Raw genomic sequence first — 108,841 nt, forward strand, 5'->3', positions numbered from 1 at the left:
GCTCACAGGGCAGGCAGGGAGGGAGCCATGAGCCGCCATGAAAAATGCATGAGGGGACAACAGAGACCTGGGAGCAGAAAATTAAAAAGTCAGCCTGTTACATTTGTCCAATATTGGCAGAGAAATTAAAGTGGTTTTTTTTTTTTGGGGGGGGGGGTGCGGGGAGCTGGCTGCAGCCTGCGCTGTGCAGCTGCCGCTGGTTCCCTTCAGCAGAGAAACTTTCACATTAATTAAGTTGCTTTCTTAGCACTAAGATGGATTTTGTAACCTTTAGCACTCGCTGGCACCAGGAGCACAGGCGGTGGGGCTGGCACACGGGAGAATCAAACCAGGTCTCTTCACACCGGGGGTGCGAGAGCAGAGCGCGAGCGGGGCAAGTGATACCAAGGGGATGCTGAGCGGGGTGAGGCAATGCCCTTTTCCTGCACTGTTAGGTGAGGTTAATACATCACTGGAGTATAAACAACAAGGATGCTGCTTGGACATACAGAGCCCGAATCACTGGAAGCAGCACCATTGTTTCTGTGTGTAGATTGGTTTCCTTTGGCTGCTACTGCTCTGGCAGCAGCCCTTGCCTTGCAGAGACAGGCGTCAAGAGAAATGCAGTCTAGAATCACAGAATGGTTTGGGTTGGAAGGGACCTTAAAGATCATCCAGTTTCAACCCCCAGTAGGGGTCAGAAGATGCTCTAGAAGAGGTGAGAGACAAGCACCCTTTACGGATCACAGCCCTCGCTGTTTGCCTCAAAGAGCAGAGCTGTGTTAAAAGCTGCAACAAACTCCAACGATTAAAAGCAGCAAGGTTGCTCATCCTGCAGCTGAACTGCTCTTTGTCACCCGCCCCTTTTAACTAAGGGTGAAATAATAGTGCCCATTACCCAAGCTACAAAGCGGGGGAAGAACACCACAATGCTGTGTGGTGGGAATGGCTTTTTTGTTAGGAGCAACCTCCCACCTTCTATTCCTCACATTCCAAACTCAAAATGAGCCTCTGCTCAACTGGAATTCCCCATCTCAGCAATAACCCAGCGCTGGCCACTGAGCACTTGGACCTCGGGGCAGTGAGCAGAGCCCAGCACACGCTGCAGTTCATAAGCTTTAGATGAGTTTAGGGTAGAATTCTACTCTCCAAGACAGAAATACCTCAACCTGTTGCACTCGAAGGCTTGCAGGGATGGAGATCACTGTTTCTTCCAGGGCCTCTATGAGAGAGGAGATTCCCTCCTGCTGCAGTTCCTGGGGGAAGGAAGGTGACCAACAGGTTTGCACGTCTCTAAGACAATTATTTTTGTGCTGAGGTACCAACAGTGGATTTTATGCCTTTCCATCAGGCTCGCCAATTACAGGTTTAAAATACCAGGCTCAATTAACACAGAGTGGCTGATGCCGTTTCCTGCAGCTAATTAACAGTACCAAGGCTTGATGCCACACACAACACTTTAGTGAACGTCAGGACTTGCTTTCTGCACCATTATTTCAGCATAAACAGGCTGGAGCGGTGCCTAAAGCAGGTTAGATACCATATTATGACCTTTATATTAACAAAAAATAAAAGGCTTACACTATCAGAAGCCCAAAGCTTCTAATTAGTGCAGTAATGGGACAGAGAGCAGGGATGCCTGTCTACAAGGCGCTCTCTCATCTAAGATGCACACGTTGCTCTGCCTTGGGTGATCTTTGCACCAAGAAGGCTACCTGGGTCAAACAATAGCAGGAAAAGCTGTCATTAGGTGATTCAACTGCAGGTGGATTTGAAATGGCCTTTACCCCATATGGCAATGGTTGTGTTTGGTGATTGGGAATAATTAAAAATAAGAAGTTAAAAGGGATCAGATCTCACTTACCAGCATCCTCAAACACGTACACGTTCACTCTTCTTCACTTGTGCCTCTGAAGGAAGTCACACACACGCTTTTTCCTCTCTTTTACAGAGCCAGCCTTGCACAGATTTGTGTAACTAGAAAGCTGCAATTCCCACCTCGCAGTCCTTGCAGGAAGGAGCTGCTGTCTTTGGGAGCTCAGTCTTTCACGATACCAGCAACTACAGTTAATTTAGTACCACGCAAGTACAGGGTGATACTGAAGTTCCTTCATTTTTCAGTTTTCACAGCTATAAAATGGGCTGTTTCATAAATGCTACAGGTGCAAATTATATTAAACAAGTGCTTTAAAGTCTCTGAGCATCTTATTTCAACTGGGTTCTTCCCCTTCCTGCCCTGTTTTTGTGTCCCCTTCATCCCCTTCTTTTTCTTAAATGTGATTAACTTCACACTCCTTGCTGAGAACCAAACCCAACTTTGCCACCACCAAAGCCCCTGAGAAGGATATCTTTTCCTTCTCCAGCAGCTTTTGTAAGCAGAAGGAACCTTATAACTCAGTCTGTAGCATAACACCTTAATGTCAATTCATCTGGAAAGTCACCGAGTGACAAAGCTTCAGACCTCCCTTACCAGCTCCCAAAAGGAAGCTTATTACCAAAGCCTTTGTGGCTTGTAAAGGAAACAAGAGTGCACTAGAGGGAATCACAGTGGAATTAATCCAAGTGGCTATCAGGAGCTGACAGATGAAATGACAGCCCTGAGGAAAATCCCAGAGAAGACACAATCTGCTACAGTCCCAGTCAGGACCAAGGACCTTCCCCAGCTTTGGGTGAAGGAAAAATGGCTGAGGCTGGTCAGAACTGAGTACTCCGAGTGCAGTGATTACTGGGAGGGATCATACTCTTCCCTGGCACGTTGGAGGTAAATTTTACATCCCATAGGAAACATGCTGTATGTGTCTGCGCTGCAGAAGCTGTGCTTTAGGGATGAATTCTTTCACTACTTCCAGTCTTAAACCATGACAAACTGTCACTGCCCATCACACGTGTTCCAACCACTTAATACATGCAGATTATGCTAATGTTTTTCATTACAATCTTAGCAAAGGGAAACATCTGTTGCCCCCACCTTAGACAGTACATTGCATCTTCCAAGCTGCCACATGCCTTTGAAATTCCATGCTCGATCAGCACCATAATCTCTTCCACATACCCCCACCCCGCCCATATCAGCATTCAGATAAGCAGCCTTGCAACAACCACCCCCCATCCTATCTGCAGGATCTTTAAATGTTTCCAGTTTTTCTAAAGAAAAGAGCAGCACTGAAAATTCCCCACCAAACCCAGGGATTCTGTTGATCAAATAAAAAAAAAACCAAACCATCACAAATTCTGGAATATAAAATTTATTTCAAACTTGTAAAAGTCTTCAACATTGCAAATTCTGTCACAAAACACAAACTGTACACAGGTATTTTCACTAAGGTTTAGAATAATGACTTCTTACTGTCAGATGCCCCCAGACATGTCATTTCACCTCAGAAGTATCAAGTGATCACACACAGCTCCTTACCATCCTCTTCAAAATCCTTTAGTCTCACATGTGCCTTGCAGAGCGTTGGCTTTTAGAGTCAAATGTATTAGTGCAATCTCACTACTGAGTACAGGGTGAAAGGTTCAGAAACGGAATCATCTATCAAACCATCAGCTCTCTTCCAAGCCCCACGGATTGTCCACCCCTCACGTTATCAGGGTCTGGGCTTCTACTGCCTGCAAGTGTCATGGAAAGCTTCAAGCGTTCGGAAATCCCTCCATGTGGGTGGCAGGCCATCCTGCAGAAACTTTCCGCAGCGCTGGCATGGAGCCTGGAACAGCTTTATGTAACTTCTTAACCAGGTCTAAAAGGAAAAGGGAGAGAAATTAAGAAAACTGGAGAGATGTTCCCCTTTGTCATCATTCTTGTCAAACAGCGATAGTGGCAAGGACAGAGAATGTACTTTGGCGAGGCCCCAGCGAGGTATACAGTGATTTTATAAACACAACCATGCCCAAGATTACAAGGTCACTGTATAGCTGAATTCCCACTTTATTAATCATGTTGTGCTTTTTTAAGTCACTTAAGCGAATTTGTTAATAGAAATTCTTGCACTCTGAGCAGGAGGTATTTGTAGCTAGAGAAACTACACTGATGGAAGGCAAGTTTTGTAACGTCCCTCATATTTTTACTGGAATATAATTGTTCCTGATGGGTACCTCCTTCAAGCAAATATTGGTTTGTCTCTTCCTATGATCATCTATCACACCCCTGCTGCAACCATACTGCAGCAGTCTCAACTCTTCATAGCTGAAGATATAAGGACTTTCACAACAAGCTAACTTCCTCTCTAATGTGATTTTAAGATCAATATTCATTGGTCACAAAAATACTGTACCATTTTAAATCTGATTACACTGACAAATATATATATATATAAAAAAGGCTAGTGCAGAACAACACAGTAAGTTTAGGTGTTCCTAGGTACAGTTCCTGCCTCTATGATAATGGAAACAATCCATTCTACATAGCAATGAGCATTGCATAACTCAATTCTCGAGATACACAGCTAAAAAGCACCTAGGCCAGCAGATTTATACTGTGAAGAATGCACATGAATCTTGTCATTTAAAGTCCTATTGAATAGCATCGATGAGAGAAAACTGTTTTCTGAAGAGGTCAGCTGAGTTTATTGAAACAAATCCTTCCATCTTCATCAGAGCCTTCTCTATAGCAACCAAACCTTTGGACGTCAATAACTGTCCTCCAAGAGAACTAGATCTTCTCTGGGTTTAGCAGTGAATACAAGGACAAGGGCAACAGAACACTAGAAGTAAATTGCTGTTATTTACTCGAGTTTGGATGGGCTTTCCTTGCAATACAGAGAAATCAAATTTTCTGAACCATAATACAAAAATACGTAAATGAAGTTAAATTGTGCACTTGAGACATCTGTTGACAGCAAGGAGAAAAGAAAAGGGTTCTTCATCCCCATCAGAAAATAAGGACATCATTATATCCTGTCATGTGGATTGCACAACTGATGTGGAAGGACCAACACTTCTGGTGTACAGCTGGTTTTGCTTTCTTGGAAGTTTCAAGAGTTTTATCAAATTGAGAAGGCAGCTCCATGGCTTAACCAAAGGTGCTACTCATCCTATTAAATCCTAGTTTTCAGAAGTGTGTTAAACATGAATTTGACCACTAAGAGCTGCTCTGAAAAGCATTTCAAAAGTAGATCAAGATGCACTCCAGGAGAAAAGACCTTTGCAAACCTCTCATCTTAGTGGCTGTTTCATTAAATAAAGAAACCAGCACAGCAGGTAAGGGAGCCTGACTGCTCTGAAATTACACAGCTGAAATTAAAGATGCAAAGATATAATAGAACCAATGCTACTGTATACACCTAAGGATTGTGAATGACAAAATTAGATGGTACCAACTGGGAATCTCCTCTTACCAGAGAACTTCCAGCAGAGCAGACTTAACTACATTTAGAACTCAACTTCTTGCACAGTATGAACAGCATGAAAGGGCTGGGCCATAAAGAAGCATTCGGTTGAGTTTTTCCTACTGTCTTTCTAGCTGGTCCTATCCAGACCAACTCTGCAAACAGGAATCTTCATGCTAATATTGAGAACTGTGACAGAAGAACCATATACAGCTCAGTCTTCCAACACTAATTATTGCAGGGTAGTGAGAATGAGCTCTTCATTCAGGTATGAGAAACAAGAATTGCAATCTCTACTGTCTAGCTTGTTTAAACAGGGGAAATTACAACTGCATCAGAACTGTTTAATGTCAATCACTGTAAGGGCACTGAAGTCAGTCTGTATGAAAAATGTATTTTCCAATACACTTACCATGAAAGATCTGACTACCACATCTGGCATTTGAGGCAGCTGGTAGTGCAATAGAGCAGTGGTTGCGTGATCTGTCACCTGTAACAGGTAAAAGGAGAACATACCCTTATTCATCTGTACTTTAGACAAAGAAGTGTTTATCTGCAGGAAAACAGTATAAATTCCATGGGGAAGTAGCAAACCAAGGATTCCAAGACATTCTCAAGGTAATTCTGGGTAGCTTTTGCCACTGGCCTTCCATTCCCTCTGCCAGCTTCACACAAGGATCAGTTGAAGCAATCATGATAAATAACTGTATGCATGCAGTAAAATCAAGCACACCTTTGGAAGTTCATAAACATGATAAAACCTAATAGCGTTGGTAAAAGAATCTAAACTGGTGGCTAACGTGAGCCAAGGGATGAGGAAGGCAACCAGCTCTATGCCATGTGGAATAACTCTAAACTAACATGCTTCGACTACCAGCCCAGCCATAAAAAGCTAAAGAAGCCCCAACCCTTTTGTACCAAATAAAAGCATCCATAGCAAATAATTTGCCTCCCTTTCACATACCTACAGCATAAGAGCAAAATCTATGCTCCTGTGACTGTCTTCTGTGAAACCATAAGTAAGCAAAGTCACTGAACAAACCGTGCCAGAAGAAAGCACTCTGGTCTGCTCTTTGTATGTTTCCTTTGGTCAGTTTTTTTACAGACAATATATTCTCTTAACCTGGGCTGATTTGCTCAACAAACAAACAAACCATTGTCAATAACGCAGCTAAATTAAATACTTCTGAAGACCAATTTATCAGAGGTTATGACTTCCCAAAACCCCCCTAAGCTTTGGTTCTGGCCTGTTTTACTGAAGAAAAACAAACAACAAAAGACCTCAATATTAAAATGCATTTTAACAGAAAAGATTTGAGTATGCTCCTCTTCATTTCCTAATGGGGAAGAGCTAAAATATTTAACTCTTGCAGTCCTATTTCAGGTTGCTTACATTGAGCAAACAGCAGTCAAGCTCTCAGTTTCATTTCCTTTGAAACCAGGGATCAATTAATATGCTTATGGTTTATAAATACTTGCATTACTAAAGGATTTCTAATAGAAAGGTTTTTCATTTCCCAGACAGAGCCGTAACAAGATCTTACATCTGGGAATTACAGCTAGGCACAGTACATATAAAATGTGTATTGTTCTGTGTATAGTAACAAAAATGATTACAGAAAAATCAGGAAAACCAATGCTTTGGTAGGATTTAATTATTCTTTTAAATCACTGCCAATTTTTGCTTTTTCTGGAAGGAGGCAGTTTGACAGCTCTGATACAATTCACCCAAAGTAACTCAGCCTGTCAGCTTCTGAAGTTATTAGCACAGTCAACAACTTGCTTATTCCCAGAAGTTCAAGGCTGAATGCAGAAAATACTGGCAAAATTCTTTAGGCTGGACTATTAAAGAACTCGAGACAACACAACCATGAGAGCTCTTTCACATCTTGTAACTTCTAAATCTATTAATGGTCCCCATCAGTAATATCAAAGCATCCAACAAATGGCACAATTGCTCAGTTAATGATTAAATTGTATTTTCTACTTCTAACATGGAGAAGTAGTGCTCTTCTCAAGGCTTGTCTATGTATTTCCCATGGTGTGTCTATATCCTATAGCCAATTTTGAGTAAGATGAAGAGTGAACAGAAAATACAATTGCTATTCCAATCTGAACTCTACTTGTTCCCAATCTGCAGTCAGCCAAACTTTCTCTGGAGAAAGGGAGGCTCATGCTTGAAGCTATTCAGTAAAAGACATATTCCTGAATAAATCCATGTATAGACAAGCTCTAATTCACACCATACAAAACTTCCTCCACAGAACACTACATCAAATCAGTCTGTCCTATACCAAATCTAGTTTTAAGTTGCACTACAATTTTAGAAACAGATTCTGCTCCCATCAGTCGCGCACAACTCCCTCCAAAAGCAGCTCCATTCAGCATGAATAGGGACATATGATTCTGACATTTGGAAGGGAAAACTTTGGGGATTGTGCACATTGCTGTTAGTTTGCAAAAACAAGTCACAAAATGGATCTCAACCTGCTTAAACCATTTGTATGTCACCACATGAAAAATAATATTAGAAATCAGGTGATTAACTGTGCATAAATAGCACAGCAGAACTCCAGTCAGTGCTTTCTTTTAAACACATCTCTGCAGTGTTCAAAAATGCCTGCAATCCAAGCCCTACTCGCTATATGAATTCTTTTAAGATGGTTCTTTTAGAGGATAGTACCAGACATGTCAAAGAATAGAAAGTTCTGAAGGTATTTATGAGCAACCACCCTCCTTCTGCTGTATTTCTACTTCTAACAAACTGCCTTTTCTTTTTCCTCCTTGAACAACAAAGTTGCTTCCTCTTGGCAGAAGAAAGTTGCTTAAAAAACATGCTGCTATTAACAAATTTAAACTGACTGGCCACTTTGGCACAGTCGCACATATGCTGTTCCTATTGTAATGTAAAGCTAATGAGATTCCACAGGGAGATAAAAGCCATCCCGGCATTGCTAGAACACTAATAATGTTTTCTGAGCAAAACAGAGATGATTTCTACCATAAGCAAATGCTGATAAAATGCTTCTAAAGAAGATCAAAGTGGGTGTGAAAAGTGAGGAAGAGGAGTACAGGAATGACCCCCTCAACCCACCCAGCAAAGAATGATACCAAACAGAAAAGAGCTGGGCAAATGATACAACAGGCAGGGCATGGGAGGAAGAATTAAACCCCTCCCAAGATAACAGAGATGATGACAGAAAGCACACACTGACCAAGAGTAAAAAAGATGGGGGAAAAGAAAAGAGGGGAGGGAGGGGGATTGAAGATCAATACCAGGCTTACTAATGGCAATACGATTTCACACCAGAGCAGAGCAAAGCAAAGCAAACTGCATAGGCGCCAGCTCACTTAAGGGACATGCTTTTGCTTCCAGCTAAGTTGGAATCACAAACTAATTTATTCTGGGTGCAGGATGACATTTTGTACATTTCAGGGTTTTGTTTTATCTGATTAGCTTCTCTTTTATTGCTCTACCTTACCTACTGCTATCTAAGTTATCAGTCACTTTCTAATTTCTCTTTTTTATATGGGCACATATTCAGAAGAGCACACATTGATTGGGATAGATGTTACTGTGGACCTCGGAATAGATTTTCAAGAGATCTTGCAGAAAAGCTCAGTATTTCACAAATCATATATTGAAAAGCACCTGGAATTTTTGTCCGAAAAAAGGCAAGACAGGGCAATTTCCTGAAGCACAATTTTGCTAAACAAAATACCTATTGTTTAAATAAGCACTTGAGACAGAACAAAACAGACTCCAGTTACATGGAGAAATGAAACAGGCACAGACTCAATCTGAACAAGAAGACTTCCCTTCTTGTTAATAATTACATGGCCTGAGATTTTATTTCCTTTTCTCCTTTTTGCTTCCAAATTCAAGTTGACTGTAACCATGTACTTCCTAAATGTATCTCTGCTCCCTTGTCTCGGGCACCGTATACAGCAGGAATACAGAACAGACTGACACTGGATCAAATCTCATCTTCACTATGACTTTGTGCTAATTAAATCCCATGTACTTGTCACTTCGTGAACAGCCAGACCCCAACAAGTGAGCAGGGGTGGTCGGGTGGCTGCAAGAAACAACCTGTGGAGTGGGGAGATGGGAACTCCTGGCTCCCCTTGTGCAGCCCCCTGCTCAGTAAAGCAAGAAACAGCTCATGAGACCCACACCAGTGATGAGCAGAAAACAAAATCCCCGTTACTTGTCCCTACCAAGCCAACAGCAGTCATTTCTAGAGCATTTCTACTCACTGCTCTGCTGAAACGTGGTGACACATTGAAAAAATGGCATTATTGGGCCTTCATGACACTTGTTGGTCATACAGCATTCCCAAAGCTGAAAATTCATTAAAAAACCCCAAACACTGTACAATTCACAGGTTGAGAAAGCTGAACAAGTGCTTCCTCTAACTGGACTAAACAGCACAAGAGCAAGGACCTATGTTACAGCTTTGCTACACCTGGCATAAAACCTAAAGCATGACAATACAAACATCACAGGCTAAATTACTGAAGCTGTATCTCTCCTAGCATTTCATCTCACTGCCACTCAACAGGCTTTCCAAAAGGAGGCACAAAACTTCCTTTAAGATTCATAACTTTCCTTGCCACTCACTTATTGGTTTATTCCCTCAAGTACAGCACTGACAACTCCATCTAATATAAAGGGATTCTCTAACTCCCCTGAAAGGGTTTTTAATTTTTTTCTAAACCCTGCTAAGTTCATGGCCTTAGCAGGAGCCTGTAACAATGAGTTCTGGAGGACGATCACAGCACTACAAGGGAAGAAAAAAAGGAAGTTATTTTATTAATGTTTAGACCTTTTATAGTGTGGAAAACCGCACGAGTGCCTTTCTTCATTTCCAAGGATTCCCATTACTCAACCTTCTCTCCAGGAACACATTTGAGTCTCTCTAGAGGGAATCTGGTGCACAGAACCCAGTGCCCGAGAGGCGCTCGGAAGGATGATAGATGGTGCCTCTATGAACAGGCACAGATGCACTGCACACAAATCCCTTTATACAACCTTCCTCACTCCCAGTTCAGTAAAACACTATGAGACTTTTCTGAAGAGCAGGATTTATCACCTGTTTTCAGAGCTCACAGAGTGTTTAAGTTTTTATTTCACACGTTCTGCTTGTTTGGACTGGGTCTCAGGGATTTCATTTTGCCCAAGGAGGTCTTTGAACAGAGCAAGTACTGATCATGCACCAGAGCAGTCACGCAGGTGACCCTGGAACAGTCCATCTCCTCTCCTTGAACAGGCACCATCAATAGCCCAATATCTGCCTCATGCATGCATTCATCCTGCATGTGATTTTGTTCTGAGATTATTGACAAGAATACATCTTCATACATTACAATACTTATGTGCCCTTGTAGTGGTGAAAACTGTGCTCCTGAGTTCCATCACGTTGGGATCATGCAGCTCACAAGCAGCTGGATAGGCACAATCAGCTTCTCAAAGCTGAGGTGAAAACATGCTTGAGAAGGAAGTTTAATGTCTGCCATATCAAGCCAAAACAAAACCAGTTTGTGGCACGCTAAAACTGAGAGACCATCTAGGTGAAAATATGAATGGGACTCTGAAATCAGAATGAAATATATGGAATGAAATACCTATGTACCAGAATGAAACAGCCAAAATTATTACATTACACAGCAAAACAAGCTATGCTGCTTTCAACTGAGCAGCTTGGTAAATGAAACAGTTAATGTTTGACACCATGTCCCATTGTGATCCACTCATAGCAGTTCACTATTCTGTATTTTCACCTATTTTTTGAATGTAAAGTTATAAATACTGCACCACTCTCTACAATATGTGTTTTTTTAATCCTCTGGAATTATCCAGCCCTCATGTACACTCTTCTTCCCACCAAGATTTAAGCCCCCTAAAATTTCCTTATTTCCCGTTTCCTTCCTCCTCTAGCACTAGTGGATCATGAGATGCAGGGAGGTTTAAGATACAATAAGGAGGTTTAAGATCAAAACAGTTGCCAGCTCCTGTGGAGTTTAAATGTCAGACCAACATGGAAGTCTGCAAAACCTTTTCTTAGCTCTTTGTGCTTTTGCCCTTTCAGCCTTCCCTCTCTTATTTTCCAGCTCCATTCTCTGAATCTAACCCTGCTGGTAGATTCAATGCCTATAAAGCTTATTCACCCCAGGACCAGATTCAAGGAATCTCCAGGGAACTTTGAAAATGACTGTACACTTTAACAGTAATGGCCCTCCAGGAGCCGTCCCCCATCAAATTATACACACTTGGGTATCCTGCCTAATAATAATGAGAGAGAAAAGGCTTGCTGACACAGCCAACGTTTGCAAACAAAGAGTCAGGACAAATTTAGCATCGTTTGACAGGGTTGGATTGAAGATCAGAGGTCTCTGGTCCTTAACCTAGAAAGTCATGCTGTAAACCCTGTGAGGATTTTGACAGGCCTGCAGCTACCACAGACAGGTATCTTGTGAGCTCCAGATGTTGTTATATTGTCATTGAAGACAGAGTTTGAGAACTTGGTCCAGCTTTTAAAGAGAAGCAGCCCTGCCCTTCAGAGGGATGACTGATTTCACAGTGTTAGAGGCAGCAGAGCTGAAAGGGCTGCCCAGCCTCCATAGGGGAAGCTGTTAACCATCCACATTTTTCCTTCTCAGCTCAGCCTTTCCACATTGTGTTACTGGTGACTGCCACGAGAAACACATTTCAAGAACATTCAGATGTGCTCTGACACATTTACTGATGACTTTTTTAATGGCATGAAAACACTTGTTCTGAAGATCCTGCAGTATGGATCCTACACTAGCAACTGAGTAAAATAAAACAGTGCTAAAGAAATCATTAATTCCCTTAATTTTGCTCCTGCTAAATCACTAGTCCTGGGTATTCTAAATGGCTACAAGTGCAGGTTCAGAGAATGAAGAAATCAAACCAAGCACAGCACCAGAGAGAGAAAACTTACTAAGCTGAACCATGGCATTTTCTATCATCTGTTTGAAAACTTGACCTAGGTCCTGGCTTTAATTTCTTCAACTACCAGCTCAACAGCACAGAATCTATTGATTAGAAATACCATCACCTTGCATTTTTATCACATTTTGATGCGAGAGTCAGAGAGCACTATGGAACCAATTCAGCAATAGCTCCTGTGAAGTCAGCAAGTATTACCCCAGCCTAAGGGAAGCAGAAAACTGATTCAAAGACAGGTTAAGGTGCCCAAGGTAACACAGCGACAGAGCGTGGAGCAAAACCCATAAAATCACTGTAAAAAATGCAGGGAGCAGTTCAACTGGCTTAGAGGCAACCCCTTCTCCTGCAGTCTTTCCAAAACCTCACAGTTTATTATCATTTTGCACAAATTACATCCATATGACTTAACCCTTGCCAGTTATTCTAAACCAAAACATCTAGGATCTGATGCCCAAATGAGCTTACAACCACACACACACGGGGAAACTGAAATGATGCACTTAATTATAGAACCTTACATTTATTCCATTGCAAAAACTACTTCAGAGCACACTGATAAACAGGTTACTGAGATATACACTGCTTTACTTCTTGCTGTATCACCCTACTTGACACTAAACATAATATTTTTGAGGAGCAAGGAAAAAAGGAAGAATATTTAATCCACTAACCTCTGGGGTAGAGAATCAACTGCAGCAAAATTCTGCTTTAATGCTAGGCAGAGAGGGAGAGCAACCAACCTCCCTACAAGCTGTCCTTTGATCTCTAGCAGGTTAATATCATAGGTCAAACGTCTTCCCTTCTGACTGCATCTGAAATCTTGGAAGGAAGATACACAAATACAGCCAATATGCCATTCTTTTGACCCCTGCTTTTATGCCCTTTCAGGTCCCTAACCCCCATTTGTTACACAAACTACAGAAGCAGATGAAAGGAAGCCAGCGTACTAGCTGGAGACTCAAGCTCCTTGAACTCCAGCTTGAAGGTAAGGAAACTGGAATTTAAACCTGGATCAGTTTGAACTTACAGCATTTTTGACAAGAGGCCTTCAAAGAGAACCCTTCTCTTCCCTGCCTGGAAAATTGTGAGATACAGATATTTTCCAAAACACTTCAACCTTCTTAAGAGCTTTATATTCACTGCTCCCATTCTCTCATTGGTGTTTTCTTACTTTCTGGAATGACACTCATTCCAGTAACTTACTCCTTTTCCTTACACCATCATGGGCAGAGAAACAGGCAAAAATATCATAATGGAAAAAATATCAAAACTCATTTTGAAAGGGAGTTCTGCTGATTTATTAAACCCAAGCCCTCGGGAGTGGGAGGACAACCAAAATCAGTGAAAACAACAAAACAAAATGAACCTGAAACAGTCCTTCCTCCCCCAAAAGACTCAAGCTCAAAACCAAGAGTGCTTGAAGATTCATTGAGAAATTTCAACATAACAGTAGTATAATCTCCAATTTCCTATTTCAAACCATAGACTGGAATTGTGATGGGAAATAAATCCAAATTAAATAGCAGTAGAAGTGATCTCCTTTTCTATTCACAGTTTTCCACTATTACAGATTATTGTTTGTTATTTGCAAGTTATGGTGACAACGGAATAACTCTTGAATTCTTTTACATAAGGGCCTAGATAGTTAAAATAAACTCTGCATATCTCTCATATGCATTATGTAGAGAGAAATTATGTGCCTTACCTTCTGAAAAACTTGATAGTTGGATTTAGACCATATGTCAAGCTACAGCAGGAAAGAAAAAAAGAAGAGTTATATATTACCACATGTAAAGAAGAAGCTTTATGGAGAAAAAAAAGCTAAGCAGCTATTGAAATTAAAAGAGTAAGTAAAAGTTTTATGGAGACATAGTTCACTATTTTGGGCCACTGCCTTCACCTGTTGCAATCCAAGAAAGGGAATTGATGATACAAGATTTCCTTTGTATTGCAATGAAGAATGGACATGGTTCATCCCAGTTTCAATTAAAATGATCTATACAAGACCTGTTGAATTAATGCGCTCTCTTTAAAACCAGCAAAATCTTCATTTGTATGGGGCTGTGGCTGATCTACACAAATATTCATCAGCTTCAGTCTGTTTCTAAAACGAGGGCATTTTTACTCAGTTTCTGCTTGTCATGTGTCTGAATAAGTGATTCAGTTACAAACGACACAAAGAACGTTTAGCTGAATTAAGCCAAAGCACTGGTCTACTGGGGCTAAATAAAACATCCCTTAGGAAACATCATTTACATTTGCAGACAAAAATCAGTAAAACATCAATAAAACAGATTTAAGGTTGTAGATAATTGCACACATCCATGACTTAAATGTGTTCAGCTATATACAAACTAAAAGGACTAAAACTGAAGTAAGTTTTATTAGCCCTGGAAAGCAGAAGGTAAGGCTGTGTTTGTTAAACAACTAAATGGCTCACATGTTAAACAACTTCAACTGACATGCTAACACTCTTCTAGCCCAGCCCCGTGGAATATCTTGTACTCTGTCAAGGAAAAGCAGCAGGGAAAACCAAGAGGAACTTCTGTCAATCCCAGACTTGCAAATCACTTTTTTTTTCCCCTACAGATGCCACTGTACTCAACAACTCTGTATTGTCACAGGTAAGGTGTCCGATACAGTGTTAACCAGAGGCATCTGTCTAGACAAAAGAAGATAAATTTATGAGTGAATTTATGAATTTGTGAAGCAGGAATAGCTCCTGTAGTGCTTCACAACATGGCTGGGCACACGTTTTCCCACAATGCGGGCTTATCTCCTTTACTAGGAGGTACGACTCATTATTTTAATTCTTATATGCCCATAAGTCCCAGGTGAAATGACAAGCCTTTTTAAAAGGCATAAAAAGAGTCTGAAATAGAGGAAATCCTATGAAGTGAATAAAACGCATTAGGGAGTGGTGAAGGAGGAGAGGGGGAAGGATTCTGAATCCAAGTAATTAATTTACATTGCTAAAAACGTTCAGAATGCTGAAAGTTCCCATTCTTTTAAGAGTAGCACTGTTTAGTGGCCCACTTCTAAATACTGGTTCAGAAGTGACTTGTGAATTACCAATCCTCAGCCTAAACAGGAGGTGATGTTGAAGACTGAAAATGATTTCAGGATAGATGTTTCCTGGCATAGTAACGCTGACCTTGCCTGGAGACAAAAAGCAGCTGATGTCTCAATGCCTTTTCCAGGTTAGATGAAGACAGAAGTACCCCGAGGCATGCACCTGCAAACCTTTTTATGTTTACTGGCTCTTAGGGTACGATCAAGAACCTGCATGAATACCAACACCACTCACACACTTGAGTCCACAAGCAGTGGTTCGGCCTGGCTTTGGACCTGAGCTTAAGTTACACTGTAGTAACAGAGCTGTGCCTGTTGGGATGGAAGCACTGCATTTCCATATTTGAAAGTCTACATTTGCAAATAAAAATAATTAATGCATGTTTTTCAAAAACTGTTTCATGTAATTTAAAGCTTTCTTTGACTGCAGACAGATTTGCTATAATTGGAATGTATATATGGTTTTGCTAATCTCTAGTGATCAAACCAAGTGTGTGATCCTCTCTAGTTAGACAGAGTCCGCTTCAGATGCTGCAGTGAGTCCAGCAGGTTCTGAATGTTCATTATTTAGCAAAGATTGAAAAGCTGAAAAAATAATGAATGTCTGTCTCACAGACATGATGGTATCCAAGTTAAAAAAAAGAAGAAAAAGCAACCAACCCCCCCAGCCATATGCATACATCCTAAATGACTACCCACCTTTCCCCCAGAAACCGAGGATTAAGGAAGAGGCAGATTAAAGAATGCATCGTTATAGGTCTATTATTCTTCAACTTTTCACTTTCAATCAAGACACACATTTGTAACCAAAAAACTGCTGAAAGCACAATTTCAGGGCATCCTCTGCATGCGAATTAAACTGGGGCTTTTTTTCCCAGTGCCCCACTCTCCCAACCCACCCCCAGCATAAGTAACAAGAGGCCATTTTCTGAAGGTCGTCTGAACGATTTCAAAGGCGATAACAAATCAGAATGTTCCCTGCATCTAATATCAAACAGGTCCAGTGCCAACACTTATTAGAGAAATCGGATTCAACCCCCTCTTCACCCAAACACACACACATCCAGCTTTGAAGTGGAAAGAATGCAGGGATCAGAAATTACCCAAGAGACAGCTCTGCCTGCCTTTGAAGCTTTCCTTTGATACTACCATTTCTTTTCCTCTCTTACGCTAGGAGGCTAAAAGATGCCTTTTCTTATTGATATGGGGTAATTAATGAAGCCATAGCATTAACACAACCCAAGTTCCTTAACATGATAATTCAACAGAGACACTTATGTTTCTTCAGTTAAGTCTCATGGATGCAGAAGCAGGAATCTGGCTAGGCATCAATGTTAAGTACCCACTCTAAATACACCCTGCCAAGGTGGCTCTTGGTCTCTTCATCCAAAGAAAAGCAGGGTATTATTATGCCAAAAATTCCTGATATATTTTTATTGGCAGACCAGAGCTACTAATGGCTCAGCTGACAATAAGCTTGCCTTGCAAAGGTGAGCTGCATTTGGCTTCATTTATTCAGGAATCAGGACAACACTAGTAATTAATTACTATCCATTGTTAAATTCCAGTGCAAAATGAGCATGTCAAAGATTGAGATGAAGGGTGGCACGGTGCCATCACCAGAACCATGAGGCTAATTAAAATGCATCAGTGTGTGGTGGACACAATGGGTTAGTACAGTAAGCAAGAGACTGCAGAGCGATCAGCATAGAGAAACCTACAACGTGTCACAGGCTGCCAGATCTCACCTATTGTTTTTGCAAAGTGTCACCAAAAAATGTCTAAGTTATGCAGCTGGCAACTTGGCAAAGACATATTCTGCAGGGTTTATGAATAATTCAGGAGAGAAGTACACAGTGCACTTAAGAAATGCAACAATTCTTCGTCTGGATAAGCAAAGCTTGAAAATAAACCCCAGAATGTAGTATCTTATTTTATTCACTGAAAGCTTAAGACTTCTATTTTTTTCACCCTAATTTTGAAAGTATCTAAATCTGTAAGAGGGAGTACCCAATTTAACTAGACTTCAGTAAAGCAGAAACCATGTGAAGCTTTCACAGAAGTACCTGTCAACCTACATAGCACAATGTACAAGCACACAGCAAGCTACAGCAACCTGGAGACTGCAACGTCAGCTTTCCTGTGTAACTGCTAGTTACACAGCTCCACAACTACAAGAAACACTCGTATTTGGTTCTTTTTCTAGACTTGCCTGACTAATGGACCAGAAACTTATCAACACCACTGCTGTTGGCATTCCTCTCTTCCCTTTTTCTTCCCAAAATCTGCTCGAAGAGTTGTACTTTCAGAGATAAATGATGACTCCCCTGATCTGCAAGCAAATTGTTGGCCTCTGCTGTGCACAGTCCATTTTTCACTTACTATCAGTGATCATTCAGTCTCCTGATGACAACCACCTCTTCTTTCACCGAATACTGCTGAATACATTTTGTTGCCCCTAAGCCCGCTCTACTTAAAGAACACCCCCCTGTTGAATCTTACTTTCGTTACTTAAGGTACCTTCTGTCTGGTGCAGTTTGGAGGATGACTCAACAGACCTGCATTCAGCTATTTAAGTGAAAAGAAGCACAATGCCTTACTCAGTGTCCCTTCTTCAGCATGGCTTACAGAAAAGACAGCACCTCCAAGATTACTATATTGTATGATACCACCCCTACTTAATCTTCTGGCTGCTGTTTACAAATATTAAATGCTTCCTAGGAATACATAAGCTAACCCCCAAATCATTGCTGATTTACTGTGTGAACTGCTCACTGGAAAAATGATCATCTCCTACTGTGATCCTGAGGGTTCTCTGTATTTTTGGTATTTAATAAAGATGACAGTGGCAATCTCTTTTTTTCATACCCTTCTGTGCCTCTTCTGAATGCTAGTGCATTTTTCCCCTCTATCAGGCTAGAAACTGTGAAAAGTGAAAAGCTCACTGGAGCACTTTCCCAGCAGCATCTGTTGCGACAGGGAAAGAATTGGAATGGACTATGTTTGCAATTGACTGTAATCGCTCATTCCCGGCAGGCACAATAAGGAAAGCGGATCATTGCAAGAGCACAATCTTATTCTTAATTCTCCAATTACCAGTACAGTTAATTAGTGAAAAAAAGAGGGAGCTCACTGTTTGTCAATATGTGCTCCTGTTGGCAAAACTAGCAAGCTACGCAATTATTCAATCTCCCAAGCCAAATTTACTCATGATTTAAGCGGATGAAACTCCAATTCTACTTAAGTCAAAGGAAATGTTCCTATTTATACCTGAAACGCAGACCTTCAGGTTTGCAAAAGCCCTGGGGTGGCCCAAAGGAATAGCAAATTGCCACGTAAAGGTCACAGGTCCATGCATCCTTGTGGGAGCAGTCACATAGCCAAGACTTTGGACACACAAAGCTAAATTGGTAGAAAACAGACTCCCCAACAGACTGGCTTAAAGCAAGAATATAAGCCAGGTGTTAGCAGTGATGCTCTGGAGAAGGTGAACTGCTCCCCACTGGCAGCAGACAAAGGGTAGTGCCCTGTGCCCAAAGCTGGCCTTGGCAAGTCCTATTTCCCCCTCGCAGCAAGTGATGACAGAGAAAAGGTACATGGCTCTCAGGAGAGTTAACCTTGAGCTAAACATAAGCCCAGTGCCAGATGCTGAGTTTCAGAAAGGAATTCTTTTACTTAGCTTTTCAGCATATAGAGCATTATTGTATTTCAAGGGAGCTTCAAAGGAAGCTGGATTCATCAGAGAAAATGAGCACACCCAGATGAAGTGTGACACAGGAATCCATCAAGCACTCTCAGTGCTCTTTCGACAAACTATCATTTCACTTCCGAGCAGAACTTGGGGTGAAGAGGGGCTGGTGCTATAAGTCTGCATTTATATGCTAATATACAGGGAGTATAGTGCAGCTGCTTCTGCGGCAAAGTGGTATTTAAACCTGCACATCTGAATAATGCAAATTAAAATGAGGCAATTTTTGTTTTACTACTTCTTAGGCCAATCCCCAGCCCTTTGAGTGAGAATGTCTCACCTGGGAGATGCAGCTGTACTATCTCCTTCAGCAGATCAGCTCCTTGCCTTTTCCAGAGAACAGAGGTTCAAACTCAGAGCTACTGAACTCTGGGTCAGTACACAACTTGCCTCTGTGTGCTAAAACACAGTTACCACTTTTGAAAGGGAAAAAAGTCTCACCTCATTATAACATGGCCTATGGGTGCCAAATACTCATCTTGATATAATGAACTTTTTATTTTAATAGGCTTCATAATCGGAAGAGAAAGCTCCAGAGAGAAAATGTGAAACATGGAGGTATTTAGTAGTGGTAAAGGAGAGTCCTGGTGGATGTCTCTGTAAGAGACCATTGCACCCTGAAAACAGAAACAGGCTAAGCTGAAGGCCATCAGGTCCCGTTAACATAACCTGATGCATTAAAGAGAGCCATACGGAGTGTGTGCAGTCAGAAAAAAATTGAGGGTTCAAGCAGGGTGAATTGTTCATAAAACAAATCACTCACGGAAACAGGTAACACTTGCTCTAATAGCTGCTGTTCAGAAAGTGCTAATACGAACAAGCAAATTACTGAGGACTACCCACCCCTGATGCTCACAGCTGTGTCTATCAAGTTGAACACAAAACTAGCCTAAGGTTTCCCAAAGGCTCTCAGAAAAGAGAAATCTGAACCTTGGGCTATTGATGTGCTGGTACACTGAAGAAATGTTTTCTCAGCAGACACTATTAACGAGGCAACTGGGGTCTGAGGTGATAAATTAGAAATTCAAGCAAGGGCTTCAGAGCTCAGAAAGAAATCAGACATTTGGATATGAAAAATCCAAGCAAAGCATGATAAATTTAAACCAGAGCATTCTGCAAAGCATCCACAGAGTCTTTTGACATTTTTATCTTTCTGGCGAGTTTGTGATAGGATTGCTGCTCTCTGTCATTTAAATACCAAGTCAAAATAGAATTGAACACTGCTGGATATACAATAACCTACCTTGCCATCTTCAGTATAGACATTTTCATTGTACCCTTTTACTATGGTCCGGTCAATGAAGAGACTCCGCATCACCACTATCACTTTTAGCACTTTTCCTAAGGTAACCTGTCAAGAACAGAAGGACAAAACCAAGCTGAAGGACAGCTGATGGCGTCTGAAGACCACCAAGTTAACAGATTAAGTTGATGCAATTTCAGTTCTCAGTATTTTACAGACAGACCAAAATAAAAGACTTAAACCCAGTGCATGTTATGAAGAAGCGACAGACTATAAAGTGCAGTACAAACATTCATTTGCAACTAAAACTGTATCAATTCACAGTATTCCCTTGTGCAGACATGACACTGCCAAGTAACACTCTCAATTTTATTAACACCACAACTCAATAACTTGTCAAAAACAATGAGCAAATGTGATTATTTTTGATGCATTTGATATTCTCCAATGTAAGCCCTCTTAGAGAAAAAGAATTTGAAAGAAGAATCGGACTCTTCTAGTGCCAGCTTTTAAAAGCATGCCATGAGTTTAATGGAAAACATTTTAGGTCCAACAAAAAAGTAAAATTATTTAAAAGGAAACTACTGCTAAAAAGTAAAAATGTTACATTCTCAAAGGTTTCATTTTCTTCTGTGCAAGTGGTAAAGTGTAAAGAATAAAACCAGTGTCATGGAAAATATATAAGGTCAGTCAGAGTATAACAACAGAAATAAGCCTAAATTTCATTACTGACAAAAATGCAATAACGAAGGCATTTTAACCTTAAAATCGATTTAAATTTCAAAGATGAACTTGCACTTCAATATTGTTGTGATGTCTAACAATAATTCTGTCTTTGTGTTTGGTTACACAGAGATTATTACAAAGCTTTTGTTCACCCATAAAAGCATAAAAGAGATAAAAAAGGAAACAATTGGTTCATTTTAGTAATTCCCAACCAGCAGCAGCTTGTTTTCTATGTCTGCGTTCCAACATTTCATTCAGTATAGATGAACACCCACTACAACAATTGTGTTTTCATTGCTAGCCTCAGCAGACAAATCCAAGCCCAAAAAAATCAGTCAATACACATCTTTATTGATTCGTTACATGTTTTTCCTTTTTAACTTCTGCTAATGACTCCTATCTCCCACCTTGTTTCAACACGAGTAGCCTCAACCTGATGCCCACTAACAGACTAAACGGCAGATCAACTCTGAATAATAGGATGCTTTCCTCTCCTTGAGGGAAAAACTGGCACCAATATTTCATCTCCAAACTGATGCAAGGACTGTGCTGCAGGAGGGAAGGAGGGGAAATGGTGGTAGGAATGGCATGACAATACAAAACTTAGCAGAGCAGTTACCTGAGCTACTGTAAAAATACTGATGTTTCATGGCTTGTGCTATCCACATATCATGAATAGCTTTTTCTGATTCCTGCCTTCTTAAAATAGGTTGGGATTTTCTGAACAGGCATGCAACACCATAGCAGGTGCTGTGAATTTGGGTTTAAATGTCATCTCTTGCTAGGATACTCTGTAGTAAGACCCAGTTAGTCTGCACATAAAGGAAACTGGCAGAGTTATTTCAGCACCAACCACTGCAACAAGTTAAAAATAGACCCAGAGGTGCCTGATCTATGATGCCGGTCATCCACTGGAATCAGAAAGTTCTGTCATAACTGCTAAGATGCTGCTCTACCAACACCCAGATCCAGCTTTATGTATAATATTTTCCATCACCATTGCTTTCACACACTTCCCTGGATGCTCACTTCTTTCCTCTTCCCGTACATTCTGCATTCAAGTTACCTCACATTGCTGCCAGGTAGAAAGAAAACAACACTGGATGAAGTTGATCTGAAGCCTGTGTGGGATGCTCCTGATTTTTCAAAGTGAACAGTGCAACATAACAAGCTGAAGAATCCCATGTTTGGCACTCCAGCTTGCTTACATATACTTATTGTTGGCCTCAAATCTCCCCACAAGATTTACCTGCACAAATGTTTCAAAACGCTTCTGCATTAGCTCATTGCTTTTTCCCAGGTCATCTGTTTTCACACCCTTCCAATGATTCACTCCATGCTTTCAGAATCCATCACAGCTACCCAGTTCCCAGCTAACATCCATCATGCAATACCAAAGGTCAAATTCTGCAGACTGGTCCAGGACAGTAACCTAAATCATGCACTTGTTTGAATGTCAAAACCAGCAGGGTTATGCTGTCTCCACATGCATAAGGAGCTGTATAAAGGCTATGTATAAGGCTATGTATAAAGGCTATATAAGGCTGTATAAAGGCTATGTATAAGGCTATGAGCTGCCTGAGTAAGGCACTGTCCTTGCAATCTCAACTTGCCCAAGGGTTAGTGCAAGGGAGTCCTCTCCATGAGTAGGGGCACCCAGGCGTTGTGGTAATATGAATAAACCACTGAATACGTTGCGACATTGCTGGGTTACTGCTAGGTTGCCTGAATTAGCTCTTACAGTGTTCTGCCACCAAAATAGAAAGCTTTCCTATCTTGTGCCGCTGTTTTGACATGGGATTCCTGCAGATTTGACACTGGTTGGAAGAGAGATAGGGACTTGGATGATTTTTGTAGGACTGTATCATTAGTTAAGTCTGACAGAAGCAGTAATTTTGTAAAACTAAGCATAGCTCAGAGAAATTATAGTTCAACATTTTAACAGCATTGAAAGAATGAGGCTAGTAGTACAAAGAATGAACAGCCTGTCACTAGACTAGAGGATGCTATGTGATTTGGAAGCCAAAGGTATACTCCGTAACTATTTTAAGGTTAAAGCACATTCGGTATTGTACACCATAAATGGGATACACTTTATTCTCTCCTCTAATAATCAGGTTTTCAGGACTTAACATTTTTGTTCATCTCAAATCATGTTTTCCAGCAAACCATTTTCCTTCAATGCCTGCTCAACTTAGCTAACTGGAGTCCGTGGGCAGAAAAGATCTATGTATGGAATATAATTTACACCTATAATCATGCAACTGTGTCCCTACAGATCACCTGAAAGAAGGTAATAAAAAACTAATGGCTCTGGTATAAAAGTAATTTGGTGGTTCTTCTCTGAGCTCCAGTAGTGCAGGTCTCTCTTTCTGCCAGTCAGGACTCACGCAGATGATCCCCACTGACAGGGCATCGAAATGTCCCTGCATTTTCACAGCTACCAACTGAAAGAAAATTCCTTCATTAGACAGAAAAGATACCTTTCAGTTGTGACAAAAAACCAACAATTTCCTTTCCAAGCCAACTTTTCCTGTTAAATCTCAACTTCTTCTGTCGATATCCTGTTAAGACAGCACTTGGCTTTATAATATTTTGCCTGAAGGATATACGCCAACTCGTCCTTGATGTAGAAAATTTTAATTCAGATCAATACATGTACAAGGTCACTTTAAAATTCAATTAATATGAATGAAAAAATATGCCCCACAGTTCTGTGAGCTGAAAATGGAACAACTGCCAGTTAAATACTTCTGTAGCTTCTGTTTTGGTCTGTGTAATAACAATGTTCTTCTATCTTCCTCTTAACTAAAGTATACTAAATTCAGCCGGTTAAGTTATTCATAAACCCTCTGCTTCTTAAAATGGCAAGCTCCAGAAGAAGGTAGGCCAGGCAGCTGACTGAAAGCTGCAATATTATGCAGCTTTTCTGACAAAGATATATAAAATAAAAATCTTCTTGAAATACCCCAGTTTTAAAAATATTTTGTCTATCACCAAGCTAATTCTCAAGGAGCAGATGACAGCCAGAGCATGCCAAGGAAGGGGGAGGGGGAAACAGAATAATCACTGAGAATGGCTTTGATAATTTCTCCTAAGACTGCTAAAAAAGTTCCCATTTAACAACACTTACGATTGGAAAAGAAGAAAGTCCCTCTCCAAATAAGTGAGAATCAGGGTGAAAATGAGTTTACAAAGTGAAAAGGATTAAAATTCATTTACCATAGCAGACTTCTGCCTGGAGGAAAGAGCTTGAAATCCCCCCCTTTAATTCTGTCTCCTCGCTGAAACTAATACCAAGTGAAAAGCCCTTTTATAAACAATTTTAAACATGCATTAACAAAAGTTCCCTCTCAAAATGTATTTCAAAGTTTGCTATTAGGGAAACGTGTGCTGAAAACACCAAGCTCCAACTTTGCAAAGAACTCCCAGAGCTGCAGATTTCCTCTCAGCATTCCAGGGAATTTGCTGCTGATTTGAGCTGCAGATGCTCTGCAATGCAGAGCTAAAAGACAGACAACATTATTTTCAGTTAACATGGGGACCTCCCTGCTTGGATTAAAAGGAGCACAAGTTTGTGTGTGTTCTTTATCCACTTTAGGAAACAAAAGAGCTTCAAACTAGAGATGTAACCAGGCTGTACAGCAGCGAAAGGCCAGATGCCAGTTCTCTGCCATAGAGCCAGCCACAAAGATGCCTGGAAATCGTATTTATTTATACGAAAAAATAAGGCTTCTTTATTAAAGTAAAAAAGAAAAAAAAGAGAGAGAAAAGCACCCTCAGACTTTCAACTCTATTTTTTTCCTGTGTCTCATCTGCTGCTGGTATGAATTCTGTGCTTTCCTTCACATGCTCATTACTCTTTAATGATGCCTATTTGTAAATAGCAAGATAAGATGCAATTAAGCCATTAGAGTCTAAACAAACAAACATACTAATTGGGTTCTTTACAAGGATTTCTTTTTTTCATGCAAGGGCTGGAATTTACCTTTCATTAGTCTAACCTAATTGCACTAGTGCAGGAGAAAAACTCAACATAAATGAAGGGCTTTAAATGATTTTGCCATATTAAGGATGAGCTGGTGATCCTCGCCCTCGGTAACATGCCGCATTCCCATAGTAAGGTGAATAAACCGGCACAGGATATGGCTGAAAGGTTAAAAGAACAGATTTTGCTAGTGGCCAGTCACACTTCTGGAAGGGTCACACTAGTCCAGCATCGCTACAGATGATCAAATGGATTTTGTATCTCTTTTCCATTCTTAATTGTAGCAGATGAGAAATTTTACAGGGATGATACTGATGTCTGATTTTACAGACTATAAGTCTATGGGAAGACTCTTCCTCATCTTTCCCATTCTGGTATTAGACAAGCAGAGAATAATTTATAATTTACACGGCATCTCGTGCTTGCATAGTCTGGTGATCCAACACATTCTTCTGCGTATATACCCTCAAATGCTGGCTTACTGCTTTTCAAATGCTGGATCTCAACAGACTAACTGTGAAGCCTCCGCGAACCCATTATGAGTTCAGAAGTGATTCCTCCTCATCCAGCACACACACAAGAGATCCTGAAACATCCCAGTAGTTCCACTGAACACCATAACCTAGGACGTGTCTCCAAGAGAGTAAATCCCTAAATGAACTTTTACCCCATGTACCTAAAATTAGGTGCCTAAGCCACCAAAGGTGATCAACAGATCTACATCCCCATCATGAACCCGCCTACCTGTACCCAGCACCAGATTCCCAATGAAGCACCAGACTGGTGAGGAGGAATGCCTACACTGCTAAGTGTTTGGGAAAAAGAGATGATATTGAAAATAACAAATTAAATTGTTTCCAATCAAGTACAACATCAAAAGCAGTTTCAAATCACTTCATAGATTTCTCCCTCTCCTCCCAGTTCTTCAACATCAGGGGCTCTTGAACACAAATCAGTTTGGTGGCCATTCTGAATGGATAAATAATGCATTTCAGAATCCATTTTTACAACAAAAAATAACAGCAATTTTATGCAAAACACTGATAAACAAAAACGAGACAAGAAATTATTCAGTTTTAGTGAACAGATGTCTAGCCGATTTGCAATTAATACAGCCCACTTCCATACAATCAGACTGTTTAAAAAGCTTGGAACAAGATTTGAAAGTTCAAATGCAAATGTGCCTGATTTTATGGAGAACGAATAAAACTGTACAAAAACATATTTCAAACTTTTATATGAGAGACCCATTTATACAGTTTATACATTTATAAAATTAATTTACCATCAAAAAGTTATAGATAACATGAAAAGAAATTCTTTCTGCCATGAGCTTTGGTTTGGCAGAAACAATTCAATTTTTCAAATTGGCAGCTAGTTATATATGTCATTATGCTTTAGAAACAGCTCAAATTACAGATTATTATTCATTCATCTCTAAAAACATTTACCCAGTTTTTGTAACTTGCTGTAGCAGTGCTTTGCTATAGTTTTACAAACACTGGGGATACAGATGACTTTAAAGACAAGGTAGGTAGGTCCCAGACGAAGACAAGAAAGTAAGTTTCTATGCCAGGACTAAGTAGGTGCATGACCCTGAGGAAGTCATATTTATCAACTGGAAAAGTGAGGCTAATTGCTACTGTTTTCTAAATAATTTGTGATATTAATGAACTAATTGTACACAGCTATTGTTTCACATATACAGAACTACTGTGAATTTTGATAAGAGAAGCAAGATGTGTGAAGCAATCATATAATGATCACAGCATCAAATGATGGTATTAGAAAAATAAAGTATGCAACTAATCATTTTAAAAACGTAAAAATTTGGGCATTTTTCATTAATTAAAAATCAGATTATGTTTTCTTAACATACAAGATGAGGTTTATCTATTTACAATTCCTGTCATTTGACCAACACAATCTCATGGAAACCTTAAGGAGTCTGCAGTTCCCCCTGCTGCTGCTGGAAATTAATTTTGCATAACACGATTATTAAAGCAGATATAATTCTATGTTTAAGTCTTTTTTTATGCATAGTACGATTAAAAGACTAATTGAAAAATCACTAGTGAAGATTGGGATTAAACAGCACCTTGAAATGCCATGATAAACTGCTTTTAAAATCAGCTGAGAATTTCACACAGCTCGGAAAGGTTTCAATTATTTATGTGTTTGGTCTGTGTAGCATAAATCTAGACTAATGAGGTACAATTGCTATGCATAAATCTAAAGCATGAAAAAACTCTTTATTGTCTGGAGAAAGCAGGAACCTCAGAGGACCAGGAGGTAGGAGCCTTTCAAGACAGCATTCACACTCTCAGGAACAGTTTATTTTCCTTTTTGTTTACGTGAAAGCTGCACCCTAGTTAGGGAGAACCCAGCTTAACACAAAGGTTACTTGCCAGAAGTGTTTGACATAGCTGCTAATTATTCCTCTTGAAACACTGGATGAATGTTAGACTGTGAAAGACTCACCTCTACAGCTAAGGACATAAATTGATTTCCATGTGCACAGGAAGTTGTAGGCTCCAGGGATGAAACATTCTTTATTAGGTCTTTTTCCTAAAGATTATTTCTTTGGCAAGGTCTCCAGCTATTCTGAAGGTTCAAAGAACCTCACCAGCGCTCCTTTCCTCTCCTTCCCCATCTCCTTCCATTTGCACATTCTTAAAATATGTATAAGTGCTTACCAGTGCCTTTGAAGATGGAGGCTCTTTTTCTCTGGTAAATGGAATGATTGTGTTTAAAGATGTATTAATGTAACAACAAGACCTCTGTGTCAAAGACCTTCGTAAGTAACAGCAGGTATGACATGAACAGTCCAAGGATGCAAATGGTTGAGATTATACAGTGAGCTAATTAACTCTGAGCAAACAGCACGGTTTGAAATACTTTTAAAGGAAATAAGCATTATCTGAATTCTTTGGTATTGTGATAAATCAGGCTGCTGCAAGGGAGCTACTCCAGATCTAACTTGGGATAAGTTCAGAGTGAGAAATCACAAGTACTTAAGAAAACTCCCTTCTGGGGGAGGTGCTCTTCACACTGCCCATCCTGCAGCACCTTTCACTGAATGATTTGTGGCTGAAAACAGCAAAAGCTTTTGTAGCAGTCAGGGCCAGATGGAAAGTGCCATATTGGCAACATCAACTGAGACAGATGGGAAAGAGGGAAAACCTGCCTAAAAGAAAAAATGATAAACCCATCACACAATCACATACAAAAATACTTTAAAAACAATCTTTTTGATCTCTGATCCAAGGAAAATATGCATACCACTGGTTCAATGTGGGCCTGCTAGCTTGTAGCAACATAATGTCCTTGATTTAGAGAACAACTGCAACATGGAATTCACTAAATTACTACTGCTTGTAAAAAAGGGCTTCTTTTAATAAGATAGGGTCGAAGGGTGGTAACTGTACTTATCAGTTAACATCCAAGATAACTGACCTTATTTCCTAATGGGGCCTGAACCTTGAAAAACATCTGTTTTTTGCCCTCAACAAGTGGAAGGTACTTAATATATGCAAAGAGGAGCTGCTCTAAGAGAATGGAAAGGGTTTCAAGGTAAAGAAGTAAAACTAGGTATTCTTCTATGGCAAAATAGTTAAATACAAAATCAGCTTAAGAGGAAACGCATAAGCTTCCAAGACTTACAGCTTCTTAAGACTGCACTGATGATTTCAATTCTTTTCTAGAATATATTGTTCCACTTGGAAAACTCACCAATTGCAGATTAAATTTTTAATGCCAGCTGTTTATTTTAACCTCTGACTGGGTTAATCTCTTGCAAATTTGGGGCTATTCAAAGTTAATAATGGGATGTCAGACAGTTGATTAACTAGAACTATAATCACAGCTATACTTATAATAGAGAAATCAACAGAACCTTTGAAAAATACAGGCAAAGTTGTAACCACGATAGGATTTTAAAGTCAACAAACTCTAAAGCCAGTATAAAATCTAAGGAGCGATTCTACTGATGACTTATATTGAGGCAACAATTTTGTTTCGACAAAACACCTGATTTTCAGATTTGTTTTACTGTTTGCTTAGAAGCAAGAAATATACTCACATGTATGCTACACTCAAGGTTTTTGTAATAGCCTTTGAGAGAAAGGAAAAAATAAGAGGAAGTACCATGAGAAACCTGAGGTGGAAAAGACTGGTCTGGTCTCAGTTCTTCACCTGTGTATATAATGTATTTTCTAGTTTTATTAAAGATTTGGAAAAGCTGCGACTTCTGCCTTTCACCCTGTTAGAGGAAAGCCGGCATCCAACTGCCATGCTGCAGACTCCACCTCCACGTTGCTGTTCTTAAAGACTTCTCTTGCTATAAGCACAACAGCTGCTTGTGAAAACTGGTGTAAACAATAGGTTCTTCTGGAATGAAATCTTGCTTGGTCAGGCAGAAATAAGTCGAATATATTGGACTTGTTTATCTCTAATCCAGCCTTTATCGCTCATTTACTTCAAAGGCAAACTCTTGACTTCATCATCTAACAGAGATCCACTGACCCAAGACCAATTTGAACAAATTTAAATCATTTTGGTTTCCTCCTTCTTTTCTTCCTCCCACCACACTTTTCCTTCTTAATTATCATGATTAAGACTCACTCATTGCCAAGACGAACACAGGGAAGAGTTGAGCTTGCGCTTGTATTTCTACAAACAGATTTAAAAGTGAAAACTAACAGACCTTTCATTTAAAGGTGAAATTTGTTCTATCACCCACCTGCCTAAGAGCAAGAAAGATCCTACATGGTTGTGGTGAATGAAGAACAGTATGTTTCTGAAAAGATTTGGCTGTAATAATGTGCATTTTAGGAACAGTAATTCAATGTGTCAAGAAATCCATCTCGAGGCATTAATGACCCAACTTACCAGAAGCATTGCAGAGGTTCCGTTTGGCCGGGATAGCTGGATAGACATTTCGGGAAACATCCTATCAATCCGATTGATCACATCATCAACGTATCTACCAAATAATCCAAAACAACAGAATTAACACACATGCTCCTTACTATCACTCCTTTTCAGCAACATCCACAGGACTTTCTGAATTAGATTCTCTTTGATACCCACATATTCCTCAAAAATGCATGCAAGTATAATTTAAAAGTTATTGATAAGAGGAAGCAAACCAAAGCCCTGTGTAAAGTGTTGTGAAAATTAACTACTCTGCTCTTAAGAACTTACACACTTCTAATTTTTGCCATAATTTTTCTATACTCTTCCCTCAGGGGGTAAAAGGATATGCTATCAGAATTACTCTTCCAGTGCAGGCATTCATAGAATGTCACCTCCTCACTCTTTCTTTGAGAAACTAAACAGATAGAGGTTTTATCAAAGTCTTCACACTATTTCCAGTTTGTTTGGAGGTTTTTTCCTGAATCTTTGCAATGTATTTCATGCACGGTGACTCTAAAATTGGCTTCTACATTCCAGAAGTTTCTCTGGAGTGATCAAACAGAAGTAAAATAATACCCCTTCTTCTGGGTATAATCCCTCTACTTATGCAGGCCAAAGCAAGGCAGTGTAGGGTTGTCTTGGTTCCCTGGTACCTTATTAAGAGCTGACATCCACTAACATTGAAAACTTCACAGACCTTTCTTTACAGAACACATTGCCCCATTCCATGGGCATACTTGCCATCCTTCAGCCATTCTTCTGGACACATTAAAACACACAGTACTTGTTTTAGCAGTCTATATCATCTGCTCACTAATCTGTCCCTTGGTACCCCTGTTGGGTCTCCTGAAGTACAGAGAAGAAGAGAGGAGCCTTGTTACCATACACATCTACAAACTCTGCAACTTGGTCAGATCCGTGAATGCATTTATTGATAAAACTGTTTTCATGCCAGTCCACAGATGTGCTCCGGAAAAAAAAAGATTTTGGAAAAAATCAGTTGCCCTGGTTAGATTTAACACTAAAACTGAAAACCTAAATACTTCCTTTTGGCCTACTTAAATAAGGCAAAAAATGCTGAATTCTTGCTCTTCAAAGTGAAGTTCTAATGTTGAGTTGCTAAACCTCTCCCCCTCAAAAAATAATGAGTCGCTATGCTCCAGTTGCTATTTTTGCAAGGGATTAAAAATGAGAACAAATAAAATAAAATCAAGAAAGCCACACTTCAATGGCTGGTGAAGTCATCCCGCTTTGAAAAGTAACAAAAGAATGGAATTACTTATGACAACTCTGCATAAAAATCTTAATCCACACTTCTCGTTGTGCTGAAAAGTTTCCCATTCACTCAAACACTCATTAACAGCTTCCTGATAAGCAAAGTCAAACATCCACAAGCCAAGAACTTCCTTAGGAGGGTGAAAGAGAAGACACCTAAGACACTGCTTCAGGGTGAGTAAGTTACGCACTGACACTATGTACCTAACTAATTTTAAACATCACCAAATCCCATACTTTTGAGGGTTTATACAGGCTCTGAAAACAGCTATTACTTATGTGTGAATAGAGATGACCAATTGTGAAACAGGAAAGGAGAGATTCTGGGTTGCTTGATGAACACATGGTTAGGAACAGAGCTGATAGCCTTGCACACTAGGATGCATTACTTTTCTAGTTTTCCAAGCTCTGGGCAATAAGAAGTTAGAACAAAACACAAAGTTGCATAAAACAAGACACTGACACTGTCTATGTGCGCTACGGAAGGAAAATTCAACTCATTTAAAATCATACAAACAGTAGTTGGACTTGTGCATTTAATCTGTTCAGGTCCTCCTGAAAAACCCAAGCAGACACATACATTTATCCTTTGAAAATGTGATCCAGCTGGCTGGAGGGAATCAATTCTTCAACTCTTTCTTGGACACAATTACTTTTTAAGCGTAAAACTTATCTTGACCTCGTGCCTTAAAACTTGACTCAATCCCAACTGCCACCTTATACCTGACAGTATAAGGCAGAGCAGAGAACACACAGAGAGCTAGTGAAGAGTCTTCCCTTTATGCAATACACAGCAAAACAGAAACCTTCCCCAACTTGTATTAACCAGCTTTTGAAAGAAGTTAACCAGTTACTGGGATACTTGGGGCTTAGAAGCCTGTTAATTTTGTAGCACTCTTCACAGGTCAGCTGACAAAAAAGAACATTAAATCACACACTTCAGAAAATACACTTTGGCAAGGCTCAGCAACTCCATCAGGCCCATCCACACACATAAGTTGCTCCCTCTCTTCTCAGTCAGGAGGATGTCAGAGAAAATCCGAAGACCAGTATGATAAAAGAGCATTGATGTATGTATGATCATTTGGCCCTTTGCCTTTTTTCAAGAAGACATCAGGGTTTCCTGAGGACTCATCAGAGCAGAAGGATTCTTCAAAGATGCATGTATAATTACTGAATTAGCCTGTCTATATGGCGGCCTCAAATATAAAATGACAAACAACCTCATCTAAGGCAAAATTCTTCTACAGATATGCCCTTCAGAGAGGACATCTGGTAAAACATCTTGCAAAGGGATGGATATGATAAATCAGATGCAGCAAAGTAATGCAAAAGCGTAACTGGTGACGACTCAGAGAACATATGATAAAGACAAGATAAAGTGCACTCCTGAGGCTGTCTGGAAAGAAGGTCAGAAAAAAAGCTGCGGTGTGGAATTCGCTTTGTGGAACTAAAACACATTAATGCCAAAATAAGAAGAATCACAATTTACACATCTCCGTCCAGTTTTAGGAGTTACGGTATTTTTGAGCTATTTATGTTACAGAACTTCTTACGCAGCCAGGGAGAAGCGTAGCACTTAAGGATTGAAAAGTCTAATTTTACTCTGCCAATGAGCACTTCTAACTTTTAACATACTTACCACATCCCAGTTTTCTCCTACTTACAAAAGATGCTGGTTGGAACAAGCATTTACAAACCCAGAAGAAATAACGCAAAGCAGGGAAAAGCAAATGGAAATAGATCTGCTCAAGCATTTGGCATATCTTAATCTTAAGGAAGAAAAAAAATCATGGAATTCTCAGAATTAAATACAAGCTGAAGTTATTTGGTAGTAGCTTTCCTTATCCTAGAAGGGGCATCGTTCCACCACCGAGGGGCTGAACAGAGAGTCTAGACAAACTCCCTCCCCACAGCTTTTCTACCATGCAAAGGATGTTCAAAAAGGTCTGAAAACAGACCACAAATGACTGCAAAAGATCATACACAGTAACCTCCATATCCAGTTATGCACAGTATTTAAACCCTGTTTTGACAGAATTTCATCCTAATTACTCTTCTAGGCCTCCAAAGACAATGTATTAACACCCTGTAAGTGCAACACCCTAAGTTAGTCCCATTCTAGTCAAAAAAGCTTCACATAACTTCACATGCTCTCCAAAGCTGCCAACACTGAATGGTTATTTCCATTTTAATGTAGTAGAATGTTATTTCTACAGACATGCTCTATTGATACTGCTGTGTTTTGACTTTGGCAATCTACTTCACGAACATTAACAAAAACTGAAACTAATTCAAAATATTACACCTCAAATGAAGTCTTGTTTTCAACATGCAGAAAAATCAACACTAGACTAAAGCAACAGATACTCCTTGAAGCATCTCTCCGATGTTTTGCCAATGAGTGTATATATAAATACTTTAGTCCGTATTAGAGGAACAATGCCTGAGACAGACCAAAGACAATTTTGAAGCCTTTTAAGGGATAATTAGCTATGCAAAATATTAAACAAGAACTGCCTTACTGACACATCACGTTGACAAAGCAGAAATAATTCAGGAACCATCTTTGTAGATAAACAGTCTCGTACCATCTCTTTGATTCACATTAAGTCCCTCCCCCAAAAGATAGCAATATAGAAAAGTAATTCATTATGAATGCCTTTCAATTCCACGCTGGACAGATGGCTTAGTTCTCTAATGTGACCTCTCTTTTTTATTTATTTATTTTTACTGGATTAGATCCAGCAAGCCAACGTTAGTGTGATGTTTAACAGCTTAGACAAGATTTTAATAGCATTGATCCCACAGAGCGTTTAACTTGCATGCTGTTCATTTTTTCCACTCAATACAACAATTTAAAGATTAGAAATATAGGTGTTAATGCTAATTTTCCGAGGAGGTCTTTTGGAATAAAGAAAACGTTGCTAAATGATTCTGGGGAGAGAGAGAAAAAGAGACAGAAAAAAAATACACATATAAGGGAGCATAATCTTCCCTAGGTACCCAATGGCAAATACCACATATAAGATGAATAGCAACTCCGTAACTTTGTTCAGTCTGGATTCATGATACCCTGGACAGCAAGAGGGCAAACTCTCCACACGTTCTCTCACTGGCACAGTATTTACTTGCTCCAGAAATATTTTTGTTTGGCTTTCAGTTACTATTTTCAACACAACTAATAATTTCTCTTCAAATCTGATTATTTCAGCCACATGGGCCCTGCAGACTCCTGCAGCATATGTAGCGTTTGCTAATGACTGATCAGTGCAAAGAGCTTGCCTGCACTCTACCAAGATCTATGAACAGCTATTTTTTGCAGAACCAGACTCAATGTATAACTTGAAGCTTTTAGTAATGACAGGATTTTAAATATTATGGGTTTTATGAAAAGACTAAACAGTTTTCAGGCAAGCTGATTAGAGAAATATTATATTTTAAAACATACGAGGCAGTCACAGTTCTCGTGTGATTTATTCATCAATGAATTAAAGTTTTAATTTGATTCCACTACCTGCTGAGCAAGTCTCTGCAGGCAGCAAATTCAAGCTGATAGAAGGCTTTTCAGAAGCATCAATTAACAATAGTTATTAAAACAGTGACCTCTGCCAGCTTTTGTGAGATGACACTTCCTGCTTGGATAGGCAGTGAAGAGTGTGAAAAGAAATTCAACAACTCTCACGCTGAGAAAGCTACTTCAAGTCTCAAGACTAAATTAGACAGCTGGCACAATCTGTGACATCTGTACAGCAATCCTGCAAGGTTCTGCCTCTTTCCCCAAATTCCACAGGTTTTGTTGGGTTTGTTTTTTTTTGTGTTAATTCAGGCTCTTGCTCTTTCCTTCTGCAGAACCTCTATAGAACTGCTCACGTTTCCCCGCTCCAGTACTAAAATCACTTGCTTGTTTTGACCAAATTCTCCTCCAGCACTAAGCTTCCTTGCCAGGCTGTCTTCTCTTACCACTGTTAATGCTGTTGTCTTGTTCCTTCTGAACAATCTGCTTCAGTGACTTCCTCTCCTCACCTAATTTCCAAGTTTCTGTTAATGGAAGACTCCATACAGTCTCTTTCTGGCTTGTCTTATTTCCTTCTCTTCCCTTCTCATCTGCACCCTAACTTGGTCTCTGCTACTCCTGCAGTGTTGTGACTCTCAAATTATAAAGGAAAAATGTTATCTCTTTCAAATAACTGATTTTGAACGACAAGGACGTAAGCTGAGGGCAGAAGGGGCAAACCCAAGTCTCTCCAGCTATGCATAATTCTTCAGTTTTATGGCTACAACATATGATCAGCATTAGGGAGTTTCAGCACTGTGTCTTAGTAATATGAATCCACAGGCGTGGAAAGAAGCAAGACAGAATGTGTGGCTTGTAGGGTACAAATGTGCTTAGAGACCTTGGACAAAGGTCCTAAGGAACAAATCTGCTGAGATGCATGCCTAACCCCACTCTGCCCTGCAGGGGAGCAGTGACACAACACATAGCTGAAAGTGCTGAAAGATTCAGCTCCGAACCTGAAAGAAGGCAGATTTCCATTCATTTTTGCAAGTCAGCTTGTTCTCAACTTTGCTATGGATGTTATTTCGGTCATAGAGGAATTACGTTTCATTATTGAGTGGATGTAAAAGATTAAGTTATGTGCCTAAATAGTCTAGAAATGTTTACATATAAACACAGGGTGGTCTGCCTCAAAAGCATATGCACATGTAGCTGTACCAAACACTTCACCATCTGCACTTCTCACTCCCAAAAGGCCAAACCTGGTATAGCACTTCAGGATGCATGTGAAGTCGTTTGGACAGTTCTCTAGAAGGCAAGACAGAGTGTTTAAGGGTTGGATCTACAAAGACATTTAGAAACCCGAGGCTGTGATTCAACAATTTTCAGTCTTCAGCACCAATAGTGACATAAGGCATTGACACATCCCCTCCCGCATGCTGCAGCACACAGCCCCCTCAACTGTGCTGTGCTGGAAGAGCTGGATCACACAATTGAGCTGGCTTTAAAAGAAAATGAAAAAGAAGAAAAATGTATTAGATAAAATCTAAACTGGTTTCATGATTCAGCTCCCTCTGTGGCTGCACACACTGTGTGCCAGCACAATTCCTGCTGGGACCATGCATCATGGGGCTATGAATACTCTACACTGGGGTCATTCTATTACAACGATAAAATATTGGTTTATGGTAAAATGTGCTACTTATAGTGTTGTTTATACAACAAACACAATTCTGAATTCTTCAGTGCTACTGTGACTCCACTGATAAATTACACTATGTAAACCTGCAAGGGATGTCCTCAAGGTACAAGCTGACAGCGATGCTACAAATGCAATGCAGGTTCTCTTGCTGAATGCTTATGAAATGCAAACCTGCCCCTGCACCAGTCTGTAGACATCTGCACACTTACATTAAATATGAACACCTCTTTCATGCACTCTGAACACACACGTTGTCAATATGTCATTTGGTTTTGTAAGAGCGAAAGACATCTGTTCGCAATACTGAATTCTAGTGTATCGCCTTAAAAAGTGTAACTTTAATAAGGAAAACTTTAAGTTACAAAGAGAGCCCTTGCAGTCAAACCCCCATTGATATTTTATTATATTGTTGAAATTGCTTTCTTTGTATTTATTGGAACACTCTTCAAAATGCCTTTAATTCACAGCAGTAATCAAGAGAGGAATATGGATATTAGAATGTGTGAAATCTGGTTAACAAACCAACCCGGCATCTACTTTACAGTCATCACTAGAATCCTGTCTGAGCCTGTTACCAGTCTGTGCTTTATGGAAAACATTAACTCCCTTATACATACCTCGAGAGGAAAAACAGCCCCCCCCATACTATACACCATCAGTAGTAATAGAATTTCAGAAGCAATACTTCACAGCCCATATGCATTGCTTATATTTCCACTTCTTCATGAAACTACATGTTGCTCCACAGCCCTACGACAAATGCTAACAACAGTAATTTTCAGGGACCTGGATGAGAATCGGAATTATTACATCAGTGTTCAGCTACAAAGATGGTTCTTGAATTACTCCTAACTTGTCAAGCAATTTTTGCCCCACCTGTTAGCCTAAATTTGCACATGCACATACGTGTTTTCCATAGAGCAAAGATGTGCCAAAAGTCCTCAGGAGAAACTCAAGCCAAGAGCTCCAGACAGCCTTTTAAAACACAACAAAAAAAGTTAAACGACTGCACAAACTATGACAGTTCTCCCCCCGGGGGTTTCGAGATGGACAATTCTCACCCTACCCACCACCTACAGTTCAGCAGAGTTCATCTGAGGTTGCTTGGCTCTGCACTATAAGGTGAATCCACCTCTCCTGCATTCACTAGTCAATCGTGCAGCGAGGGAGAGGGGATTAAACTGTGACATGCTGATTGTGCTGATGTTCAGTAAACACCAGACGGTGCTTTGACAAAGGCCTCAAAATAATGCACCAAGTTCAGTCCTGCTTCTCAAAAAGACAATGGGCTGGACTGGTTTTCAGCCCACCTGCCCAGCCAGGTCCCGAACAAAGGAAACCAGGCTCCCTGAAAATGGGAAGGTCCCATTGTATACACTGCCTGCCTTACGGGATCCCGATACTGCACATTACTCCACGCTGTCATCCTTGAATTCAGCCTTCTAAAGCTAGAATTCAGTATTTTATAACATGTTATTTTCAGCTCTGCTATTGAAGAATTACATCAATAGCAAAGTCTTCTCACTTTCTTTGTGCTTTATTTCTCCCTCAACAGAACAGAAATTACAGTACTTACCTGCTTTTATGAAAGGAAACAGGTGAAGCATGATACCCATTATGTGTTCTATACCTATGAAAAGCAGCAAGATTTTACCTTTGGATGGAGAGACTGATGAATAGGAAACACAGGATGTCGTGCAGTTAGACCTCTTCATACACTATACATGACCATATGACAAGCACTGCTGGAAGGAAGAGATCTTAGTGATCATTATATTAGGCACATTAAGTCCCAGAAATTAGTAAAGGCAATGCAAATTCCAGAGGATTGGAGGAAGGAAGAATTAAGGATATAACCCTCTGGAGACAGGCTATTATCAAAACAGGTGAGCAGAGCACTTCATGAGACAGGCTTTGTTTGTACCTGTTAAGTTACCAAAGCCTTGGCATTTTCTGCTTTTAAAAACGTGTCCCCTACTTAAATCATGCTCTGATGCTTTGCAGGCAGTATCATGTTGGTTTAAAACATTCTTTAAATTTGCAATACCTCAGTACTCTGAAAACCTGTCTTGCTGGGATTTCTCATCCTCACCATACATTTGGATTAACTTCAGCTAAAACCATTGAGCTTATTGTCTGTGCCATATCCACACTTACTGCAAGGAGTCAGACTAGATGACCTTTAAAGGTCCCTTCCAAGCCAAACCATTCTATGATTCTATAATGCAGGCACCAGCATGCACGTGAGAGCTTCAGACTTTATTATTTAATGTATGCAGGGTGTGGTGTGTTGCTCAGTTACTGACTTTTATATCAAATGATTCATGTCCTGTTAGAAGCTACCGGGATGAAGGTACTCAGCTTTTATGCAAAATGGTTTCAGTGCTGTAGATATGAGCAAAACCAGTGCTATTACCTTAGAATCTGCACCGGACACTTGTTGTGTTTTGCAAGTGGATTTCTTGTAAGCATGCTAACATCTAACATACTTGGACAACAAGACAAGTGCCTGCAGGAGCAAATTCGGCAAGGGAAAAAGCACAACCAAAAAGAACCATCAAAGCCACGACAGCATGTAAAATATGGCCTCCATCATTTCATTCAAGTCCTCACAGTAACGTATTGTTACATTTCTAATTTCTTCCTTTAGAATTATGTTATTCTTCTAGAACAAGATGTTGGCATACACAGAACTAGGAAGCAAAGACTCATATTTTAGGCCTCATCAATAGATTTCAAGCAGCCACTCAAAAAGAGCATCCACTTCAAGACCTAGTGCTCTATTACAATTACAAACCATGGTAAAAATGGACAAGCCTTAATAGCACTAGTTCTAAGGGTACTTAGGATACTTGATACCGGCTTTTAAAGACACTTAAAATCAATGTGTTCTGTAATTAAGGGGGAAGTAAGGGTGAAGAAAAAAAGAAGATAAGATGCTGTAATAAATGATCCTTTGTACAGCCCAACACAATTTATTACACAAGCTTCACCAAATACCCATTTCAACCATTGTGATCACTGACTTTATGTTTTCTTGGGAGCATTTCATAATTAGCCCTGTTTTATTCTCTTCAGAATTATGCACTGACCAAGCATTTTGATCTGTCTGCGATACCGGAGAGAGAAAAACCTCCCTTAAAACTCACAGGTTTATGAAAAGACTCCTTCAAGGTCAGTTTTACACTCCAGTATGAAACCCACATATAACAAGTACAATTAGGCATTTATAAACTCCAGATTCTCCCCAGTGCAAACACTTTGGAGAGACGCCCTTTAGAATATTGTTTTCTAGAAAATACACTTTCATCACTTCGTTCTCCCAACATGACAAGCCGTTTCTTAGGTTGGGATTTTTTAACAGGGCTCATGGAAATTAACTGTGTGGATTCAACTGAAAGCCAACAAGGGGGAAGAGGGCTAATCCTTTTAAAGAAATTCTCTGGAAAAAATAACCAAAAAAATTCTCTTTAAAATAACAGAGCTGGTTAAAGGAAAGGGCTTATCATGGCAGCTACTCTCGGGCTTGCCAAACACCACCCAGACACCTCAGCAAAGCAATGGCAGAAATTCACTGCACCTTTCTGGCCATTCTCCCACTCTCGTAATCAGGCTCCCCTATGCACACGAGGATCAGAGAGCGACTGAGCAGAGACCCCCAGGCTTTATATTCACTGGGGCTTTGAAACGCTGCAGGCTGCTTTGCCTGTGGTCCTCCACTGCGTAGAACAGGCAGAGCAGAGCTTCAAGTACTTCACCAGGCTGAAACCTGGACTGAAGCCAAAAGAAGTACCATGATAAGCCAATACAGTTCTGTTTGTGAGTATATTCTTCTACCTGCATCACTTTACATTACCTGCAGAGCTTCCCTAGAAATAAAACATAAACCAGCTTTTATGCCAAATATATCTAAAGCAGAATAACCCCTTTAGAACAACTGTGTCTGGTGCTATCAGGGAGAAACGTTCAGCTTATTAAAAAATAATACATTTCTGTTTTTGGAAGTATACTAACAGAGAAAACCGCCTAAGTGAAAAACAAGGAATGAAGATCTCCTTAGGAAAATGCAAGCAGGATTAACAACATTGCCTAGCTTTGTTTCTTGATACATTTCTTCAATTCTGCACATCTGCTTCATTAGTATTGAGCTCAAAACTTATAAAAGTCAAATTCCTTCAAGGTATGTCAATCTGGTTACTCAAAGTAAAGAAATTCCAAATTTTCAGAAAATTTCCAATATTAAATAGGTACAAATTAAAAGCCTCTACGCATTCACAGCTCTCAAAGACAGAAAGAAGACTGCTCACTGTAATGTGAATGAGGGGGGTGAAATAACCCACCACCAGATGAGACCGTACACGGTCACAAGTGAGAACCTGGACTCGGCCAAACGGCATCTCAAAAGTTCTGCTACAGAAGGGACAAGGAAAGATTCCTTACAGACTCTGAAGACAACTCCAGCCTGATCAACCTTTCCTCATCAGCTGCCAAGCGTCTTGTCTCGCCTGTCTGTCCATGACAGTGTCTCTCAGCAGGGAGTGGTTTAGTACCCCAGTAAGATGCTCTGATACAAAGATGCTCAGCTACAAATCACTATCACAAGAAGGTTTAATTAGATTTTTACACTGACTAAAGACATTCCGTATACGTGGACAAAAATTTAAATATGGAGATAAATGACAGTGGTTTTTAAGGCAAGGTTACTTTTGGGTCTTTTTCATCTTAAACTTACTGTTCCTATTTTTCCTTTTGAGATGGCTGTTCACAGTGACACTGTCCAAGCTTAAAGGTTGTTTATGAAGAGGGTTCAGTAAATTTTTTGATTAAAAACTCTCTAGGCAAATCTTCTGAAGTATTCTACAAGACAGATATCAGTATTTTCCTAGGAAAAGGTTTGATGGTAGCATAAACATATACCCAATTAAAAAGAGAACAAAATCTCTGCTTCACAGAGCTAAAGCTACAGAATAGTTTGATGTCGAACACATGTAGAATATTAACAAAGGTACCACTGCAGTATGGCGTTTTCATTTAAAATACACTGTAAAAAGAAGAGAATGGGACTCACTATATTGACACATCAGCTGCAAACTGTCTGTATTAGCAGACAGAACTTTCATTAAGAGATCCTTATAACAAAGATCTCTCTAAAAGCAACCAGAGGAAAGTTGCAGACCCCATGCAGGCCAGGGCTATTACAGCTATTGCAGTCGTTAGGAAACCACTATCTCAAATTCATGCTGCTACCAGAATACAGGCTCACCTAGTGACATGACAGCAGATCATATGATTAATTAGCTAACATGTAGCTACTGAGAGCCAACCCGTTGAAGCTGATGCCCTACAGAAACAGATAAAATATTACAAAATGGTATCTGTCACCCTCAAAAGATTGTCCTGAAGTTATATTTCCAAACATCAGTGAATTTGCAGGTGTTTCAAGGGAGCTCTCCGTTCGTGCTCACTCTGCATTCACTACTCACTGCACTGACACGCATTTCTGTATTTGACTTTTGGTTAATCCTTGAATTATTCTTCACTTTTTGCCTAACTGTAATCGCCACGTTTTCCATAGATTCAAAACACAAACAATACACATTGTGCACTGATCTAATGTCAGACACACTCTTAAAAAAGGAGACAAAAATATTAGCCGTTGACTGTATTGTACAACTTTGGCAAAAGACACAAGACAAACATTGCACACCACCTCTGGAAAGGAAGCATGAAGATGGGAAAACAGAAAGAGAAAGCCTCACTGAAAACAAAGCAAATGGAGTTGTAATTACATCCTCAGCTGCACCGCTGAGAGGTTCGCCGCTTTGCCTGTCTTCATGCAAGCCACACCATTATCCTGAGAACAGACTTCTTCAGAAGATGCAACCAGTGAGAAGTCAGTAACAGCAAAAGACACAAAATATGGGCAAACAAAACAAAGGGCTTACTTACTCTGTAAAACAAAAGCATCCCCAAACCCTTAAACCATGAGCTTAAATACATGTGTGTGAATACATTTTCCAGTATCACAGGGCAGTCAAGGAGCACTTTCCTTTCCCACACACCACACCGCATCCAGGCTGACACATCCGGAGAGGCTCCACGCTCAAATCAGAGCTGAACTTCTCTCAATATATTCTATCATACACCCTCAGGAGATGGAAATGAGCTACTTATTTAGGATTTGAAAGCAAAGGGATTCAACTATTTGAAGAGACTTCATGTGAGGGAGAAACCCTCTTTCTTGAAGTTCTCTGAAACAACCAAGGAGAGAACAAGTTAACAGGTAAGGGAATATTTGAAACAACCTGAAAACTAAGGATTATCCAACAACCAGTTCCATGTTGTTTGTTTACACTTGCATTTTAGGATGTACTTAGGTTGTATGGAGGTGACAAGCACCTGCTCCAATAGAAGGTGTCCCTGCCCATGACAGAGGAGTTGGAACTATATGATCTTTAAGGTCCCTTCCAACCAAAATCATTCCCTGATTCTGTGGTTCCTGTTCAAGAAGATACCCGACAGATTTGCAAAACAGAGATCTTTCAGATCCAGTATATACTGACACATTGACAAAGCAATTAATAGGTTTGCTCGCATAAGAGCTTGCTGCTGAAGGATGATGCCTAAGACACAACAAAAACTAAGTGGCTTAAATACATACAAATGGAAACAGACAATTCAATCATGGTATTGCAGACAGATGCAAGAGTACACAGCAGGAGAGGCAGAAGAATATTACAACACTTAGGCTTCAATATCAGAATTTCTATCTCCATTGATGACTTAATAAAAACCAGAGGGAAGAGAGCAAGTGTGGAACAACCAAAAGAAATTAGTAGCAGCAGATACTATTTTAGCTGTACTATTAAAAATTAAAATTGATTTTCTGTCTGCGGTGTTGCAGTTGCTCTCTTTGCACTGAAATTTTCATTTTAAAAGCATAATCACATGTTAAAATAGCTCTACCTGGCATCTTCTGCCAACGAGCTCATTTTACAAGTGGCATACAAGAGCCACCATCACTCTGTCACAGCTAGAAATGCGTCTCACTTCCTCAGAAATACCTATGATAGCATTATGTTTGCTCGTCATCTACTACGCAGTAAAATCACTGTTTAAGAAGTAACTCTATGCACAGAGCAACTTTCAAAGTAGAAAGGATCATGGAAGCATCAACATATGAACTGCTTTTAACCCATATTTTAGATTAAAAGAACTATACAAGTGTTATTTTAAATCTCAAGCACTCCTCCTTGCAGTGCTCTTTTTTAGTTAACTCATCAGGTTCTTACTGTGGTTTTTTTTTAAAGCAGGCTACTATAACCTGCATCTATAGCTATATATATATAACCTGTACAACTACTTAGCTTCTCCAAAAGTATCTGCATTCTCCCCCCAACCTCTCCCTAGAATGGGGTTATTTTCAAGATGTTTCAACAAGAACAGCACTAAGGAAACCTCTAGAAGCAGGTGAACTGCTTCACTGATAACTACAAGTGTAGTTTTCCAACCTTGGAGGTTTTCAGGATTCACTTAAGGCAACATCACGACTAATCTGATCCACTTGAGAAAAGAGACCATCTTTGAACAGGAGGCTGGACTAGATGACCTCCCGAGGTCCCTTCCAACTACAAATCAAAGAGGATTCAGATTTGAGACTGTGGAGCACCCACTGCCACAGCAGACTTTTCCATTGATGTCTACTTGACTAGAAAACACAAAAAGCTGCAGCACACAGGGGTTAAGCAGAGGTGGTGGTACCTGAGGGATAAGCACATAAACACACAGTTGGAGGAATTACAACTACAGAATCTATTCAGCGTGCTCAGTGGACACATCGTGCTTCGGCAACTGAAACACCCAAACCCATGATTATCAGGCAGGATTCATTTCCTAAACTTTCAAATCTATGTGTTACTTGCTAACAATATAAATCAGTCACATTCAGCTCATCAGCCTAATGCCCTCTTTTCTTAATTTACATTTAAAATTGAACCATAAAATAAAGTTAAAAAGCAATAAAAGCTTAAACTTAGGTATTATTTGTTATAACAGTAAAGTACTGTTAGAGATGACTATGATTCTGCAAACTGCCATGTAGCTGATTAGGCCCAAATTTAGATCCAAGTTTGATTTGCCTTTCAGTCGTTCACAAAAGGCTCTTTTCTAAGACCTGTCTACAAGGTGCATACAAATTTGTCATGAGCAAAAGCATCATCCCTGCTGAGCAGCTGTTAAAATGCAAAAGTCAAAATGAAAGAAGGTTCTGCATGTAAAATAGGGAAGTCTAAAAGCCTGGGGTTTGGCTTGAGGGGAGGCTCGTGTTTACAGTGCTATTTTGGACACAGATATTAAATTCCAAGTCAAAATACATCAAAACAGTGGGGTATTTTTTGCCACTTCTAGAGCACATTTGATTTTAACACCAAACACTAAATGCAACAATCAGCAAGAGCTCAACAACTTAAAGATTTGAGAAGTCTAAAGGAGCTTGACACAGACTGACAGGCTCCAGCCAAGCTTGCTGTGTAATTATTTCATGTGTCTGCACTTTGTCTTCTATCACTGAAACGAACACCTAAAGGTGAGAACACAAAGGAGACAGAATAATACATCACCCCTCATTTATCAGGATGAACGATGACAGTGGATAGTTAGAGCTGCCTATTAGGTCTCACAAGTAGGAATTACACGGTCATTCATTCCTCACAATGGGTCACTCCTGGACTTTGAATTTTGTAAAAACTTCACTGGTTTTGAAGAACTGACAAAAATCCAGACCCTGCCCTGGATGAAAGCATCTGCCTTACAGTTAATGCCTTCTCTTATCCCAGCTTTGTACAAATACTACTCGAGTTGCTCTCGGCGCTCCTGTGTGATTCCCAGATGACACAGTTCATAGTTCACATGGGGAAACCAAGGCATCAAGCAGCCTGACAAAACAGTGATTTGCCCTGCAATAACTTATTCAGGAATCTCTGTGTTGTCAAGTGCCTTCAGACATACATGGCACAGAATGAAAAGGCCAAATACTATTCCACAATCAAGGATAGAAACAAAGTATTACAGGGAACAACACAGCACAATGATCATACACAGAATATAATCTTTGTTTCATTCCCAGGACAGCATTCAGGTAAGCTCAGCAAAGGTTAAATAAGTGATTAACTACTCTACCACAATCTGTGTGCCAAACACTTTCTTTCCCAAACTAGACTTTGGAAGAAAAATCCTGAGCAACACAAAAACAAAAATTTCATTTCAATGCAAATAGTGCTGCATGGAATTTTGGTTGCTAAAATTAGAGGATTTACTATAGGATTCACTATAGGATTCCCCCAGCCATGACTCACAGATAATAAAGAGACTGCCTGCAGTCAAAGAAAAAAATCAAAACTAGGTCTGCCAATGTTAACAAGGTCTTCCCTTGTTCAGACCGTTTTACTCCCTGTATTACCCATGCAAAGGTAAGAAACAGGCAAATAAACTAATAATGAGGCAAATATATCTATGGCCAATTAGAAATGTGTGTTACGCTATTAAAACACTTGTTTTCAAAATCATATACATACTACTGAGTAACATAACTGAAATTATAAAGACACTGTGACTCTTTATTAGTAAAACCTATACAGCAAAGAGGAAGTACCTTGCAAAATCTAACCATTAGGAATGAAAATAATAGCATCTATAAAGGGATGCAAATCAAATCACCCAGTGAAGCTTCCAGTGGTTGCATTTTATTTATGTTTTCCATTGGCAATTGAGAAAATGGGACTAGCAAAATGATTGTACCAAAAGAGTTCAAATCATTACAAATGATGATTATATTTAGAGGAAAACTCTATGAAGTCATCAGCTTTTTTTTTGTTTAACCCATCCATAGGGTACATCATAAACACACGAATAACCAGAGAATGCCCTAAAGTGAAATTAAAAAGTAATAACAGTTATTTTTAACATAAAGTAAAGAAAGCAGAGCAAAGCAGTTCTCAAACTCTGTGTCCTTTCTAATTCTGAAGGGCATTTACTCACCATCCTCAAACTCAGAAGCTTGGTTGGCTGACGGGTGCTGAACGCAGCCACTCGAGGCAGCACGGGCAGCCCCCCACCACCCACCACAGTCCCCAGGGAAGGGAATGGCCCCATTAATCCCCAGGTAAATCCCCATCTGCAGTTCATTACCTTTTTGTTGAAACTACAGGGGACTTCAGTTGCCTGCATTTGCAGGTACAATTTAGATATCACAGCTGTTTTTACAGTGATATACATAGAGCTTCCTTCTCCTTAACACTACAGGCTTCACATTTCAAAGTACTTTTATCCCCCTCATAGTGTAGCTGTTTAGTTTTCCTCTCAAATGCATAAAGGTTAATAAATATATTCTCAATACATTCCTATTGCCATTCTTGCTGCATCACCAAAATATAAAGACCTTCTCCCACCCAGCTTATTATGGCTCAGCTCTTTCTGCTCGTCATCTTTGACAAGGGAATATACAACCAGTGCAGATGGGAACACTTCCTGTAATGCGCTTCTTAATTTGGCAAGCTGCAGTTTTATTCTTTTCAGATTGATTGTCTGCTGCAGTAATGCTGCCTCTAATCACCCTTCCCAAATAGTAAAGCTGAAAAAGAAAGGGGTTAAAGCAATCATATGATAAAAATCACAGCATTAGAGAAAGCTTTGATATCATTAACTTCATACAAATTTCCTCTCTTATCTAGCTTGTTCTTCACTGTCTAATTAGTCCATCCACTGGTAGTTTGTGTTCCTTTTTTTTTGACATAGAAACAAGCAGTTAAATGAGTGTTCGAGTCTTTAATTGCACATTAACATCTTCATCCTTAACTTTCTTTTTTACTGAAAGTACAGGGATTCCCTACAGTGCACTATTAGTGTTCTGCTCTAAATGCTGCAAGGGCATCTTCTAATGGTTGGGACTATGGAACAACTTTTAATTAATTGCCACCTTTTAATGGCACAGTTCTCACACAAACATTACCTCTAAGGCAAACATACATCAAAGAGTCCAAAATTTGCTCTTTTACAATAGAGCTGCAACCCCCAGTAACACTAATGTTCACTGAGGGCTACACACTGCTCTGGATCTGTGCCTATTCCAGAAAATGAACACGCAGATCATGCTGGTACACAGCCCAAAGTTTCCAGACAGAGACAGCTTTTTCACTTCCCAACAATGGGGTGTTTCAGCTGATCTTCAGCAAAGTAGATGGGAATTATGTCAAATCACGGCTCAGTCACACAGGGCTGCACAGCAGACTCTGTCAGTTCTATTTCTGGGATTAGTTTGCGGAATATGACACCAAAACATCAACAGGGATCAGCCCCAGGCCTCTTCTGGCTTATGGCTTCAAGACAGTACCGCTCATGCAGGTGTTCACAACAAGGACATTTGAGCTCAGGCTATCAATCCATAAAAGCTCACAGCACACTAGGAAGTGAAGCTCTATACACTGTGAAGAAATGCTGAAATCTTGATTACAGGCAGTCTCTTTCCATAGCAGTTGGTTAGAATATTTGTTGAAAAGTTAATTAATGGAACAGATTTTTTCCTCTGTGTTAAAGTACATTTGTTAAGTTTTACAACACAACTATTGCACATTTCAGTAATTTACTAGGAATAAAGCAGCATCCCAAATCCTCGTCTCTTGTACTTTCATGGATAGAAATCATTATCCTGCTAATGAATATCGTAAGGAACATCGAGTTAAAAATCTTTCCTTTCGACAATCTGTGTTGATCAATGCCTGTTGGATTTTTGTAGTTACTTTGTAAGAAAATATGCACCTGTATGGGACTTAATGGAATGAAATTCAGCATATAGCTGTAGCCAAAGAACCCACTGATCTGGCATAACAAAGATTGTTACAGAACCCCCCGTTGCCAGATATAGCAACACAGCAGGAGATTAGATGAGGATTAAAACTTCCACAGTTCCACAGTTCACATGGGAGGTAACCCAAGCGAACAGAAGTGAAAACAAAGCTCTTCTCTTGATAAAACTCAGCTCACAAAAGTTTAATGATGCGCTGTCACCTAAGAATTTTTCCCTCAAAATTTGTAATATATTACAGGTTCAACCATGGCAGATGCTTCTCCAGGTTTGGGATCCAAGTGTCCTGGCTATCAAATCTGAAAAGAACCAGAGCAGCTCCAAGCCATCCATTAAACATTACCACTGAGGGTAACTTATATCAGAATTTGTAATACTGTGGTGGCAACGTACTTTTGTAGTTAAGTCAGAGAACCAGATTTCTTAGCTTGCAGTGCTGGGGAAACACTGTTGAGAAAAAAATGAAGAAGCTGGGATAATTTAATTGCAACTTTTCCTCCCATGTCCTAGGATTCAACTTCAACACACGCTGTATTTAAGGAAACCAGAAACACCCAAGGATCTAACTAAAACCAAAATGAAAGCTGGACTTTTTTTTTTCCACGAGGTCCTGTGCTGTTTCCATAAAACACTTGTCTTAAAGCAACTGCTGGATCCCTGCTTAGTAGGCAGACAGGAAACCTGAAGAAAAATCCCAAACAAATAACCACACTGCTGTATCTTAAAATAACTCAAAACTATCGTATTTTCAATAGCTGCTGAAATTCAACATGATCTGAATTCTTAGCACTTATTTTCCTGGAACAAAGCTGTCAAAACAGCGGTTTTGTGTTTGCTCATTGTTCTCTATTATATTCTACATGGGTTGAAAAATTCACTTGAGGATGTGCTATTCTCTGAAGCAGTGTTGTAGGCAGCAGTCTGAACAGGCTCGTGTTATTCTGTAGTTCTCCTTGAAAGAAACTAAACACTACATACATTATGTGTATTCCCTTGAAAAATGCTAGAGGAATGGGTACCATCCAACTGCCATCGTTACATCAAACCCCTCAACCATCACCACCACTGGAATACTAACCCCCAAAATGGATTTTATACATCCACAGCATGGATTTTATGATTGAAATAGATTTTCCTCTAGGGAATGGACAAACATTCACAAAACCACCTGTGTAATAAGCAAATCATTTTTACTAGAGGTTAGAAAGAACTCACACTCTATCCAACTAGATTAGTTTTGGGAGTTAAAATACCAATATCTGAGGAGGGGGGAAACCAGTATTTTGGACCTTCTGTGCAAAATTATGGAGCTTACTTAAAGGCAAAACAAAGAACTGACCACAGAACACAGGGGCAGGGAAAAACATAAAAGAAGAAACAAACTGACTATGATTTTCTAAGGGAAAGTAACTTTTAAAGAGACTTAATATTTAGTTGAACCAGCTGAAATATTAAGAGACTTGAGTTATCAAAAGATGCTGCACCATATGCACATAGACTCTCAACGCTAAAATCGATATAGCAGATAGGGATAAATGTAATACCCTGCAACTTACACTAAAACAGCTTCCCAAAACACCTGCCAAACAGGTGTTCATCGATCTACTCCAAATCAAAAGAAAACACTACAATGATATGATTCAAACTGTGTACATGATACCAAATACTAAAACTAATGTTCAATCTACGTGGTACATGGCTGCAAAGTAATTAAACCTATTCTTGTAAATATTGTCTTACAATATAAAGAACTAATTTTTAATCTGTTCTTTTTCACAGAAAAAGAGATTAATTTGTGGAGCAGAAGAGCCCTATATTTCAGCAACATGTTCTTCTACAGTTCCTGTTGCACTGTCTTGATGAAGTCAAACTAACGGAATACTGAGAGAAACTTAGACATGAACAGGGATATTAAATGAGCTCCTAGTATTGAGAGTTATTGGAAACTGATCTCTTCCTTATTAATGCAATTCCCCATCATGTACAAAAAGATATCTCCATGTTCCAGAATGCAAACATAGTTTTAATCTTTAATTATATTCTCAACCCCAACTCTTCTGGAAAGAAATACAGACGTGGGCCTGAGGATTATTGCTTTATTACATTATCATCTCTGTGGTATTTAATGAATACTGATACTTAATGCAGCTTTGCCAGGAGGGGGAAAGGAGAACTTCAGAACTGCACCAAGAACTTCTGACAACTTCTCTCACAATGGAAGGCAGAGTCACACTCTTCCCTCTTCGGCTCCTGACTACTTCTAAGAGGAGGCCCAATGTTAGAGGACAGCGTGTAACACAGAACAGGATTACTGCACCAACAACACTCCCGTGGTAAATACCCACATTCCTCACAGCCTCCAGACCAGGCATCACACTTCACTAGGACATCGGATTCCTGGTGCTGGAGCAGGAAACCCTACCTGGCATCTCAGTGAGGCCAGACCAGCTGAGCAGGATTTAAACACAGGGTCTTAAAAAATCCAAAACCTATGAACATTTATTGGCTTAAGCATGATTTGCCATTACCTTCAGAATAATCTGCCTCTTTCTTTCACTGTGAAAATCCCTGAACCTGGGAAGCAATCAGATGCTGTTTATAAAATGAAATGCTGAGAAAACCCTTCCCTCCAAGAATGCTTGACAAAGGGCTCATCAGGATTCTTCTTAATGTAAAACTGATAAATTACACAAGTGAAGCTCCAAATAATTTATTCTGGCACATTTGATGACTGGGTGTATAGTTTGTTTATATATATATATATATATACACATATATATATATATACACACACACACATACAGCTTTCAGTCAGTTCACTGTTAAAAACAGGAATTTTGTTTTGAATATTAAATCACTACTTTAAATCAAACTCCTTCCCTGAAAGTCTGACTTTATGCCCTGAAGAAAGTTCCTGAACAAATGCAACAGAATCTTACAGTGTTACTTATATGACAGAACCATTAAAACTGATAGGGCATCAATTCTATGAAAGAACAACACTTTTTGACTATGCTGGTACTGAATCAAGCTACAATAAACACCAAATGTGGGAGAGCTATACATTTATTTTCCAAATCCAGATGATCAGATACCTGCTGAACTAGTAAATTAACTTTTTAAAGGAGACCACTCACAAAAGAGCATCTTTTGCTAATGTAGCTCCAAAATGGAGCAAGTCTGAACTTCTTTTAAATATATCCATCTTCTCTAGAAGGTCCAGATGGATTCTGAGTGTACAGAGCAGAATAGAGACCTCCTCCATCTCACCCAGAACAAGTGCCAGAAACAACCTGTCCCTCCTGAGACTCTGCCCAGCACTCTGCACTCAAGCCCTTCTTATCTCATAAAAGTTACCTTCACAGTTTATTACTGCTCATTTATCTGGAGCAGTATCATGGGCAGCACTGTCTTTGTTTTTTCAATAATGGAAAAGTAATTTTGCTGCTCTGTTTCTAGCAACAGAGTATAAATTCACAGAGATTTTTTACTCAATCTATTACAATGTTTTCACTGTCAGGTTTGGGTATCCATCAAACCACAAGAGATTTACAAGACAAACTGAAGAGCCCTAAAACAAAAAAATTGGACTCTTTTACTCAAGCCTCTCTGTCCATTGAGCCTGAAGTTGTCAAACAAGAAGCAGACTTCAGCTTCTTTATTGTTTATAGCCTGCTTATTTCCCCAAAACCACACGTGTCACAACAAATGACCCTAAAAGGCACCAGAAAGGGCAAGAGCCTTAGTACCTTTTGCGGTGAACAAGTTCTTGTTCTGGCAATTTCCTGCCAGACAGAGAAGACAGATGATTAATCTGGGAGCACTGAGAAAGCCCTATACAACAGAGCCATCAAGTCACAAGGTTGTCAGCCGAGATCCCTAAAATTTCCTATTAAAACTAACTGACCCTCTTGTGTGGGCCAATGAACACAACTGCAAGAACCTAGTCAACTTCCTGCGCTTCCTCTTTGCTTTCTTCTGCCTCATCTCACAGCAACTCACTGCTGTCATTTTCCAGCTAGACAAGTGACATACCACAGTCTGCCAGGCTCGCAGCAGGGTAGTCCACCAGCAGGGACTGCTTCCATGGGCTCACTGCTCCCAGCCACCCCAGACTCTTTGAGGCACAGCGTTCTGGTCCCACAGAGTCATGGAGACAGCTTTGGAACTAGGAATTTGCTTTTGAGATGTGGTGCCAAGCAAAATAATACAAGATTAACTGCGTGAACTACTACATTTCAAGAGAAGAGAAGAAAACCTAAGAGCTATGCTTTCTTATTGACTACATTTCTTTCAAACCAGAAGATGACACTCTGGTTTTCAGAAGGATTGCATGTATCTGCTTTTCTAGTCACTTGGAAGGAGCTGACAGCTTTCAGCACTTCAGCAAACAGAAGGAAGGAACCAGCAGCCAGATGAGAAGCATGTGAGGGAACGCATCTATTAGCAAGTACAGGGAGATGTCTTGTTAATAGAAGACAGAAGGAGGGACAAAGCAGGGGGAGAAAGAAGCCAGCAGTTAGTCATTTTCTCATACAGATACATTTGGCTAGAAAGGAGATGCATGCCAATCTAGCATTCCTTCCTGCACTTTCAGAGCCAGTGAAAATCAACACAGAAAAGCCAAACTGAACACCAAAAGGCCACTCTTCAAAACTGTTCTGAGCACTTAAAAACCCCTCAGATAAGGAAAACAATGAGAAAATGAAAATTTTCCGGGTTACAGGACTGAGACCTTCCATTTGTAAAAACACCTTTTTGATTCAAAATCGGTGCTGCTGGTTTGGGTATCTACTAGTGAAAAGCTAAGGCTTTTGGTCTCCAAAACATCTAAAGATGGCCTAGGGGTGGCAAGGGACCAATGAGTGGGCCCACCAAGAATAAGCTTTGCCATTTGCAAAACCCCTTCTCTAGCTCCTTCTGTGAGCATGCAGTTTCAAGAGATGTCCGAGCCTCCAAAACAGGATGAGAAGGTTTTGGGTTTGTTTTGTTTGTTTCTTAAAAAAGCAGAGCAGGGAAAGAGAGGAAGGGCTCAAGTGAACAATGAGTTGATACAACAATCAAGTTTTGTATCACCACCTTTATGAGAAGAAACACCATTTGTCTCTGTTCAGCCTCTGGAATAAAACTCAAGTCTCACCATAGCAATAAAGATCAAAGATACAGATTAATAAGGTAATTCCTCATCTTGTGTCACTGCCATTAAGAACATAATGTGCAATAGCAAAAGTTGCCCATGCAGTGTTTTTAAGGAACAAGAACATAAATAAATCCATCATGCTCTCTAATGCTACCTTTAACTCAGATTAAGCCATTTAACATCAAACTATCCTTATACAAAATCTGCATAAAAACAAAAGATTTTAGAAGATTCATTGTCCTATCGTCACTTATGTTACCTCCTCAACAACAGCATTCCTTGCATTCTTTTGCAGGCTGAAAAGGATTACTGCAGCGTTGCTATTTGCTCCAATCTGCCATTCCAAAATGACATTTTGGCATATAGCCTGTTTGTACTACTCCTGTTTAAGAAAAGCTCTATATAATATAGTTGCTCTGAACAACATTTAATATATACTTGACTCACAGCACACTGGTACTCAGCCCAAATACTTCTCATTTAACTTAACAGCACACATCAAAGGAAAAAAAAAAAAAAAAAGAGAGAAATAAATAGTTTCCCCTTTCTTGACTAATCAATAAAGCCAAAAAACCCTGAACTCCCATGGGAAAAATCAGTATGCAGTATGCCATATATATATCAAGGAGATATGAAGTTCTGCACCTGATGCTTTCTTTTTTTGGATTTTATAAAGAACGAAGGGGAGGAAAAACCAAACTCACAGCATGATTCATCATTATTTGCATGAAACTCCAGCAAAATCAAGATATTAAAATGCACTTGCCACACTTTTTTTAATACTTTTCATAAGCCTATTTTCATAAGTCTTTTCATAATCCACTTCTGCCCTGTGTTGGGGACAAGATACTGGATTTGACTTAATATAGCTATTATTCTCTTCTTAAAGACATACCAAGATAGCAAATAAGGACAAATAAGGAAAGGTCAAAGAGAAGCCAGAGAGAAGAAAACCAGTGACAGATAAAGGACCAGCTCAGCATAAACATATTTTCCTTGTGAATAATGCTGAAAGTAGTAATAAGATACTGAAACATAATTCAACTACTAGATCAAGCTTAATTACCACACTAAAATTATATTCTATCTGCAAATTCCAGATAAATGCAAAACTGAGGAAAAACTCACCTGCAGATAGAGACATACTTTTTAATGTGTGTATTATATATCCAATATTAAGATTCCCTTTGATTCCTTCATCAATTCAGGCCTGACTCTGGTGACAACAGGGACTTTTGTCATTACAACTATGAAGTTTTTAGAAGCACAATGTTTATACACCAGTGACTTGCTCTGTGAAAAAACCCAGGCAGCTTCCACAAACTACAAGGATGCTCTCAGCACAATGAATAATTGCTCAGCACTTCATTTTCTCCATAATAATCATTTTCGTATACGTAACTAAATATTTTAAGCAGTTTATTAATTTATAAGCTTAGCTGTGGACATCTCTGTGTTTCTGGCATCAGTACACAGCCTGCCTGAAGTGTTGATACTCTATGTCCTCAAACAGTTCCTAAGTGTCCTCATAATTGCTTGTCACCTGTAAAAGACATTTAGATCCAATGCAAAACTAACATATGGTGAACAGATGGACTCAGACAGACGTCTGTCGAGAAAGTGCTCACACCAAAGACTTTTTGGCTTCAGCCTTTTAGGACCTTCAGAGAAGTCCTACTTGAAGCTTCAAGTCATACTACTCAGGGGAACATCATTCCTCAATGACAACCTCATGCTGCAAAAACGTTTATGACCTGCTACAAAGAAGAATCCTTGCAAGTCTTATGTTATCAAGGACCTCCATAAGAAGAAGAAACAAATTACTGTTTCTACAGGGTACCCCACCCCACCAATCAGAATAATTCATCTTGTATGAAACAAAAATGCAAGCACAAGGCTGATTTTTAAAGAATCCAACATTACAATTAAAAGTTTTCAAGAAAATCTGCTCCCCACCATGCAAACTCTTCAAAATACTCCATTACTTACTGAGGAGGTAGCACAAGAGTTGTTGGCTGGGCTTTTGGTCTGCGTTTTGCAGATACTCCCATCTGGTTGGCTGAACGTTTCAGAGACTGCTGATTCAAAAGGCCAGATGCCAGCCCGGCATGGTACTGCAACTGGATAATAAAACACATATATATTAAAATACACACCACTGCAGTATGCTGTCTATGTCAGACCTTTACTATCTGTACCACCTGATTTAAATTACAGCCAGTCAGTAAGTTAATGTATGGTATTTCACACATATATTGCTTGGATGGAAGATGATGCAAACAAAAGCATATTTATAGTCTGCTGTGAAATAAGTATCACAAGGAAGTTATGCTATAGGGCAAGTAAGATGATGAATCCAAGACATCTTCTCAAGTCCTAACTCTCCTGAAACTTGAGCTCGCTTTTAAATGTGAAGACTGTTTCTCCCCCTCAAGGATCTCAAGGGATCAAGCATTCTTACTTTTTGGAAGAAAAGAGGAAGAAAGATGCATAAACTGGCTTTTTAGAAATAACACATCTTTAGTTCTTAAACATAAAACCACCAATATTCACAAAGAAGTTTCTACCACTGTAAAGAAAAATCTACCCTTTAAAATACCTGCTAGCATCTCTCCATAGCATTGCAAGAACATTCACATTCAGTAGCTTTCTCCTAACCTTTTATTTTACTTGCCAGTGAAAGACAAATTTAGGAAGGACACAACATGAATCTGCAAGATTTTGAGTACGATCCCACTGCTCAGAGATGTAGGAACAGCCACAGTGCTGTATCTGTCCTGAAACCAGTTTCAAGTGCAACAAGTTGCAAGCTTACCTCTAAAAGCTCCCAGTTTATATTTAGTTCTTCCCTTTTGAAGGAAGCTGGGGAAGGAATTCAGCGTCAAACAAACGCAATTTCCTTCATCATTCTAGTCCCCACATCAATGTGTTCTTTAAAGTGTCTAAAGATGTGATTCGAAAAGGTGAACTGTTTGGTGTGAATCTAAAAAAAGGTACAGTTAGGAAAATACAATTCAGGTATGTTCAGAAAATAAAGTGGGCTTAGGCAAAGCTACTCTGCAGGGGACTGACTGAAAATGAGTGAAACAAAGCAGGGTAAAGTGATCTACTTGAAAATGGCTATTAAAATGAGTGAAGCTAACCAGTGAGGCAATCTGACTCAAATGTCAATGCTCAGAGCATCCATAAGGCTTTTTAACAGGCTCTTGATACACTTGGCTGCTTTGCCACGTGATCTTGGCTGTGGCACGACATGAAGACACATTGCATTCCTAATGGGAAGAGAACCGTGCTCTGCCAGGGGAGGGGGGATTGTAGTGCCCCAACAGCTCGCCTTAGACCAATGAATTTTACTCAAATTTGTTTTTCTCCGACAGATTTCTGAAATGAAAAAAAAAAAAAAAAAAATCAATGAGAGCAATGGACAGCACATGTTTGAAAGGCAATGTTTCAAAGTGTCAGGGGCTTAGTTTTCAATCTTCACTCCCAGAATTTGCAGTGAGTGCAATATGCAGGGAATTAAAGGAAAAGACAGCTCTGGCAGAAGACCTCTCCAACTCCAGGAACACGCTTTTCCCTTTTCTTCTTGGATCTTACTAACAGCAGCCCTCCTGTAGCCATTTTGTGTGGGTGACACCAGTCGCTGTGCAGAAGGACACTGGCAGCTATTTCATGGATGTATCAATTGGACCCTTGCTCAGAGATGGAGGTAACCAGCATAAAATAATGCTAAGCATAGATGCATTTTAAATGCAACCTTTTAAAGACATTTCATAGCCTCCCAGCTAGTCTGACATTTAGTGGTCAGGCATTAAAAAATTCAAAATAAATATATTTTAACAATTTTATACATGAAGGCTGACCCCCAGTGATTAAACTATTTTTATTAATTATAGGTATTTCTTTATAATCTACCTTTGCTCCTAGGAATGCAGATCCAGCTGTCAAAATCTATAAGGGCCATTAAATATTTACCAACCATCCTTATAATGGGAGAAAAGGTCAAAGTTAATAAAACTGACAGGCAGCTTCTTTCCAACTTGATTTATACATTATTAAAGTATCACATACTGTATTGCACAGAATGTACTGCTTTTGGGGGCAAAGAGATGTTAACTGAAGAGACTGGGAAATTGTTTCTTAATCGCTTGTTCTGAGGAGCAGAAAAAAGACTGAAAATAGTGCCAAAACGGTAACGCTAACATCAAAACTATAGCCTGAAGATTCAACCGTCCTGATGGATAATAACACGCTACTCAGTTCCTTTTTCCCCCTTGTAAAATAAACTCCTTTGTCTGTCAGCATCAGACATGACAGCAAATCTCAGCTAGAAACATACCAATGCCCTCAGAATTTGTACTTTCCGACAAGAGAATGCTATTTCCAAACATACTCTCTTCACCTTAGGGAACACAATGGAAGGTACTGTCAGAGGGTACGCTGGGTGTTAAAAGGCTCATACAGGAAAACAGAGATAAGCTCAAGGGACACAAACCCGCTGAGGGTTAATAAACACACAGAAATCACATTTACCTGAAGTCCCCGAGTTAGAGACTGCTGATGGCTGGAATAGCACTGCAAAGAAGTGTCTACCAGCTACTGCAGGAGATGAGATTCAGGGCAACGGAAGCCTTTGGCTGGACCAGCAGAGCTGCTCTGCCAGTCAGTGTCTCCAAAGTATGATCCATGCAGGTCTAAGGGACCCTATGACCCAACAAAGCCAAAGCTGGACACTTGTAGATGGTCACAACTGCCTTCTGTAGCGTATTCCAAACAACCTTCCATCTGCTTTTGACAACTGTGCTCATTTAAACCAGCAGAATGGTAAACAGCAATAGCTTGATCCATGGAATACTCCAAATACTCACTGAGCTTGAGCGCAGGTGCAGCACTAGGTAGTACTGCAAAGTATTTCTTTATCAGCTGCTGAGGAATGCCCCATCATTCAGAGGCTTTATTACAGCAAGCATCCACGTCTTCCAGCTTTGAGGAATTCCAAATGGTTATGTAAAGTTAACCTCTTTACTTCCTAATAAAATTCCTCCTTAAAATTTCAACAAGATTGATCTTTTTTTCCCTCTCCCAATACACGCAGATGAAACATAAAATGTATTTCACAAACATAAAATCTATTTCACAAAACTAGCAAATAAAACCACCACCAACAAAATCAACTAATAACACTTCGCAGCGAGGACATACACCAGTGCCAACTTGCACAGTTTTAGGATGAGTCTCATGATACCTGATATTTTTCTTAGAAACTGTGTTTCCAAGTAGATGTGTGAATTCCACATTTAAAAATCAAGAGACTCTAGTTCTCAAGGATGTAGGAAAAGTACTTAAACTAATGCTTAGAGCTTTACCTGAAGGTAAATAAACCAGAATTTGGACTGGTTTTAGTTTTTATTATTTTTGAGATTCATCATTTCTCTCTGTTAATGGTAACACAGCCTATATTTTTTACAAGAAAAGATTATCACTAATGTTCTACAGGTGCCATAATTCATATTTTCAGTGTTCTTGAGTATATGAAAACTACATTCATGTATTGACAGCTCTTAACCTTCCCCACAAAGTGAAATTTAACACAACAGAGACAGCACTTTGGAGTCACTTCCCCGACAGCTGTAACTGTAAAGAGAGCAATTTCTCCATTCATGTAAGTATCTTTGGCTTTCACATGAACTATTTAAAAAGAGAAGGTGTATTAGAGAAATGCAGACTGGATTTCATCCCAAAAGCATGCATATTCTTTAAAAGTGAATCACATAGTAGTTGTTTATTCTACCTCAGTGACTCTCTTCTTACCAGAAAGACAACACACCCCTAAAAAAGCCAAAACACACAAAGAAGAACCCGTCTGACCCCTCCCAGAGATACCTGCTGCAGATGACGTTTAAGGTTTGAAGCAGACAGAGAACTTCTGCTACAGCCAAAGGGCGAAAATCAGAACAATGCAGTATGGCCCCTTTGTTCAACAGAAATGTCTTGACTGTATCATGACAGTTTATATTCTGGCCTCCAGGCCTACACTACACTGTGTGTTATGAAGCTACAAACATGTTCACAGTGCTAATTTAAAACTTTTTAAATTAAAGCTTCATCATTAGAATTGTGCTGGGTCTAAAGGTCTGTAGTTTACATAATTCATGGGCTGGAGATTTTGCATGTGCTGACTGCTGACCAAACAAGTCATTACACTCCACTTACTGACAAGGCCATTGAACTGGTCGGGTAGAAAGTAGGTAAGTGGGGGGGGGGGGGAAAATCACTTGGAACATTTACAATTGATCGTGTCAAATCACAGTTGCACATTAAATTTACATAATACCGTTATTTAAAGCTTCTTAAGCACCAATAGGTCCTCTTTCTTTAAAGACTGCAATCAGAAGAATGACTTTTCTTTGTAATCACATTACCCTGTTGTGGTATTTTTTCCTCCATTCTCATGTAAATACTATTGAGCCCAGATATAAATTGAAAAGCACTTTCTCAGACAGAGATAATAATAAAAGAAAAAGTTCATTTCCATTCCTCCAAGAAAGGGAGTTTTACAGAAGAGCCTGACAGATACTTACCCATCACGGAACGTTCACTGTAACACTGATGAATACATGCACATTTGCCTTCTTTTAAGATACCCAGTGTTTTGCCCCTCATCATTAAACTACTTCTCCCTTGCAGCTAACAAGGGATTTGTCTATTATGATAAAACTCTGGTCCTTCCTTTGAAAAGAGCAATGAGCAAGCAAGCAGGACACTCCCCCAGTTTCATCTCTGCAGACTAAACTAGGCAAGAGAGAAATTACACTACCTTAATTGAGATTTTTAAGCTTCTCTCAGATAATGAGGCTGGTTTGGAAATTCTCTTTTTCTCCAAACAACGTTTGATCATTTCAGGACAGCTGAATTCTTAACTTGGCCAAAACAGCATCAATAAACAAAAGGAGCAGTCTTCAATTTCTTTACTCATTGGTTTTCCTCTTGTGGAACTGGGTTGCAGGCTTTTCAATTAGTAAGAAAGCAAGACATTGTGCCTTTGCTCCAGTTCACAATTTAATTACAATGCTTTGTTCTGGTTTTTTTTAAAAGCATTTTTTGCCCCAAAACGCATTCCAGTTGACAAGAGTATTTCAGCAACAAATACCTATCTGTGATGGGAACAAAGGCTACCCCTATTCTATACTTTCAAATCCCTTTTCCTAAACACCCTGATCTGACTAAACTGTGAAACTAATGAGCTCACACTTCTGTTACAAGCGTTTTGCACAGCACAGCTCTTACTTGCATTGCACTGAGATGTACAGTGCCCGTGCCTCACCCTGGTCAATAAACCAGGGGATACAGAGCATTCCGAGGACACCTATCTGCACATGCCACCTTGCTTTTCTCTGAGATCTCTCCTCCTTTCAAGACCAGGGTGTTGAAAAACAACCGCAGACATTTTATATGGATATTCCTATAGTGGTACATATCTCTGTTTCTTCTAACATCTTCTCTTCACTACATTTTGTTATTCCATTGTCTTTGAATCCCTATTTTTGCCGAGAGCGCTGTTTTAATTAGTGTCAGATTTCAGCCCTAAAGTGTGCTCTTCCCACACGTTTCTTTCGAAGACATTGAAGTTCTGCTGATGAACGACTGCATCAATGTTTCCTCACTGCAATACTGCTTGCAAGCCTTTGGCTTTTTACCATGCAGAGATAGCAAATCTGGCAGCACTTTCTTCAAGGAATTGGTCAAAACTTCAGCCTCTGCATCCCTTGCTGCCGATAAAATTAAAACTGCACTGTTCTAAGTGTCTGCAAAAGCCACTCCTCCTCCAGGTTTTGTTTTATTAAGTATTCTGGAATCCACTTAATAGTTACATTAGTGTAATATTCTGGCTTTTTGGATAATGTCAGCACAAAGGAACACTACACAGGCAACAGGCTCTGAGGTTTAAAGACATCAGGTATTGAAAATGGATAGAGGCAGAGTAATCATAATCTGGGGCTACTCACTATTTACCTCTTCAAAAGAGGGAATAACTGTATTTTATACTTAAGATATTCATAAATACCTTGAGGTGCTCTGAAGGCCTTGAGCTTATCTGTTTCCTGAAAGATAACTAAATGAACTGGCATTTTGTTGGATATGCAGCTACAACCCAGACACGGAAAAGAACCACAAAAAGCAGATTAAAATTATTACATTGTGTTCTGCATCTATATGTCAAAAATAAAACCACGTGCAGTAACAAACAGTAGTATTTTCAAGTAATCCTGAGCTCAAGGGTAGTAGTTGGTACAAAGGTGATCCACTTACAGACAAATGATCTCAGTGTCACTCTATGCAATATATTCACACTTGTGTGTTCACTTAATGGATTTCATTAAAGTTTAAAGACCCAATAAGTGCACTTGACCAATAACTGACAGAAAACCCAAATTCTTTTTTTTTGACAAAAATATTATCATTGCCTAGGACAACTAATCTGTAGCAGGGACAAGTCATCATTAAAACTCAAGACTAAGGACACAATTAGCATCCTCCCCCAGTGCTGCTGTGCTCCCTTAAACAGCCACCGGATCTCTGAACTGAAGCCATTGGTCTCCTACTAAGATTAATATTTTCTAAATCCCTAGACTAAATCTTTGGTGTCAGGGGCTCAGGTGGCAGCTATGTCAGCATAAAGAATGGCCTGCTGCCTCCGCGACTGGGGATGCTCAGGTGCTTATAGCGGAAATGTGAAGATACTTTAAAACTGAGTGGTAGAATAAAGGAAACACTCCTCAGATTGTCTAACAGCATGCCATGGTTCGCAGCACTGTGGTTGGGCTTTACTTCTACAGCCAACAGAGTACTTTTCAGACAAATAAAGTAATTAATACTCTTCTTCAACAAAATGCTTGTATAAATCCAGCTAGCCCAGTTGCAGCAGCAGACAAAGAAGAAAAAGACAGTGGAAGAACAGATGAGAAAGAAGTCCATTAGCAGACAAACAATATAGCAGGAATGACCTTGGCTGCTACTTGTTCTGTTTTTTTTCCCCTAACTCATTAAATTTAATTATTTTAACTTCTGTTAAATGTCTTTCCTGAGCTTTGCTCACCCGCACAATAATTAAAGTGCACAAAATACTCAGATTAGCAAATCCCCATAACTGAGTATCAGACACTTAGCTATTAGTCAAGCCACAGGTCTTTCTGCCAGCAAAGGGAATCCTGGTTTTACTGATCTCCCATGGCCAACCCGAGGCCAGAAGCTGTTACTCAAAGATAAGAACTTCAGCACACACTTCATCCTGCCACACGTATGCCATGGACAGATGGATACGCTCTGCCAGGCTACACCAGATATCACCACTCTCTTCTATCACAGGTGATCACAGTCCCACACCAGCAGGAGTTGCATGAGTAGGGTTTAAACTGAGCTGAACTTGCCAAATTAGGAGAGAATGCTTCCTTAAATGGTTACTTTTGCTAATAACCTAGCAGATGTCCCAAAGCAATGCTGCTGGGAATGCTAATCTCCAGCCTGCTAGCAAGGACAAACAATTTAAAGCCTGAAGCAGAACAGGCAGATCTGGAACATAATGTATGTGGCCTATTTCTCTGTATGAACATCATTCCTATAGCTTTAGAACATTCGTGGATGGATGAATTTATACTCCTTCCAATACAGTGTAGAAGTAGCCCACAGAAAGTATTCCCACATTAAGTAACAGCAACTGATAAAGGTCACTTACAGGGTGGTTAAAGAGGTTTAAACTCTCGCCCTCCCCTGTAACAACACCCATTTTTGCACAGATAAAACCTAGACTCACCATAGGTGAAAGTTAAAAGATCAGCTACATTCTGGAGGATGACAAAAAGAAACGCATCATTTTCCCCCTTGGAAACATACAACATTCAACACTGAACGGACATCTCCAGACTATTTCTTAGGGAAAAACATCACCACCACTGTACTTCCAAGCAGAATTCTGAAATGCGATGGTCAAGAGAATCTGAAACTTTCCCCTCCTCCAATGCAATTAAAAAAAAAAAAAAAAAAAGTGCTTTTCTGCCCTTACTCAAATTTTCTGTATTCAAAAATTAATGACATATATATGTGAATACTGTCTGCAACCTGAGACTGGCTCCAGGGAGACAGAGCAATCCTGCTGATCACTCACAGCCAGGCAAGCTCTTCCTTCTCCAAGAAGTGTTACTGAAGTTCTTCTCCAACTAAACAATACTACATATTAACCAAGAACTCTACATTAAAACTCAACTATATTTTCAGAATAGCTGTTTATGGCTCACAACATGGACTTCCAGGGATCTGATCCAAAATGGAACACAAGAATTAAAATACCAGCTCTGCATTTCATTAGGACATTATATGAGCGGCTGGATAATCATAAATCTAGGATCCTTGTCCTTTGTATACAAGGTAGAGAGATCCTCTTACTCCATACTGGTAGAGACCAAAATGTGTGTTCATACATCAGTCTATGCAATGCACTATTGATAATAGCAACATATGGCTGAGCTTTGTTTTAAAAGAATAAACCCCTACCCTTAGGGATTTTTGAATGTCTCTAATTTCAGATGACCAAAGTGTAATGCATGAAAAAGCAGTTTAAAAGATATATGCAGTTAGACATCCAAAAAGAAGTAAACATTTAGTCAGATTATTTCTGTAGACTTCAAGGAGTTAAGTCATGAACATTTTTAGGAATGTAAAAAGAATCCATCAGGTTTGATTGGTAACTTTTAACTAAGACTGAAAAAACTGAAGACTGGCAACATTTTTTTCCCAGAATAATATGCTTCCTTGGCTTTTTTTCAACACTGTGCACATAAATCAAAGAAATGTTAAAGTAGCCCATACATCACAAGCTGGCATTTCTAAACTATTTACAAAATCTGTAATAGTCAAGAGGATGGAAAACACAGAAGTGTGACCAGCAAAGTTACTGCAAGAAAATAAGGCAGTTCTACCATCCCAGCAGGTTAATTAAGGTTGGAAACAACTATTGATTGTAGAACTTAAAAACACTAAACCAAAACAATCCTCATAATGCAGGGTTACAAAAACCAAACAAGACATTGTATCAGCCAAAACAGAGAGAAGGGGGGTTTGAGCAACATGCTTGCTCCACAATTAAGGTACATGGTTCTGAAAATACATTAAGCAAATGCTCTAATGCTTTTTACAAGGGCCTGTACGGACAGCACAAGGGGAATGGCTTTAACCTGCCCGAGAGGAGATGGAGGTGAGCTCTTAGGCAGAAGCTCTTCCCTGTGAGGGTGCTGAGGGGCTGGCACAGGGTGCCCAGAGAAGCTGTGGCTGCCCCATCCCTGGCAGTGTTCAAGGCCAGGTTGGACACAGGGGCTTGGAGCAAGCTGCTCTAGTGGAAGGTGTCCCTGCCCGTGGCAGGGGTTGGAACTGGATGAGCTTTAAACTCCCTTCCAACACAAATCATTCTGGGATTCTGTAATAGTAAGTCTTGAAGTACACACAGAAGCAGGACTGACCTTACATCTGCAAAAAGACAGACCTGAAGTTATCAGTAACTCCAGTGCTTAGCTGCATATCCATCACATTTTCACACCCCAACATCTAAGCATACAACAGACTTATACAGCTCAGGTTTTCCTCAACAACTTTTACAAACGAGAATCTCATCTCTTCTTCTGAAAGGAAAGACATGGATTATGGAAAGCTTATCTGTCCATCTGTTGAAGATGTCACACTCTTGACTAGAGAGTGCAAAAAGCACAGAGATGTTTTACAACCAAATCCAAAACTTACTGTAGTCTGAACTGGTGTAAAAGCCATATGCTTTGCAAAAACACCTCTTATGCTACACATTTTTTTTACCACAGCACAAAGAGTAACAGTTCGAAAGCTGCTGTAATCTTTATTTCTGAAAATAGATCACATATTCTTACTCTCATCTGCCACGCTCAGGGAAGCTAACTGATCAGAAACTGGAAAAAACAAGGAAATGCTACAGTGTGCAATGGAAGCTGAAGAAGACATGCTCTGTTGCAAGAAATTACCTGCAGTTTACAGGTAACACAGCAGCCTGGAGAGTCCGGGATAATACACTGAGCAGAAGGGTTCAGTGGGATGGCACATAAAGCGGTTTTACAGTTTTCTCTGTCAGTGTTGAAGACTTGCAGTACGAGTATTTCAGATGAAGCCAGGGGATTGGCGTTAGGAGCAAAACAAATGGAATACACTTTATACTATTTTCATGGGAGCTTATAATGGTATTATAATTAACTCAATTACACCACGAGATTAATAGCCTTTAAAATGCTCCCAGCCATTCATTACAGGCCTAATTAAAACTCTCTTTTGGTGCTGAGCCAGCAAGAAATATGAAACTACTTGTTAACTAACAATACAGAAGTATATACGGTATTATCTTTATCACACTGTTTGTTTCCATGGTCACAATTCAGTGAGCAGTTTGCTTTGGGTTTTAAAAAAAATAATATGAAAGACAAGGGAAAAAGGACAAGATGCCACTATAGAGGCTTCAACACCTGCAACAGCTCACTATAGCTAACCAGTTTATTCCTAGTTTTGCTGCTACAGTTAAGGGCTTCTACAATAGCAGATGCCTTTCCTCCTACATGTCAATTAATTTGCAAATGCGCTCAGGTTGTAGAAATAATGAAGTGCTGAATGCTTTTCTATTGACAAGTTTTGCTGTCAGGAGGTGGGTGCTGTAGGCGAGCTGCTAAAATGCGCTGCTGCTATATGTATGCCAAAGGAGAGACATGCCACGAGAAACATGGTCGACAGCTGACAGGGCACATCTATTATTTTATTTACCCCTCTGTCACTGGAACCAAAAGGAAGAAATCCTCTCCAAAAGTTTTTTATTGTATCTATAACACCATTTGCAGTGAGATTTGAGCTTCTGTCTCGACCCCAGAAACATTTCATATTCAGGGAGAGCAACAGTGGTTTTCCATATATTGTTATATATGCTAAAAAAGTGACATTAAGGTTACAGATGAAGACTTCAGTAACTAGGAAATGCTTGAATTCTTATTGTCTGTGCAATCTAAATCCATCTGCTTATACTAAGGATTCAGACTTTGATTGTGCTTCTTTCCAAAAGACCTCAAATTACCAGTCTGCAGGATCCCATGGATGAAGAGGCAGTTATTCAGCACCATTTTCATGCACAGAATGTTATTTACAGTATTTCACACAATGCCCACACTTATCTTCTCAGATGTCTTCCATGATATTTTTCCTGCTTTATCTTGCTTCTTTACAAATACTGTTAAATTTACCTTCACAATTTTTATTCCACTCATGCTGGGTGTGGATCTGGGGAAACTCAGATTTTTTACTAAATGTTTTTACTACTTACTATAGCTGTAGTAGAGTTTCTATAGATACTAAGTGCAGTCAGGTGCTCAGCAAGTTTCGAAGCCAACAGAAAATGCTTTAAGCCAGGTCATGGCAAGGTTGGAATTCTCTACCCCTGCTTCTATCACTTGAAATAAAGGATTAGTTGGTAGCAGTTCAACATTACTTTCTGCCTTGATCAGCTACTAATTGGAAGTGAAGCACATGTTGCCAGCTGTTCTCTGAAAGTAAGATAAAAAACTGAGATTCTGAACCTTCAAACTCAAATCTGTTCTCTGGAGGACAGCACCTTCTCATGGATAGAGATCCTTCTCATCCCGAGTCCTCGTTAGAATGCGTATAGTTAGTGACCACAAAACAGAACACTCAGCTCTTGAGAGTCTGGATGATTGAAGTTGATCCTTTCCACAAGCTTCTTAAGACCTATTAAGTCAATCTGGAGAAACCTTGGTGAACATTCAGTCTTGCCTCTTACCTAATTCAAGTTACTTCTGTGTTTAAACTTTAGCAAACATACTGAGAAAAAAACCAATATGCATGTGCTCACCTTTCTGACGGAGAGGAACAGTCCCATACTATTTTCCAAGTCTTTGTGTTTAATTACCACAAGTGTTTAAACTTTGCACCTTAGCTGTAGTAGCTGTTAAATTTCTATTTTCATTACTAAATTTGTTTTGTCTTTGCTATAATGAAGAACCCTCTTATCCACTTTTTCCTCTTCAATAAAGATGGTGGTACAGAGCAAATCATCCTCTTTTCTGAGTGAAATAAATGGAACTTTTTTGATCATACAGAAGCAGCACAGGAACCAAAATGCTTTTGATCAGTTGTCATGTCTCTCAACTAGAAAACCACAGATTAACAGGCACCTAGGCAAATGGTAACTAAGTAGTTTGGCAATTAAAATAATGCTTAAAACCATTTTAAAGTGTTAGTAACTGAAAATGTTATTAGTACAGGTACTAAGAGGTAAAGAAATTTGTTGTTAAAAAATAGATGATTTTCTGCTTCTTAAAATATGCGATTTTCAGGCTGACCTTGTCCTTTTAAATTTTTATAGCATCTTCAGTTCCAATTTGAGATTTTCATATGGGATAGGCAAACCTTCTTATGTTCAATATTAAATGCAAGACACCTTCTTGGCATGATGTGCAATATCAATAATATAACAGTACCGATTTCAGGAGCAGCAATGTGGCATCAACACACATACCTACATGAATAGAAATTTAACCGTGTATATCACAGAAATCTTTAATGTGTCTCGGGGAAAAAAAGTAGGTTTAAGACAGCTCAAACAATTTGAGAATTCCTCTTTTGCCACATACACACATGCCCCTGTCATGCTTCACAAAGTAACCCTGATGCAAGAAAACATATGCTTCTCTTTACTGGACTCAAAATAGGAATAGAGGGGAAAGAGAATGATACTCAGGGCCAAACACAGGCTTCTGAAGACCAGACTTGCAGCTGTCACTGTATTTGGCATGAAATGTCCCTACCCACACAAGCCCTGCAGTACTCCTATAGCTAATTGCCATGCTTTTTGGAAGTGATAAACACTACAGACTCCTTATTTAGCTTATTAGGAATCTGCACTGATGTTATCAGATGAGTTTAAAGACTCTGAGACTGAGATACTTCTAAGTTGCTGCAGGACCCAACTAAAGCCACAAGAAAACCTAAATGATTAATTTTTATGGATTTCAAATGAGACTGACATACATTTAATTTTCCATGCATCATCCACCTTGCAGGCACTCTGCAATAACCCCATTACTACTTACATGTCTATTACCTCAGACATTTCAGCTCCTCACCTAAATAAGGACGTACCTTATTTCTGTGCCTTGATAATCACTAAGACACTTACTGGATCAAAAACCAGCAGTTTCTCACTACCACAGTTTAAGGCACCAACTAAACAGACATTTCTCTCACTGCTTTGTGGACTTTATTATTAATGAAGTAAAAATTGCAGACATCAATCTATTGCTTGAGATGGTCACCATAAGGAAAATAAATAGCAAGTTAATGTGGCTGGCCACTGTGGCTTAGCAGGCATATTTACGGGAAGGGAAATTAAGAGCACTAACAACCGCAGAGATAGAAGCAAGGTAACACTGGACTGGTAGAGAAAATTCTTCTATACAGCTTCATCTGGCCAAGAGATGTTTCCTCCCTCAAATCGTAAGACAAACTTCTGTGATTGTTTCAACTACTTCACTCTTCTCACTGAAGACCACAATGCTTAGAAAACCTAAGGATATAATGGTCAGAACAAATGGACACTACTGACCTTTTCCTCTTTCTCCAATATTTCCCATTGCCAGCACCACCCTACTGTGAATGGGTATCCACCCCATTTTATCAACTGCTCCCCACCAAATCATGACGCATCCGATACACATGGTCTGTCACCCTCCATAACTTGCCACTCCTGAACAGCCACAAAACGCTGTACCCTGTATCCTCGCTTATTCTTTCCTACCTTTCTCACCTCAAAAGCCAAGGCAACCCCTTCTCCTCCAACAGCTTTTCATCTGCCCAGAAACACACACTTTGTGGAACTAAGCACACCACAATACCCAGCACTGCAGTTGCAGTGGGTGCAGAACATCAGAGAACTGCTGGAAGTAACACTAGTTTAGTTTGAACAGCAAATTGAGAATGCAAAGACATATTTATTCATAAAAGAAAAAAATCCCACAAACCTGCATCTTTTTGGTCTTAAAGACAGACAAGGAAATTGCATTAGAGAAAGTACACAATCATTACATTACAATTAGGTTTCAAAACAGACAAAAGCTGATAAATTCAGTATTAAGTTTTCCAAAAGCATCCATAACTCTTCAGCAGTGCATGTACTTATACAGCCAAAAAGGATCTCTCTGTATGAGATCATACCACCAGTTACATGACAAACTGGTGTGTGTTTAAGGAAACTGGGGCGGCAGAGGAGCAAAACACAGCTTTTAGCAAACCATGACATTTTATCTTGTTTCTAGAACTTCTCTAGCTAGGAAATCTTCTGTAAATGAGGACACTACCTACCTCCCAAAGTTTATCGTACCAGACCAAGTAATTCAGCAACATATACGACCAACAACTCAACTACAGTTTTTGCCTGAGGCATTAAAGACATAAAAGAGCAAGGAAAACTTACAAATGGTGCTTAAGACCTGCTGGTGGCACACTAAACAAACAGAAACAATTGAAAGCCACAGAGAACTTAGTAATTTATACTACTGAGTCTAACGCTTGGACAGTAAGGAAAACAGATGGCTCTGCAATATGGAGATGGCTCAATCGGCACAGGGATGCTGCACTAACATAGTGGCAATCGTGTGCCTGGTTGCTGCAACAGCCACAGCAAACTGAATGCATCATTTCAGTCTATAAGACAAAACAAAAGTAAATGAGAGTGAAACAAAATAGAACTACTTATTCTGGTTAGCTTATACTCCTTGAGTATAAGCATGATCTGGAGTTTTTTGGACAGTCCCACATTGCTCTGAGCAAATCCACCTGGCACTAGCAGCATTCCTCTTCCTGTCCTGTCCCCTTCCCAGTAATTCTGCATCCTACTGAACAGCTCTGAATGTCAGCTATTTAGTTCTACTTTTAGATCTGCTTTAAATAAAAGTGTGCTGAGTAAAAGCTGCATAATGAAGGCTCAAAACCATGGAGATGGCACAGACTGCCATTGGGCAGCACTACCAAGCTGTGGGGGTTTCATTTTCTGGTTTTCTTCCTAGCAGACTCATTTCATTTGTGGAACAAAACCAAGGGAATTTTCCAGTTACATGCTGAAGCAGATGAGCAGCTGGCTGGGCCCAAGTGAAGTCCTGTTTTGGACCTTGAGGACATACTCGGAGGCAATGGACTCACTGTGCACATGCACATACAAACACGTGACGAACTGCTGAAGGACTTCTTGACAAATGCATAAGGAGCTCCAACTAACTTGCTTTAAGTATTACATTTCAAGGCCATCATGACTAAGCAATAGAGCAGTCATGCAAAGACTTCTAATAACCTAAAAATCTAACCTGCAACTTTTCATAAAAGCCAAATCATTATAAACTCTGACCACAGGAACTTCTTTATTTATATATACATACACACACATATATACACAAACGCTCTCTTTAGGGAATCAGAGCACAAGTGAAAACCTAACTTTAAATCCAAGTGCAGGATTCTTCTTCCTATGAAACTTTCCTATGATGAAGCAGGTTGTTTAAAGGGGAAAGTCGCCTTCTTTGCTCAAATACTTATGATAATAAAGGGGTTTTCTTCCCCTTTTCCAATGGGTATTTTACATTGGCAGCTGAAAAATCACTGTTTCCATAAGTAGCCTTTAATGACAACAGGCATCATCATGGGTTAAAATAATAAAATAGATTTAAGCAACTTGCAGGAACAGATAAACCAAATTGGTCAGTAAATGCACTGTTTGACTTCAGCAGCCGGTGGGAAAAATCACTAAGGATTTGCTGCTGCTCCCATTTGATCACGCAAACCTCTGAAAACTTTGCCTGGGCCATTATTTATTTAAAGAAATATTCTTTCCATATTTACCATAAGTGTAGTGAACATGAGACATTAGTTTTCCAGACTTCACATTGCGGCTGACAAAGCAAAACGCATACTGATGTTAGAGGGCCATCAGAGCAAGACTCTCTAAAAGGCCACCTTAAATAAATGCATAAGAAATGTCTCCTCAGTCCACTCAAGCAGAGTCTCCAGCCACTGCTGTATGTCAGTGCCTATTTTAAAAGCAGGTCATGGATGCTTACAGCAAAGCCACAGACCTTTCATTTCTATACAGCTGGGAATTACTACATTTTGCAAGTTAGCACATATGAAAATACGCTAAGGACAGTACTCTGAGTTAATTTAGACTCCAGGAGTTCTATTACAAATGTCCTTTGAAAAACATTCCTTACCGCAGTTTTCAGGTGGGGGGGGGAATGACTCAAAGAATCATTTTGGTTCTTCCAAAAAATTAACAAGGACTTTATTCACCTCTGTATGCAAATACGGTTGTCTGTAACATGGAAACATGATTTTGAAACACTGCATTTACAAGACATAATAGTCCAGAGCTGTCTGCTCTCTATGGACATCTGTATTGTACCAAGCTGCGGCATAAAGCACTACTAATGAGATGCTCTTTCCATTCCCCACAAGCACCTGCCTCCACACATTAAGAGAGTTATGCCAACTCTTTCCCATCTGTGCTGCACTTCGAATAGACAACATCATCCCTTGGATGCAGCAACTCTAGCAACTGAACGGATCATTTAACAAGACACCTAGACTGCAGATTTCCTCACAGCCTCCCCCTGAAAGAGGTTTCTTCCACACCTGTAGAGTGTAGTGGACGATTGCTCCACCTCAGGGCTTCCAGAGGGAAGGTATTGGCTTGGAGGAAATACAACTACCTACCTCCCTCATCGACAGCAGAAAGCAAGCACATTGACTTGTGCCCTTTATGTATTGATGCTCTAGCTGAGTAAATTAAGATGTACAAGGGAAAAGCAAAGAGCACCAGAAGTGGGTGTACGAACCAGAAAAGCATAGTAGCAATTTTATATCTTCTTCAATGTTCCTGAAATGTGATTACAGTTGACCTTTAAATCTAGTAGATCAACCAATCAATTCTGCTGGAACAACCCTGTGTATGTGATCTTAGGGCATACCCATACTCAAAAATCTTCCAGAGGCTGCCTGGCACAGTCATTTTATTTTGCTGTAAAAGTTACCACAATTTGTCTCAATCGATTTTACTTGCAAGAAAAGCACAACATCCAAACTGCAGCATCAGCAGACACTAAAGGTCTTAGCTTCTTGCAGGATGAATGCAATATCAATAGTTATTAGGATGTATTCATAGGAGGTACACAAGAGGGATGGAAAGAAGATGTTAGTAATCTCACTTAATCCTAACACAGACCCAAGTCAGGTTCTTCAGACTGTGGGAAAAAAACGATTACAAGGAGAACTATAAACACTCTGAAGTATTTGCCAGGCAAAACATTGACTGTGAAACTGAAAACATATTTAACAGCACTTCAAGTAGTAAAGCTACTAAATCGTGCTTTAACAAAACAACCCAAAAGGGGTTATTTTGGATGGCATTTGCCTATAGCAGTCTTAGAAGTGAAATCAGCAACCAATAGTGATCCTACTCGGATGCAACATCGCTCAGAGGTTTCTCATTCTGTAGCACAATCTTCATCATAGAAGGGAAAACAAAGATATGACTTCTGAAACCCCATCAAGCAAGTTATGGACAGAGGAAAGAAAAGGACGTGCAACTCCAGAGTCCCCCTCAGTCCCATTATACACTTGGCAATGCTGCCACTTCCCCTTCCCCATCAGAAGTGCTCACACATGGTATCATACACTTGGTTCACAGAGTCAACTTGACAGCAAGTTCTTTTATGCAGAAAGTCATTACATTCACTCCATGTTATATGCCAGGGTGTCCAGAAGAACCAGAAAACTGGAAATTAATTTTTGCCTTATCAGGCACAAGAGAGATTATAGAATTTATCAGCTCCATGATGTACAAAATCTCCACAAACAGCTCTGGATGAAGCACGAAGCAGTGCAGCCAATCCCTCCCTCCCTCCTTCCTCCCTTCCCTCCCCCCCAAAAAAAAAAGATGGCAATGAGCAAACTGAAAATGCTACATTGAAAATTCTGAAAATACAAGATTTGACTCGAGAGTAAAACTGAACCATACGGCAAGCCAGAGAACTTGTGAAGTCTGAGTGCAGAGACAACTGCAGAGAAAACTCTAAATAGAACCCATCTGAAAGCATATGGGTAGGGCAGGAACATCAGAATAAAAATCTAGCTAATGGTAAAACACACAGTGATGCTTTTTTCTTAAAAGTCATGTAGGAAGAGAAACATATAGCCAACCTCATTGAGAGATAACCTGGGGGGAGGAGGAAGTTATTATCCTTTTAACTGCAGCTTATTTGATACAAAAGTGACATTTTCTCTGAATGAAGAATTCCTTTAACATAAAGAAAAGCCAACTTCTGAAATGAGATAGAGCCCAGTAACACTGCAGTAGTTGAGAATGTCATGATTTCCATCACGAAACTGTTTTGCAGAGATTAGGAACAGCTGTTTCAAACCGAATTAGACTAAAACTGGAAACAAGCTGTCAAGACCCAAAAAAATATATTTTATACATAAAAGGATTTGATTCAGCTGTTCTCTTGTGGTGGTCAGCCAAAAGAGAGAAATAAAGTAACATCCTGAGATTCCAGACGTTGTCACAAAGATTCTCTCATTTTGAACACTCTTTATGTAGATTTATTCCTTTGAGCATTTGGAACAGGAAAAATGTCAAACAGCTCATATCACAGATTCCTGAATATTTTCAAACCACAGGCAGCTTAAAACAGTTTAAAGACACTTCAGGACTCTTTCTGCTCTAGACCCCATTTTCTGCAACTTCTGTAGCGGTAACAGGATGTTACAATACGGAAAATACACCCAATTGCTGTTGACATGAGATTAAAATAATACACTTTAACCCACCGCTTGAGTAACAGTACATGCATACAGCTCCTTTTTGTCATGCTCGCAGATCCTGGGAGGCTTTTAGTGGGTATTTTCAATATCGATTTCCACAGGAACTGCAGATTCAGATAATGAGAAGTAAATACATCTATTTTTGAATATACTGTAAAATGTCACATCTAGATACAATTCTTTTGTGTCTAATGGCCCATGCAGTACACAGGGCACCTCTATACTATGTGTAACTGCCCGTTACAGAAGCATAGAGAATCCAAATACAACCACCAAATTAATAAAGCCTGGTATCTGTTTCAAATAGAACTATTTGTTCCAAAGCACAGTTCTGAACATCAAAGACCCCTGTGATTTTATTACATGCTGTAAGATGTGGCCATTATGCTCTGCTTTCCAACCAAATCTAAAGCAGTCTTGAAAATATCCTTAGCATTTCAATATGGTCATTACTTTTCATAATAATGATATATACTAATTCTACCCAATAAGTATCTTAGTTATTACTATCAGCTTGTCTGTCAGTATATGTTCTTCTAAAGAAGTCCTATGTGGGAACAAGTCAATCTAACTTGAGATACTCTATGATTCTGTATAAAAAAAACCACACACTCCAAATACACATTTTTAACTAAGGCACCAAGCAAGCACACAACTATAGTCATGTGCCATTTCACCTTTCAGATTACTCACACCATCCAGCAATAGGCATTTAACTCAAGTACTTAAGCTCTCAGGAAACTCAGTGGAGCACCACAGCATGACAGAACCCTTCACACTAACCCAAGAAGAGCACAAGAAAACTGATGCTCAGGATACATAAACTTTTGATCTTTCTGTGAAAAGATCAAAAACGTGTTAGACTAGCACCTGGTAGAATCAGTCAGCTTTCATTATATCTTCTTTTATTAATTCAGAGGACATCTTTTCCTAGGCATAGTGTACTGAACAAATGTCACAGTATCACAGTATGCTAGAAATTAGAAGGGACCTCAGAAGATCATCTAGTCCAATCCCCCTGCCGGAGCAGGAACACCTAGATAATGTTACACAGGAATGTGTCCAGGTGGGTTTTGAATGTCTCCAGGGAAGGAGACTCCACAACCTCCCTGGGCAGCCTGTTCCAGTGTTCCGTCACCCTCACTGAGAAGAAGTTTCTTCTCAAGTTTAAGTGGAACCTCTTGTGTTCCAGTTTGTACCCATTACCCCTTGTCCTATCATTGTTTGCCACTGAGTAGAGCCTGGCTCCATCCTCCTGACACTCCCCCTTTATATATTTATATACACTAATAAGGTCACCCCTCAGTCTCCTCTTCTCCAAACTATAGAGACACAGCTCCCTCAGTCTTTCCTCATAAGGGAGATGCTCCACTCCCTTAACCATCTTAGTTGCCCTGCACTGGACTCTCTCCAGCAGGTCCCTGTCCTTGAACTGCGGGGCCCAGAACTGGACACAATACTCCAGATGGGGTCTCACCAGGGCAGAGGAGAGGGGAAGGAGGACCTCTCTCGACCTACTAACCACCCCCCTTCTAATACACCCCAGGATGCCACTGGCCTTCTTGGCCACAAGGGCACAGTGTTGGCTCATGGTCATCCTGTCGTCCACTAGGACCCCCAGGTCCCTCTCCCCTACACTGCTCTCTAACAGGTCGTTCCCCAACCTATACTGGAACCTGGGGTTGTTCCTGCCCAGATGCAGGACTCTACACTTTCCCTTGTTATATTTCATCAAGTTACTCCCTGCCCAACTCTCCAGCCTATCCAGGTCTCGCTGGATGGCAGCACAGCCTTCTGGCGTATCAGCCACTCCTCCCAGCTTAGTGTCATCAGCAAACTTGCTGATAGTACACTCAATTCCCTCATCTAAATCGTTGATGAATATATTAAATAATACTGGTCCCAGTACTGACCCTTGAGGCACTCCACCAGATACAGGCCTCCAACTAGACTCAGCCCCATAGACTACAACTCTGGCTTCTCTCCTTCAGCCAGTTCACAGTCCACCTCACTACCTGATCATCCAGTCCACACTTCCTCAATTTAGCTGTGAGGATGCTGTGGGAGACTGTGTCAAATGCTTTGCTGAAGTCAAGGTAGACCACATCCACCGCTCTGCCATCATCCATCCACCGTGTTATTTCCTCATAAAGGGCTATGAGAATGGTCAAGCATGACTTCCCCTTGGTGAAGCCATGTTGACTGCCCCTCATAACCCTCTTATCCTTGATATGCCTTAAGATGGCACCAAGGATAAGGTGTTCCATCACTTTCCCAGGGATGGAGGTGAGGATAAAAGTGGATAAAAGATCTTATTGATGTTTTTGTTTCTTGTGCAAGGGGAAGCCTTGCACGCAGGCATTTAAAATTAGATAAAATGAACTACTGTATATGCTTGGGTTAATCTTGTATAGCAGAAAAAGTGATAATATGTACTGATACGTCATCTTTATCTCCAGAACTTCAGGATTTTACAACTCAAATAGATTTAAATGCTAGCTCACACCAAAGATGATGTACCAACAAAAAATAGAGTTTGGAGTGAAGCAGCTCCAAGTGCAATATTCATAGTGTCTACTCTCTCATCAACCCCAAACCTGCTCCACACTGTGCCACTCCTTAAACTTCTAGGAGAACTACATTATGCTTGTGCAACTACCAAACAATCCTGACAGCCATAATGTTACAAGGGCTACAATTCTAGTAGCACATTTAGAATACTGGTTTTCCCCATTTCTACTCCCAGCTGACCCAAAGCAGAAGAATATAATTACAAGGGGAAAGGGGTGAAGAAAAAAACCAAACCCAAGCCCATTTTTCAAGAGGCAGCACTTTACAACTATAGAAGAGCCATTCATCAGAGCTCCTGCAGAAAGCAGAACACCAAATGCAAGTATCCATAAAAGCTGGGTCCAATACCCAGCCAGACCTGAACCAAAGTCCACCTCCAAAACAAACATTTTGAGAAGAATGAAAAATGAGCACATCTGCTGGAAAGAGCAGACTTCCTTAATGGCCTGCCTGACGTCATTAGTGAAGTCTTACAACTTCAGGGGGAACAGACAACTTTTCTCAAATTAGCAAGCAAGAATATATTTTACTATCAGGAATACTTTGGAAAGAGCAAACTCACTCTGAAAGGTCATCCGAGATCAACCCCACGTCTTTTTCAATACACCTCTACGTATGTTAAAACCAAAAAACAAGCACAGATATCAACAGTAATGGTACTGGTGTCGTGGTATGTAATTTCTATTTCACATTCTTCAACTGTCACAGCATCAGAGCCTCAAAACAACAACACTCCAGCAGGGCAGGATTACTCTTTCCTCCCAGGAAAATAAAACCCAGTATGCACTGACCTCAGGAGGGAAGAAATTTCAAGAATCACCATAGCTCTTTGGGTTACATGTCTTCAACATCAGCAGCTAAGTATTAACTACTGCTAGATATAAAAGTGCTACCACATTTTTGCCAGGTGTACCTTTCCATGCAGCAGTAACCAAACCAGTGCTCTGAGCGCACTTTTAATGACATCCAGCTCCTTACAGACTATTTTCAATTTTATTGGCTTTTAGGGGACTTCCATGCTTTGTAGCCCAGTTATCGACAGTATCCCATTAAGACAAAATGGGGAAGAATTGTTTATATGCAATTCAAACAATTACATCTCCCTGTGAACTGTCTGTGGCAGGCAGCTTTAGTAATTATGAAAGAGAACTCCAAAAAAGATTACATATGAGCGTACTTCTGCATTGAAAAAACACAAATAACAGTCACACAAAAAGACCTGACAACAACAATAGCAGAGAGCAACAAGGTGACATCATTAAATTTTCCTTTTTATTTGATTTCCTCTAGAAGCTGTAAAAAAAAAACCCAAATCTTTTCCTTACAAAGAATATCAATGGAATGATTATCATCTGTATCAGTTATTTTATATTAGTGTTCATATTCCTTGAATGCCCTTCATATAAAGGTGCCCAAATGCTTTACAAACATCTTTAATGTGCCTCAAAGAAAGCGAGACACAACTCTGAATCTCTGAAAACATCCTCTGTGCTTTCATGGTGGTCACCATCCGCCAGATGATAAATCAGTCAGTTGTGCCACCGAGAGCTGAGATAGCAGGCAAACATGAATTTTAAAGTAATGCTGGGTCCAAGGGTTTCTTACAATGCTCCTCTTGTTCTGCAGTACTACATATTCTTCAATTAATCCCCAGACAATATGGATTTCCAGTTATGCTTTGTTTTATTTCTCAACTTCGTCCTTTTCTGACGATCTGATGTTTGTACCCTTACTTACTCATCTACATACTGCATTTCTGTGTCTGTGCAGGGTTTAGTTTGCTTCAAAGTCTGCTACTAATACAAAGCAATGCAGTTTTAACCAATTTGTTTAGAAAGGGAAAGTGTTTGCTGACTTACAAATCAGGTAATTCAGCCATCCACCATGAACCACATGAAGAGTTCTTCCAGAGTTAAAAAAGGAGTTTAGGGGCGGAAGAACCAGGACTGGCCAGAAGTGTTTTGGTTAAAACACAGCAACATCAATCATTTCCATCCTGAAATAGGCTAACAGCTAGAACATTAATACTTATCAAAGAAACAGGGGGAAAAAGAAACCCACTCATTAGCAAATAAAGGTGTTGCAAAGCATTAAGTAATTCCCACCAGCTGACAAGGGGGCTGTGATTTATAATAGTGTGTATTGATAGATCACTTCTCATAATTTGGGGAAGTGAGACTGGTACTGCTTACAGCATTATTTTGATCAGAGCCTTGCAAAAATACTGGGAATAGCAACAAACACCAGGAACAGCAATATACCAGATCATGTTCTGGGGCTGATTCAGATTTGAAACAAAGTATTTTAACAAAATCCAGTAAGAAAGGAATAAGGTGTTTGGACACACACCACCTTATTTCACACAAACATTCAAACTACATAACAAATAAGCCAGAATCAAAGATCAATTATTTCTCAACAAAAATTGAGCAACAAGTTACTCATCAACACTGTTTTCTTCCTGAAGTAACAAACTAACCTCAGTCTACCAAAATGCCAAAGAAATTCAAGTAGCCTGCACACTGGCACAAGGTGGCATATGTGGCAAATTCTCACTGCCACAGCATCTTTCCAGGAGTGCAAAGAAAAAAAGGAAATGAGTAATTTTCATTTCCTTCCGTTCCAATTATGAGGTGTCAAAAACACTTTTATAGTTACACATGGTAACAGCAAAATAGTTAAGATAGCCCTGGGTTGGGTTTTTGTTAAAAACCAGCACAGGAATCAAAGGCAAAGAAACAAGTCCAGGAGCTGAAGATTCCAGGGATTCCCAACTGAGGAAAGAAGATGCATCCTTCAAAAAGAAGATGGGTTTTATCCACAGCTGATTTTATCCATCCCAACACCCCAGATGCTGCTTTAGGCAGGATCTCTCAAGAGAATAAAACCAATTCAACATACCACAGCCGCTGATTCTGCCTTTACTTTTACTGTTGCTATTATTATAACTTCCCATTTTCATTATGGTTTTCTCTATTTTCACTATTCTTCCATCTCACTATATTCACCGTTTTAAACTATCATTGCATAGCTTATAAATATTTAACATCCCACCATTTTCCTTCTCCAGTAAACTCTACTTAGACTATTGTCATTCCTGCCCACCCACCCCGTTGTACATTTTGGTGCAAACACTCGTTTCTTTAGCAAAGCTTTTCCAGTGCTTTTTCCCCTCATCGCTGTAATACCGAGGATAATTTAGTGACCACCCCTGCCACTGCTGGTCACTAAAATCAACCCTGCAAGAATAAAAGTCAATATTCTCCAGGCAGACAATTGAGGAATAATTAATAACTAGAGCAGCTGGAAGCAAAAAGGAAAACCTGTTTTTCTAGTCATATTAAAAAGAAAAGAGGTGGAAAAAAAGGAACATTAATGTAATTCTCAACAGCAAGGGCATTTCACCAGAACATTTGCCTAAATTCACACAAAATTAAAAGCCCATAAAGGGCATTTTTCCAAACTGCCAAGCAAACAACATTAGTCACTTGCTGTATGATACTTGGCATCTATGAAGCATTTCTGTCCAAAGAACCCAATGCATTTGAGATACATTTAGACTAGAAACTCTCCCGAGAAGTAGGCTAAGTATTACTGTCCTATTTTATCCCTAAGAAAAATGAGGCACAGAAAAAAAATCATGCATCCTGTTCAAGGTTACAACAAAAATTAGTAAGAGAAGCAAGAACAGAACGCAAGCCCAGCTCCTGTTTTGTACCCATGTACAAGAAAACACCAGTTCATGTATCATTCATTTCTCCAGTGACAGGAATATAAACTCCCATGACTTATCTGCACAGGAAAGAACTCCACAGCCAGCAATCCCTAAGAGCCTTTCCACTCCAGCTTCCTCTACAAAATACTGATTCTGCTGTTACAAAGCAGATTAAATGTGCTCTTCAGACTGCAACAGAGATATCCTTGTAGGGACTCGTCACTTTGTTTCAGTTCAAATCTTCTTTTACATTTTTTTTCATTTGTTCCCTCCTGTGAGCAAACCAAGGGATTTTAGTCATTTCAGATCTTCACTTTAAGTAACTTCTCCAGGGCTCCTGCTTACTAAGGATAGCACTATCTCAACCTGGACCACCAACCTTACCACTCTCACCCCTGCAAGCATACATGATCTTCAAAAGCCACCTCCAAAAGTACTGGGCAAACATGATCCAGTTACCATGCCAGAGTCTTCTTCAGTATCACACATCTGTTACTGACTGATACTGCAGTACAGCTGGGAAGAACATGTTTCCCAATGTGGAGGGATGAAATCTCAGCAGAATAAGCTGATCTCCATGACACAGCATCTCACAACATTCCAACACTGCACCTCTGCAGAAAAAAAAGTCCTGAAAGGACAAAATCTTGGCCACCTGCCTGAACTTCCAAAGAACTGCCAACATAATAATTCAGTTACATTGTCCATGCTACTGTAAAACTATATTAAATTCAAAATGTTTGAGCGCATCCAAAATCTAAAATTAATGTTCCTTGGAATGAACACTTTGTTTTACAATCCAGATGCACAACAACAAAAACCCCTTATTCCACAGTGGTTCTCTACTGTTATGGTTAATATTTAATGTCATTTATTGTCATTAAACTCAATATTTGTGTCTAATCAATACTAAGCTACCAAGGGCAGTCGTAACAAGTCTGGACATTCTCTACAGGCTCTATCGATTTCTTTTTTTGAGGCCTACAACAAACACAATTTACACAAATAATTTATCAGGGAATATGTCAAAATAATTTAATAAACAAAACCTATAAATTCCTTTTCTCTTCTGTCATATGACAGAAAATAATTTTAAATTAATTAATGGTAGTCTCAACAGTTCGATTTTAAATTTGTGTAAAACCAAGAGGAAGCTATGAAGTAACAAATAATTTAAATCCAAACATTTTGTAGTGTATTTCACCATGCAGATGAACAGTGATTTTTTTTTCCATTTTGTATTTGCCAGTGTATTACTTTTAAATTAATTTATGACAAGTCCTGTCCAGCTTTGTTCAGCTGGAACATTTACAATGCACACACAAGTTGCCATAACCTTCTTCTCACAGATGATGTAAATCCTACTCACACAGGGAGTCACAAAGTCAGAGTTGATTTTTTTACTTTCTGCTTGAGGTGGTGGCTAACAGCCTTCCCAAACACATGGTTATGATGATTTTTAAGTATCATCTCACAAAGATAAAACAATACCGGCACCACCACCACTCACATACACCTACATATATAGGCTCAAACTATAGAAGTGTTGGAATTGGAGCAAATAGACAAACGCAACTCTGAAAACAACAGAGCACACAACACTGCACGGCAGTCAAGGTACAATCACGTGTTCATGGCTACAGTTGTTCTAAATTTTCCCCACTTCTACTGCTCTTAATGATCTTGTTTGAAAGTCCGAGAAGAAACTCCTTGCTACAAAGGAAAAAAAAAGGACTTACAGAAGACAGCATTTTCACTTGGGCAAATAAACTCTGCTAGTGTTGCTATCATTCAGCAGCTCAGGGAAGACTAAGACTTAGTTTGCCTCTATCCAAAACCTCAAATGTTTCTTTAAGCCTGGTAGAAAGACTATAGTGTTGGTTTGGTAGTTGATCCATTTTGCATATCCCTTCAAATACGTAAAAGTAAATAAGCAGAGTCTCTAGCAGTGACTAAAGCTCAAATGCTGAGCATGTACTACTTGACAACACCCCATTAAGAGAGGGAAACTTGCCCTATAAAAGCATTTGCCTTGCTCAGTGCACATAAAATATGCTGTATATTTTCTGCTTCACTGGAATCAATGGAAACACCTTAACAGACACTGCCTCGGGCATGCACAGGGCGAGGGTATACAAATGCTTTGCCAAGGGCAAAGAGGATGAACAGATACACACTACAGGCAATAAATAACCTCACTAAAGCAGCAGATGAAAAACAAAAGTTTATACCACTCAAAGAATGAGTTCAAACTCCCAAATCCCCAAAACTCGCATCTACTCTGACCACCAGCATTAACCTAACTGGATAAGGCAACCACACAAGCTTTTCTAAACATTTTCTATATGGATAAGTGTATAATATTGGCTTGATCACATCATCAGCAAGTATTTTCTCCCCCACAAAACACTTCTGTCACCCAGTACTAGGAAGAAATACCAAAAAACACCCAGTTGCTCTTATTCATCTAATGATGCTCTTATTCATGAGATCATGGTCTCATCTCCAGCAGAAAACAAGCAGCACCCAGGAACAAGGAAATCCAGCATACAGGGTCTTGTTTTAGAATTGACCCAAAGATTTTAATCAGTATTTCAGTCTAGCAAGTGCCTTCAAAATTCCTTTCACCTAAACTTAGCACTGATGCATTCTCCCTACAGTAGTTTCCCTTGAAATCCAGAATAATGCAAGAAGCAAGCACCTGGTAACAAAAAGTAAACCAGCAAAACTCAGCACATCTAGTCCTGACTGTTCCAGGTCACACACACACACAAAACAGAAAGCCTTTGACTGCTACTGACATCTTAGATTTCATCTGCTCAGACACAACAATCATTTTACAAAAAAATTCAACAGACAAGATGTACATAACTACTAGAATCAGAATTCGACTACAGTTACTAAACAGAGACAGTCCACAGGAAAAAAAAAAACCACACAAAACCAAAAAACTACAAACTTCCTAACTTACCAATAACACTTTATCTGCATTACCCATATCGAACGACAGCTCATTTTTATCTTATCTAATAGTATATCTTCAGTATTACATTAGAGGTCACATATACATCCTCTCAGGAAACAGCACTTCAACTGTAATGAAGAAAACCTATTTTCTTAAATTCAAAAAGGAGGGGGGGGAAATACCAAGTAGGCCTAAATATTGTTGCACAGCTACTACATGCCTCCACACAGCCCACAGTCAGCTATCTACTTACATGACTTCTACTGATACATAAAGAAGCTAAAGCAAAGAAGAAGAAGCATTGAGCTCTTGCTTGCAATAAGCTCAACTTAAACTTCCTGTGTTTTTCAGCTGTCTTTTGTGAGCTCTGTTAAACACCTGGAAAAGTAAAGTTCCTTTATAGCTGCATGTGTATGTAATTAATGCATTTGACAAGCTGTTGTGTTCCCAAACAGCTGCTTCCATTATACCAACAAGTATACCATCTGCAAAACTATTTGGTAAACTACTGTAGGTAAATATCAGGATGGCAGGTGCTAATAAATAACAAGCACTGCCAAGATGACACACTTCTGTAGGGAAAGTTTTGAGTTTTCCCACTGTACTTTTCTGCGCTCCTGGAGCAGGCAAACTTAAGATACTCAAAGAAAGGAACTACTATTGTGACTCACAGCAAAAGCAAAATAAGGTTCTTGGCAAATATCTCTGAAATCACAATTACGTGCAACTCATCTCTGTGGCAGTAAGGCGAAGAGTTAGGTGAGTAAATCTGCACGTAAAAGTGGGTCTTCTCACAATATGTAACCAGCCACAGCTGCAAGTATTAATTGTGGGAAGTAAAACAAGTTGAAAAGCATCAGGTAAGTCTAATCTCCTATGTTAACATTTGTATCTTAGGGAATTTTCTGTTTAAGTCGGTATGACCTTCACTATGCTTTGCATCCAGAACAGCCATTTAACCAAAAAAGCTTGTCCATGCATCCAAGACCAGATCAAAATTGGGCTTTTGCTTGACCCAGCATCAAAACAAAGCTGCAAGTATAAAGAAATAACCATTCTAATGTCCAGTATCTCATGAGCCACAAGGAATGATGATTAATGCAACCTCAGCTGAAATCTAAGAAAACTAAACTAAACAAGCTCTAACTTGTGCAACCAATTGTGCAGGAAAAAGTAAGAGTCATACAGGTAGGTATGCTCTACCTCCAATTTACAAACCTGCTTAAGTTTTAGGTAGTCATACACTGAAAAAAAAACAAACAACAAAATATATGCTGAATAACTACCATGGAAAGTAGTATTTCGCTTGGTACTTAACACCCCCCTTGAAAAACAAGGGCATACCTCAGTATTGCAGAAAAGTTTCCTCCTTAATACACTATTTTTACCCTTGAAAATACATTTAGGTACGTATTATGCTCCTGAACTTCAAAAAAAACTTGGCGTTTTTAACAGTCTCACACACTCAGAAATCTACTGTACCACAACCCAAACATTCTGTAGAAATACACAACTAAAATACATAATGTATTCTCTTACCTTATTTGACCATTTATAGGCTTGAAGAAGTTGACTGTAAAGAGGTGTTTTGTCCTGAACAGGATCTAGGCTCAGGAGTCCACTGTTGTGCAGGGGGTGGTTCTCAGATGGTTTACCCACTAGATTGCTCAGACGCTCTAGTTCACTGAAAGAAAATAGAACGGCATTTTTTAAGTCAGATCTGCAGATACAGATACCTGAGATGTATACTCCCTAGTGCTAAGCCTGAAGATGGTCCTGCAGTGTTTGCGGTTACTCTAAGCAAGTATAAGCATTCCAAGTTCTTAAGGCAAGGAAGCACCTTCTGATTTCCATGAGCAATTTATACATTTGTAGACGTGCAAAATACTCAACTAAAGCATAACAAGCACCAGTTCCCAATGGGGGAAAAAAACCTCACTGTGAAATGATCTATTCTTGCTTAATTTCTCATTTGTTAAAAGACTACATTTAGTAATAACAAAATGTTAAGCAATTTTTAAAACTTGCATTCATCAACTGCAGAAAAAAGCCTGGCTACTTTGCACAGATGTAAAATGTAGCTTTTCAAGTGACATGCCTAGTCAGGTGCCTTTCCTTTTGCCTTCTGAATGTTACACCCTACTCTGAACTGCAGAGCTTCCACTAAATTAAAAGCAGGATTCAGACCTTTCAAGAGGTAATTTCTGAAAAATCTCTGTAAAGAAAACTCCCAACTATCTCAATTTGCATTTAATAAAGGCTATGAAAAGAAACACCAACAATCGGGGAACTGACAGTTGGAAGACTTCCACACTTCACTACCACAAAATTCTCCTTCATTAATCATCTTTCCCTCCAGTTTCCATGGCCTACATTCTTTCTAAGCTTCTGGCATGGGGAACACTCATGGATGTGCTTATTACTTCTTGATAAAGTACAATAAACCAAATGTGAATAGACATAATAGCTAAGGCTTTGTTGAGCTGGGATCCCAGTCCTTACTTCCATGATGTGAGCCACAGTCCACTGATGACATTAACTTCAATACACTCTGGAGTATTCCCTTGCTACTTGAAACCTATGCTTCCCAAACATGTAAGAGAATATGTAACACAGATAAATTGCAATATTCGGGGGCAGTTGTGTTTCAAAAAAGAAAAATCAAATATACTCCAGAAGAGTTATCTTGCAAGGAATCAGGAAAGAAATGGTCATCAAAGCACTGATACGCACACCCGCTAGAGATGTGGAAGAGATGGTGAAACAGGAACTGGTGGAGTTTGATGATGAAGACGCTCTCAGGTATGGTAGTAAGGATTACACAAGAACTTCACAGCACTGAAATCCTGGTTGATAAACTGCAAAGCAGCAGTAGGCAAACATGAAGCCTCCTCAACTTGAAAGCAATTAAAACCAAAGTGATACAACAGAAGACTGTAAGTCTGTGTATAAGATTATTATTATCTACCATCTTTCCCAACAAAAGGAAACAAGTAGGCAAAAAATTACATTAACGTTATTAGAACTGAAAATTAGCACGGTTAAAAGAAACAAATTCTTCTAAACCAGATCCTGGAGACCCAGTCTCTGGAGCCCAGAAGATGTGCTGGGAAGGGCGATTCTGTGCTCGCCCTGCCCTTGGACACCTCATGGGCAGCACTGATGGCTCCCAGAAGGATATGAGGGAACCCAGAGGGAGCTCAGCACTCTCCAGCAGATCCACATGGATCAGCAGCCTCAAGAGTTTGTCTCTGTCTGCACAAAACACACCTCCTGGTAGACAGCAATACTTACAGGTAGCGACTTTCCAGCATTACAAGTTTTGGTAATAAAATGGTCATTCTTGAACCACTTGGATAATACTACATATAGTCAGAGCCTAAAAGGAGTGAGATGTTTGTTGATTTTGGTTTTTTTTAATGTTAAAACTTCAAAAAACAGAGAATTATCTCCCTGCAACCAAAAGCATTCACCTCACCAATGGAACCTGACAACTCCTTTGTTAAAACAAAACAAGGACCACAAACAGGTAAACAGGAGCAATTTCATCCCTGTGGAGACTCCGGAACAAAACAGCACAAAGTGGTAACACGCACGATGTCGGAAAGAATAAAATGGACCGTTCTCACATTTATTTGCCTAAAACTTTCTCGGGGACTGCGAACGGCACCACCGGGCACTTCCTGAGGGCCAGGCCCGGGGCTGGCGGGGAGGGACCCAGGGACCCCTCTCCCTCCCCGGGGCCAGGGGCCCGGCTACACCCCGAGGAGGAGGGAAGCCCCGTCGGGGCCGGCTGCTCACCCCAGGTCGCGGCTGACGGAGTGCAGGCTCTCCTGGAAGGCGGCCACGAAGCCCTTCTCCCGGCCCTCCAGGGTCTCCTTGTTCCGCATGCCATCCTTGAGGCAGTCGAAGACCCGCGTTACACTGGAGCGCAGCGCCTGGATAGCGGCGATGGCTTGAGAGAAGGCCTCCAGGTTCACGCCGGGGCTCAGCACCCCATCCGCCATCTTGCGCGGCCGGGCCCGGCCTCTCGGCGGCAGGCGCTGAGGTGCGCGGCGAGGCCGCGGCTGCGCGGGGCACGCTGGGAAATGTAGTGCGGGCTCCGCAGGGGCGGGACGGGAAGCGGTGATCGCCTCAGGCGCTGCCCCGGGGGGTCGGCACCGAAAGCCGCTTTTTAGCCTTTTATTCTCTTTTTTTTGTAACATAAGGGATTTCTCCATCAAAAGCGGCGTTTCCCCGTGCGCCCTGTACCCGCCGCCCGTGACAGGAGCGGTCTGCCCGCCTCAGACCCCAGGGTAAAAGGAACGAGCTAGGGCAGTGTTTCTTCTTCCTCAGAAACACGGTTTTTTCCAGTCAAATATCCTCTTTTCTTCTATTTCCCTGTGCTGTGCATCATTCCCTGCTCTCAATATAAGGGATATTCCCTCCTCCGTGGAAGCTGGAGGGTGTTTTCCAGGCATGGATCCAGAAGTAAATGCATTTAAAATAGGGAGCAATGGCCTGTGTCCTGCTGCACCAACTGTGCTTAGCTTGAAGAAGGCAAAGTGCTTTTATAGGCCTTGAGCTCATGGACAAACTGAAGAGCTGATGGCGTTACAGTTCACATCTCAGTCGTGATTACAGCTGAAATAACAAGGACCTTCATTATTGAGTGTTTGAGGAGCACTGCAGAGTTCGAGAGGGCTATCATAGCACCAAGCAGTTTGATTCTGTAGGAGCTGCTTATGCCTCCAATGCCAGCACCAGCAAGCTTTACCCTTAGAGTGCAGCTAAAATAAATAGAGTTAAAACAAATGCAGCACTGCACCATCCAATGGTCGCTCCACACAAGACTAAATTGCAGCACAGGGCTAGGTTCTTTGGTTTTTCAACTTCTAAAGTAAATAGCAACCTCTTTCATAAAGCTATTAATTAAATTCAGTGAGCGCCATCCACACAGCCTGATCCTTTAGTCAGGATGTGAAATGGAAATGAATGCGACAAGGAACAGCAGATGTGTCAGTGGCCAATCGAAGCGAGGCTTTGCCCTCCACTCGGTGACACTTTTCTGTCTATCATACATCAGAGACTGAAAATTGCATCTAATCAATTAAACATTCTCAGCCAATATTGGTAAGTGAAACCCTATTACTTAGCATAAAGAATGAGAAAATGAAAAGGTTGCGGTTCTACTCCTCTTGAGCATAGTAATGCTGTTGTATCTGAACACTGGGGTAAAGCAAACCTGGAAGCAATGTAGGCTGAAGCAATGTAGTTCAGCCTACATAAATGCTGAAATATATAATGGTGTACTTCAAAGAATCAGCAGTGGACCAAGCACACTTAGTAAGGCAAATGTGAACAAGTCAGGAATAGTTCTATGTAAAAAAGCACTGAATCGAAGTATAGCAGCCCCAGGCAGAAAAGGACAGGACTATCTCAGCCAGACTGGCAACTTAAACTGGTTATGGAGCTGTAATATTAGTTATGATACACATAAAATACCTTCCTTTGGACTATAATAGATTGGTGAAGAAGGCACTGTGTTATCATAAGGGAACACTTGGAGGCTGAAAGATCATTCCTGCATGGCTTTATTCTTTATTCCTCTCACTGCAAAATTCAGGCTCTGGGTGCACATTGCAGATGACTGTAACTTATTTTGTATGTTATTCCTTGGAAATGGGTGATTCTTTTCCATTTATTCCCCTCTGATGTAAGGTTTATTTTTAAATAGATATTTTCAGCTGTTAGCATCACATTTATTTTAACTATCTCTAAGATTCCCGTCATTATGGTGCCCACGTTCAAGGATTTATGATTTTACATCCTACCTGGAACAGCAAAAGGCCTTGACAGTTGTTTTAATATTTGAAACAAAACAGTGGCCTGACAACAAATCTATAAATGTATAAGGAACTATTTGGAACTTGCCCCTAAGGAACAAAAAACACAGCATAGCTTTGACTTAGAAACTCAAAGGAGGGCATTCACATTTCTTGCTCCAGGGATCTGTTTTTCCTTGTGTAAATGAGGAACCAAGCTCTCCTGAGCAGACCACAGGCAATGCAGAGCATTTTCAACTCCACTGGCTCTGTGGGGAGTTAAGGCAGACTTAGCTTCAACACCTAAAGATAATGGCTTGAGAACAGGAGGTCCCATTCCTCTTATTACTCCTCCTTTTGTTTTGCCACATCTAGAAGAAAAAGACTGTAGAATTTGATGTGCTCATCTGTAGGGCATTGCCTTACCTAAGTTGCTCACTGCATTTTTTTAAGCAATATTCCTTAAGTGGCAGCTTGCCCAGACCAAAGCAGTATGCTAATTTCATCTTCATTACAGGTATATTGTAAGTGGGCATAACGGATATAAAATACATGAAACCAGGATTTCTCCAAGGTACCGATAAAAATCTTTTTGCCCTAAAATCACCGGTGAAACATAAAAACAAGAATCCAGCTGATGTTCAAAACATCTAAAAATCTTGCTGTCTGACAGCTGTTGAGTGGGCTCCTGCAAAATTATTTGGATAGCCCAATATGGACACATATCCACGTCTGTGCAAGCATCAGAACTGACATCTTTTATCCTCTCCACCAGAAGTTCAAGGACCTAGTGTGCTCCCTCCAAAAAAAGGATCACATTTAAAGCATATGGGTTATATCCACATCACACAAACACAGTGTCCTGTAGAGATGCAAACAGCAGCTGCAGTCCTGAAAGCAGCCTGCTCTGTTAGTTCAGCATTCTGACCAGACTAATAAACCTTGCCTCTCAGCATTGCTAATGAGCTCCAGCAGAGCACCGCGCTAACACAGTGACACTACAGCTAGCCCACTTATCTCCACACATTGCTGCACTGTACCACGTAGATAGATGAAGAGATGGAATAGAGAAGACTGCAGTGAACTGCCAGTTCTGTATCTGTTCTGTGGCTAAAGAGAGAATTTCATTTTGGGTGCTGTCAGCCTCATAACGTACATAAGCTCTGAATTCACTTGGAGAGGAAAAGTTGGGGGGGGGGGGGGTAACAGTCCAACCTGGCATCCCATGCAGCTTGACAAGAGAAGTACAGTTCTCTTCTGAAGCAGAAGCTTGGCTGGGGAGCCTGTAATTAAGATGAACCTTTCACAGCAAAGTATGTTATGGCAATATTACTCAAATTGCAGCTACTGAGAACCAAGTGGGCTATAATTAATCAGCATCATCAAAGAAAAGGGATGATTTCAGAATCCTTGCAGAGGTACTGTAAACAATTTGTTAGGGAAGAGAGTGCCCAATTAGAAATGCATTCTCGTTTAGGAGGAATTAATTTTGTTGTCAAGAGAGACAACTAATGGTGACTACTGGGTTTCATACCAAGTGCAGATAATCTCTCATGAAATGTCTGGACAGGACTCAACGTTTGGAATAACTCACGTCATAAGGAACTATCTTTATCTTCCTCTGAGATAGATAAATGCTGATATTTAGTCTGTGGCAAGCTGGACTGATATTCATCACCAGGGCCTCTTCATTTCTTCATACTTCATTGCTCCATTCTTGACAGCACTTCAGATAAATATAATAAACAGATTAATTTTTGTTCTTGTTGTTCAAATAATTGTGACACTCAGTGGTGTAATTGATAAGATATTCTTGCTATTTTCTTGCTATTTTTACTTTCCTTTTAATTTCTTCCAGGTATTCAGTCTTCACTTAGCCGCAGAGCTTACTACATGATGCATTACTGAAACAGAAGAGAAGCTGGGGGTTATCGACTCATGTTTGAGGTTTCTGCCAAGAGAAAGGAATGAGTCCTGCCTCCTTTTAGACAAGGGGAATGGCAAGACATTTCAGATGTGGGGGAGCCTTGATCTTCAGTGCTATTTCTTTCCTATTGTTGCCTGAATCAGAATCTCCCACTACATCCAACAATAGTGAGTGAAAATCTGATCTCAACATTCATGCCAGTGAAATAACTGAGCTGACAATGATGTAGTCCTCATCAGATTTCCTGTGGGATGAACAGAGTTAGCTTCATATTGTTTCAGGCTCTCAGGCGACCAGGCTCTCAGGCGACCAGGCTCACATTCAAAAGGATCTTCCCCCATATCATGGTATATGGAAAACAGACCTAAAGGCCTCCCGTTCCCCTTAGAGGGTCACTCTAACTGTAGGAACTACACTTCTTGGGTGGTTATTCAGTTCCTTGTCCAAAGTGTTTCAGTTCACAGTTATAAAGTGTCCGCATTACACACAGAAAATCCAGTGTGTAACAGATTTGTCTGCAGAACCACTAACGACTGGATGGATTATGGCTCTTCAATTCCCTCTTGTCTGATGCAACTGCCACCCTTGATATCAATTTAAAGATAATTCAAAAAGATTTGCTGTTATGCTGGGCTGCTCCTGGAGTTTTGGTCCCTGGGGATGTCAACTTAACACCTTATCCCAGCACTGAATTTACATCAGAAGTATAAAGCAAAATACAGAAAGTAAACCCTACCCAGTAAAACTCATGGTGTTATTTTATGCATGCAGAATTCTGTCCCAAAATATGTCAAATTTTACTTGCAAAAATAAAAGGCTGCTGTTTGATTCTGTATGTGTGCAATCTGCAGAGAAGTATACTCAGCCACTTCTTTCCTTTAAACATTCAGTGATCAAGTGTGGAATCCGATGTAAAACCAAATGGGGAGAAAGTATCATTATTTAAAGGCTACATAACTGCTTAAAATTAGAGCTGTGAAGGCATCAAAAAATACCAGAAATCACAGATGGTTTGCAGATAAATTCACATTGCATTTAGTCCACTCAACATCTAAAAAAAACCCCTATGCTTTTGCCTTGCTTTTCAGTCTATCTGTTGATGCCTGCTCACAACATACTTTCTTTAAATTGGGCTGAGTCGTGTTCTGTTGCCCTATACATTCAGTTCCTCATCACTTTGAAAGATCTGCTCAAATACACATATTTTTAAATGATGTAGTTAAAATTTAATATATTTTGCACTTTTTCAACATGACAACTATCCTGAGCAGGTTAAATAAGGCATTAGCAGAGATGAAATAGTGAGAACAGACAAGCAGTTGTGCAATATGCAAGTGGCTGAGACAGAATGACCTGATTGCTTCTTCTTGACTATACTGATGATTCTGCAGTATTGGAGTTGGTTAAACGCATTGTTTTCCCTCTCCAAAGACTGCAGAATCAGGCTTTTACATAATTCTGGGATATTTGTATTATATTCTGCATATTTTGTTTTCTGATAGTCTGCAATTTAACTAGTTAAAGCCTATTTGCCTTCTTTAATGCCTGGGCTGTATTTTCAAATGTTCTGTTTTGTCCCTTGGGTTTTCTCTCTGACACTGGTTTGCTCTGGGGAAAATTCCACTTCCATTAGCATGAAAGACCAGGATTTGGCACAATCATTCCAGCCTCCCCGCCTAGCAGCAGTCAGCAGAATTTGCTGAATATATAATGCTCGAATTCTACTCCTTACCAGCTTCTTGCAGAGGTAGGATTTTGCAGCAGGCAAGAGGAAGCTTGAAACATAATGGTTATTCAATACATGGTTGAGCACATCCCCTAGCTATTGCTCTTCATTGAACAGGTGCATGAAAGTTTTAGATGGCAGTGTATCCACTGTTATGACAGTAAATATGATGGAGTTCATGGTACGATATATGGTATCTCTTCTTGCCAGGAGCAAACTCTAAACTGCAGCTTGGAAAAGCAGAGGTTGCTTTTCCCCAGGCTCTTTGAAAAACCTGGCAGAGTAACAATCACTGAGACAAGATCACGGAGTTCTGAAGTTCCTGATTAGTAAATATTATTTGAGACAAGTGTAACCTCAGGACAAGAATGCCTGACATGAACCAGATTTCAGGCATGATTTTGGCAATCTTTATTCCTTCTGCATATAAATGCAGCATGCTGAGCAACCGTCCTGCCTAACTCCTGAGCTTAGCTTTCCACATTCCACCAGCCACTTGCCAAGAGTCATTTGTTCTCGTACTTCCTACAAAAGCCAAGCTACTTCTCATAACTCTCCATCCTAATTAAGCTACTCGCTGGCTTTTATAATCACCTCTTCATAAACCAGTCAATCTCAGCAGGATTTTTAAGAGCTGAAACTGGGCTGATATCCCCTTAAAGCACCAGCCATCCTGAAACAGCAAGGTCTTATTCTTTACTCTTTAGCTTTTCTTGAGTGCCTTCTTTCATTTCTTTTCCAGATGTAAAAGAGAAGGGCCAACAACAAAAATAAATATATGCTGAAGGCTGAATGAGGGCATGGAAACATGCAGTTTTCCAGACAACTCAAGCACTTCTAGCAACTGCATAGATCACTATTTCCTTTCAAGCTGTTTCCCACTCAGTACTGTTCATCAATCCATTAAGGAGGACAGACAACCATGCTTTTTAACAGAAACCCAGACAAAATGGGCAGAATAAATCAAAGTTCTGGGATATTCAGAACTTCAGCATCTCAGAAATCCAATACTTCATCTTGACCTTTATTCAAGAAAGCATCTGAACCAAACTTAGAGTACATACAAAAGGACTTTTAAATCGATAAACCTTTTTATACCACTGCTCCCTGCTTCAAGAGCCTATTTCTGGAAGTTTTAGGGCAGCTAAACTGAACTCAGTTCAGAGTCCACAACCAGAAGAGCATTTTTCTCTGGAGCAGGCTCCATGTGGAAGGCTAAAACTAAACAGAGCATCCTAGCACCCTACACCACACAGCTGGCATTGCTCAAATTGCCACCAGACTGGATTTACCTGGAAGCTTCTACTCCCACAGACATTACTATGGAAAATGTCCTGCATGAGTTATAAAAAGTTAAGCAATTTGGTGTTCCCAAAAGCATTCTAGTGTGTTTCTTACTGTCTAATAATATGGGATAAAAGGGACATCAATACTTGCAGGTAGTGGAGGCACCATATAACATGGAGATAAGATGGCTTCAAATAAATCCTACCTTCATTGCGTCAGGACAGAAACAGAAGTGCATGCACAGGCAGAGGGGCTGCATTACTACCAGCATCCCCAGCAACAGTCTGTTTGGGTGTTGCTCCCCCAAGACCAGCAGACCCAAAAGTCACATGAAGGAGAATGCAAGCTTACAGCATCATGGGATAGGGAGGAACCAAAGAGAGCCATGTGTGGTGTGGTCTGCAGATACTGAACAGATTGGATTGTTTCCAAAGGCTATTATCTGAAAAAGACTTTGCTTTATACTTAGGCCAATATGGTAAACTCTGTCCACTTAGCTCAGGGAAAGGTCAGAGATATTTTGAAGTAAAGAAAGGCCATCTGTGGCAGCTGTATCCAATTCAGAGAGATAAATTATCCCCAAAGGAACATGAGGAAAAAAATCCTTATTTATTTTATTTCTGCATATTCAACTTACAGTTACCCTGGTGCATCCCTGATATGGACTTGAGCGATGTTTTCAAGCAGAATCCAGCCAGTCTTTCCTACAATGAGACAGAGGTTGTCTAAACAGACGATCACTTCCTGGAATTTGCAGATCTAATTCCATACTCCAGTATTTAAGGTCTCCAGCAAAAGTGACACCCATCTTCCCTGTAAAAAAAAAAAGAAAAAAAAAGAAAGATTTTCCTTCTATCCAGAGATTATTTAGTGCTTTGTTATTGACACTGCTCCTATTGAAAGATTTAAACATAAAAATGCAGTGTATTCAAGTAGTGATCATTTTTCATCGTCACTTAGTGACACTACAGCCTGTAGTTAGCTGCAGCAGATTTATCTTTTCTGCTATTGATCGTGTGTGGGGCCAAGCTGTTTTCAGGTACCTGGCTGTATTGCTTCTGAGCTGCAGGAAGAAATGCACACGGAGTGCACAAAGGTGATGCCAAGCAGTCTTGATTTCATTCTAAAGCTGTTTAATTATTTCCCTATAAAGGGTGAGATAAGTTCCTAGAGGATAATTTGTTTGTGGACACAAGGCATTTCCTGCTTGATGAAAGGAACAGTGTGGAAATGCCATTTCCCTGTGTAGCTCAGCCTACACGATGTCACAGAGAGCTGGGTTTAAGGCACTAGATGCAAACGAAAACTTAAGGTACTGAAGGACAGTTGTTTTGTGAAAAGTAGGGGCTGCCAGTCAGGTCCCTAAAGCAAGCCTGCCATGACCTCCTGTGGTGAAGATGCTCTCTCATGAGGATTCCCATCACATCATGGAAAGATTCCTTCTACTTCTTGAAGCCCACAGAGAATGGAAAGCATTACCCCAAGGGTTTGGAGCCCTCCAGCCTCCAAAGCTCCGTGAACAATTTTTATACTTAAGGCACAGGGATTAACTCCAGTCACCTTCTGAGTTTAGAGTGAAGCTGAAGGGAAAACAAAACAGAACATTTAGATGCAAGGTAGAACCTGCTTGTTCTCAAACAGTACAATATTGGATCCCACACTTTTGTCTCAAACACATCTACTATATTAAACAGAGCCAGACATCTATATATGTTCTTCTTCACTTAAGCCAAATACATCAGTAAGTGCTGATACAGAGGCTGTGAATTCAATGGCTGAATAATGCTTGCGGGAATCCTTAAGAGACCAAGAAAGCTTTCTCTTGAAGCTGTCATGCACCTCCCTGATGGATCGCAGCTCACAATCCATAAATGCACTTAATGCGGGGGGCAGTCAGGACCAGATCTCCAGTTTCCCACAGCAGTTGCTCTGTTACAGAGCTAAAAGGTGCATTTGTGCTTGTTTCTCTTTCCAGGTACTAGCTGAAATGTGACCCAGCCACCTTTATATATGTATGTATATATGTATATATTTAAATGTAAGCTGGAAAAGAGGCATACAAAGAACTTCAATGAATGAACAGACTATTGCACCTCAGTGCTGTTTGCAGCTTTCTCATCCAAGTGAAGCCGTTCATCCACAGCCTTCATTGTGACTTTGAGTCACTCCCTTTCTGGATATTGCATATTTGGATTAGAAAAGGGAAAGACAATCACTATATGGACAAGGAGACCTGTTCTGTGCCTTGTGCCCCCTGCTTCTTCCTTCCACTCCTGATGGGAAGACCCTGAATACATGGAACAGCAAAAAGCCCACAAAGAACAGCAAAAAGCCCACACCATTGTAACTGCCTCTAGATGAAAAATACATACTTTATTCTAAAGGCAGTGACTTAACCAAAACCAAGCAAGCTATACAAATAGAAGACAGGTATGTAGGTTCACCCCAAGTATTAACTTTACAGTGTTCTAGCTCTTCTGTCTTTCCTTCTCAATCATGTGTTTGAGTTCATTTTCTGATCACTTTTACCAAATATATTCTTCTCCCACAGAGACCTAATCTTTTTGCACTCCTCTGCAGCTCACTTTGACTCACTTGTCAATTCCTGATCCAAACCCTTTTGATTAATCATCTCTGAACAGGTTTATCAATCTGTTCTGAAGCCTGAACACAGAAACATACATGTTCAGCAGATATTTCCTCACTGAATTTCTCTGCTACACTATTTTGGAGAAGAGTTCCAAACTGTGCCAACTAACTCTTGCTATTTGCAGACTTGGGAGATGGGATTCTAAACCGTGAGAATTTGCCAAGGTAGCTATACTAGCAAAAGGATATTTCTCCTGCTGTAAATAAAGCTCATTCCTGTTCTTCAAATAAACTGCGCTAGTAGAAGGACTTCCACTGCCTCAGCAGAAGGTTTTTGTTGATAGAAATATAGTTTCACCTCTTGCAAAACCAATATAGCAATGGTAACAGAGCTTTGGACCAGGACAGGTTGTTTTCTCCTCAGTATTCACAGCTACCAAAAAAAAGGAATATGATCACTGTCTTACAGAATAAAAAGTGGCTTAATTCTGTCCCCCAAAATAACCTGCACTTTTGATCCACTCTGAATTCTTTTTCCCACAAGGCTTTCCTGCACAGATAACAACGTTAAGCAAATTAGCAAATTACTCTCTCTGCAAGAGCCAGGTCATATTTCACCATTAGAGAAGGAGGCTGATTTTCGCTTAGGTGGAAACAGATCCACAATAACAGTATTTTCAATTATTCACGTCTCAACATTGCCCCTCAAAATAGTTTCATTTTGTTATATTTAATGCTTCACCATTACATCTTCAAAGTATGTCAGTAATTACAAATCTCACTGTTTTATTTTAGGCGCTGCTCTCCCAGAGTGACAGAAGCGCACAGATTGAAAACGCTGCTGAAAAGATTGTTGGAAGATAGGGAAAACCCATCTAAGCTTTGTCTAAGTGGCAAAAAGGAAGGAGATGCTCTTTGGGCACAGTAGCAAGAACATAGGAAAGTTTCTAATGTTCATCATTTGCTTAAAGCCCAAACAAGATTCTGTTATGGTAAACTAAAGCACTGCAGTATTGTGAGTTTATGGTATAATATTTTGGCCACTGTGGGATGTTATACTGCAATATTGAAATGAAGGATCATACTCTGAAGTCTGCAATCTGGTGCCCCTCTCTGGCTGTCATATCTGATTCTAGACAGAAAAAAAACCCATAAAACATATTGAGCAAACTCCATCTGATGTGTCAAGTAACAAGTAGCCCTTCGTATATAGATAAAAAATTATGCACACCAAAAAATTGCCCCAAACTTCCCCTCTTTCAGGGTATTAAAGCTCTTCCTGTTGCTATACAGTGAGAATATTTTATAAGCTTTATAAGCTCTATCACTGACCTATTCACTTTCTAATACATGAAAAATTACTAATCTTCTCTTGCCCACTGAATAAAAAGCGAAGCCCTTTGCAAGCCTATTAGGAAACTATATTTACAACAAAGCACCAAGGAAAATATTCCCATTAAATTTTACAGCAATTTCCTTGGAAGACTCCTTTCCACTGAGAACAGCTGGACTTAATTGCAAATGAGCTGACTGAAGGAAGTACATCTGATTGCAGATATAATAAAATTCATGCTTGACACCTTAATTTTTTTTAATATATATTGGCCACCATAAAATCAGTGCATTTGCTGGTTTGCAGGCTAAATCTATCAAAGTTCTGGCAGGAGAATAGACAGGGAACGGAAAAGCTTGTGGAGTCCTTCAAAGCTTGGTGCTTAAGACACAGCTTTTTAATGCTATTGATTCCGAACAATCAATATTTTCTTCAATAAGAAAGTCTCATATTACCCCTCTTCCCAGCCACCCTTCACAATGAACTTATTTAGGATGAAAAAGCACTTAATGGCTTTCTTTTGAGATCCTTTTTTTTTTTCTTATGTTCATTGTAGTCTCTCTTCCTTACAGAGTTCACCTCCCTCAGCCCTGTTGGCTGATACTACGTGGCTGTGGAGCGGTTGGGCAGCTTTTCTCCAGTGTGACAACCTGCCATCAGGTTACCAGTTGACTCAGGAAAGCTAATTTATTTGAAATGAATTGCAACCAAATCAACCTATCGCTTCTAGGGTTATTTACTTAGAATCTACCATAAAAAAGCAAAGACTTGTGCTGCCTCCTCATTCCTGTTGTATTTCTGTGAATAACTTAGTTCATGATAAGCTTCATAGGCAAGATTTTAAAGTACCTTTTTACCAGTAAATCTAAACCAAAGTAGTCATTTCTGGTGGGCGACTTAAATGATGGCTTTCCAAACAGTAGGGCTGGTCATCTCCTATGGTAAATGCAGTCCTTTTGCATCGTGAGAAGATGAAAGTTTGCTTAGAACAGGGAGAGTAAGAACTGTGATTGCTGCCACTTAAGATTGCCTAAGAACTGGGTGTCATTGCTGACTAATTGCAGGCAAATTGCTTCTGCTGGAACATATATTGAATGAACAGTAGCAACGGTGTTTGCCTGTAGAGCAATTAAGTTTAACAAGGATGAAATAAACAGTAAAGGCTGCCTGAATCTTCTTGCCGTGGAGGTATAAAATCCCCTGTCGTCTTCAGTCTGTGACATGGGTGAGCAGCACTGCCTTCCTGTTCTCAATGTTACTCCATTTCCTGATGAAGAAAACATTGGGATAATCTCCCCATTCTCTCCTGTCTCCTAGGATTATTCCTGGACAGATACACACATTTCCATGAAAGGAAAAGAGTTCTCTTTCATCAACATGTTGCGAGCAGAAACTAATGATCAGGGCTCATTACAGAGGCTGCTTTTCCTTTCTTTATCTTTTTTTTTTTTTTTTGCAGAGTAACACTGCATGTGGCACCCCAACACTTTAAAAATAACCTGCTGCTCCACTGGCACCTAACATGATGCTAATAAGAGCCTCATCTAAGGGCTGCTGCAGAATCTGTAACAAGCAGCTTCATGTCTTTTAAAGGAATAGCATTCACTGCTTTCTTCTGTAAGTGGCTCTTTAACCAGGCCTACCAAACATTGCAGATGTACACACAAATGCATTTTAATCAACCACAAAAACACTCTGTAGCACAAATAGTTACGCAGCTATGCCCTCAACAGCACAGGTAAGTAGGCTAGTAAATATTTAATAAACTACTGCTGCGTGGGATAGTAAACATAAATATTTAGTATAATATTTATTTACATTTATATCCTATACTTAGAATAATATGATGTCTAAAGACAAGTATAGATTCAAATGTTTGGTCCAGTAATACTACTTAGAGTATTACTTAGAGACATTTAATACAGTGTCATGATGCAGGCAAGAGAATGAAAGGTTTAGTTTATAAGATACACACACACACAACTATATACTATTCAGTTTTCTTTGTAGACCAATTGCACTACAAGAAAGAAATGCAATATAAATATCAGAATCTCTTTGCAAGGTGGTATATGTTGGGCTTTTAGCATCCTACTGTCAGGTGGTAGGGAATGACCTTGGGGGGTTGCATTACAAAATGCTGGGCTGGCAGGAGGGCAGATTTTCTATGAACATAGGATGAAGTGCAAATATCACTCCCCCAAGGCATCGCCCCAAGCACAGACAGATTTCATGCCTTTCTTATAGAGTAAAATGGAGGGTTTGGTGATTCTTTAGAGAAATGCAGGATACAATCACTGCAAAGATAAAAATTCCTTACCCAAAGCCCTGGGAATGCACTTGCTCCTAGCAGGGCTGCAACTCATCTCTTCAGGGCTGTTGCCTCCATCCTGAAATAGAGGTGGTGTACAGTTTGACACATTAATATTTATTACAGCTTGCAGTGCAGCAGTAGTCCTATATGAGAGCATACTCTACTATAAAAAAGACCTGCATTATAGCAAGAGGTGGCCCTTTACAGGGATTTGGGTTTTCTGCCTGATAACACATTTTGGACTATTGAGTCTCTACATACATTGAAAATTACCTTCTCCAGCTATGTTGCATTTATGGTGACAGACAGCCTTCATCTCCAGTTGAGGGCCTTTCCAAAGAGTTCACTGAGTTCTGATTCCTTTTTTTAGATTAATTAAATTACATTTCTTGCAAAATATGTATCTGTATGTATATGTGCAGGCTTGGCTACTGCTTAGCATCGTTTATTTTGGACCCCTAACCAAAGTCACGCCAGTTTTGACTGCAGCTTGACTGCTGCTCCACCGGCACCTAGCATGATGCTGTTAAGAGCTTCATCATTTGGTGCCAAAGTAGAGAACTCATCTTTGGAGGACCAATAAAGCAGTAAAAAGAATTTAACCACTAATTCATGGGTTTACACTGTTTTCACAACTGCTCCACAATGACCTCCATGTACATGCAGCATGGCAGTGCATCTGGTCTTAGAGGATGTAAGTTGTGTGTTGTACAAACAGCATTGTCACTGCTAATATCTCTGCCAAAGATCTGCGTGCCGTGTTGGGGCTTTGTTGCTTTTTTTTCATAGCAGGCACTGTCTTTTTAGCAATATGCCTGCTGAATATTAACCACCCTAATGATCCCAGCACAGCTCCATTGCACCACTGCTGCCTTTAGTCCTAGCAAAGTGATTTTCTGCCTTTACAGCAGCTTCAGTAGACGGGCCAAGGGCTGGTCTGCAGGTGCTGAGCAGCCTTTCTCCTCTTCACAGGCAGCTCACAGCCAGGCACTAGTGCTGATGTACAGGGTGGAAGCTTTGGTTGCCATTTCACTTATCAATACTAACTCTATAGTGCCTATTCATTTAGGCCTAGGCTCTGCTCTGTCATGCACCATGCACAGGGCAAAGAGATAGCCCTCTTAGAGCTCTCTCTGAGAATTAAGGACTTGCTGGCATGATCTCCTCTTGATGCAGCTGGGCTGGCTGATGTGGTGGCTATGTTTGTATACCCATCCCTACAGGAGGACAATGCTTTCCCTTCTGTCCATCATCTTGCCTGGACTGTGAGGGGTGAGGGAAGGATGTTCGTGGTCATAGGGGCAGCGTTTGTCTAGTCGGGATAGAGTGAGAGGCAGAGGGTGGTGCTGGGTGAAGGATTCGCTCCAGCTGGAGTGTGGGAGAGAGGGAGTGCAGTACAAAGTAGAGAGGATATGAGGCATGATGGGTAGGAGCAGGAGAGAAAATGAGCAAGTGGAAGGGATTTGAAAGAGCATGAGGTGGTTTCTCAAATATCCATGGAGGAATTCTCCCATGAGGATATATACTGGTAAGTCAGAGAAAGGGTGCAAAGACAGGAAAACACTTCTACCAACAGCTTCTATAAGAGCGCAGGAAGACAAGGCCTGCATCAGTCATGGCCAAGAGAAAGGATGTTGGTCTTATCAACACACAAGAATGGCAAACACAAGATTAAGTCTAACTTTCAATGACATGAAAGGGACCTTGTGCAGGAAATGCACCAAAGAGCCTAATCTAGAGCAAGAATGGGTTAGGAAAGTTGTCAAAGAATTTTAGAAGCCAAAACAAAAAAATATAGTCAAATTAACAGGCCATTTGAAGTGTCCTTTCCATGACCAGGAAACACTCAATCCATAACTGTCCTTGTGGAGATGAGCAATGAGAAGGAACGACTTTAGTCTGCCAGTTTTTTGGGCAAATTAGTTATTGCCAGGTAAGGAATGAAACCACAGTACATTCTGTCTTGAAGAGCAACCAGATCTGGCAATAGAAGAGGACGGCTGAGCACAGATGCATTAACATAGGGTGTGTAAACCTGCTGCTCAGATCCCAGCTGCACCTGGAAGAGTTAAGGAAAAGGAGAGGCAGGAGGAGCTAACCAACTTCCATCTGCTGTCAGCATTTTACCCCTTCAAGAGCTGCTGTTCCTTCCACCTTTGCTATCTGCAGCCAGGACATGCTGTACAGTCCAGAGAACCAACCCACTGGAGTACCTCCTAAACAAAGTTCTCCTCATTCTGTCTGACTTGCCCCAGCCTTCCCCCCACCAGGCACACTCCATGTTTTATTGACCGACCGGTAAGATTGTGCCTGACTTCATTGAGAGGCTTTTAAAACCTTAGTCTTTGCTATTAGTATTGATTAGCTTTGTCCTCTTAATGGGCTATTTTTTTATCTCCTGGCTTGTTGCATCATCAGGTTATATATTACTCTTCAGGGTTCGTTAGATGGATTCATAAATGTGAATACAGTTGGGGACCAGCTCTGAGGAGAGATGCTAATCTTCGGAACACCCCCTGCCAAACCATCTTTCAGTGTTTAGGAGACCATTCACAATGAGCAAAGAGATGAACAATCTGGTCAGTCCATTTTTCATTTGGGGGAGAAAAACAAAAGAGGAAAGAGGGAGAGCAAATTGCTCTTCCACAGGAGAAGTATGAGTACAGTGTAACTCAGTGAGCCAATGCACCAACTTTACCCCTGCAGCCGTGGGTTCTCAGCTTAAAAATATGAAAATAGCAATTAATCATTTACATTCATGTAGCCTTTTTTTTTCCCAGATTAACCTCTCCACTGTAAATTCACCTAAATCTAAATGCAGCCATTTCTAGAGTGGAAAATAGTGGGGGTTTAATAATGCACAGCAACACCATGCAAGAGCTCAAACCAGGAATATCTTACAGAAATAAAAATGCAGGAGCAGGGTTCATAGAGAACTCAGCTGCTCTGGCTGGAATTGCTTCACACAGTCCAGCTAATAGCCTGCCTTACAAAGTTGTTGCCGAATTGTTAAAATATTACAAGCAGGCATTACAAGTACACTTCAGTTCCATATCTCATCTTACAGCTAGCATCTCCCAGAGCGCAGTGCCTCCAGCCCAATACCACTGCATTAATCCAATATTGATTCTAAGGAAAACAGAGCTTCTGAGCCACCCAAACAATGTTTTGCAGCACAGAAGGTTTCCACTGGGATCTGTCCTCAAGCCACTGACCCAGCAACCCTGGTAGTTTGTGAGAGCAGCAAATACCACATTGCAAGGTGGTGCACATGCAGCCCACTTGATGGGCTCATCCTCTGGGAATGCATCTATTGCACAATTTCACTTGGATGTCAGAAGTATTGCAGCAAGAGAACTGCCTCAGAAACAGATGATGGTTTTCCTGGTTTTTCTATTGCTAGAAAACTCTATTTGCCATTTATACTCCTCATTCAAAGTCCCCAGCCCTCAGCATTGTTTGGCACCAGTTGGTTGCCAGAGAATGCAGACCAGGTGTCACTTTCAGGCCTCTTCCTCAGGTTCTTGTGCCTGGAGTTTGACATTCAGTAGCCTCAATCACATCAGCTCAGTGATACTCCCTGTGGGATTTGATCAGTGGTGCCCGTTACTGCAGGCTATGAGCCTCCTGCAACACACACCTTGGTCCTTTTATTGCGGTGAACATGCCCTGTGACATCTGGAGCTGGAGATGTTGTTCATATACAGTGAGTTCAGCTCACAGAGGAGGAAGAAGATACTATTGAGGGGGTGTGCACTCTTTAGCTGATGCCAGGTATTCCTTGATTGAACTCTGCTTCCCTCCAAATTCTCTCTTGAGGGCTGAGCTCTAATCAAATGAATTTATCCATCGGCCAGCAAGGAATAACAGCAAATCTGAAGTCCTGAAAGCTCATGGAAATTTGCCCACATGAAGCATAAAATGTTTAAATACAAAGGAGAAAATGGATTTGTAAACTGGAAAAACAGGCTGTAACAGAGAGCACAACAAAAGGGAGAAAAGGGTCTGGAGGATGCTGCAACGCAGCTCCCATACAAGGGGTTGTCTGAGAAAAGCAGTTTCTTCTAATATTACTGGAAAGGCATTTTACTCTGAAAATGAAATCCAGACAGGATGTTACTGATGGTGCACATCTTATTTTCACTAAATGATGAACCTTCATGTCCCATGAAATACAAAAGTAGAGAGCTGCATTCTATTATATTCAGCAAAGGTGGTTTTTTCCCCTTTTGTTTAAATATATTCATCATCAAAGGTATAGTGCCCTTGAGAAGCTGAGGCGGTTGCTTGTATTGCTGTGCAAGGAATTGAAGATACTTACTGAAGTTTTTATGAACAATGATGCAGAGATGTGTAGCAAGTCTTTCAAGACCCCCGATCCATCTATTCAGAGCTGACACTTAAGCTGTAAAGAGACATCCTTGTCAAACTACTTGCATATTGCATATACAATGAGATAGCTCTTCATTTCTAGCACAGTGGTTGCAGGAGTTAGAATTTAAAGCAGAAGGGCTCTAGACTTCTTATTTCTGCCTCTTGTGGCTCCATGTGCAGAAATCACATTGGCAATAATGAAAGTTCAGCGTTTACATCGAATGCACAGTATGTGAGAGGGAGTGAAAATGTTGTGATGAAAAAGAGCCTGGCTAGACATCCTATGCTTCAGAAACTGTTAGTGTGCTGTGAGTCGAGGGGGGAGTGAAGGGGTGATACTTGTTTCAGATACAGGTTGCCCCCATGCATCCTTTGTTCTTTGTCCTGCTGTTCAGCAGTGACACTGAGGAAAACACATTTGTATGTACCACACAGATCTACAGTACAAGAGAGAAGGCTATTTCAGTGGCTGATTTCTGAAAGTCCATAAGAATAATAAGGTTCAGTTCAGCCTTTAGCTACGTAACCAATGTTTTCATCTTATGATGCCTTTTAACCTTATAGACCTCCTACGTTCACTATGATTTTATTTTACTAACAGTTTTCCTAACTTCTCCCTATCCTTTACACACACCGATTACTGTTCCATAGAATACTTTCATTTTTAATGCATGTGACCCCCTCACACACAGTTTACAAGCAGGAAGAATTATTTATCCTCTCAAAAAATAACAATGGTTGCTACTAACCAGATTTTGGTCTCTGATGCACAGTCAGGAAAAGGTGGCTCAGGTGTCTTCTATAGATTATAACCCAAGAACTGAAGTAACTGGAAGTCAATGCCTAAGTTGACAGGAAGCTTTCTTCCATGAGTATGTATTTCAAAGCAAAGCACAGGCACCAATCATGCTGGGTACTAGAAGAGCTCCATCTTCATGGCAGCTGTGTCTGTGACCATCTCATCGTCAGCTGTATAAAATGATGTGAAAATGGATGTTCACAATTCATTGTCTAAATTTGCTTGGTTAATATAATGCAAGGTTGACTAGTTAAGTAGTTCCCCCCACAAGAAAAATCTCTGGGTAACATGAGCATCACCTAAACCAACTCGTTCCCTGCAGGAACTGGCAAGATTTCTTAGAACAACAACAATCTAGGCAGCTTTTTTACAAATCAGCATAAAAAATGGTTTTCTGAAGAAGAGCTCCCAGGCATAGCACAGCTGTTTTAGAGGCAAGCAGGAGTTTAAGATCTCCTGCCTGCATGGGAGCAGTGCTGTTCCCCCAGCACCATTCAGAGCAGCAGTAGCACTGCACATCAGCTCACTCTTACACAGGCAGCCTCCAACAGCTACTTCAGCAGCTGGAAACCTTTAGAGGTGCTTTATAAATATGCCCACTCTTACAGCAGGTGCCTCGTCCTATTCCACCAGGGAATTTTCCTGCATCTGCTCCACAGAGAAACCCATGCGAGGCTGAAGGTCACAGCTCCGAGGAGTCCTTGCGTTAGGTGACCTCAGCTAGGATGTGGTCCCGGGTAATGTCTAATGGGTTTCACATGACTCAGGTTTTCCTCCTTTGTCCTTCCCTCTCCTTCACCGGTGTGCATTTTGCTAGTTAGTGGTTATACAGCAACAGCTGCAAAGTACCATTTTTAAGGCAAATTATTATTAATATCCCTTTGCCAAATTGCCGCAAACTATTGAACATCCTTCTCCCAAGCAGCCTGGGCTCTGCAGCCCTCTGAGGAGAGCATGCATTTTAATCTTGCCATGCATTCTTACCCTAAAACAGCAGTTTGTAAGGACAGAAGCAAGGAGCCGTGCCTGCCTGCCTGCCTGCCAGCAGAGGCAAGAGCTGCTCCAAGCTCAGCCCAGGCTCCTGCTCACACACCGGCTGCAATTATGCTGCAAAAGTACAGAAGGCAAATTCTGCTGTAGTGAGCAGTGCTTCTGCGATGTGGCAGTTCAGTAGGTGGCACAGGGAAGCTAATGCTCCGCTGCGATACTAGAGGGCACTCTGATCCTGGCAGTTTTGGCTTCCGAGAGGGCCGAAGCGAAAACTGAAGTGTTTGCGATCTGCGGCCATTAAAGCTCTCCCGGCACTTAGTGCAAAAATTAGTGCTAACCCCTGGGTCTTGAACAAATTAATTGGTGGAATTACATTCTGCTGGTGTAGATATCCCCCCCCTTATGCTTAAAGTCCAGGATGCTTCTCCGTTGCCAAGCCCTGAGCTACTGCATCCTGCTGTTGGAGGGGCTCCGCTTCCAGTAAAGGAGCAATTATAATGCTCGGAGGGAAGGGGAACAAGAACCATTATGACAACTCGGGAACTGTTTTAAAGCTATCACTTAACAGTAATGTGTTCATTAATTGCCAGCCAGACCACTGCCTGGCTTCATTTAAATAACCCAATGGTTTCCTTTTATTGTGGCAGCAGAAGGATTCATCCTGTCTTTTGGGTACGCCAACATCAACTTCTTCTGTGTGCCTGCGGAAGGATGCACACCTATCCAAGGGTAGGAGAATTCCTGCAGGTGCTAAAACAAAGCTGGTTTTAACAGAGTCTTTTCAAACATATTCAAAAATAGGAATATGCTATTCTAATTTAAAACACTCTGATCGATGTGACCTATAGATTAATAGGTTTTGGTGTCTGTCTCCTTAGATACTCTTCATACACCCATCACTGTAATTTATAATTCAGTATTCAACTTGAATTAGTAAGATGTAAACTGAAACAACAACAGACTGACAAGTAAACAAGACTTCCCAATTTAAATGTAAAATGTTTACCCTGTATGCAGAATCAAGCTCTCTGCTCTCATAATATCACCGCCACATGAAATACAGATAGAACGACAGGGAATAAGTGGAGAAGGGATCTAGAGAGGTCACCTAGTCCATCTCCTTCCCCCGGGGTAGGATCAACCCTACCTAAATCTCTTCTGACAGGAGTTGCTCTAACCTGGTCATCCCTGGAGGTTTTTAAGGAGATTCCACAAGCTCCCATATGGTCTGTCAGCTATTCTTACAGATGGAACATCGTCCCCAAAGTTTATCCCAAATTGCTGCTGTTTATCCCACTACTCTGTCCTACTCTGGTGGATGCAGGCAACAGTTTACTACTATTGTAGCATCTTTTACATTTGGGAGATTATTGCTGTGTTTTCATTAGCCCTAATTAATCGACTGCAGTTCTTTCCTCCTCAATAGGTTTGCTTCCTAGAATTCTGACCTTTCTTTCATTTCTCTGTATTTTTCTAGCAGAAACCTGACCAAACCTGCTCCTCCCCAACACCCAGTACAGATGGGAGCAGGTGCCACACTCTCTATACACACAGTGATGCCAGCTTTGATTTTCTCACACTAGGGTACCACAGTTGGTTCAGGGTTACTGTCTTCCCCAAGATATTACCCCTTTTCCTTAGAAATGCTTCCTGCACAAGCCATTTCCCAACACACATTTCAGTAGTTCTTGTACACTCTGCTTTGCTCTTGTGCTTTTCGAATGTCAATCTATTCTTTCCAGCCTGTTCCTTCAGTTTATTAAGGTTTTTGAGTCTTTCTCCTGTTCTCTGAGAGCACTTGCAGCCCCTCTCAGCTCAGTATTGTCAGCAGATGCAATAAGTCTGCTCCATATTCCATTACCCAAGTCACTAATGAGAATATTGAGCAACACCAGACCCTGCACAGACCCCTGCAGCACTGTACTCAAGCCATCCTTCCAATTCGACAGTAAACAGCTGATAGCTTTTCAGTATGCTTTCCCAGCTGGTTTGGTACCTTAGAGCATTTCTCCTCGACCATATTCCCCCACCTTGCTTCTGGGAACGCCATATAGAAAGAGTCTCAAA

General features: G+C 40.2%; 1 protein-coding gene and 1 long non-coding RNA gene across 4 annotated transcripts; both read right to left on the minus strand.

Annotated features, from left to right (window-relative positions):
* Window positions 1–3,208: 3,208 nt before the first annotated feature.
* MED27 (mediator complex subunit 27) lies at window positions 3,209–87,706 on the minus strand. Of its 3 annotated transcripts, XM_057401586.1 has the most exons (8): window positions 87,433–87,702; window positions 85,171–85,315; window positions 55,436–55,566; window positions 29,947–30,040; window positions 20,343–20,450; window positions 13,985–14,026; window positions 5,716–5,793; window positions 3,209–3,716 (listed from the first exon to the last, which is right to left on the minus strand). In XM_057401586.1, exons 1-8 carry the CDS (start codon window positions 87,636–87,638, stop codon window positions 3,582–3,584), a joined length of 939 nt encoding a protein of 312 aa, XP_057257569.1. In that variant the 5' UTR covers window positions 87,639–87,702; the 3' UTR covers window positions 3,209–3,581. The 3 variants fall into 3 exon arrangements, with proteins under 3 accessions (XP_057257569.1, XP_057257570.1, XP_057257571.1); XM_057401587.1 differs by lacking the exon at window positions 13,985–14,026 and having other exon boundaries at window positions 87,433–87,703; XM_057401588.1 differs by lacking the exons at window positions 29,947–30,040; window positions 55,436–55,566 and having other exon boundaries at window positions 87,433–87,706.
* A 7,266-nt stretch (window positions 87,707–94,972) lies between these two features.
* On the minus strand, window positions 94,973–105,944 carry LOC130595138 (uncharacterized). Its single transcript, XR_008971233.1, has 3 exons — window positions 105,735–105,944; window positions 104,933–105,016; window positions 94,973–95,188 (listed from the first exon to the last, which is right to left on the minus strand). It is a non-coding gene; the product is annotated as an uncharacterized LOC130595138 (long non-coding RNA).
* Between the last annotated feature and the right edge of the window lie 2,897 nt (window positions 105,945–108,841).

This window comes from Pezoporus wallicus, unplaced genomic scaffold (assembly GCF_028554395.1).
Source record: "Pezoporus wallicus isolate ANWC-B61680 ecotype Strahan unplaced genomic scaffold, APGP_CSIRO_Pwel_v1 contig_8013, whole genome shotgun sequence".
Classification (NCBI taxonomy): domain Eukaryota; kingdom Metazoa; phylum Chordata; class Aves; order Psittaciformes; family Psittacidae; genus Pezoporus; species Pezoporus wallicus.

Bases quoted from the DNA above. Each gene is read 5' to 3' on its own strand.
- MED27 (XM_057401586.1), bottom strand. From the start codon at position 87,638: ATGGCGGATGGGGTGCTGAGCCCCGGCGTGAACCTGGAGGCCTTCTCT. The intron at 85,316-87,432 runs GTGAGCAGCCGG...ATTTTCTTTCAG, and splicing joins TCCGTCAGCCGCGACCTGGG to TGAACTAGAGCGTCTGAGCA. The intron at 55,567-85,170 runs GTAAGAGAATAC...TTTATTATCCAG, and splicing joins CCTATAAATGGTCAAATAAG to TTGCAGTACCATGCCGGGCT.